Source organism: Lineus longissimus, chromosome 14 (assembly GCF_910592395.1).
Source record: "Lineus longissimus chromosome 14, tnLinLong1.2, whole genome shotgun sequence".
Taxonomy (NCBI): Eukaryota; Metazoa; Nemertea; class Pilidiophora; order Heteronemertea; family Lineidae; genus Lineus; species Lineus longissimus.
Genome location: NC_088321.1, coordinates 1,820,737 through 1,964,915, shown reverse-complemented (window position 1 = coordinate 1,964,915; position 144,179 = coordinate 1,820,737). Strand labels below are relative to the sequence as shown.

General features: G+C 41.6%; 6 protein-coding genes, 2 long non-coding RNA genes and 1 other non-coding gene across 16 annotated transcripts; 5 read left to right on the top strand and 4 right to left on the bottom strand.

The window, feature by feature from the left end:
• Positions 1-28,843: 28,843 nt before the first annotated feature.
• LOC135499246 (uncharacterized) lies at positions 28,844-30,465 on the top strand. Its single transcript, XR_010449275.1, has 3 exons — positions 28,844-28,922; positions 29,316-29,390; positions 30,273-30,465. It is a non-coding gene; the product is annotated as an uncharacterized LOC135499246 (long non-coding RNA).
• Positions 30,466-41,328: 10,863 nt separating this feature from the next.
• Positions 41,329-70,913, bottom strand: LOC135498813 (endothelin-converting enzyme 1-like). 4 transcript variants are annotated; one of them, XM_064789274.1, is made up of 17 exons: positions 70,827-70,913; positions 68,981-69,125; positions 68,552-68,590; positions 60,523-60,719; positions 58,260-58,454; positions 57,789-57,917; positions 57,026-57,199; positions 56,200-56,391; positions 55,349-55,438; positions 54,683-54,807; positions 54,040-54,262; positions 53,433-53,609; positions 52,798-53,009; positions 51,701-51,893; positions 50,872-51,033; positions 50,038-50,114; positions 41,329-49,334 (listed from the first exon to the last, which is right to left on the bottom strand). In XM_064789274.1, the coding sequence occupies exons 2-17, from the start codon at positions 69,102-69,104 to the stop codon at positions 49,229-49,231; spliced, it is 2,415 nt and encodes an 804-aa protein (XP_064645344.1). In that variant the 5' UTR covers positions 69,105-69,125; positions 70,827-70,913; the 3' UTR covers positions 41,329-49,228. The 4 variants fall into 4 exon arrangements, with proteins under 4 accessions (XP_064645344.1, XP_064645345.1, XP_064645346.1 ...); XM_064789275.1 differs by having other exon boundaries at positions 60,544-60,719; XM_064789276.1 differs by lacking the exon at positions 68,552-68,590.
• On the top strand, positions 61,860-66,331 carry LOC135498816 (uncharacterized). Its single transcript, XM_064789280.1, has 3 exons — positions 61,860-62,249; positions 62,514-64,112; positions 64,550-66,331. The coding sequence occupies exons 2-3, from the start codon at positions 62,555-62,557 to the stop codon at positions 65,050-65,052; spliced, it is 2,061 nt and encodes a 686-aa protein (XP_064645350.1). The 5' UTR covers positions 61,860-62,249; positions 62,514-62,554; the 3' UTR covers positions 65,053-66,331.
• A 2,992-nt stretch (positions 70,914-73,905) lies between the features above and the next one.
• On the bottom strand, positions 73,906-107,856 carry LOC135498748 (WD repeat-containing protein 49-like). Of its 5 annotated transcripts, XM_064789146.1 has the most exons (30): positions 107,535-107,856; positions 106,362-106,443; positions 105,584-105,679; positions 105,262-105,416; positions 104,605-104,674; positions 101,235-101,391; positions 100,685-100,772; positions 99,784-99,917; positions 95,666-95,764; positions 94,953-95,064; positions 94,375-94,410; positions 91,916-91,980; positions 91,193-91,417; positions 90,178-90,335; positions 89,578-89,742; positions 88,902-89,017; positions 87,937-88,195; positions 87,640-87,777; positions 86,456-86,621; positions 85,523-85,660; positions 85,035-85,186; positions 84,451-84,513; positions 83,238-83,255; positions 82,042-82,171; positions 80,573-80,691; positions 79,781-79,928; positions 79,020-79,040; positions 77,461-77,505; positions 75,159-75,262; positions 73,906-74,480 (listed from the first exon to the last, which is right to left on the bottom strand). In XM_064789146.1, exons 1-30 carry the CDS (start codon positions 107,585-107,587, stop codon positions 74,319-74,321), a joined length of 3,474 nt encoding a protein of 1,157 aa, XP_064645216.1. In that variant the 5' UTR covers positions 107,588-107,856; the 3' UTR covers positions 73,906-74,318. The 5 variants fall into 5 exon arrangements, with proteins under 5 accessions (XP_064645216.1, XP_064645218.1, XP_064645219.1 ...); XM_064789148.1 differs by lacking the exon at positions 83,238-83,255; XM_064789149.1 differs by lacking the exon at positions 94,375-94,410.
• A 1,186-nt stretch (positions 107,857-109,042) lies between these two features.
• Positions 109,043-109,116, bottom strand: Trnan-guu (transfer RNA asparagine (anticodon GUU)). Its single transcript has one exon. It is a non-coding gene; the product is annotated as a tRNA-Asn (tRNA).
• A 103-nt stretch (positions 109,117-109,219) lies between these two features.
• Positions 109,220-117,885, top strand: LOC135498897 (methionyl-tRNA formyltransferase, mitochondrial-like). The gene is made up of 10 exons (XM_064789414.1): positions 109,220-109,724; positions 110,707-110,767; positions 111,671-111,813; positions 113,095-113,217; positions 113,754-113,856; positions 114,121-114,196; positions 114,546-114,637; positions 115,405-115,477; positions 116,207-116,364; positions 117,137-117,885. Exons 1-10 carry the CDS (start codon positions 109,354-109,356, stop codon positions 117,296-117,298), a joined length of 1,362 nt encoding a protein of 453 aa, XP_064645484.1. The 5' UTR covers positions 109,220-109,353; the 3' UTR covers positions 117,299-117,885.
• A 38-nt stretch (positions 117,886-117,923) lies between these two features.
• On the bottom strand, positions 117,924-123,094 carry LOC135498749 (UDP-N-acetylglucosamine transferase subunit ALG13 homolog). The gene is made up of 4 exons (XM_064789152.1): positions 123,000-123,094; positions 122,315-122,480; positions 121,719-121,857; positions 117,924-120,514 (listed from the first exon to the last, which is right to left on the bottom strand). The coding sequence occupies exons 1-4, from the start codon at positions 123,090-123,092 to the stop codon at positions 120,403-120,405; spliced, it is 510 nt and encodes a 169-aa protein (XP_064645222.1). The 5' UTR covers positions 123,093-123,094; the 3' UTR covers positions 117,924-120,402.
• Positions 123,095-123,294: 200 nt separating this feature from the next.
• Positions 123,295-138,328, top strand: LOC135498811 (uncharacterized). The gene is made up of 12 exons (XM_064789272.1): positions 123,295-123,370; positions 124,092-124,333; positions 125,021-127,229; positions 127,960-128,036; positions 129,130-129,386; positions 129,804-129,936; positions 130,565-130,919; positions 131,393-131,525; positions 132,625-132,735; positions 133,633-133,728; positions 134,797-134,882; positions 135,944-138,328. The coding sequence occupies exons 2-12, from the start codon at positions 124,111-124,113 to the stop codon at positions 136,065-136,067; spliced, it is 3,804 nt and encodes a 1,267-aa protein (XP_064645342.1). The 5' UTR covers positions 123,295-123,370; positions 124,092-124,110; the 3' UTR covers positions 136,068-138,328.
• Positions 138,329-140,637: 2,309 nt separating this feature from the next.
• LOC135498577 (uncharacterized) lies at positions 140,638-143,021 on the top strand. Its single transcript, XR_010449106.1, has 3 exons — positions 140,638-140,719; positions 140,990-141,084; positions 142,864-143,021. It is a non-coding gene; the product is annotated as an uncharacterized LOC135498577 (long non-coding RNA).
• The last annotated feature ends 1,158 nt before the right edge of the window (positions 143,022-144,179 follow it).

Genomic DNA, 144,179 nt, shown 5'->3' with positions numbered 1-144,179 from the left:
ACTGCGGCGATGAAGGAATGTATCATTCGGGCAGAGGTTTTTACCAGCGAGCTCTTTGTATCTCTTGTGGAGAGTTTGACTCCGGATCTGCAGAGATGAAAGTATGTACTACTCGGGCAGATTGAGGTTTTTACCAGCCAGCCTTTGATTTCAAGCGGGTGGAGTTTTGTCCCTTGAACTGTTTCAATAGGCTAAAACAGGAATAAATATTCACCACTTATAGTAATAAGAATACTATTGGTAATATACTTCTTGCGTGCATCGTACCTGCAATATACAGGTGCAATGGACGCCAATACTGGCAGAGACATATTGCGTCAATGCTCTGTCTGCGTTGGAGATTGAGACGTAATCAAACATGGATATCATAATATTGATTTCATTGTTACTAAGAGAACGATTGGGTGGTCGATTACTATTTACACAGATGATGGCGATTAAAACTTCCAATATCGGATCATTTTGCGACAACAATCAAATAATTTACCGTGCCAATAAATGTCATTTGGACTCGATATATCACAAGCGTATCCCAACTTGCTCTCCTTGTCAATTTATCCTTGCACGTCAGGCCAAGGCAAACATGAATATGGTTATTGGTTCGACCATGTGAACGATTCTGGTGGAATGCTTTTCACACTGATGATGATCAATGGAATCATTTCATAACAACAAGTTATTTTTTCTTTACCAATATATGCCATTAGAGGGCAGAGACATGTATTCATCCACAGGCGGAAGTGTGGCACAGGCGGAAGTGTGGCACTGACACATAGTCCGTACTGAACTGTGAAGCTGTGGTAAATACATGACTGTGATGGGTGAAAGTGGATTTATTCTTCAATCTTTGTTGGATTCTTAATCTACAGAGCCAGGCCATAACGGGGATATACATTTTGATAATTAATTCAAGGAAATATTGTCTCACTGGCCAGTTTAGAACTTGTATTCTATTAGGTCCATATCAGTCCGCGAGTGACGATTTGATGGCATTGCTGTACACAAATCAATTTTTCTCAGGCAATCGGTATTGGAATGTTTTGAATTTTTACTATTATTTCGATAAAAGCCTCTTCATAACACATGTAAAATTTGGTGGGAATTAAAGCACCCTTGGTGTACTTTTTTCACCAACCTATGTTCATTAAAATGTACACAGAATGTACACGCTGGCTAATAGAGGTCTCTGGCCTGCCATTAGAGTTCGATATATCATCAGTGGATTGAAAGTGCACTTTCAATATCAATTTAACATTGCATGTCACAGGGCAATTACAGTCAAGGCCCGCCACCTCCGTGAGATGGTAATTACAATAGCGATCAAATCAGGCGAATAATTTAGTCCATTATCCAAGGTCACGCGCACGCATATGAGAATAACATAATTATTTCTGTTGCAAATTCAGTTAACGAGTGGTGTGCATTTATGTTTACAAGCTTTCATAGACTTTTAAGGTCGGAAGGCCCTATATCCAAACTTGTAAAATCATTTAGGAACCTCATAGCCTTGTGGTTAATTTGGCTACCAAGCAAGGGCTCGATTCCGGGGAGAACTCAGGCTCGGATGACCTAATGATTACGCCAGTGCTGCGAGGCAGATTTGGACATGGTTTGCAAATTTCAGGCAGGCCTACGGCTACACCCCGTTCTAGTCCATTGGTAATTGCAGTTCGATGAGTTTTCATTTATCCTGTTCGGAGAAGTTGCGGTCCAGCTGGAAGCCGGTTTTTGGGTGGAAAACCAACATATCTTATATGCCCAAGTTTGCCCTTTAATGTGGAAGCAGTCAAAAAGCATTTAAAACCACATTATTCGTTATCTAATTTGCGATGTTTTAGAATAGAAATTGATACCCCATTGTCGGTATTGATTGTCTCGCAAAAATCGCTCGGGTGGAGGAAAATGTTGGTCGACATTTCTCGCGCCGCCCTCGCGGTTCGGGTGAGACAACCACCATCACCAGTTCGATATCAATTCCCTTATAACATCATCATTAATTTTGATTCCCCTCTATTGACTCTCAAAGATATCACCAGAAGTAATGAACATATCTCTACTTAAGCGCTAGCTCCTTATGAGAAATGCTATTTAATCCTATTAAAATAGTGTCGAGTATACTGATATGAGAAAGAACTTAAAGTGATACTATGATGTGATTTACAACTTTGCGGAAATACGTCCGTTTTTAATTGTTGATCACAAATGTAAAGCTCAAATTTTCCATTTTTGATTAGATTTATCATAAAATCGCTGAATGTAAACCAACGCGACCGCGAAAATGTTCGTGTTGTGACGTCATCAACGAAAACGGCATCGAAGCGAGCCGTCCGGGAGGGATTAAACCATCAATTTCTAGAAAATGTGCATTTCGATTCGAAAAACTTACCGATTTATGAGAAATTGACGTAGTCATTGTCAAAAACAGCTAAAACATTATATGGTGAAATTTGACACGAGTTACCCTTTAAGCAGGAAATGAGGATATCAGTTGAGATGTCGTATCAACCCTTGAAAGTACATGCAAATCAATGCACCAAAGTTGTATCGTCGAGATTCACACTAAGACATAGATTCAGCCTCTTGGCAGACTTTGGCTTGCAGACGTAGCAACGACGGGTATTCGAAAAAGCTGGATCACTGGAATGCTGGATTTACTGGATTGTGACTTATTGATCACAACCGCCTGGATGGATTGACAATTCCCAAATCCCTAACGTTTCCCACTATGTGTTCCAAGTGCACACAGTCTCGGACTCTTCCCCGGGCTATCATGATGCATGAACCATATTATGATTGGCGAAAAAAATTCTCCATTTCTTAATAGATAAGTGGTGGTGTAATACATTGCGTACATTTCAAGCATTGTAATTCCTCGTCAGCGTACCTGGGGACGGAAAAAATGTGACGTAGCCGAAGATCATCACCTGTTGCCGTCTGTGGATGTCGACCAGATCTGTTAATACATATTGAACAAATCTGTGTGACTTAGTAAGTATTTTAGTGATACGGAGAGATAGCATGACTGATGATATTCAGACAAATGATGAATGTATTTGTTTTCGAGTGTAAGCTCAAAAGAGATATATGAGAAAGGCTATTCATAGTTCTTATGCGAAAAAGCACTTAACGATGTCATTTGAGACCTTCTTATGTATCATTGAGATCGTGAAAGTGAATCAGTCCGGCTAAGATTCACACATGGCTGGGTGCAGTGGACTTGGCAATTGGGATGGTGGGCTGCTGTAGGCCTGGCAATTAGGTTGGTTGGCTGATGAAGACCTGGTATATAGGCTGTGGGATGATGTAAACCTTGGTAATTAGGTTGGTGTTCCGCTGACATCGCAATTAGGTTTGCGGGCTGCTGCAGACCCATTCTGCCTGAGGCTTTCTCGGTGTATTTTTAGTATGGCGTAGATTTGTTTATCATCTCGCTGTTGCTCGCCAGGAGCTTTTAAAAACACGGCAACAAGCAAAATGAAGAAGACCTACTACCACTTAAAGGGACAACTTGTGGAGGAGATATGTTGGTTTTTTTATACAAAAAGGCTTCCACCGGGACCGTGACTTCTCCGAACAAGATGATTGAAAAGTCATTGAACTACAATAAACAATGCAATAGAACGGGGTGTAACCGTAGGCCTGCCTAAAATTCACATGCCGTGTCCAAAACTGCCCCGCAACACTGGCTGAAATCATGCATTGTAATTAGAACTCAGCATTGGTGTGATACTGCAGGTGGCGGCGCACGGTGGCAAGCAGAGTCATTATCCTCCTGGCCAGGTGAATACCACGCCCAAGGCGTCCCTTGAATTGCAAACCTTGAAGCTTTTTTCTCAGTGATGAATGACTACTTGATAGAGTATCTATTGAAGCGCGAGCTTGCCTTACAGAATAGTTGAGATGTTCGGAAGCTTAGCGACAAATTGGGTAAAGCTAAAATCTAGCAATAAATAACACAATATCCTTACGGAATGAACACGAGATCTCATAAACCTTGTCACCAGGGTCTGACTGATGGGAATCTAATGACAGACTAATGCATTTAGCATACCTGGAAATGAGGCTGAGCTATAGTGTCGTCTGTTTACGATCTCTCACCATTTTGTTAACAAATCACGTGCAAGCTCCGATGGTGCCTTGTAAATTGCTACCCGCGGCGTATACAGATGACGGCCAATCGATAGCTAGCTTTTCCAACATTACCCAATGGCAACTGTAGATCATGTTTCATCTCTGGCAGGCTCCACACAGCGACACGCGGCAATCGGTCAAAATCTGTGCGGAGTTAGAACTCGAGTCGGGAGAAAAACCCTGGATTTATCAGTACTGTTTCCATTCCCGTACCCAAGCGCTTTGTTAACATATATATATATGTATTGAAACTGGAAATATCAACAGTGAATACCCCGGGAACAAGGTTGCACGAATTACCATACGTTTATTCATGCATTGACTTCAATGGGTCTGTTTGTCGTGGCGACAAGAACGATTACATTACGAATATCCTACATGTAAGACGTGGCGTTTCTTTTAAAAGGGGGGGGGGGTATAGGCAGCAGCAGAGGGGTTAAATTGGCCATCTTTGGGTGGCTAGTATGCACAGGAAGGTCATCGGGTCATGTTTGATTCACCACTGAAAATATTCCTCATACAAGCAGGAACAATTTTGATGTAATTTGATGAGAGAGACCCCTATTGGTGACTTTGTGTAACTTCATCTTGCCTACAAAGGTGCTGTCTTTGGACTCCCTTTAAAGCGAAAATGTTGTAAAGACGATAAATAAAGTAAAATTTTCCCTCTCAGAAGGCCGGAAAGCCGAACAGTAACCCCTCATTTCCTCATGATGAAGACTATTGGGACCCGATCTGGCAAAATGAGGCTGTTGGGTAAATGCGTTATTGCGTGGCACTGGCCTATTCTTCACAAAGTTATCGTTAAAATGATGTCTGATACATGAGGATCTCTTAATGATACGCTGAGATATGGACTTCAGAATATATCACTCTCTGAAGTATTTCAAAAAGTTGAGAAAACCTTGTCCGAAAATGGATAAGCATTGGAAGGAGCAACTTATTGGCTGTATTTCATGGCTTTAGTGGCCTCGAAACACCGGACATAGTTGAAATGACCCTTCAGTTAAAGAGTTTTTTCCTTTCCCACGAAATGTTGACTCGGTAAGCCGGAGTGCCTGCCTGAGACTCAGCAATCTGGGGAATTGATTCTCCAGGGTAATTTTTAGCTCAATTTCGAAGATGAAATTGACAAACAGAAATGCAATAACATGTCTGAATAGTAATGGTATATATCTATATCGCTGTCACATAAAATTGACAAAGCCATCAAGCACATTTGTTTTATTGACGCCATACATCTATATTATGCCAACCTGTCCATGAATAAACCAATAACATTCCCCCTAGCGAAATCAGCCTACATGTACTTTGGGGACAGCCCTATGATCTACTGTCACATGATTTGTCGGATGATATACAGTAGCCACAGTAAAACATCTCTGTTAAGGACACTGTTGGGACTGATAAATGCTGACCTTTATAGAGAGGTGTCCTGATTAGAGAGGTTAGATTGAATGGAAGCAACCCATTTGGGACCAAAACTAGTGTCCTTAATAGAGAGGTTGTCCTTAATAGAGAGGTGTCCTGATTAGAGAGGTCAAATTGAATGAAAACAACCCATTTGGGACCAAAACTAGTGTCCTTAATGGAGAGGTTGTCCTTAATAGAGAGGTGTCCTGATAAGAGAGGTCAAATTGAATGGAAACAACCCATTTGGGACCAAAACTAGTGTCCTTAATAGAGAGGCTGTCCTTAATAGAGAGGTGTCCTGATTAGAGAGGTTAGATTGAATGGAAACAACCCATTTGGGACCAAAACTAGTGTCCTTAATAGAGAGGCTGTCCTTAATAGAGAGGCGTCCTGATAAGAGAGGTCAAATTGAATGGAAACAACCCATTTGGGACCAACACTAGTGTCCTTAATAGAGAGGTGTCGTCTAAGGGAGAGTCCACTGTACACCCAAAGGAAACCAACATCCCTTTCTGAAATCTCCAGCTGAGACCAGCCTGCTTTACCCACAACCATGGGTCTTCCACCAATACCCATGTTGCCCAACACGGCGTACATCGCTCATTTCAATCTTTGGTCAATTTAACTTGGCTGAGGAAGAATAATTCTCCCCGGGGGAACAATTTGCATGCGATTACCATATTGAGATGTAATGGTTAGCTGTGGATGATGAGGACGTAACTATGGTGGAGATTTGGTAGACTTTGTGAGTAAAGTAGAAATCTAAGAGAGTCTACTTTTTAAAACGAGCCTGAGTGAAATCAAAGTCAACTTAAAGGGACAACTTTGGCATGAGATATGTTGGTTTTTCATTCAAAAACGGCTCCAACAGGACCGTGACTTCGCCAAACAGGATAATTGAAAAGTCATTGAACTGCAATAACAATGCACTAGAACGGGGTGTAATCATAGGCTTGCCCTGAAATTGTCCGGGAGGGTTCAGTGCAGCGCAGAAGATAGATACCAGAGCATGTGCCTCACTCTGGGACACGGAGAGGCTGGCCACATGGCCATACCGTGCATCAACGGAGTCATGCTTTGGGGGTCAACAGAATAACAAGAGACGAGAGCCAGGTTTATCAGCGACATAGGCCAGGGCCCGATTGTTCAAAACACGTTTTGTCGCTAACGCTAGCGTTAGCTTAACTTGGCGTTAAGTCTAACAGCTTAGCTGAAGGAGATAACGCTATGTTAAGTTAGAATAAAAAGAGCACTTGATTATTGGTGCCATAGTGTCTTGTACAAATACACTCTAAACGTAGTGCAAGTTTAAGATTGCTATCATATTCCGTTCATAGCACAATAATCTCATAAATAATACCATAGCTTGATGCATCGATCCTATATTGCCTTCCACTTCGTGTTAGCTTACAGATTCATCTTACCATTTAACACGTCATATTCGCATCATGAAGCAATAGATCAGATTATTTTGTTATGCGTGGCACTTATTTCATCTGTACCCCGGCGGCTGGTCCACCCCAAACCACTCGCAACTTCGCATCGATTCTCGAGAGCAGCGCAAACCCGCCATTTGTGACGGCGACGTCTTTGGCGCCAAAAACTATTTCTTTTGACTTCGCTTCAAAATCTTCTTCAGAAAGACTATTCAAACGTTAAAATCAGCTGCGAACATTCTTTATCAACTTCCTGAGCACTTAAACACAATGACGAGAAAACACCGCACATATATCGAATTGTAAGGTCATATTGCGGAGAACTATTTTGGCCGTTTCACTCTGCGCAACTTCGTCACAATCACCGTATGATGGTTATGTTAACTGTTCTTGATCATGTTATTGTTTATTTTTCAATATGGCGACGTCGATGGTACACACGTCCACCTCGTTCCCAGGTTCCCCAAATCTCGTCCCCAGTAAGCCCCTCTATAGAATGCACCCCAAATGGCGGCGGGGTTTGCAGCAGCAACCTCACGATACGTTCCCGACTGACAAATTTACAGTCTGCTACAATCAAAACATTTAGTAAGTTGACCCTGACTACGAGATGCAAGTTCTCTCCTTGTGGCCTGGCCTTGGCCGTATGCAATTCAAAACCAGTTCTGCTTCAAGCATTGATCGTAGACGTCCTGAATAGGCGACCAGCTCCCAGATCAATATGTGTCAACCGAATAGTCCGATAACCTTGGCGGACGGATGTTAGTAGGATATGACATGGTCCGCTGCGTTCACAGCTGCTGATGGCTTGATCAACAGATCATCTAAATCTGGTGGTGGGGATGGGGTAGGCTTTGTTATGCCTGTCGAAAAGCATACAACGCAGTCTTTAAGCTAAGCTATCCTTGGGTCTTCTTGAGCAGTGTGGACCTGGTCAGACCCAGACCAACATACCCTATATCTGCAGCCAATCGCATTCAAAACGGTGTTACTTCAACTTTCTTCGAACTCAAAACGAGGCTTTGTATAGGCGCATAATGCATTTACTCTGTAAACTGCAGTTCGTTATAAATGGAGGCGTTTTAGAAAACAGGAGAATAATAAAAGACTTTCACTGACTGAAATTCTCTGCCTTTCAATTTTTATCCGTCTATCTCGAAAAAAACACGGCGTGTAAATGCAACACAATAGAAACAAGGCTCTCCCATTACAGTGTTGGAGGGGTACAATCGGATAAAAATAATAAATGCGGGCCTTACGCCCCTCAAAATGAACTAATATTTTGTCTGTTTCTTTTGTGTCGTCATTTCCTCCAGGTAAGCACGTATTTTTCTTAGGCAAGCCGATACCTTCAGCCACCGTGGGTTGAACGCAACATGTGTCCGAGAGCTGTATTTTCCCCAGGTTTTTTTCACACAGTTCGAAATAACTAGATGTCAAAGAATTGTATGTGTCTTTGATCTCAAGTCTACAAATTGGCTTTATAGATCTATGGCAGCTCACATATCGACTAATTACCACCTAAGCAAAATGCTTGTGGCACTAATGTCAGGCGCTGCACCCACGGAGACCAGGAAAAACAGTGTACTTGATCGAGAGGCGTGTCTGAGGCGATGCATACTCTTCAATGCATTGTGTTTGTTTTTACTGTACAATGCATTGTATCGCGTTACATTCCGTCTTTCGCTGATGATTACAAAATGAATTTAGAATACTGATGTAACACCTGTGTTTTCATTGATCTTATTTAGCATTAAGTGAACATATTACCCCCGTGATGAGAAGTCTACTTTGGCTACCAATCCGTGAACGTATAGAGTTCAAGACAATGCAAGAAACGGACTTGCCCCTGCTTACATATCCGAGCTCCTCCCATCCTGTGACTCCGGGCGATCCCTGAGGTCCGAAGACAAATGTCTCCTGAGGATCCCCAGGTATCGCCTGGAGACGTACGGTGGCAGGAGCTTCTTGAATGGAAACAACCAATTTGGGACCAAAACTAGTGTCTTCAATAGAGAGGTTGTCCTTAATTGAGAGGTGTCCGCTAAGGGAGGTTCCACTGAATAAACCTATCCCCGGGGTTCAGTGTAGAGTAAAAACACTTGTTTATGCGCCTACAGTACTCGGCCATGGATGTTCTGGGGACTAGGTTGGTAATCCTCATCTTGACATGTCCACCTACAACTGACAGAAATATGATATATCAGAAGGAAGATCGATGTCAGCGGGGGATTGTGACATCACTAGTTCTATTTGGAAAACATCAAAGCTAAAAGGATAGTACGGATCCGTTTAGTCGGAAGACGAGTACTATATGCAGAAAACAGAAAATCAACAGTATTGTAACACTAAAGTATTGTACGCGCCGGTCACCGATCCAAAGGTTGACCGCGCTCGACGTTGCTTAACTACCACTCAGGGTCCAACGCGCCAACCACTGGGCCATAAACGAATTCCCTTATTTCTACGCATTTGAACTTATTTCAAAGTCAATTATCTTTGACCCTGCATTGTTTTTAGCATGAATGATACCATAGAGTCAGAGAGAGAAATATTCAGAACAATTATGTAGTATTTCCAACACTCGGACATGTGCCAGATTGAATCTAACTGCCCTAGTTAGAAAGCCTGAATCCATTACGAAACCGCATGTTTGTCCGACATTGCCTGTAATTCAGCGATGGAGAAATAGAGGGCAGCAGCTGCAGTGACGACATCTTCGCGGAATGCTATTACAGGGAAAGTATCAAAGAAGGAGTGTTACAGACATAAAACGAGGTTTGGTAAAAAACCATCGATAATAAACAACATTCCATGTGTTTTTATCACTTTACAGTCTGCCATCAATCAAAAATTTATTACATACTTCAAGTAAGCATTTGCCTCGCAGGATAGCAAACAACTGAGCCATCCATTTATTTGTGATATATCCTCAACAGTCGTGTCATACTGTGATAGCAAGGTCGTGTTAATCGCCATAAAATTCCCATTCAAAATCAGCACGATAGCGCACAATGTTTATTCGTTTCTAAGCAACGTGACCATAATTCTTAAAGGGACAACTTGGGTATGAGATATGTTGGTTTTTCATACAAGAATGGCTTCCACCAGGACCGTGACTTCTCCATACAGGATAATTGAAAAGTCATTGAACTGCAATAACAAATGCACAAGAATGGGGTGTAAACTTAGGCCTGTTTGAAATTCGCAAGCCATGCCCAGAACTGTCTTTCAACACTGGTGAAAATCGTTATAAGAGAACGGCATATGTTGGTTTTTTCATTATAAAAATGGCTTCCTGCAGGGCCGTGACTTCTCCAAACAGGATAATTGAAAAGTCCTTGTAATAAATAATAGAATGGGGTGTAACCGTAGGACTGCCTGAAATTCACATCCGTGTCCAAAACTGCCCCGCAACGCTGTCCAAAATCATTATTAGAATTCAGCATCTGTGTGATACTACTGGTGGCGGCGCATGGTGGCGGCGCAGAGTCATTATCCTCCCGGCCAGGTAGCTAAAACGCCAAAGTTGTCCCTTTAAAGGGACTCTAAAGGCCGCACTCGGTAGGCAAGATAAAGTTAAACGAAGTCACCAATAAGGTTTCGGAAAAGCGCAATAATTCAGTCAGATTTTGAATTTTTCCTTTTTTGTGCAATTTTTTGATGGAAACTACTTATGTTGACTGAGGGGTGGCTAGGCAGCCGACAGCTGCGTAATATTGCCCTTAATAATGCAAATGGTCCTTTAAACAGTGTTTAAAGGATCGCCTGGAAATTCTTAATGAATTCTCTCATCAGCATCCTCAGGAATTGCTCCAAGTGGATAAAAACTTCAATCGATTTCTCCTTACCTAATTACCTCATCTCGTTGTGTAGCACGTCTGTCGTGTGTCGATTTTTAATTAGCTAATTAAGGACTGTCGACGTTTGCAAGTGGTTGGAGATTGAATTATTTAAGCAAAAGATGGGTACATTTACAGAAAAGACCACCATTGAATATTCATAGGTTGGAGGACCCAGACCTATCAATTAGACGCGAGTATGTTTTTAACTGCCAAGTCCATATTTGGAGAGGTATTGAAAATATATTTGCTGTGGCAAGTCTACAGATATAAATTTTGATAACTGGCAACCAGTCTAGGAGAAGGAAAACTCCGACATAAAACCCAGGTAGATTATTTGGAGAAGTAAGGTCCTGCAGCAAAAACTCACATATCTCGTGCCCAAAGTTGACCCTTTAAATTCCTTTAATGAAAAACTTTTCGTTTTTCTCTTTGCAGGGTGGCTATAAATTACGCATCAGACTGGCTACGCCGGAACGAAGACGCTTTTTATTGGTAAGAGGAGATCGAACGAGAGTTCCCTGAATGTGACCTCGGAGCCAGGCAAGATTGGAAGATGGCGGCGAGGTTGGAACAATGGCTCCTTTGGGTGGTTGTCGTCACGTTGGTAATGGTGACGTCAGGTTTTAATTGTCCACCAAAGTTTCCGTGTGACTGTTTCATAAAAACTCTTAACACGGGGGAAGAGGAACAAATGATAAATTGCAGTTACAGAAACCTCGCGAGACTCCCGAGATTTGAGCAAATCACGCGCACGAGAATCGGCGGGATTGATTTGAGTTGGAACCGCCTGAAGGCGCTTCCAGCAGGGAATTTCGCAGGCATAAAAATCGGATGGATCAAATTTAACAACAATCCTTTGAAAACGTTTGACCAGGCAACTTTTAGGGGCGTCGAATCCGTTGACTCTATTTTATGTAAAAACTGTTGTTTGAATGCAATTCCGGAATTATTCGGCGATATTCCGAATTTAAAGATATTAGACTTGGAGAACAATAATCTGACGAAAATTCCAAAGGATACATTCAAAAATGCCAAGAAATTAGAGGAACTTTACATCGGCGGTGGCAACCCGCTCGTTTTCAATGATAAAATGTTTGACGGGTTAGGCGACCTCCAACGGCTAAGTCTGTTCAAATTATTCTTGAGGAAAATCCCGCTGAAACTGCTTGAGAAGATGCCCAATCTGAAAAGACTCGATTTCGGGAAGAATCTACTTCGAGAGATCGCAAAGGAAGTCATTGATGCGTTGCCTAAGTTACTATTCTACATGGACTTTTCTGGAAACCCGATAAAAAAAATCGAATCCGGGACTTTTGATGATCGGGTGCGCGCTGCCACTATAGTGAATGTTACCTTTAATATTCTTCTGAATAACACGGAATTGACCAAGATAGACTTTCTTCCAGAACCTTGCATTTATTCAAAGGCCTACATACCGATAGAGGGCTCTCCGATCAACTGCACGTGCGAGTTGTACAGGTTGACGAAAAATAACATCATCGATATGCCGGGGACTTGCGAGAATCCTCGGAAGTATCGAAAACTAAAAATAGCTGGTGAGGATTCCTATTCATCCAAGATGGCGGCGGATGAGTACGCATGCCCGAGAGTTACACCAGTCACGTGCACAGCTTCCCTCGCAACAGTCAGTTCCGCGGTCATCTTGATTTCTTTAGCATGGGTCCAAACCATCCTGAGAACACTGGTATAAGTCAACCAATCGGACAAATGCAACCCTTTTCTGCGGGACTGTCTTGCGTATAAAAATGGCAGACGAGATTATCTCACCAATGCCATTCCGAGAAGCCATCAGCTGCGAACCTCGTCTGAAATTCGACCATTGTCATTCGAAGAAGACATCAGCTGCGAACCTCGTCTGAAATTCGACCATTGTCATTCGAAGAAGACATCAGCTGCGAACCTCGTCTGAAATTCGACCATTGTCATTCGAAGAAGACATCAGCTGCGAACCTCGTACTGCAAATGGAACAACAGACGAGAAAATAAGGCCAAATCGATGTAAAGATCATCTTAGTGTTGCATACAGGCCGAGATACTGAAATCGATCCAGATAGAGATCAGAATGACATCAAGAAAATAAGACAGGCTGTCTGACGGCCGTGATGTCTTTGATGGCCCGTAAAAGAAGAGTAGTCTCCGTTAATTTGACAAAGTATGAATTAAGTGAATCACAAGTCCAAAGAAAAACAGGGAGGACGGTCTCCGTGAAAAGGGAGGAGGATTATCGGAAAAGAACTTGCATAAAAACGAACTTGAACGATGGAGGACCTAGCTGAAAGACACTTGGAGTAGAAACGACTCCTGTCAGACAAATTACTTTGATATCGAAAAAATGAAAAGGTTTTTAAAGGAAATGCAATAGGCAAATAGTTGAGGCATCGCCAGTTTGACTATTTGACTGATCTCGGAATCGTTTAGGAGGCTTTTATTTATAAGTGAAGTTGTAATTTGAAGTGTTATGACGACAGCTGTTGCCGAAAAAGGTTGCACTACCATGACAACGTAGAATACACGGTGCTTGGAAGAAAATGATCCTGGTCAGATGCCTGGACATGACGCAGGAGGGTGAAACAACGGCATTCATAAGTGAATGAAATTTGAAATACTGAAAGAGATACTTTACTGTAATACAGGTGCAATAACATATTAGGGAGATATCTTGACACTAGAGGCGCTGATTTCGTTCCTTTTCAATTTTTGAATTTCGGCACTGTGCGAGTTTGATTAGAGAGTACAGCAATGTGAGCGAAAGACAGCAATTGTGGACATGGGACAGAATAGTAGGTTAGTGCGTTGTGCTTGCTGCATCAATGGTGACCGGGCCATGTGCCAGTTAAAATTTCAGACCCCATTTCGAAGGAAATTTTAAAAAACAGATGAAGTCTTAAAATACATGTAATGTGAGGACATTCACAAGGAAATATAAACGTCACTGGCGTGAAGAAGCTTCAAAGGTTTTGAATTACGACGGGGTAATTGTTTCGGTGAAGAATTGACAAGAATCGATGGGTTAGTTTAGTACCTACAACGGAATTTAGTTGATGCGGCTGCCATTTCTGAATGATTGATGCGTAGAAGATGTTTGCAGTGCAGAGATTCGGTCATGTGTCGGTACTGCAAAACTACACGGGTCTTCAATTCTGCTTCCAAATTACTTCAGTCTCGACTGAATACGCCGGAAATGCATAAATGGGTTATAAGGTTTTGTCTAAGCTGGGCTTGCGTATGTGTCACTGCCTATTAGATTAAGTAAGACTATTTATTCATTTGGGATTGCGCGAAGATGATATGTGATCAGAATTTTCCAATACTTATGGTGAAACAGTCTACTGATCTTGGAGCAACGTAACGATATATCGACTTGGTTTGTTCAAACGTGACCAGGAGCCCTGCCAGTGCAATATGCTAATATTTCGGCTATGCTGTTTGCCATGGGGACATTTGTCAAATTGAGATCAGTCTACCGGCCACCGAGCGACCTCGCTTAAAAAGATACTGATTGGAATTCGTTCAAAACATGACAAGAAATTCTGCCGGTGTGCTGGCATTTCGGTTTTGCTGCTATGGAAATATTATGCTAAATTGAGATGAGCCAGAGATCTGAGGAATATTGATTTTGGGTTCGGTCAATATTGGATATCCACAGGGAATCATCTCAAGCCACGCCACAGACGAACAAGCAGACGATAATGCACGTGACCTTGAATCCTATAGTGAAAAACACACGAATATTTTAATGACAAATCTTGCCAGATTGATTTGGAAAGAAAAAAAGTCATGTATAAAAATGCTTTTTGGCATTTCTTGGGAAATTCACGGCTCATCATGGTAACACCCCAATATTCTCTGTAAACCTTGTCGGAACCGGCCATTTCATGAATAAGGAGATCTGCTTGACGAAGGAAATCAATGTTCTAGTGAACATTTTGGAATCAAGAATCGAGTGACCCTTTAAAAAAAAAGTAGTCAACCTTATGGATTATATACTTGATAGTATGCCTGTAGATGGACATCAAAGTCCAATGTGCTTTCGATTTTATTTTCATTCGAACAAGGAATGTCAGACACCATTTCACCAATGGAAAATCATCTCTCATCATAACATCGGCCATCTTGCTATTTGTTTCTCGTCGTCTCCATGGCAACGTAGGGTCTCGCGTTGCCTTGCCCTAAGGCTGCTGAGTATTGCTATGGAATTGGTACAGCTGCACTGGAAGTGCCGAGGGAGAACACGAGCTTGATTGGATGGAAGGATAAGGGCACTGAGGAAATTCTAGTTGTGTTACGTGGCACGTGGATGACGATACTGTATATCGACTTTTACGTACAGATTGGAGCTATTGATGTGCTGACCTTAAAGGGACAACTTGGGCATGGGATATAGACGCTTTGCAATATGCGTCACAATGCCCCCCAAGATGGCCGCGAACAGTGCGGTCACGAGCGCCACGCTATGTTGTGATGCTTTGCGCGAGTCCTGACGCGAAGTCCTGAAAAGAAGAAAGCCGACGTCATCACGTTATATCTGGCCCCAAACATGGCCGACATCGTGACGTCATCACGTTATATCTGGCCCCCAACATGGCCGACATCGTGACGTCATTCCAAAGGGTCTATAGCTGGTATTTGTGTAAAGGGAATTAACCCTTTACGGTATTACTGAATACGAAGTCGCCGCATTGATTGAAGGGCTGAAGGTGGACGAAGCAAATCAAAACAATAATTATGTACATGTACTGACGTAGATTAGCTTTAGAAGTATTTGTGCTGATGCTGGGATTCTGAAGCCAACATCACATAAATCGAGTCGTTACAATATGGTACAGTTTGCATTGATAGTTGATTATAAACCTGAGGTCATAGGCCACGCCTTTTGCCATTGTGTCATATTTCGCGCTTAAAGGCACTTAGCTATATCATCAATACATCAGTCATGTATTTGTGTCGCCACATCCTATGACGTCACCGTGTGACGTCACATGATTACAACTTAAATACCATCCTTATTGTTTAACACAACATAGTTAATTTCAAGGCAGTTTATCAGATTGTATTTCTCGTATATAGTAGAACCTCTCTATCAAGGACACCATCCGGACAAATGCTGTCCTTGATAGAGGGGTGTCCTGATTACAGAGGTCAAATTGAATAGTAACGACCTGTTTGGAATCAATAACACTGTCCCTTTTAGAGAGGGTGACCTGCTGACCTAGGTGTCCGTTAAGGATGGTTCAAATATGAAAAAAAACATTGTACTTATCAGGGAAGAACGGGAGGAGTGTTGACATTTGGTCATCATCTTGCCGAGTCCCGAGATGATGCGAAATCGTGGGTGCTTCGTAGACACCGAGGCAGACGTTCTCGGGGCTGGGGTGGGGAGCTTCCCGAGTCACCGAACCCAGGTCAACGGGAAGTTGATCGCCGTGTACTGCCACGAATGGCCCCGCGGCGAAATCGGAGAGCTGACTCTCTGAAAGGCTGCCCAGAAGCCCAGTGTGGTCGAGACAGCGGCCGCGGCACTGCACGGCTACATTCGGCCGAAGGTACACTTCTTGCGTAACAGGATGGAAGAGCACGTATTATTTTCGCTGTTTTTCGCGAATTATCTGTAAATCGCGAAAATTTTGACTGGAAAAACCGAGAAAAAACTTCATCCGCCAAAATACAAATCTTGAAGACAATTTAAATCAGAAATGTGAGTTACGATATAATGGCTTTAAACAGCACATTGCATATTTGTACTGCGGATGCTTATGCCTAAAAACAACTGACTATATAAAGGTGAATCTTGAGTAATCAACTGACTTTATAAAGGTGAATCTTGAGTAATCAGATTTCCAAACAGATCAATGTACAATCTGGTAAATTGCGTTGAATAAACGTCGGTTCCATTTCAATCTCAGGGACACGAGCAGATACATAGCATTTGCTTCTGTAGACATTGTACTGTAACCACAACGTTATGCAACAGTGCTGACATCTATCTGTTGGGCTGCATATCACCTATTCCATCATTTGCACCATTGCCGTATGATGGCGCTTTTGAATTGCGCCACCTGCTGGGTAATTCAAACATCATCAAGACCATAAAAGCGCTAATTGTGATCTCTAGCATTTTGCCTAAATTATCAAGTAGACATTCATAAATGTCCTATATATCATCGTATCAGTAGTTTATTGCGACTTCATATCTGACCGCTTTGTAAAGTGGTTATAACGAACTTTCTGCAGTAATTATAAACTCAGTGACAGAATTACGAAATTTCACTATATATTATGAAATTTTGAACTTCGTTATTTGCGGGGAAAAATCTGAAACTTAATTAACGAATTAAGAAGTTCCATAAAGGGTAGGAATTGTGAAACCTCATTGAAATCGGCTGAATGAATTCAAAAGATGAAACTTCATAGAAAATTGACGTCGTGATACGAACTTCATAGAAAATTGACGTCGTGATACGAACTTCATAGAAAATTGACGTCGTGATACGAACTTCATAGAAAAGTTGACGTCGTGATACGAACTTCATAGAAAATTGACGTCGTGATACGAACTTCATAGAAAATTGACGTCGTGATACGAACTTCATAGAAAATTGACGTCGTGATACGAACTTCATAGAAAAGTTGACGTCGTGATACGAACTTCATAGAAAATTGACGTCGTGATACGATCTTCATAGAAAATGACGTCGTGATACGATCTTCATAGAAAAATTTACGTCGTGATACGAACTTCATAAACAATGGGTGATATGAATAAAGACTAGCAAATGCTTTTACTCCGGTTTTGTACTGGAAGGCCTAGTGTAAATGTACATGGAGATTTAGATAAAAGCATTTGCTAGTCTTTATTCATATCACCCATTAACAAGGCGTTGTGGATGAATTATGAAATTTGTGATTATCGGGAATAAACCTCGAACGGGTCAGCATGTTATACATGTACATGTATCATTGTCTTATAATCAAGTTGTAGTTCTATCGACAGTGCTTTCCACGTGTATTGTTAACGATGCACAATATAAACCGTAACATGTATAATCAAAAATATCTGTTATCAAATAATACCACGTGTATATATTTTTGAAAGGAAGATAGAATACTATTATGTGTACATGTACCATTTACAGTAGAACCTCTGTATTAAGGACACCCTCGGGACTGACAAATGCTGTCCTTAATAGAGAGGTGTCCTGATTAGCGGGGACAAATTGAAAGGAACCAATTTTGGTGCTTAACTTGTGTCCTTATTGGAGAGAGTGTCCTTATAAAGAGGTGTTCGCTAATCGAGGTTCCACTGTATTTGTCAAACAGTTAGTATGCCTAATTACTGAAACACCTCTAAGACACACAAAACTGATTCTAACACTGAATGTTAAAACAGAAATGCAGTTATACACAATGCCATAGTCAAGTTATCATGCAGACGAATTTGCTGAAACTTGTTCTTCATAGTACATGTACAGTGTACTTGTATATCAGTCCACACAGCGGTAATGCTGAAATTTGTATCTAGGACGTATCAACAAAATAGCAAATATTCAATTCAATCACAATTTCAAACTTTTTACCGCCTTTGCGTGATGTTGATAACTTCATCCGCGTCATCTCAAAAGCAAACTTTGAATATTCCTGTATCCAGGTACCTGAAACATATGTTGATAGCAGAGTGAATGTTCATGCCACATTCCTATGGACGAGGTTATCCTTTTGGCAGCTTGCTACAAGAGTTTGTTTATCCTGGGTTTTTTTCCTGATCTCCCGTGCATTCCAAACGAGGGGAAAAAGAGGAAATATTCAGATCATGTAATAAAAAAATTGTGAAAAAAACCACATAATTTCGCGATAAAAGGTAAAAAATCACTTATTTGGGACATTCATAAATCTGATTACTTTCAAATTATTTCCGATTTTCCGATATTTATATCATGAAATAAAAAAATTGTGGAAAACCACATAATTTCGCGATAAAAGGTAAACAAATCACAATTTGGGACATTCGTAAATCTGATTACTTTCAAATTATTTCCGATTTTTCCCTGACTTTGCCAAATGCACTATCTATCCATAATCTGGGATTAATAAACGGTCGCTGCGTCCATTGAGTTTTGTGACCCAAAAATAATCACAGGCTACGGAGGATTCTTCATTGCGATTTTACACCTATGCTGACTTATATAACCCATTTGGGTATGCCCTATTTTGAAATTATCGTAGCTTTGGAATTCCCCTCTTCGTTTGCAAAACTTTCTGGACACAGTTTAAACGTTGTTAACTTTATGAAAATGTTGTAAGTTTTGTCAGTTTGTGAATGTTGAAAATTCAAATTGTTGATATTCTGAATAGATTTGCATAATGGTCACCTGACTTGCATAAATTTGCATAATGGTAGCTTAATTTGCATATATTTATATAGTGTTCGTCTTGCCCGGGATAGCGTGCCAATTATATACATAAGTGTGGTAGAAATAGATATCGTAGAAGCTGAATTGATAGACGAATCAAGTAAGACTGGTGATCGAAATTAGTCGGAAAATGAAAGGAGTGAAAACTAATGATGGGAGACAGAAAAAAACACGGAATTCCTCGGAAAAGTATCTGCTTCGGAAAGAAGCAAATGCTTACATTTGTAATTGGAAATTACAAAATAGTTCCAGTTTATTAATTCATTTTTCGGATTATATGAAAATAATTTGGAAATTGCTTTTTCCAACGGTTTGCAAAATTTCCGTGTTTAGGTGTTTTGAAAAATTGCCAAAAAAATCCGGTATTTTTCATATCATTTGCAATTCACCATTTCTTAATAGACATACGCCATGATTTCCTGAGCAGCTAAGATCAGCCAATCTCGTTCCTTTGTGAATAATGACATGCAAGTCTGCATTGAGTCAAGCAGCTGAAGGTCAACTGGGAACGAGGTTGAAGATTGATTCAAGAACTTTCAGGTTCTCTTCCGTACCAGTCTCAGGTAATTTTGTTAACGCCCCCTAGTGGCGTTTTTGTACATTACTTTGGCGTATTTCTCAGGTATTTATTACGCCCCAAGGTAGTTGATTTGTTTTAATACTACGCTGATGGTTTGTGATGTCGTAAAGATGAGTATAGGCTGTAGACAAGAGATTATCAATGTAGTGACGTCATAGGTAGGTAGGATGTAAAACCAGAAACTGCAGATCCAGAAAAAAATTCAAGGTCTCACTATGTCAAGATAACGGTCTCACTAAGTTTGATTAGTGAACACTGACTAATTTGCATCAAAAGGCATCGGCGCATTGGTTGCATAAGCGGCCGGCACCCAAAGGGTTAAACTTTTTGAAAAAACAATATATGATGGTGCAATAGCATTCCGCGAAGTTACTATTTATAGCTCACAAGGTCATTTGCATAAGATATTGCTGACGTTTTAGTCACGTGACAGTCGTGACACTTATTTCTACGCATTTGAGCTTATTTCAAAGTCAATTATCTTTGACCCTGCATTGTTTTTAGCATGAATGATACCATAGAGTCAGAGAGAGAAATATTCAGAACAGTTATGTAGTATTACCAACACTCGGACATGTGCCAGATTGAATCTAACTGCCCTAGTTAGAAAGCCTGAATCCATTACGAAACCGCATGTTTGTCCGACATTGCCTGTAATTCAGCGATGGGGAAATAGAGGGCAGGAGCTGCAGTGACGTCATCTTCGCGGAATGCTATGCATGGACTGGTTGTCATGTAAATTTTTCGGAGATTTTCCGAGGTTTTCAGTCTTCGGGCCTTTCCGATATTTTTCGGATTTGCAGAGTTAAATTAGTATCTCCGTTTCTAAAGTTAAACATATTTTTGCACTCTGTCTCTTGTGAATTATGATATTTCGTGTATGTTAATAATCATGTATACCGGTACGAAAAATGGATAGGGAGTCGATAGGCCTTTCTACACGAGGACAGTTGGAACCGGCTTCGAGCCAGCTCGAGGCGGGTCAGGATAATTTTTACCGTGTAGAACGAAATCAGAACCGTCTCCAAGTGACCTGACCCGAGGCGCGTTAGCACTGCAGTCTCGAGTCACTTGATCAAGACGCTTAATCTCTTGTGTAGAACCGATCTTTGCGCACGGTACTAAAATCGAGTAGTGCAGTATATAGCAGTTCATGAAAACACGCGCCACCATGCGACGGGTTAGTGGTTTAAGTGGCCTGAACTGACCTGGGGCCGGCGATTTGATCCGTCTCCGTGTAGACAGCGCAAAGCCAGTTACAGGTGATCCGGCTTCAAGTGGCTCGAGGTGAGGAGGGCTAAAACCGTCCTCGTGTAAAAGCAACTATTAGGTGTATAACGCTATTTATACCGAGGATGATTCGGTTGTGTGGAATATTTTGGGGAAAACTTCAGAGAAGGCCATCTTGACACTAGAGGCGCTGATTCCGTTTCTTACAACGCCAAATAATTAGCAATATTCCTCCAATGACTCAGCAAAATTTGAACCAAAATGGCTGCCGGTCACAAAGCGACCTGTCCGATCCACTGCATCATGAGTGTAACATTACCACGACCATGATACATTGTAGTTTCTTTGCTATTCAATAGGTGGCTCCGCCGGGTGTGGAGGACACTTAAAAAGGGTAACTTGTGTCAAATTTCACCATATAATGGTTTAGCTGTTTTTGACAAATGACTACGTCACTTTCTCATAAATCGGTAAGGTTTTCGAATCGAAATGCACATTTTCTAGAAATTGATGGTTTAATCCCGCCCGGACGGCTCGCTTCGATGCCGTTTCGTTGATAACGTCACAACATGAACATGTTCGCGGTCGCGGTGGTTTACATTCAGCGATTTTATAATAAATCTAACCAAAAATGGAAAATTTGAGCCGTACATTTGTGATCAACAATTAAAAACGGACGTATTTCCGCAAAGTTGTAAATCACATCATAGTATCACTTTAAGACATCATATAGAGAGGTTTGGACTTTCGAGGTTCAGATTTGCGATCTCCGAGAACTAGAAAGAAAACAAGAAAAAATTACATATTGACGATCATTATCGCTTTGCCTCTCATCCGAGAAACCATGTGAATTTACCGTCTGCTATGCCTAGGAACAATAAAACAAAATAATCAACATGACTTTGTGACGTCATCCACAGACAAACTCACCTCGTTTTCGTTTTCGTTCGCGGAACAGAACCTAAACCTCTCCAATATGAACTCTTGATACATAGGAGGGCGACTTTTATTGCTGGTGAAAATATTTCTCGCAACCAAATCAGGGTGTCGTTTTAAGTTTTCACTATGAGTGCGTTTTATTACGATTTCAATTAATTTTATAAGAAAATTTTATATTTTCAAGTTATGTGCTGTCGCAGTGGCGCCCTCTGTAAAAAGCTAGCAGGTATTGTAATTTGTTTGTAGTCGTTGCTGCCATCTTTTGGTATAGAGTAGGAACTATTAACGTTAAAAGTCAACGCACAACATTTCACCAAATTGGTATAGCTGGCGTCTTGACCCTTATGGGTATTCATCAAATAATTATTATCATTATAAAGGTTATGGTGTTCGCGATGACGTCATGATATTAAAGTATTTACGTTACGTTTACGTTGACCTTTCGCGACCTCTCCATTCTCTTCGAAGGAGAAGATATCGTAATTTCAGGTGGCGAACTTACCTCAATAATTTTAACATTATGTTTATAACCTACTCATGTTTTATTTCTAAACATGACAAATACGACGATTTAACATAAGATTAGTACATATTACAATTAACAAGACTTAGTAGAGGCTAGTCTTTAGTATTTCTTGATATTAGATAAACAATTTTTGCTTAAGACTAGTGAAGGTTCGCGACCTGATTAACGGATAGAAGCAAAATATACAGGGTGTCACAACATTTTACATCACTTTTATCTGTGTTAATATCGAGAGTCGAAATCAAAAACAAAACAAGTATAAGAGAAGAAATACTCGTACAATAGAAATTCTTACATACGACATGTTAAAATGTCATATCATATATATTGTTCGAAAAAAAAAACCATATCGCGAAGGGAAACTCCCCAAAATGTGAAAACTGTTAAACTGTTTTTGTGACACCCAGTAGCCGCCTGGATAATGGTATAGGAGTAGCCAGAAGGATTCGGGGAGTTAACAACACCGGGTTTTTTTGGGGGTGGGGCCATTGAGCTGAAATTCATTTTCAAAATTAACCAATAATTGCCCTCTTTCTGTGGAAAATTACCCCCTCTTGAAATCCTGGCTACGCCTACAAAGGGCATTTTTGTCTGTTGTCATTAGTTTATAAGTGGCAGTTATCAAGTCAGATCCCATACATCAGACCAGTAAAGATAACCTGGTTCTCCCCGGGCCTATACAAAACTGGACACTGCGTGATCATGTGAGCACTTGGCTTATTCAATATACATTTAAATTGCTTCTTTTATTGTGGTTTCGAAATCACTTCTCCCAGAATCGAGTATGGAAAAGCAATCCGAAACAGACTGTAAGCACTCTGAAAGAGACTGTGAGGTTTGGTAACCGATAGGCTCTGCTTGATACTACCTCTAATGAACTGCAGTTGTTATCTATTTCTATTCTAGACTTCTTTTGCTTTGCTTGATTGATAAATGTGCGTTTAATAAAAATGGATGATGTACCGAAGATGGCCTCCGAGTTTCCACTTGACAACGAGACAGATCGCGACAGTAGATTGGCTGATATTTGTAAAAGACTAGTAAATGCTTTTACTTTAAACTTCATGTACATTTACACTAGCCATCTCTGTAGAAAACTGTAGTAAAAGCATTTGCTAGTCTTTATAAATGTTAGCCAGGCCCTTGGTTACAAGGCCTTATAGGTCCGCTCCTCTTCTGAGACACACGGTGTATAGTTTGACAGGCAGTTTGTCCAACTTGTCCGAGAGAGAACGTCTTCCCGTCAGACCCTTAAGCCTGTAGCACGCGTGTCGCCGCGCTTGAACGCAAGAAGAAGCCAGGTGTGCTACGGATGGCCGCCTGACTTGGCGTCGGCGGCGAGGCTGTGGCCAATCAGCTTGCGTCTTGATGTCACATGATTTCAAAATGGCAGCCTAAAATGGCGGAAAAGACGCTACTGGACGCCAATTCTGGGCAGGTGTGCTCTGACCGGGATCCACTGGCCGCCAACTTTGGCGCCGAGAGGCGTCAGCCGAACGCTTCTTGTCGCCAAAGTTGGCGGCTAGTGGGCTGCAGGCTTTAATTACAAGGCTTTATGGATCCTTTCTGAGACATCCTGTGTATAATTAGGCAGATTGCGACAGCAGATCCGACTGGTTCGTGAGAGATAAGTTGTGACAATGTCTTCACGTCACACCCTAGTTACAAGGCTTTATAGATCCTTTCTGAGACATCCTGTTTATAGCACGGCAGATTGTGACTGGTTTGAGAGACAAGATGTGACGAGGTTAGACCAATACTTCGTCCCCAATAGGGACGGACGAAGTGCGAGTTGCCTATTGCGAAAATGATTGATTGATGAAACAATGACCTGATTGGTTGGCTAGCCTTGTGACGTAAAACTATTTTTACACCGAGGGGTTTCCAGTTTTTCATCATGGCGGACGATATCTTAGCCCAATACTATTAGGCCCCGCGTGGTGGCGCTGAGGCGGCCGCTGCCGGCGGAGCCTTATTCTAAACGATTTTATTTTTGTAATCCTTGACCAGAATTTTGGAATGGCTGAATCTTCGGCTAGGGATAAGTTTGGCTATAAAAATCGGGTTATGCGATATCAAAAATCTCTTGCATCGCTGGTTTTCCGCACAGATGAGATCCTTCTCTCCACGGAGAACTGGCATGTCCGCGGATAGTGGAGACACGGATTCGCCAAGGTGAAATGGTACACGATCAGCTTTTACGGCGGTCACATTTCCCCGAACTAATCAGGTCAATAAAAAGTGATTGCGACACCATTCAACCGAGCCGTCACACCCTGGTCAACTGGTTACCAAACCATGTTCGTTACGAACAGAAACTCGAGTCGCCTCCTGATTGGTCAATGCCATTGTGCGAGGCCACGTGATGTGACGACAGTCTGAGGCCATTCCTCTCGAGCTCGCCAAGGTGGTCGGAAGGAAAATCTCGATTTTCTTCTAAATTTCGCACAGAATTGCAGATATTCTGGTAAGTTCATTGAAAGGCATTCCATTTTGTTAGAGTAAAGTGCAGAGCCGTCAATCTTGATTTTCCCTGACCAATTATGGCAAAATGTCCTCCAAACTATTGTAGGCCTACTTCCGTCATAAAGGGGAGGCCATTTTGTTTTCTTGGGCTACACGTGTTGTCCAAAACTTCGTCAGTATTTTCCTTTTGGTAAAGTAAATAGAGTCGCCGAGTTCCTTTGTTGACGATTATGTAGCTAACCCTAACCAAACTATTAACCACATTCGTTGACAATATACAGCTATTGTATGGGGTCCTGCATTCCTAGGACGTCCATTCCTTTTACATTGGTCTCCAAACCATCAAGATTATCAGTAATGTTGGTTTGACTCTTCCAGCTGGTTATTTACCACAACAATCAACATAACCCACAAGCTCGCACCCAGGTGGAAGGTGAATGGAATATAACCCTGGTTGGTATGATAGAATTATGCCATCGGTCTGTAAACAAGATCCATTGTTGATGTGGCCTCGCGAACAGGTCATGAGGGCCATTAGTCCATAACAAGTGATGTACATTTCATTTAGCTTCCACCTGAGGGCGAGCTTGTGGGTAATTGTTGATTCATGTATTCTGGTGATATGTTGGTTTGACTCTACCAGCTGGTTATCCACACCTTGAGGGTCTGTTTGTGGAGTCTCCAGTTATTTTGCCTGGACCAGTTGCATATACGCTAATGTTGGTTTGACTCTGCCAGCTGGTTATCTGGCGCATCTATAACGCTTCTGAATCTCTCTCCAGTTATTTGACGCTATACCAGCTGGTTATATGCTAAAGTTGGTCAGATTCTACCAGTTCTGTTAGTTTGACTCTGCTGGTTATCTACTACCCTTACTCTGCTTTCAGCAGTGCCACTGGTTGTCGAGCTCCGGTCATTTTGACTTGACCAGTGGGTAAAATGCTAAAGTTGGTTTGAATCAGTTGTGTTGGTTTGAATATGCCAGCTGGTTATCTACCATACTTACTTCCAAGTTGTTCATAATATTTTGAAGCATTTAAAAAAAATCCCGAAGCCACTATGGATATTCCAGCTGGCAGAGGTAAAATTACAAGTAATTTCAAATTGATTGAATCTCAACAAAATTTTGTTTACAACTTCCTGACAGTAACTCAAATATATCCTGCGAATTTCAGCTCAAAATCCCAAGTCGTTCATGATATTTTGATGTATTTCCAAACCTGAAGACCCTAAAGCCACTATGCATATTCCAGCTGGCAGAGGGAAAATTACAAGTAATTTCAAATTGATTGAATCTCAACAAAATTTTGTTTACAACTTCCTGACAGTAACACAAATATATCCTGTAAATTTCAGCTCAAAATCCCAAGTCGTTCATGATATTTTGATGTATTTCCAAACCTGAAGACCCCAAAGTCACTATGGATATTCCAGCTGGCAGAGGGAAAATTACAAGTAATTTCAAATTAATTGAATCTCAACAAAATTTTGTGTACAACTTCCTGACAGTAACAGAAATATATCCTGCAAATTTCAGCTCAAAATCCCAAGTCGTTCATGATATTTTGATGTATTTCCAAACCTGAAGACCCTGAAGCCACTATGGATATTCCAGCTGGCAGAGGGAAAATTACAAGTATTTTCAAATTGATTGAATCTCAACAAAAATTTGTGTACAACTTCCTGACAGTAACACAAATATATCTTGTAAATTTCAGCTCAAAATCCCAAGTCGTTCATGATATTTTGATGTATTTCCAAACCTAAGACCCTAGAGTCACTCTGGATATTCCAGCTGGCAGAGGGAAAATTGCAAGTAATTTCAAATTAATTGAATCTCAACAAACTTTTGTGTTCAACTTCCTGACAGTAACTCAAATATATCCTGCAAATTTCAGCTCAAAATCCCAAGTCGTTCATGATATTTTGAAGTATTTAAAAAATGACCCTGGAGCCACTGTGGATATTCCAGCTGGCAGAGGGAAAATTACAAGTAATCTCAAATTCAACTGCATCAAAATATCATGAACGACTTGGGATTTTCAGCTGAAATTTGCAGGATATATTTGTTTTACTGTCAGGAAGTTAAACACATTTGTTGAGATTCAATCAATTTGAAATTACTTGTAATTTTCCCTCTGCCAGCTGGAATATCCACAGTGACTCTAGGGTCTTCAGGTTTGGTAATACATCAAAATATCATGAACGACTTGGGATTTTGAGCTGAAATATGCAGGATATATTTGGTTACTATCAGGAAGTTGTACACAAAATCTTGTTGAGATTCAATCAATTTGAAATTACTTGTAATTTTCCCTCTGCCAGCTGGAATATCCATAGTGACTTTAGGGTCTTCAGGTTTGGAAAAACATGAAAATATCATGAACGACTTGGGATTTTGAGCTGAAATTTGCAGGATATATTTCTGTTACTGTCAGGAAGTTGTACACAAAATTTTGTTGAGATTCAATTAATTTAAAATTACTTGCATTTTTCCTCTGCCAGCTGGAATATCCATAGTGACTTTGGGGTCTTCAGGTTTGGAAATACATCAAAATATCATGAACGACTTGGGATTTTGAGCTGAAATTCACAGGATATATTTGTGTTACTATCAGGCAGTTGTACACAAAATCTTGTTGAGATTCAATCAATTTGAAATTACTTGCAATTTTCCCTCTGCCAGCTGGAATATCCATAGTGACTCTAGGGGCCTTCGGGTTTGGAAAATACAGCAAAATATCATGAACGACTTGGGAATTTGAGCTGAAATTTGCAGGATATATTTCTGTTACTGTCAGGAAATCGTACACAAAATTTTGTCAAGATTCAATCAATTTGAAATTACTTGTAATTTTCCCTCTGCCAGCTGGAATATCCTTAGTGGCTTCATGTTTTAGCTCTGTATCTATCTTGGGAGGGAGTCGAACCCTCGTACGGGGCCGTGAAGCTGACCATAGGCCTAGGTCAATTTCAAGCAGGCCTTGTGGCCATGTAGGAAGAAAAATTCAACCATGTCAAGCAATGTACATGTTATTACATCCTACATGAGGACGGAGTCTTCCTTTTTAAACGATGGTATGGTCGAAACTGTTTGCTGTTGCATCAATCGTGACCTTCCCTCTTAATGACTTTCCCTCAAATCGATTGTTCTGCCGACTTGTCTTACTGGTTGTGACTTTGTTCTCAGATAGAAGATGCTCCCAACTTGAATGGGGCGACCGTTGGCTGTTGCATCCTCCGTAACACTTGCTGTGAAATGAAAGGAGCTTGTCCCCGAACCAAAAATGCCACCGACTTGTCTTTCTGGTTGTGACTTTGTCTTCAGACCGAAAATAGACAACTTCACTCCAACCACTCTAAGATTTTATTTTGTCAGCAAAAGGGGTCTATGCTGCCGACTTGGTGTGCTGCAAGGTCGGAATGTTAAGAAGGATGGAAGAAATATATAATCCATCGGATCCACCCAGACCCTCCCGTGATACGAATAAAATCTCTGTTCTGTTGCAGGATGAGTTGGTTTTGGCTGGGCCTTGGTCGCTTATAACGAAGAACATTGAGAATAAAGATTGGTCTTCTCATATTTTGAAACCTTTTTCGATTTTTATAATTTTAGCTTTGGCCACATAACTTCCCTTGATCTATGATATGAGATGACGGTCGAGGTGTCCATGGTGGTAAGAGATGACAGCCGGTGGTCCATGATGCTAGGAGGTGAAAGGTTCTGTCCAGAAATCCCTCGGTGATCTCAATCCTAGCTAGGTGATGGACCATAATCAGCAGTCTGACTAACAATGTTCAATACAAGGCCATCGAGTCCTAGTCCTAGTCTTTCATGGTGATCGCGGGTTCGGCAAAGAAGGATAACGCGGACACAGTACCATACGAGGCAAGTAAAGTATAGTACAGCAATGTTACTTTAAACTGGTAATTAGTAGAACAGAGAGCACATTTTCATATCACAATAAACCCGCCATAATGATGGTGATGGCTATTGCATTACCTGTGCAGGAAGTTCCTACGCAGCCGAAAGGCTCGGAACAGAAAGTCGCCTCCTTCTCCAAACAGGTTCTCTTCCATTGACTCCGCTGACAAACAAGTTCCCTTGGGTATTTAGATTCCTGATAGTCAGACCGTGATACAGTCAGCAACACAGAAAAGCAAAAAGCAAGTGTTGATATTTGATAATTCATCAAAACATAGTGACCTATCCTGGGATAGAAATCGCCAGGTCGCCAGCTGCATGCGACACTGTCGGAAACACCGTGATGTCCACTTCCCACTTACAATTCTCAAAATTGTTTTATCTTTATTTTCCAGGTGGGATGTCATACACACGAAGCGGCTGGACTCCACAGGTAATCAGATAATACAGCAGATACAATACTACACACGGTAAGTTGACTTGCGCAACTCTAAACTGGCTTTGATATCGGCCGAAACATGCCCACCACAATGACTGGAGGGAAAATAAAAATGGATGTGACCATAATCAACATTACCCTCAAGCTCGCCCTCAGGTTGCAGCTCTATGAAATGCACAGCGCTTGGCATGGAATCATTGCTGTGGATGCCCTGGACACCAGGGCACATCAACAAAGGAACTCGTGTACAGACAGATGGCAGAATTCGATCACGCGTAGTGTTGTACATTTCATAGAGCTTCCACCTTGGTGCGAGATTGTGAGTTATGTTGATTGTTATGGTCAAATCCGTGTGTTGTCGTCTTTGGTGATCTCGCCACCTTGCGACTTTAATAACCCTCTTCCCAATGGGTACACTGATGAAAAAGGCGGTTTCTGATGACGCAGCCGGAAATGTCCTCATTTGAAAGCCTTCTCCTTCTCCACACATGATACCTTCTTTTTACTCCTCTGACTGTAAGTTACTGATGAAAAATGACCCTTTTTAGATAAAGCCAGCAGTAAATTAGAGGAAGTATTCATCTGAAGACTTGCTTTCACGATGACAAGCCCATGTAAGGCATTGAACTTGGCTTCTCTAATTACTGTTTGTCCATTCGAACAAAGGGCTGTGACCATCTTTTTGCGGGAGCCTCCTCAATCGCTCCCCACTTTGTTCTGCCTTTGGCCACACCCGAGCTATTTAGGTCTTTCCACTCCTGGTCCCAAGGACGGCTGTGCCAAGCTCGGCCTCGGTCGTATCAGAGTTTTATTAAGCTTGTTCGCGACCAAATCCTGCAACCCTGACAAGTTCCTTTGTTTTGTTGTTAATAAATTGGCAAAATCCTAAAACTTCCGTTATTTTGTTTTCCAGGTGGAATGGCGTCAATGGCGTCATCAAGTCACGTGATCTATATACGAGGACGACGTATCGGCAAAGGAGGGAACCTTTCCTCGCCAAACAACACGTGAACAGTTTAAGGCAAGGCCAATTCTTTGTAAAACTTAATGTCGAACACTAGTTACACTTGTCAAAGTTTCAGCTGCAATTTAAAACTCAATTTGAGTTATATTAGTCCTTTTCAAATTATGCTTTTTTGGTTGGTCAATAACTACATTAGTGAGGTTTCCCATGCTTACGATTTACAAAAAAGTTTACATCAACGTTTTAAAAATTCTAAAATCGGCAAAAGACGCTCATTGCCTTCTTCATGGAAGCTAATCTATGAATCGTAATACAGTGGAACCTCCCTTAGTGGACACCTCTCTATTAAGGACAACCTCTCTATTAAGGACACTAGTTTTGGTCCCAACTTGGTTGTTTCCATTCAATTTGACCTCTCTAATCAGGACACCTCTCTATTAAAGACAGTACTTGTCAGTCCCGAGGGTGTCCTTAATAGAGAGGTTCTACATGTACTAGTATTTCAAAATGGTTGATGGTACTCCATGAAATACCCCGTTTGACAGCCAGCGCCACGTAGTGTCGGTCGCAGTTACGCCAATGCCCCAACCCAATACCCACTTTGTGATGTATGAAACTGATCCAGAAGTATTAAGGTAGCAGGAAGGGTTGGGCGTTTGTGGTTTCTGAGTCTGAGGGGGTTGGTGTCTGTTGACTGTGCTTTAAGAGAGACTAGGCATGGCGCCAGTCTCTCTTAAAGCACAGTCAACAGGCATTTGGTCTTAGTATTTGGGTTTTGATTGCCATGACTGTACCCCTGTAAAAGTGAGAGGAGGAGAAGTTTGGAATGATGAAAGCACTGAAGAAGAAGAAATGTTATTATTGAGGAAAGCAAAATTTATTATGAGACTAGAAGGCAGTGTCCTGACTTGATTATTTTGAAAATGGCGGTCTGAACACATTAAAAGGTGGAACATGGCATTTTATCGACTTTCAAGTGTTCCGCAGTTAAAGGGAGACTATAGGCAGCAGCTAGGTAGGCAAGATGAAGTCATACAAATTTGCCAATAGGGGTCAGTCATATCTCTAGGCATGGCGCCAGTCTCTCTTAAAGCACAGTCAACAGGCATTTGGTCTTAGTATTTGGGTAAGTACAGAATCAAGGCAGCTCAGAGAGCAATGATTGAACGATGCTGTGGACAAGTCCAAGGATACTGCATCAGTCACGACCAACTTCTCATCAGAAAGCGTCACCACCAGCATATTCAATGTTCAGTTCCAACCTGTACCAGTCCAATGCACGCCTGTCATGGTCAGCAGTGGTCAGCTTAGCGCGATATGGAACATTCTTCCGAAACTCAAGCGAGGGAAGTCTGCTCATTAGCCTATCTCGCGCACTGCTCCTTCTTGTCAAACATCGTAGTGAAATCGTGGTACAGTGGGGCGTCCTCGAGGATTGCAGCTGGTCGGACAGACGTGAGGTGGAATATGGGCCGCTGCACTTCTTCGTTGATGTGCGATGGCAGATAGCACAGTTGTTGCGTTGCATGACAGCTGAAAGTGAATGTGATATCATAGAACTGAGGCGTTTGCAATGAGACTATAGGTGAAGTAGAAGCAAGGTGTGAAATGGGCCATCTTCCAGTGACTAATATACAGAGTAAGGGCACTGGGTGTTGTTAGATTCAGCATTGAATGTATTCCTCGTACAAGTGTGAATAGTGTGGACATACAGTGAGAGGTGAAAGACCCCTATTGACTACTTCTTGTACTTTATCTTGGATATTATATTAGTATTGAACTTCTAGCCATGGAATATGAAGAAATTGAAGTTGTAGGCATGGAATATGAAAAATTATTCAACGATGAAAGACATTATTCCATGAGGCTTTGCCGTGATCGCAAAGGACGCGACGCGATTGGTTCACATGCTAATGAGGTATGATAATGATAATTACCTCTATAATGCTACTTGGATAGCGACTGTGTCGTTGATTGCAACAGTGGTCTATGTCAATGTGTGCCTGTAATGTCAATGAAGTATGATGAGGTGATGACGATAGTGCAATTATTAAATATAATTTGGCAAGAGATCATACTACAACATAGGTCTTGTTTTTGACAGATGACTGTGCGACATTCCCATTGGGTCTTGTTAGAGTCAGCGCTGCATGTATTCCTTGTACAAGCTTGAATAGTTGTGACGGACTTTGAGGGGCGAGAGACCCCTATCGGCTACTTCGGCTAACTTTATCTTGCCTACCTAGCTGCTAGCAATAGTGCCCCTTTATCAAGACTGAAACCCACTGTGCGGGGCTAAGAAATTACCTTTATAATCCTAGTTGGATAACCACTGTGTAGATGATTTGAAGAGTGCTCTGTGGATGTGTGCCTGTAATGTCAATGAAAGTATGATGAGGTGATGACGATAGTGGAATGACGAAATATTGGAAAGAGATCTATTCCTAGAAGAACATATGTCCTGTTTTGACTAGGTGGCGCATTTTAGAATCAGCAGTGAGCACTGTGTGTAACATGGTGGAGGCAGCGGAGATAATAACTGTGTCGAAAGTATTGTTATAGGGCCTTCCCTAGGCCCATGGGGTTAAATTTACAATCCACGATTGAAAAGACGTAGTTTGATCGCATTCAACTATAAATCCATTGAACAGTTGTGTTCCTTTAGTCAACCGATGACCTTTTGTTGGGCCATGATCGGGGATTGTAAACTGTAAATGTATTATGGACTGGGAGACGGGGGAAACACAAGTGAAATAGACCAAAACAAGTGATTTTGGGGCTTTGGTTTAGACGCATGCCCCACATGCGCCATGCGGGATTATACGGTTCATGTGAACTTGTTGACATATAGGCCTACATGATCTACTAGTGCTGTTATTGGTCATGGTACATGGTAGGCCTAATCATCATGGCTATGTTTCAGGAGAAGCTCGGAGTAAAATGAACTGCCGATGAATAATGATGTTGTTCATGTTTACCATGTTTACTAGTACATAGCCATAGGGTATGCACTGGCCAGTGCACTTTCTGCACGTCGTCATGGTCATGTACGTGATACCTTGCATTTTGTTTTTTGAATGCGCATGCTTTTTGGGCAAAATCACTTGTACCAACACTAATGAATAATGTCTTCTTATCCCTATGACTCCATACACAGTGAGGGCATTGTCCCATTCCCATCAAATGGTAACTTATTGTACCGTATTAGGGTGGAAGTTGGGGAGCAGATACCTACCGTTGAACGCCTGTCATAATCAGCAGTGATGAGCTTAGCGCGATATGGAACATTCTTCAGAAACTCAAGCGAGGGACGTCTGCTCATTAGCATATCTCGCGCACTGCTCCTTCTTGTCAAACATCGTAGTGAAATCGTAATGGAAAACGTCTGGCTTTGCGCCAGACGTTGAGACTAATAAGTGAAGAACTAATAGGTAAAGAACTTCTACTTGCGCGAGACTGCTCTGATAAAATTATCATTGCAGAGACTACGGTGACGTACACATATATTTTTTACAATCAAAAATGCCCTCAAAAGACGACATGGAATGATTATTTTATTGATATTTCCTACTATATACCTTCCAATTATCACTTTATACAAATAGATCGGCGTTAGGTCGCATGCTTTTCTTTCCTGGTGACACTATAAAGCAAAATAGTTGCAACCCCGTAAATGCGCTATAAGTCCAATAATAAGTGACGGTGACCCGTTATAAATGTTTCGCCAGCTTCGCTTTTTTGCCGCTACGCGGCGCGTTGGGCCCTTGCGTCGAGCGCTCACTTCACAAACAAACGTGCCTCGAAAACGTCAAGCTTGTGAAACCTCACTATTAGGCCACGTGTTTTTTATTTCTTGGTTTACGGGTCCGACCGACTTGCTTTTTTGGGATTTTGGAAAAAAAATAAAATCTGAAAATCATCGATTTTTTATTTTATTTTCTGCCCGACCCATCATAATTAGATAAGATAATGAGAAATAAAATAAAATCCACTGTGTGATAACCAATGTTTGTGCACTTTCACAACTTATCAGCCATCTAGATGAGGGAAATAGCCCCGACTAAGACATTGCGCCTTGTTCTGAACTTTGATTCCAGCAGTATTTGGGTAATTTTATTTCTTCCGATCATACATAGCTATTTGGGTTATTTTTATTTTTAATTTCATTTCGACCACCCGACCATACATTTTTAAAAGCTCTTCCCGTAAACCAAGAAATAAAAAACATGTGGCCTTATGAGAGCGTGTTTGTGTATAGAACGACACTCTGGTTTCTCCCAATCTCTGTCTGAAATTCAGGCTATTACATGTCAATGAAAACATGCACCTAAAATCCTGAAAAATGCCCTGATAGTCAGATGAAATGAACAAGACAGGGCAGTAGTGGGGAGAGCGTCTTACTGATTTACAAAATTAATGCAGAAACAAAAATAGTACTGTGTTTTATTTGACACTTTGTACTAGATTTACAAATTTGGAAAGGCATGACAAGTGTAACTAGATACTAGAGAGGTTTCGCATTGCTGGTGATTTACGTTTCAGTTCACGTTTCAAAATTACAATCTGAAAGAACAGTTTTGTGGTGTAAGTCAAAGGCATGGCATATTAGCCCCTTCTTTTTGAGAAATCACAGGAGCATGCACGTGCGTCACAGACGCTTTGAATACTTAAACGTAAGGAAAAACGTAAGGAAAAACGTAAGATTGCGAAACCTCTCTTTTTGCTCTGTTGCCCAATGCATGAACCTGACATGGTACCTGAACATGGGAAATCTCGTTTGAGTGAATCGGAAAACCAGAAATTTAGAATGAACTTTGTCAGTGGCAATGTAATGATCTTTGAGTCTTTGCTTTTATTACCAGAATACTCGATGTATCAGGTGGAAATTGTAAGAAATTGAGAAGAGTTGCATTGGTTATTTATGGGGCAATCTTTCAAGCTACATGTGATCAGGTTCATGCACAGGGCTACAGTGTTGGCCATTGGTGAAACGATTGTTCCATCTCAGGTGTATCTTCATCAAGGTGAAAGTACATTTAGTCACTTGAGGAATTAGTCCTATCCTATTGTCCAATGAGTGTTCAGTGATTTACAGGTTGGCTTGTTGATTGGCTTATACTGACAGGAAGGCCCAGATTGCTGCTGAAGGAAGTTATGAAGATTAAAGATTTTGGTTGGGCAAAAATCCTTTTTCAAAGTGCATAACCACCATACTTTAGTTTCGTGAAGATTTTTTTACAGAGTCTTGTGGAAGAAAAATCAAGTTAAAAAAAACTGTCCATTCCGGCAAACTTTCTTGGCTCAAGTCGGCCACTTTTGTATATCATTTAACGAAAGTCTCCTGTTTAAAAAGATTTCCTGTTAAAACGGGCAAATAAGACTTTCGCCTAAGAAAAGTTTTAAAAAAGGTTCAATACAGAGTCGAACCTTCGATCTTTCGCACGAGAGCCCAACACTCTTACCACTACTCCATAAAACCACCCTCTGGAAGGGGCCGGCAATGTGAGAGTCACTGAAAACATGTGCTCAGACCTTCATCATTGAGTGATGTCACGATCATTCAATTGAATATACAAGTTCCGGGACTCTTTGTCCATATTGTGTGACTGCCACAGAGCCGTTGATGTTGCCATTGTGGGCCCTCAATCTGTATATTCCATTGAATGAGATAATAGGGCCGAACTGTCCAATAATTTTTCCGCATTACTGTGTTTGCTGGGAGTTTGATATCACAAGCTTGTGATATATCAATACAAGTACAGGGTGTTAATCAAAACAAAGTTACAGTCTTGAGGGCTAATAGCCGTTATTCTGAATGACTTGGCCAATTTGATTTTTACCATCAAGAAATAGAATCTCTCAGAATTGGTTGCATACTAACTTAAGTATAATCTATCCAGTTCATGTACTTCTTACAAAACTGGAATTCAAAATGTTTTAATCAACACCCTGTATACTTGATGAACATATCATGTATAAGTTTCAATTCAAAGCCGTGGCAGTTGTAGGTTGACTTGCGACGGTGATTTCAAAAAGTATTTTTGTCTATAAAAACTTTGTCATAGTCTCGAACTACACCTTCCACCATGGACCACCCAGGTCCTCAAGTCTGGTGTCCTCGAAAACCCTCATTCAGCCCCCTTTCCATTTTGGGAAAACATTCAATCAGAAATGGAAAACATTTGTGACACCCCGTATATGTGTATTTATGTTAAGATGTCGGATATTCCGTTGTGATCAAAAGTAGAAATTAGTTTATCAACAACATCATTAAACTGCTGCAGTACGAAGTTGTTTCTTAAGAATATCAATTGAGAAAAAAAAACCTATAAACTGAATTAATCTATGTCATTAAAGCAACACCAACATTCAAAATGTTTGAAAGGAATTATCAGGGCATTAAGATATCATTATCAATCGCCCTTTTTAAAAAACCATACTACCAATCCAGACCTTAGATCCAAATCAAATGAAATGTATGGAAATCCATCCCCTTCCAGACTGTTCAAGATATTCTAAAGAAACAATTAACTGACGGCAATACTCTGTACAACAGATTAAGATTTAGGCCTCAATTACCGGTACTTGATTCAGACTGTGTAAAAATACTTTAATCTCACTTCTATAAGACCATCTAATGAACTTTAACGAAGGAATAAATGCGGCTGCGGGATATCCTTTGACTTCCGCAGCTGTAGCGTAAACTGTAAGACTTCACAAGCACTGAAGCTGTCTTATCACTTTCTATTTGCTACGTAAATTTGGGTTGTGTTGAAATTCACAAAAATGGTCTTATATTTGTGATTTTACAGTATTTCGCCTTCTTTGCGTGTACTGTGAAAATGGTTGGTAGTTTTTTTAATAAAACTTGTGTTTAAAATTTACGTATTTTTGGTTCCTTCGACTTCAACTTCATCCTTTTATTTGAAACATGGAAAATAGTAGTCAGTTCAGAGTTTACTAGTTATATCTGCAGTTTTGTTTCAAACAATTTATTAATCTTTAGCCGCAGCACGGTTTGCAAACAGCAAACTTTATTCCATGAACCTTTAATTCAGTCATTGACAGACTTTCGAACATGCAGATTACCGGGAACTAGTTAACTTATTCTGAGCTGACGAACTATCAACACTCTTAGAAATAAAGGTTTTCATGATCTTCTATGGGCACGAATCTTTCTATTCTCCAGAAAACCTTAGAGATTTCCAAGGTTTTCAGGAAAACGGAAAAGGTTCCTCGGCTTAAAATGATATAAAATCCTTCTTGGTGCTTTTCTATCTGATTTAGAAAACCGGAAGGGGTTTGTAACACGTGCCACATTGAAAACCTTTAATTCTAAGAGTGGATCCAGGAGTGTATATGGCATGTTGTCCATTGTAAACTTCAATTGTTGTTGTTGTGTTGAATGTTTATCTTTATGCTCAGCCATTAATACATTTTTCTTCAAAGTTTGTATTATGTGCAGCATTGAGTTTGTGAGCAAAGTTACCAGATATCGTTGGTTAATTTGCTGAACAACTTGTTTTTCACCATTTTGTATAGCGTGAACTATTTATGTGTGGCAGAATTATTCATATTTGATGCTATTTCTGTTCAATTGCTGGTAAAATGTCAAAAAGGGACTTTGAAACTGTTCACATAGGCTTGCCTATTCCGAGACGAACAGATCGTTTCAAAGTTCCTCCTTTGACGTTTTCACCAGTAATTGTACACATCAAACTTGCATTCTTCTGCGCAACACATAAATACTTTACACTATTCACTTGGTATTACACAAGTTGTTCAGTGAACTGATCAAAGAACTCTGACAACATCGCTCACTAAACTTCAATTGGCACATAATATTAGCCTTGAAGACTAATAATGTATTGATAGTTGAACAATAAGATAACAATTCAACTCAATAACAATTGAACTTTGCAAAGGATTACAAGCCTTATACACTCCTGGATCAACGGATTTTGCCCAAAAAAAGGGGGACCCTCAGAATATAGGCTCCAAAAACGTCAAAAAAAACTCGAGCGTGACCTCGCTCCGTAACTTTGTAGAGGAAAAAAGTTACGAGGGGAGGTCACGCACAATTTATTTTTCGAGTTTTGTGGACTTAGCGTATTTTTCAAGAATTTTTAAAGGAAAAAAGGATGACTCAGCGATTTTGTACTTGGCGTATTTTTCGAAAAAAAACCATGGAAAAAGTTACGGAGCGGAGTCACGCTCGATTATTTTTTAGCCTGCTGTGGACTTAGTACAATTTTGAAGAAAAAACACAGGAGAGAAGATGTTTTATAACGTCAGAACAGGAGACAATCATAAAATCCAAGAAGAAAACAGATTGAATCATTAGTTTATTGATTCATTACTGTTTAAAGGATTGGTGGAAGTTGTTTAGAGATTATTGAGAGACATATCCAAAGACAAATAAGAAGAAAAATCAAAAAAGATTTTTTGATATTTGTTAGTGCGCTAACTGACCTCGTAACCTTTGGCGAAAGAAGGAAGATATGATATCAATTATAACGTTTATTAATTCACTTTGAAAACATACAGAAGAAAGAAGAAGGTTACAGACAAAAAGGAAATATAAAGTCGGATTCGAATGGCATTCGTGTCAATTAAAACATTGTAGTAGTCATACGTAAGGCTTTCATCATGGCGTTGGTTTGTTCAACTCGGACATGAAGGACCTGCAAATATACAAAATAAAACGAGAGATTAAAATACGGCAGCATAGGTCACGTAGGTAAGACGTACTACACCTGTACAAATCAAGTCTAATGGCATCTCACCACTGTTTGACTTGAGGAAAATCAACATCACTGGAGCGATATGGGTCCTGAAAAACAATAGACCGAATATGAAAATAAATTTCGGCCATTTTGAAGAGACCTTTTCACAGGCGGCGTCAGTTTACCACGAAATAAATCATTTTTAAAATCAAATCATCATCAAAAGCATTCAAATTATCATGAACTTTGAAAGGCATGGGCAGCTTCAAGTAAATTGCTTGATTAAGCTTGTCTATTTTTACTTTTATGTCCTAGTGAACAAACGTTGCCTGTGAAAACGGCCTTTTCAAAATGGCCGAAATTTATTATTGCAGGTGGTCTATAAGCGGACAAGAAGTCACTGACGTTTCGCCTCAAACTGCAAAAGTCCAGAGCAAGAGATTCGTATTCCGGAGCATTTGCCGCGTTGCCTACAAAAAAAGACATCTAAATCGCCAATGTGAGCAAGGCATGTACTGAACTGTAAAACAACAGAGGCTGGAACAATCCAAGTACTCAGGAGAAAAGTTATTAAAATGCAATGGCCATTTTGGTTATTTCTATTTTCGGACAATCTACTCCAAGTAGAAATAATTCAGATTCAGATTTATTTTCAGAAACTACGCTCATTTCATTATAACATCCAGGTGCCTGTGCAATCTGTCAACATTGAAGTGATTTCAGAATGGTCGAATTCCGCCTGGAAAACACGGATTCGTGACAGCGACACGTCTCTAATACACGACGTATAACTTCTGTACAAATATAAAAGTGGAAATGCGTTATTGTGCACAAAACATTGGAAGGCCACACCAAAAACCACAGTAAACAAATGGTGGGGATATAATCCGGTAGGCCTTTTATTCAATGCTGGTCTATGGTTATGTAATCCATGTCGGATACGTCAACCTAAGAATTTGTGTCAAACTTAATTTCATGGGTGAAAAAGTTTTACCAAGAGCAAATTTATACATTCAATCAGCACGGTACCCAAAACATGGATTTAACGATGATAATCAACATGACCCACAAGCTCGCCCTCAGGTTTAAGCTCGGTGTGGACTTATTGTGTGTGATGTACTGGACAAAGGGCACATCGACGAAGAACCTCGTTCACAGGCGCATGGATGGCAGAATTCAATCCTACTAAGTGCTGTACATTTCATAGAGCGTTCAACTGACGGAGAGTTAAATATTAATTTACTGATAAAATTCTTCTTCTGATATAATGATATTTACAAAAGTAGGAGCTACGATCATTCTTATCAAAGTCAAAAAATAAATTTCAATTCTTGGTTTTTGTTCTCCTGATCATTACATATTACAAATACCACGCGGCGCAAGTCCCGAAAATTACCAATGTTCAAACCCAAAATATGTGAACTCAGTCGACTTTTGAAACTAATTAAACAACTGAATGTGATACTCGTGTTGTAAACTAAAAGTTTGGGTGGAAATTTAGAGTTTTTATATGTTCTTACCGTGATTATTTTTGGTTTTTGTGGGAGCAAATTGTGAAGACATATTTGGACAACATGGCGGCTGGACTGAAGACGGGCGAAGCCAGGCGCATGCGTACCACGTCAAAGCCAACTGCCAATCCCTCCCCAGTTGATATACAACACAGAGCCACGGTTGTGCATGTTACATTTTTTCAGTTATGTAACTAATTTGCATGAGAATTCCCTGCGGGGAAGCCTCCGAGTTTGCCCCATGAATTCTGTGGACACCTCCAGTCACAACGAGCAAATCTGTTCATTATGAGAATGAAGTCCTGACAGAATTCCTTCACTGAATGTGCCAATTGATCCGTGAGACGACCGGAGTTTACACTTGGGGGCGGCAACAAACTTGAGTTGCCCAATGTCATATTTAACCACAGAACTGAAAATACCGGTGTAATGTTTTTGAGTGTTTCTGTTTTTGAGTGTTTCCCCTCATTGTTTGGGAACGCTCAAAAATAGATTGACGAGTTTTTCTGTGTATCCCCCCTATTGAAAAGTCATGGTCTCTCTAGCTGCCTATTGTTTGGAAACACTGAAACATGGGGAACAACAACAGATGTTACACCGGTCCCAACTGCTGGAAGCCAAGAGGGGAGAATGGTGCAATCCCACAATCTACGTAGACCGAGACACTCGTCCAGCAATGGATGCAACAGCTATCAACTGGTAATAGAAGTATCGTTCCAACATGAGCAAATCCTCTGCACGCAACACAACTCAAGGAAAAATGACATGTCAAATGATACAAGGATTTTAATGTAATTATTGAAATGAACATAAATAGACAAGAAAATGACAATGTAAGGAGTGTACAACAACTCGGTTATTTCTACTGACAGTGGGTGATATGAATAAAGACTAGCAAATGCTTTTATCTAAAACTCCATGTACATTTACACTTGGCCTTTCTGTACAAAACTGAAGTAAAAGCATTTGCTAGACTTTATTCATATGAGCCATTGGGTGATATGAATAAAGAGTAGTAAATGCTTTTATCTAAAACTACATGTACATTTACACTTGGCCTTTCTGTACAAAATTGAAGTAAAAGCATTTGCTAGACTTTATTCATATCAGCCATTGACTTGTCCCCGGTACATTGTTATCACGAAGATAAAGTGACTGAAATGTCAAAACAGTGAGGTTTCGCAAGCTTACGTTTTCCGTAAACGTTTACGTTTTCGAAGAGCCTCAACGGGATTTTTTTACGCGTAAATCGCTCGCTACGCGTAAGTGAAATTACGATTTAGTCAAAGCCCAGTCTTATAGCTTGTGATGAATGGATTCAATTCGAATTTTAGACACTCTTATACGAGTATATTACCTATATATTCTCATAATTTCAAGAAGAATGCATGGTGCATATATGTAATTTAGCGGTGGTTAAACCTGAGTGATAGATCAAAGGATTTTCAGCCGAACGGGAAGCCACACCTCAGTCGATGGCGTCATTGCGTCAGGTCCTCCGTCGGCGCCAAATTTTGCGTCAGGATGTCATCAAATCGTAATCGTAAACGTAAACGTAAAATGTAAGCTTGCGAAACCTGCCTAATTTGGTCTTCCGTACATTTCCAGATGTCTACATGCACACAGGTGCATATATGCGCTTGATCTGGAGCTTGTTTCAGGCCAGGTGTGACGGGGATAGTAGTCCTAGGGCTGATAGTCCGTGTAACAATAGCCCGCATTGCTAAATGTTTTGGTTAGGGTTAGTGGTACAATAGATCATGCTGCTTAATTGGTCAAATACAATGCTACCGGACTATGACTCCAGGGGGACTATATCCGCTGTCACACCGGAGTTACAAATCATGTAGGATAACCAGACTGTTTCATACGCTTCCAGGTTCGGATATTACAAGAGAGTTAGCTTGTGCACGGCATATATTACACGGCACACATTACACCTCTTCTTATAGACTTACACTGGCTTCCCATCAGGTCGCGAATAGCATTCCGCGAAGATGACGTCACTGCAGCTGCTGCCCTCTATTTCCACATCGCTGAATTACAGGCAATGTCAGACAAACATGTGGTTTCGTAATGGATTCAGGCTTTCTAACTAGGGCAGTTAGATTCAATCTGGCACATGTCCGAGTGTTGGAAATACTACATAATTGTTCTGAATATTTCTCTCTCTGACTCTATGGTATCATTCATGCTAAAAACAATGCAGGGTCAAAGATAATTGACTTTGAAATAAGCTCAAATGCGTAGAAATAAGTGTCGATGTCCGACTGTCACGTGACTAAAACGTCATCAATATCTTATGCAAATGACCTTGTGAGCTATAAATAGTAACTTCGCGGAATGCTATCGAGTATAAGATTCAACTCACGGTCTATAAGTCGGTAAATGGACTAGGTCCTGTGAACCTAAAAGAACTTTTAACTGCGACCCCTCAAAGAAGGATCACCAGAGCATCCTCTGGGTTTAATCTGCTAGAAGCAAGAAGGACACAAACTAGGTACGGTGAGCGCCGTTTTTCCAGCTGCGGGCCGTGCCTATGGAATAAACTGCCACCAGCCCTCAGGGCACAGACAGGCATTGAACAGTTCAAGAGTCAGTTAAAAACGCTACTTTTTCGACAGGTGGAGAGGGGCGCTTTGAGGCGCGATACAAATGACATTTATCATTTACCATTCATCTGGGGGATGCCAAACTTGTTCCAGGACACGTCGACAACAACAAACACAATACAGATCTACAATTTAACAGGAGCCCAACGCCTCCAAAGCTTAAAGGGTAACTCGTGTCAAATTTCACCATATAATGTTTTAGCTGTTTTTGACAAATGACTACGTCACTTTCTCATAAATCGGTAAGGTTTTCGAATCGAAATGCGCATTTTCTAGAAATTGATGGTTTAATCCCGCCCGGACGGCTCGCTTCGATGCCGTTTTCGTTGATGACGTCACAACATGAACATTTTCGCGGTCGCGGTGGTTTACATTCAGCGATTTTATAATAAATCTAATCAAAAATGGAAAATTTGAGCTTTACATTTGTGATCAACAATTAAAAACGGACGTATTTCCGCAAAGTTGTAAATCACATCATAGTATCACTTTCAAGTACGTGGACTTAAATTACCTAGGACAATATTTGATGAGCAGTAATTTGACAGTGCGTGTTTCTTCATTCAAAAAGATGAATAACTGGTGTCAAAATTACCAAAACAAACATATTTAGTGTCATCAGACAAGGAATTTTATCAGAAACGCAACGAAATCCATTTTCCCATAATACCACTTTTCTTATCTGCGTGAAGTGTGAATTAGGTAATTGACCTCTGAAATTATATAATAAGATGACATTTGGATGCAGGCGAAATGAGTGAAGCAGGCAGGGATGATAAACAAACAATTTTTAATGGGGCCTAATTCACTCACTACACTGAGCTAGTTAACTATCAGCTGAACAGTACATGATTCAAACATAATATCATCATGGAAACAATGATGCACTTGAAATGAAATAATGATTTATGAGCTAACTAGCCATGTTAATTGATACATGTTTCAAACAAGAAAGCTAATTACAACATCTATGGAAGACTTTAGATTTTGTTGTCATGTTGCCTTGGCAACCAAACCGTAACCTGAAATAGCACCTACATGTACATATATACACAAAAGCATTACATCACCATGGAAACGATGATGCATTTTAAATGAAATAATGGTTAATGAGCTAATTAGCCATGCTAATAACTAAAGGAAAGCTTTTATGTCGCCATGCCAATACAAAAACAAAAATATGGTCCATTTTTGGTGATGCATCATGATTATACATATTATAACCTAACTAACAAAGCAGTTGCCATGGCAACAAATATTACATACATTTTTCATAAACCAAGAAAAGCATTTTCAACTTTATGGTTGACAAACATTCTCAATTCGCAAAATTGTCAGAAAAATTAGCTGTCTATAAGCGTCAAACAGTTCTCTCTCATCTATACTCCGTTCGGAGATGCTTTGTCCACATTGTTTGGGGCTCTGGAGGGCAAACTACTGGTCAGATTTCAAAGTTGGGAAGCTCAGTCATGGTTTATCTAACAATAAATATATTCCTGGCACAAGCAAGCATGAAAAGTTTCAGTCTACAGTGAGATGAGAGACCCCTATTGTCGACTTTGTGCAACTTTATCTTACCCAATCCGGTTGCTGCCTTCAGACACCCGTTAAAGAAGGACTATACACCTGTCCAGAAATGGGGCGCTGAGTGTCCGAAATAGTGATGTCATAAGGGGAAACTAGGCCTTATGGTGGAGGGACAAAGGAGATAGTCATGGTTGACCAACACACTTGAATGCCTTTAATGACGGACAAGGGGGGAAAAGTTAGTTCCAATGCAAGCCACCAATTTCGGGAAGCATGTATAGGCAGGAGCAGAGGGGTTAATTTGGCCATATTCAGGTGGCTAATATACACAGTAAGGGCCCTGGGTCATGTCAGACTCAGCACTAAATATATACCTCGTACAAGCGCAATCATTTCAACGTACTGCGAGATGAGAGACCCCTATTGGCGACTTCGTGTAACTTTATCTTACCCCATCTTGCTGCTGCCTACAGACACCCTTTAAAAAGAACCCGCAACCTACATTTAAATATGAAGCACCCTGATAAAATATTTACAAAATATACAACATTTTTCGGAAGACTTTGATTTGTTGCATATCTTGTATTTTAACACCCAGTAGTAGCTCTGCAAAGTATTTTTCTCGACGCACAGTAGCACTACAAGTTCAGCAATATGATTTCTAATGCTTTGTATATTTACAAAAATTTGGAAGACTTAGACCTGTTGCATACAATATCATGTCAATGAAAACTTTGTAGAGTTTTTTTGACACACAGTAGTAATACATGTGAAGCAATATAATTCTCTAATACTATGTATATTTACAACAACTTGGAAGACTTGGATCTGTTGCATAAAATATCATGTCAATGAAAACTTTGTAAAGTTTTTTTGACACACAGTAGTAATACATGTGAAGCAATATACTTTTCTTTAAATATATCTACAACAATTTGGTAGACTTAGACCTGTCATAACCTGTTGCATAAAATATCATGTCAATGAAAACTGTGTGAAGTTTTTTTGACACACAGTAGTACTACATTTGAAGCACTAGAATTTCTGATACTATGTTATCTACAACAATAGCATTCCGCGAAGATGACGTCACTGCAGCTGCTGCCCTCTATTTCCCCATCGCTGAATTACAGGCAATGTCGGACAAACATGCGGTTTCGTAATGGATTCAGGCTTTCTAACTAGGGCAGTTAGATTCAATCTGGCACATGTCCGAGTGTTGGAAATACTACATAATTGTTCTGAATATTTCTCTCTCTGACTCTATGGTATCATTCATGCTAAAAACAAAGCAGGGTCAAAGATAATTGACTTTGAAATAAGCTCAAATGCGTAGAAATAAGTGTCGATGTCCGACTGTCACGTGACTAAAACGTCATCAATATCTTATGCAAATGACCTTGTGAGCTATAAATAGTAACTTCGCGGAATGCTATTTGGAAGACCAGACCTGTTGCATAAAATATCATGTCAATGAAAACTTTGTAAAGTTTTTTTGACACACAGTAGTAATACATGTGAAGCAATATAATTTTCTTGAAATATATTTACAACAATTTGGAAGACGTAGATCTGTTGCATATACTATTGTGTCAAAGAAAACCTTGAGAACTTTTTGACACCCAGTAGTAGTCATACATGTCTAGCAATATAATATCTTATACCAAATATACTCTCATTATTTTGGAAGACTGAGATCAGTGGCATAATAAGCATGTTATGTTGTAAACACCATCTTTTGGCCACTAACTTTAGATATTTCAGAAATGAGAGTAAGTTTTTTATGACACACAATAGTAGTTTATATAATGGTTAGCGATATAATTTCTAAAACTATATATTTTACAACAATTTGGAAGACTCAGATCTGTTGCATAAAGTGACATGGCAAAAATATCTAACTTCACAGCATCACATCTCTGGATACTGACAAGTTTTTTCTCCACACACAGTAGTAATACATGTTTAGCAAGACAACTTCTATAAAATATATGTACAACAAATTGGAAGACTAAGATCTGTTGTTTAAAGTACTGTGTCAAAAATACCATCAATTTCTTTCATAGAAACTTGAGAGATTTGAAAACTGAAAAAAGAAATTTTCGACACACAGTAGTAATACATGATTCTAATCCTAAATATTATATTTACAACAATTTGGAACACTTAGATCTGTTGGATAATGATATCTTGGCAAAAACACATACTTTCGTATCAATGACTGCTTCGAATTACAGCAGAACCTCTCTATTAAGGACACCCTCGGGACTGACAGTTGCTGTCCTTAATAGAGAGGTGTCCTGATCAGAGAGGTCAAATTGAATAGAAACTACCAATTTGGGACCAGAACTAGTGTCCTTAATAGAGAGGTGTCCTTAATAGAGAGGTGTCCTGATTAGAGAGGTCAAATTGAATGGTAATGACCAATTTAGGACCAAAACTAGTGTCCTTAATAGAGAGGTGTCCTGATTAGAGAGGTCAAATTGAATAGAAACTACCAATTTGGGACCAGAACTAGTGTCCTTAATAGAGAGGTTGTTCTTAATAGAGAGGTGTCTGCTAAGGGAGGTTCCACTGTACTTCTTTAAGGCACAAAAGGTAATTATTAACCATTTCTCCAACAAAATTGTCAACAGTAACATTTTATAATGTCATAATTGAAAATATACAAATGTGACCCGCTCTACCAAAACTAGGCGCTTGTCGCATCTGAACTTGACAGGTTGATACGGACTTGTTGTTCATTTCCCTATTGTAGACCTTTTGTGAAATGTGACCAAATCAGTTTGTAATAGATTTCACAAAAGGTCTACAATAGGGAAATGAACAACAAGTCCGTATCAACCTGTCAAGTTCAGATGCGACAAGCGCCCAGTTTTGGTAGAGCGAGTCACAAATTTAAGGCACTATATTGGTGACATACCATAGTATTGACATGACTGACAACAATCAGTGTCTATCTGGACAATTTTGAACGCCTTGGGCCATCATGCTTAGAAGCCACCAAGTTTTCTCTACATAATTATTATAGGGCTACACTGTTCGTATTTACAGTAGAACCTCTCTATTAAAGACACTCTCGGGACTGACGAGTGCTGTCCTTAATAGGGAGGTGTCCTGATAAGAGAGGTCAAATTGAATGGAAACAATTAATTTGGGACCAAAACTAGTGTCCTTAATAGAGGGGTTGTACTTATTAGAGAGGTGTCCGCTAAGAGAGGTTATCCTTATGAGAGAGGTGTCCGCTAAGAGAGGTTGTCCTTATTAGAGAGATGTCTGCTAAGAGAGGTTGTCCTTATTAGAGAGGTGTCCGCTAAGAGAGGTTGTACTTATTAGAGAGGTGTCCGCTAGGAGAGGTTGTCCTTATAAGAGAGGTGTCCGCTAAGAGAGGCTGTACTTATTAGAGAGGTGTCCGCTAAGAGAGGTTGTCCTTATTAGAGAGGTGTCTGCTAAGAGAGGTTGTACTTATTAGAGAGGTGTCCGCTAAGAGAGGTTTTCCTTATTAGAGAGGTGTCCGCTAAGAGAGGTTGTACTTATTAGAGAGGTGTCTGCTAAGAGAGGTTGTCCTTATTAGAGAGGTGTCCGCCAAGAGAGGTTCTACTGTAATAACATTTTGGTAATCTGCAGAAAGCCGTCATTTGCCGCAAAAAGTGACAAATGAAATGAAAGTAATAAATACTAAACAAAACAAATGAACAGATGAACATAAATGTTGAAAAAAATTAAAACACGATCAAAGATGACGAAATGCAAGAGGTGAATGAACATTTTACAACACTGCGAGGAAATCAGCGCTTATGGGACTGGCTCTCTCAATAGTTGGCGCGCACTCGTGGAGAAAGAAGAAAAAAAGCTGGATCTCTGCCAAAAACAAATTGAGCGAAAATCATTTTAGACCTAAAATTGTTGTTACTATAATTTTGCATTTCATAACAAGTGTGAATTCGTTTGTGATGAAATCTATTTGAACATGCATAATTATAAAGGTCAAAAATTTAAAATTAGAAAATAATTTTTTTGCCCCCTCCACAAAATGTTGCCCTTCCCTCGGAACGATCTTGGCAAAAACCCTGAAAGCCTACTTCTGCTACAGTCCAAATTACAATCGTCATCCCTAAAATTGCGTAATTGGCAGGCCACTCGCAACTCACGCGTCACTAACGCGAAACAGGATGGATGTCAATTGTGACTTGGACTGTAGACAAGGTCACATACTGAATAAATGAAACTGTCTATGGCCATCCTGACTCAACGTGAAACTTAAATAAATACATTAATGATCAGTCTAAACTAAAAACCAAAAACCCGATATCGAATAAATATTTACATCAGAAAAAGAGGGAATGTTTCCATCTGGTAGAATAGCCATACATCGTACAGCGTGTATAGCAAATATACACAGAAGAGCTGTTCCATTCATTGCACACACACCAAAAAGAGAGAGACAGGAATGTGTCCGATAGAATAAACAGCTGATTATCACAATCGATGTACATCAGATACACTATCTAAGCTGTTACATTAGATGATCAGCTTCCCCAGACATCACATTTCTTATTAGGATTCATTGGGCTGTTGTCCTTACAACTGAAGATTTGGGCGAACTTCTTTGAATTTGAAATGGCTCCTCGCACCCTGAAAGGAAAAACAACTTTATGTTAAAGTGATACTATGATGTGATTTATAACTTTGCGGAAATACGTCCGTTTTTAATTGTTGATCACAAATGTAAAGCTCAAATTTTCCATTTTTGATTAGATTTATTATAAAATCGCTGAATGTAAACCACCGCGACCGCGAAAATGTTCCATGTTGTGACGTCATCAACGAAAACGGCATCGAAGCGAGCCGTCCAGGCGGGATTTAACCATCAATTTCTAGAAAATGTGCATTTCGATTTGAAAACCTTACCGATTTATGAGAAAGTGACGTAGTCATTTGTCAAAAACAGCTAAAACATTATATGGTGAAATTTGACACGAGTTACCCTTTAAAAGAAATCAGGCCTAGGTCTATTGTCCCAACAAAGCCCGCTCGCACCTAGGCCTAAATTCCCATTGTTCATGCGGATTGTTCCATGTGGAAAGAATCAATGCATGGAGAGCTAACTTGGATCTTATCGGAGTCAACATCGGAAAAGCGTGATAATTCAGTCAGATTTTGATTTTTTCCTCTTTTTGTGCAATTTCTTGATGGAAACTACTTATTTAGAACAGGAGGTGACTGGGCAGCCGACAGCTCGGTAATATTGCCCTTAATAATGCCAATGGTCCTTTAAACTCAATGGGCCATAACTATTATTAACTCGAAACAGCACTGACATGCACGATGAGCTTACCGTATGCTGTGCGGCGGATGGACGGACGTCAGCATCAAGGTTTTCTCTTTCTGCGCTCTGTAGCTTGTACACCAAGTCTGCAAAATGATAAGATGAAGCGTCACAGTAGATTTAAAACCAGATTACTACCGACTGTCCCGTTGTTTGAAACAAATCTCGTCCCCAACGCTGGCATTAACCCACTTCTGGACGATTCTTTATTCAGATTCCGAGTCTGAATTAAGACTCCTTCATTATCTTCTCACAGAAAGAAATGTACAGCAAAATGAGCTGCAAAATATTTAAAAACAAAATTTCTCAAAAATATCGACGGGGATTGAAAAGCGACGCCGCCATTTTGAAATTGATGTGCGCTGCCATCTATCAGTATCTTGTGATACCTCCCGATCAAATGTTTCACTACCCGATTTGCGATTTTAGTATAGGTTTTCGAATTCAGACACCCTTTAGGAAGTCCTAATTCAGACTCGGGAGTCTTACTTCAGACTCTCGGAGCGTCCGGATCAAGAAATATTTCCAAATAAAGACTCATCCAGAACTGAACTGAAGGAGATAACACTGTGTTAAGTTAACGCACACATTAGTGAAAAAATTTGTTTTGAAAAACCAACATTCCTGTTGTTATTGAGGTATTGTCTGGCCAGGGTCTTTGAGCTCGAAAACCTATCGTAAAGGTGGTTTGTTTTCCCGACACTAGGTGGTACAGGCAGATCTGGCAAAGTGCCATAACGAAACAAAGAGAAAACAAACCCAGAACATGTATAGGCATAAACTCTGAGAACTCGGACGTGATGGAATTTTGATTTCTCCTCGGTGCGAACTCACTCTACCCACCTGGCCAAATCCGATATAGAATAGCTGTTCAGGGGAATAGTCTAATCCTGGTAGGCGCTTGAATGTACCGTGATCATTTGCCCATTTTTCGTAAGCGTTGAGCGCGATTTTCAAACCACCATCGTCGGCGATGTTCTCATTGACAGTATATTTGCTGTTCAGCTGGAAATGAAATGAGAGATATTTTTATTAGCATTATCATTATCATAACCGGCGTCATAACCCTATCAGATTTTGGCCGAAGGTATGGAGTCCACTAGGCTACTGTCCACCTATGTGGGATCTTTTACTTGTCCTGGCATAGACACTCAGGTACAAGGGACCACGGCTATCAGTCTCATCCGACAGACCCTCAATGATTCATCTCATATTGAGCCTCAAACCTTTTTGTGTGAGGCAGGAATTTTCGTTCCCTGAAAGCCACGCCGGTTCATCCAGAAATACACTCCTGGTTCCTCCCCGGGATCGAACCAAGGCCCTATTGTGTGGTAGCCAGCAGCCAGCAGCCAGCACCCAGGGCCCTATTGCCTGGTAGCCAGCAGCCAAGGCCCTATTCCGTGGTAGTCAACTACTAGACTATGAGGCACCTCAAAAGTTTTTTTATAACAATGACCTTGACTTTTTATGAATATGCCCTTTCTGTAGAATGGTGTATTCCAGTGGTGACCTTCACCGCTGCAAAATTTCCATATGCAATTCGACATGTTCTTAAATTCCCAAAGTAGCAGATTAAAAAAATCTGACAGTATCAGTGCAAGATTTATAAATCCTACTGAATCCTTTTTGACCTTGACCCTGTGACCTTGACCTTGAACCTGTTTGTACTGACCTTGACACCAAACTCTTCATACTTTCCATACGCGTCCATGACGCAGTTCGACAGATTCTTGAATTTCCCCAGAACGCTGTCCGTCCACCAATGTTTTAGTTTTCCATTCTTGTCGTAGTTGCGCCCTCTAACGTCAAATCCGTGAGTCATTTCGTGTCCGATGAACATGCCGAGCGACCCGAAGTTGACTGCCCTGAAAAATTTGTAAACACTTTTTAAAATAGCTGACCTCACTTCTTTCTCAGGCCTCCGGAAGTCTGATAAAAAAACAAAACAACAGAAAAATTTAGATAAGCTGCATCCTGAGTTTCAGGGCCTTTCCTTCAGCACCTAGAAAGCTTATACCTCGAGCAGATGCCAGTAGGATTGCCAGCCGGTCTCCAACCCCATAGCATCCTTGCCATTCAGAGATAAATACAGTAGAACCTCTCTATTAAGGACACCCTTGGGACTGACAAGTGCTGTCCTTAATAGAGAGGCGTCCTGATTAGAGAGGTCAGATTCAATAGAAACAACCAATTTGGGTCCAAAACTAGTGTCCTTAATAGAGAGGTTGTCCTTAATAGAGAGGTTGTCTTTGATAGAGAGGTTGTCCTTAATAGAGAGGTTGTCTTTGATAGAGAGGTTGTCCTTAATAGAGTGGTTGTCCTTAATAGAGAGGTTGTCCTTAATAGAGAGGTTGTCCTTAATAGAGAGGTTGTCCTTAATAGAGAGGTGTCCGCTAAGGGAGGTTCTGCTGTATATACCAAATATTGTCTCAAAAACCATTTCGAAATAAATACAAATCTCTTTCTAGTTATCAATAAATTTATTTTGTTCAATCCCAGGCCAGGCTATCTTGAATCATTCCAAAAAATTCCTTTTCTTCAGTACAGTGGAACCTCTGTTAGCGGACACCTCTCTATTAAGGACAACCTCGCAATGAAGGACACTAGTTTTGGTCCCAAATTCGTTTCCTTTCAATTTGACCTCTCTAATCAGGACACCTCACTATCAAGGACAGCACTTGTCAGTCCCGAGGGTGTCCTTAATAGAGAGGTTCTACTGTAATTTCGACAAAAATAATTCCCGAGGATGAAGAAACTCAAAGAACTTACATTGGCGCTCTCAAGTCCAAAAACGGCAGCTCCATCAGGCCAATCGGTACGACCATTCTGTTCATAGTGAGGCTGTAGTAGGCGTTCTGCTCATAAGGATACATGTGCCACTCGGTCGGATCCGGTTTCGTCCCGTATTTGGCGATCACCCTCTCGTGAGTGAACACCCCGTCATTCAGGCAGTTCTCGATGAATTGGTCAGATACAGTCATCTGGAAGGAAGAATGATTCAACAACTCACAGTTACTGCGAACGTCTTGATTACAGTGGAACCTCGCTTAGCGGACACCTCTCTAGCAAGGACAACCTAGCTATTAAGGACACTAGTTTTGGTCCCAAATTGCCAAAACATGAATAAAATCAGAATTTTGGAAGACCCGAAAAATTTGTAATTAAGGTCAGACAAAAGCACAGCACAAATGTCACTGCGACTCAATCCGACGAAAGGATGTCTGCAGATCATCCCTGGGTTTAACAATCATCCTGCAATCACTGATTCTTGTTGCATCCACCTGCGTTAACCAGTGCAAACAAGCAATTTTTGTTGCATGCGACCGTGATCGCATGTCAAAGCGATTGTGAAATCGCTCGTGTGCGGGCACTCGAGCTGATCAAAGGAACTCGTATGTACTCACATTGTTGTAGTGTTCGTCCAGTTTCTCTTGGTCTAGGATCCAGTCAGGGTACCCGACGGCCAACCCCATTCCGTCAAGTTTAATCAACGCTTCTTTCTTCGTCGGTTCGTCCATCCATTTGAGATCGCCGATCTGGGTTCTTAGGCTCTCGCGGAGATAGTGGACAATTGTCTTACCCTGGGGGTTCGAGAAGATATTTCGTTACAAAAAGAGGAGGAGCACATTTCATTGGAAGGACTCTGAGGAACCAGGAGTTCTAGTTTCTAGAAAGCCAGGCCTGTTCACCCAGAAATACAACGCTTGGTTCTCCCTCCGATCGTGCCCGGACCTCATCACCAGTGTTGACCACTAGCTATCAGGGCCGGATTTGTTTATGCTGTTTATCACAATATTCCCATTCCAATCAACATACCGTTTTCTGGACAGAGTCGAAACCTCAGGCACGCTCCTAAACTCTTTAATGCAGTGAAATAGTTTAAACTTCAGTTTGATATATTTACTTTTCAATGTGAAATTTCATATCGATGACTTTAAAACTCGACTTTAAACCTGGTGGAAGCAGTTTAGGATAACGACCAGAACTATTTTCCCATTCCAATCAACATACCGTTTTCAAAGCCTCCTCCTTCGTGTAATCCTTCACATAGAGAGCGGACAGCGCGAACCCGAATAACTTCCCGGTGACCGAGCCACAGAATTTCGACCTCTCGCTCGGCGTACTCACGCCGGATTTGACGCCGAGCAAACGGACGTGAGCCTCGCGGAAGGATTTCGGGAGATAGGACAACACTGATTCGACGATCTGCCACATGATGTAGTTGGTGATAGTCCTGCAAGAGAAAAACAAAAATTGAAACAACTGGGTTTCTTTATCAAAAAATATATTTTCAAAGTTTTAGTATGTTTCATTTGTTACTACTTTTCGCCTCAACCAACAGACATTCATTCATCTATCTCATATTAAAGGGGGACTATAGGCAGGAGCAGAGAGGCTAATTTGGCCATCTTCAAGTGACTAATATACACAGTAAGGGACCCGGGTCAAGTCAGATTCAGCACTAAATATATCCCCCGTACAAGCGTGAATCATTTCGACGTACTGTGAGATGTGAGAGACCCCTATTGGTGACTTTGTGTAACTTTATCTCGCCTGCCTAGCTGCTGCCTATATTGTCCCTTTAAGCCTCAATCTCGCTGCAAAGAGCCAGGAATTCTAGTTCCGTTCTATCAATCTAAAAGTTATTCCTTACTCTGTTTTCGTTTTCTTGACCAATGCCGATAACTTTGTGAAATAATCCGGAAATGAAACGAGGAGTTTGGTCGTTCCTGAAATTCGCCTACCAAACATGGCCGCCAGGTAAACATCAAGGTCAATCTGGAATAGAAGGTCAAGGGTCAAGGTCAACTGAAAATTCAAGTTAAAGGTCAAATTTACCAGTTACGATTACTGATTTATTTCTAGGGTATTTAAAGGAGTACACCGTTCATAATCAATCACGGGTCAAAAAAAGAAAAATACAGAACTTTATAAACCAAGCCATGGTGCAGTTTATTATTATGCAAATTTGCTGAAACTAGGTATGTATAGTATTTCTAGAGCAGTCCACAAAACAGCATTCTTGAAATTTGTATTCAGTTTGTTTCACTCAATTTGAAATTTTCAAATTCAATTTCAAATTTACAATGCTTATGCGAGGCAATGTCAACCTTGAATGGTCTCCTTGGGGACGAGATTGATGGACATGCTCCTATGGACCACACACTACAAACTGAAGTACACAATGATTCCAGGCTTTCAAGTCTGGCCACTCCGGAAAACCAATAATATCGGCATATGGAGATTGAGGCTGCACTATCACCAATTTGAAACTTGGAAAGACAAATACAGGTATGACAAAAATCATCATAAAACTCACCATATTGTTAAAATTCTCCTTTAAGTCGTCAACTGTCATTAGATTGTACATTCTCCACGGATCATTGATGGCTTCACGCGCCGAATATAACTGGAAATGGATTTGAAATATGGCTGTGGTTATTCTGACGTGACCGTCATGATATTCTTCTTCTTCAACTTTTACTGTGCACTTGTAGGTGATTTTCTCCAGGGAGTATTCCTCCTCCAAGGCGAGATGAGCGTATCCTGCGTGCCACTACGGTTAGGCACCGGTTGGGTTTATTGGCCTAGTGAACCTGACTTCGCCGAGAGGTTGAGTCCACGCAAGCTACTCATGTTTCTCACTTGGTGAGGTCTTTAACCTGCCCTGGCATAGACACCAGATTCAAGGAACCTCGGTTTTAACTCTCATTCAGCTTAGTAACAATCACATTCACCTTAGCAACCATCACATTCACCTTAGTAACAATCACATTCACATCAGCAACCATCACATTCACCTTAGTAACAATCACATTCACATCAGCAACCATAACATTCACCTTAGTAACAATCACATTCACATCAGCAACCATCACATTCACCTTAGCAACCATCACATTTACATCAGCAACCATAACATTCACCTTAGTAACAATCACATTCACATCAGCAACCATCACATTCACCTTAGCAACCATCACATTTACATCAGCAACCATAACATTCACCTTAGTAACAATCACATTCACATCAGCAACCATCACATTCACCTTAGTAACAATCACATTCACATCAGCAACCATAACATTCACCTTAGCAACCATCACATTCATCTAAGCAACCATCATATTCACCTTAGCAACCATCACACTTAGCAACAAAACTCACCTTGGCAATTTCGACCTCGAAATCGAAAATATCCGCAAACTTTTTCACGACAGCTTTGATGTCATCTTTTCCCGTTGTTCCGGTCAGCTTGGCAAATTCGGCACCAAACGTCAACATCGCGCTCCGGAATGTTGATTTGCTGTTCCCAGTGTAGAATTTGTCATCCGAGAAGGTCAGGCCGTGTTGCTGGAACTGGAAATAAGAAATCCGATTGTCAAGAGGTGGTGCTAAAAATACAGGGTGCGTAATTGGTCTTTTCAGTTCCTCCCTTAACCTGAAGATGGCGATGGCGTAGTTCTTTCATGAAGTCCATGAGACTCCGATAACCAGCTCAAAGAGGGGGATTTGGGTCATGGTCTTTTCAGTTCCTGCCTTGCCCTGAAGATGGCGATGACGTAGTTCTTTCATGAAGTCATTTAAAGTTCTGAACTACGCCATCGCCATCTTCAGGGCAAGGTAGGAACTGATAAGACCGTTTGTTCTTTTCAGTTCCTTCCTCGCCCTGAAGATGGCGGTGGCGTAGTTCTTTCATGAAGTCATTTACAGTTCTGAACTACGCCATCGCCATCTTCAGGGCAAGGAAGGAACTGATAAGACCGTGTGTTCTTTTCAGTTCCAACCATGCCCTGAAGATGGCGATGGCGTAGTTCTTCCATGAAGTCCATGAGACTCCGACTTAATAGAGAGGTTCTACTGTAGAACGGGGACCGCTAATTTCCAAGACGCACGATCGAGGAGCTTGGAATTTAGGAATACGAAGACAACGTAGAACCTTGATTTGCCCGGAATGCAATTTTTCTTTAAACTCGCCCGTCTGTACACTGACCTCTACGACGTAAGCATCCTTCTTCTGGTCCTTCGCGACGGCCATTTTAAATAACGGGTAATTGTTGATATGATGCGCGTCAATCACAACCTGTGTTAGGTTGTACTTTTTCTTGTCCCACTTGGTGCCGCCGAGGTTTTTCGTTATCGTCCAGCCGCCATGTTTCTTGATCAACTGGAAAGAAGGAATCGATGTTTGTGTCAGATCTTTGACTGAATCTCATTATAGAATCTCTGATGGGATTCCATTACAGAGTCTCTGATGGAATCCAATTACAGAATCTCGGATGGATCCAATTACAGGATCTCGGATGGAATCCAATTACAGTATCTCTGATGGAATCCAATTACAGTATCTCTGATGGAATCCAATTACAGTATCTCTGATGGAATCCAATTACAGAATCTCTGATGGAATCCAATCACAGAATCTCTGATGGAATCCAATCACAGAATCTCTGATGGAATCCAATGACAGAATCTCTGATGGAATCCAATTACAGAATCTCTGATGGAATCCTATTCCATCACAGAATATGACAGATTTTATGATGGGCCATTTGCCCCTGAAATACCCTTGGATAGGATGCCAGACTAACTTCCAAGGCAAGCTTGGTACCCAATACTCCTGGGTAAAGGGAAGCAAAATAGCGTTAGGTGACTTGCCCAAGGACACGAGGATGAAACAGTGGTGATCTTCTGAGAGTTGAACCCACGACCTCCCGACAATGAGCCTAGCGCTCTCACCACCCTGATCTACTTACCCTGGTTAGAGGATTAACCCCAGACTTGGCAATCAATTTCTCGTCCATACACGAACGATACACCACTTTCATTTTTTGAATCGCCGTCGACGTTTTATTATTTAATTTGGCGTCTGGAGACCTCAGAATCTGGAGAGGAAAAACATGACAGAAGGTAACAATTTACAAATTCAACAAAGCATTTTTACCAAAGTGACCAATACTTCAAAAAGTGTTGCCCCCTATAGTGTATGGATCAAACTAATGTCCCCCAAGCATGTTAAAGAGTGGCTACCGTCCAGTGCTGATAAATTTAAATTTATTAGAACATTTGACGTTCATATACGTCATCTGCTCTCGAGGGGGCATGGGGCATAACGTGTCTGCACGTCATCCAGAGCAAAAAGTTAAATAGTTAAAGAGGCTTTTCTCCAAACTCCAAAGTGGGTCTACTCTTAATTTAACAAATCACCACTAGATGTCAATACCTACCTGTCCAATCTTGATGTCATTTCTATCATGAATAACTTTGAACCAACTTGACGATGCTTCATTTGGCAGCAGGGGGTGGAGACCCGCAAACGACCCGCATGAGAAGTTGTAGAAATCGTCACAAGGTGGCACTGTGAGGTTCATGACTTCTGTGATATGCGCCGAAGACTGGATGCATGTCGTAAGCATGCAAACCTGCAACAGAAAAAAGGTGGGTTGTTTTTTTCGGGACACTACAGTACACAGTATACAAACTCCAAATAACTTCAAAAAGAGACGAGACAAGACCACTAATGAATATTCATAGGTTGGAGGGTCGAGGCCTATCAATTAGATGAGTGCATGTTTTTAACTCTCAAGTACATATTTGGAGAGGTATTGAAAAAATATTTCTTGTGGCAAGTCTACAGATATAAAGAAATTATTTGATGAAAAAATTTATTTCGAATTTTGCTAATTGGGTAATAGTTTTGAGTTTTTTCTGCCAGTTGGCTGAAAAGAGTGGAAAAATCAAAGTCTGTCTAATTTGTCGATTATCAAAAAATTTCCGTGGTCAATCACCATTTTATTTTTCACCATTTACTTGCCCGACTGTCCGGAATAACATAATCTAAATTTCAGATTCACAACACCACGCGTTCTTTGATGCGTCGCGGTCAAACATTGACAATTTAACTGCTAAAAGGCTTAAAAAATCAATTGTGGTCTTGTCTCAGACAAGAAATATTCAAAGGTGTTCGCTGAACAAAGACATTCTCGTGAGAAGCCAGGGTCAAGCAACACATGTCAATGTTATCAAATGCCAAACATTAGATTTGATATGCCAAGATAGAGCTTCATAGCCTAGCGGTTTACACCGCTGGCTACCACGCAATAGGGCCCGGGTTTGATCCCGGGGAGAACACAGGATTGTATCTCTGGATGAACCGGCGTGGCTTCCAAGGAACGAAAATTCCTGGCTCTTCACAACAAGTTTGAGGCTCTAAGTCGAGGAGCCTCATAGCCTGGTGGTTAACACTGCTGGCTACCACGCAATAGGGCCCAGGTTCGATCCCGGGGAGAACGCAGGATTGTATTTCTGGATGAACCGGCGTGGCTTTCAAGGAACTAAAATTCCTGGCTCTTAGTCACAACAAGTTTGAGGCTCTAAGTCGAGGAGCCTCATAGCCTGGTGGTTAACACTGCTGGCTACCATGCAATAGGCCCGGGTTCGATCCTGGGGAGAACACAGGATTGTATCTCTGGATGAACCGGCGTGGCTTTCAAGGAACCAAAATTCCTGGCTCATCACAAAACCTACAATGTATGAAATACGTGAGGGTCTGTCGGATGAGACTGATAGCCGTGGTCCCTTGTACCTGAGTGTCTATGCCAGGGCAAGTAAAAGATCCTACATAGGTGGACAGTAGCCTAGAGCGGACTCCATACCTCCGGAAAAAATCCAATAGGGTTACAACGCCGGTAATGATATTGGCCTTCGACCTCAATAAGACGATGATGAAGTATTTGCCCACGATTTCAACTCAGAAGTCAGTTCCTACCACACAAGCTCCCGCAACCAGGGGCAGGAGCCAGGGCTTTCCGACTAGTATAAGCAGGTTGCTGGGGCACCAGGCTGCCAGGGGGCACCAGAAAACCGACAGAGACTGCCCCAGGTGCCGCCAAATCACACTTCAACCACCAAACACGTGGCAAATGAGTATAAAAGAGTCTCTTACAGCCTCAAATTCTTCCTCATCAATCCTAATTCTAGTGACTGTCTGACTGGGCCTTTTTTCATTTTGTGCCTAAATTCACAAAATGAGGAGAAATGTCTCTAAGCTTGTGTGCAGGGCCGGAGAAACGAACATTAACCCCTGATTTCCCTAGCAGGGTTTCCGCCAGAGGGGGGGATGGGGGATTCATCCCCCCCTAAAATATTTCAAGGGGGGATATCCCCCCCTTAATTTTGAGCACTAAAGTTTGTTTTACTGTCAAATGAGTAATTTTCATGATTTGATATGTAAAATAAGAGCATTTGGGAGCCAATTGTAGCGGTTTTAGGGCCAAAAAACGTCTCAGGAGGGGTCATATACCCTTTTTAAGAAAAAAAATTTGTTTTTTTGCTCCCCTCAAATTCAATCCTGGCGGAAACCCTGGAACATTAACCCCTGATTTCCCTAGTAATAGTATGGAATGGAGAAAGGTTACAGCATCGCATAGTTTAACGAACAGGATGTAAGCGACAGGCAGCAGGCAGATAAAATACCTCTCGGTTACTTACTACGCGTGCCGCCTTACTTACAACTGTGAGATGCTTGAGATACATCCATCCCAGAGTTCCCATCAGGAGGAAGATGACGATGACGGAGAAGCCTAAAATCGTAGCGAGGGAAGCCTCCGTTCTGGCACAACGTGATTTCTGCGGTTTTTGTCGCGTGTTCGGTTTCGCTTTTATGGAGAGTGGCTTCTCGAGAACTCCTGAAACGACAGAAAATAAAGGTTTTTTTATGATTGCTAAGCTACAAATATGTTTTATAGTAGTTGTAAGCATTAAAGCGGATTTCCCAATCAGATCAGCTGGATCTGGCCAAAAATGGCCAAGCGTAAGCACAGGCAGTTGAAAATAGAAAAAAAACAAGTGCTTGACTGACATGAAGCGCTTTGAGACAGAACAGTACTTTAAAACGTATTTGTAGCTTTGATTTTTCGAATGATAGCCGTTCTTCTTCAGCGTTCGCTCTGCACTTGGCGGTGGTTTTCTCCACGGTGTATTCCTCCTCAAAGGCGGGATGAGTGTTCTACGTGCCACTACGGTTAGGCACCAATTGGGTTATTGGCCTAGTGACTCCGACTTTGGCCAGAGGTTGAGTCCACGCAAGCTACTCATGTTTCTCACTTGGTGGGGTCTTAAACCTGCACTGGCATAGACACCAGGTACAAGGAACCTCGATTTTAAGTCTCACTCAAAGGACTGTGAAGAGCCAGGAATTCTAGTTCTTTGAAAACCATGCTGGGTCATCCGGAAAGACAAAAAATAAATCGGAGCCAGTTTAAAATTATTTTGAATTGAATGAAAAGTAAGATCTAACAGAGCGCTTTGAACAGTACTGTTCTGTCTCAAAGCGCTTCACGTCCGTCAAGCACTTTTTTCCTATTTTCACCTGCCTGTGATTACACTTGGCCATTTTTGGCCAGATCCAGCTGATCTGATTGGGAAATCCGCTTTAAAGCTTATAACTACAATAGAACATATTGATTTTTCACCTGCCTGTGATTACACTTGGCCATTTTTGGCCAGATCCAGCTGATCTGATTGGGAAATCCGCTTTAATGCTTACAACTACAATAACTTATTGATTTTTCACCTGCCTGTGATTACACTTGGCCATTTTTGGCTAGATCCAGCTGATCTGATTGGGAAATCTGCTTTAATGCTTACAACTACAATAAAACATATTGATTTTTCACCTGCCTGTGATTACATTAGGCCATTTTTGGCCAGATCCAGCTGATCTGATTGGGAAATCCGCTTTAATCCTTACAACTACTATAAAACCTATTGATTTTTCACCTGGCTGCCTATGAATAGAAAGTCTCAACATGCATGCAAGTTCAATAGTGACAAGGAAGTCCTGTACAGTAGGAAAGTTGGCCTGGTGTAGGCCTGATTAGGGGAGTCGACACTACAGGTCATTTCATATCAAATCATAACACGCAATGTCAGATTTGTGGATACAATATTCAGGTGAGACAAACAGCCTTAGCAAGAATATGACCAACACGATATAATGTGTGTATCAAACATTGAACATATTGCATTCTGTCCGATGGAATAATAAGTCCACTCCACCACACAGGAATATCTGATTGTAGGAGAAATGGTACAGTTCAACCATACATTATGACTTGAATACAACCCTCAGTGGACCCACTACTAAATTTAACTTCCGACAGGAGTGAGGAGTGACGAATTCTGTGAGCATTGTGGGCTGTCACTGAATACTTAAGGTAGGTAATACAGTAGAACCTCCCTTAGCAGACACCTCTCTAATAAGGACAACCTCTCTATTAAGGACAACCTCTCTATTTAGGACAACCTCTCTGCAGAGGACACTAGTTTTGGTCCCAAATTGGTTGTTTCCATTCAATTTGACCTCTCTAATCAGGACACCTACCTCTCTATTAAGGACAGTACTTCTCAGTCCCGAGGGTGTCCTTAATAGAGAGGTTCTGTTGTACATGTATTTTCATTCCCCGTATTTCTTTTTACAGGAGAAAGGTCAACCAATCACCACTGGAGGTCATATACCGGTATGGAAAGTTCAAGGTCAGCCACAACAAAAAGGTCGGTCCCAGACGACCTTGGAAAATACTTCAAAGGTCAAGACATCTTGGAGAGACTCTACAAAGATCGCCCAGTGTGCAACAAGTCGCGTCACACGCCTGATGCATCATGGGAAATGCCGCTAGTGGCCGGAGGCTGCCTAGCGTGCGACGTCCTACTTTGTAAGAAATGTTACGATGCGCACCTCAGAGAGGATCATGGGAACTGTATTTTAGTTTCGCTTCAAGTATTTTTGCGTAAACATCGGACGTTTCCCTGCTGTGACGCCATGGGCGAGAAAATCGAGTTCTTCTGCTTAGAATGCCGAGTTGCCATTTGTTCCTCGTGTTATATGACCGGACATTCTGACCACCGCATTGTCGACTTTGAGACGGGCGCAGGTCACATGACCAAACAGATCAACCAATCAAAAGACAAGATGATGATTACGTCGCAGCAGGTGCGAAAAGCGAAGCAGGCTCTTCAGGATTTGGAGGTGAGAAAGGTGCAGCGCTATAAAGAATTGAGGCAATCGGTCCGAGATCGCGCCGACAGGATACGTAGATGGGTGACTAGGGCGGAATCGGAAATGATACAAGAATTGGACAACTTGGAAGGAGAATTCAAAGTCTCATCAGAGCAGGATGCGGCATTGTTGACAAAAGTCGAAAAGAAAGCAGACGCAAGTCATGTGATATTTACATCATGTGACTGGACTAGCCAATCAGAAGCGCACCTGGTGCTCATGAATAAATTCCTCTCAGCCAATCACAGTTGGTTTGTTGATCAACGCACGATGCCGAGTTTAGCGACAGAGTCGTTTCATCAACGTCAGGACTATTTTGTCCCAGGGAGCGAAACGGCTGCGGTGTTGCGCAATTTTGGACCTAGTGACCTCCTGGGGGAAGTCCGCCAATGTTCGTCAATGAAACTTCCGCGGTTCGCCGACAAAAAGTTCAAGGTCGCAAATGCTGCGACCTTGAAAAATAACGACCTTGTCCTTTTGGAAAAATGTGACAGCACATTTGAGGTCGCGGTTTATACCAGTTCCAAAAATAAACACCAGGGGGCATTGCACGTTGGGAATTACTACGAGAAGTATGTATCATTTACAGGAAGTGGAAAGTCTGAAATTACAAAGCCGATTGGTCTAGCAGTCTGTAATGATAACATTATCGTCATGGAAACGGAAAAACGAATTTTGTTGATCTTCTCAAAAGATGGCATTGACCTTGGTGTCCATAAGTTCAAGGACATTCCGAGGTCGTTGGCAGCAAACGACAGCGGTTTGTTCATCGGATTTGACAGCGAGATTCAGTGGATGGTGATTACAGAGGAATCTGACGACACAGAGAAGTGTAAGGTCAAGGTCAAAACTGTTGAAGCAGACTCAAAGGTCAAGGTCAAAGCTGTCGTAGCAGATTCAAAGGTCAAAGTCAAGCTCTTCAAAACTTTGCTGCTGAAACTTGAGTTGGAGGACGTGGATTCAAGATGGCGGTACAACATGGCCGTCAGCGAGAATGGCGACATCATCATTAACCCTTCTGGTAAGAGTACGAAACTTGGATTCTCCAGAAATTAGACAAGACTTCATTGGTTGATTGATTTTGAAACGGGTTTTTAGGGGGTAGACTTTAGGTTTCTCTCAGGTAAGCATCACAATTGCCACGAAGATTATGGCACCCGGCTTTTGGAGTTGGTGGCAACTTGACCTTCCAAGGGTCAAGGCCAATGCAGTCACGAGTGAACAACAAAATAATCTAGTTTCACAAATATAAGACTGTTTTTGAAAACTCGGGATTGTGAGATTTTATCATGCATATAGTCATTTGATTCCATTCAGAATAGTCAATTTGGATAGCCCACAGGTTTGGGACACCAAGTTGACTGGCAGTCATGATGTGATGATCCAGCCTGACCTTAATGAAGTGATCTTACATCAATGAAACTCGAGCACTTTTAAAATTTTCCACTTTTCTTTCAGGAAAACTTCTTTTCGGTAGTTTTGTAACCAACACCATCAGAGAGGTCACCATGATGTCGTCAGCCAATCAGAGACCAGAATCCAGAGCGCAGACGTACCCGGGTCCGTCTAAAATGAGGAATGACGACAAACTGAACAAAACAGCACAAATCGACGCCATAACACATAGACAATCGCTACATTGTGCATTACTGCAGACGCTGACCACGTCACCAGCAATTGACCAAAGTCACGTGACACAGTTCTGTTTCCATGGCAACGATACTCTCCTCCTATTGGACGCCGAAGAAGAGCAAGTTTTAGCGGTTCCACTGACGGACACGCCTGTGAAATTTCTTGCACGGACGTTGCCGATTTCGCCGAAACTTCTCGATCTTCATCAAGCGTATGTTGTGCTTTCCCATCGCGATTCGTTAGTTAGGCCGGTTGCCATGGTGATAAACGATGACCTTGACATTGTGGTTGTACAGAAGAATGGCGAGATTAAGATATTTCACCTTTAAAGGGTAACTCGTGTCAAATTTCACCATATAATGTTTTAGCTGTTTTTGACAAATGACTACGTCACTTTCTCATAAATCGGTAAGGTTTTCGAATCGAAATGCACATTTTCTAGAAATTGATGGTTTAATCCCGCCCGAACGGCTCGCTTCGATGCCGTTTTCGTTGATGACGTCACAACATAAACATTTTCGCGGTCCCGGTGGTTTACATTCAGCGATTTTATAATAAATCTAATCAAAAAATTTGAACTTTACATTTGTGATCAACAATTAAAAACGGACGTATTTCCGCAATGTTGTAAATCACATCATAGTATCACTTTAAGCTTGACCTTGAGAAAAACTACCTATTGTGAGCTTTATGTAGAAATAGACAATTTTAATTCTATTGGGAAAAAACTCTCAACTGGCGAAACTACTCTTCCGCGAAAATGTCCATAGCTCGGCATTCACGAAAATTTTATGCGATGAATATTTTCTGTTCTACAGTATTCAACCCAAAACTCCAAGACATGCAGAAGTCCTTCACCCAACCATCACAAAGCCACCGGTAACATTTGCAGTTTTCATAAATAATCAGATTTATTAGTAACCATGGCAACCGCCGAAAAATGCAAATATTCAAAAGTGATAAATTACGAAATTTTCTGCTCACCATATGTGACGATTGTTTATGCCAAATATTCCGCGCCGATCTCGACACCTGGAGCCGCCATGAACACCAGTGACAGGTGTTACTTTCCCCTACCACTAACAGGCCTCAATAGGACATGCATGCCACAATATACTGACTAATACCAGTCTTAACAGCGCTTGGGATAGTGCAGATGTACAGATATACATGTACAGCATAGACAGATACTGTGAAACACAGATATTTTGGCGGACATTTTATTTCACAGATTTTGCGAATAAACTCGAGCCGTAAAATAAAAATCGCGATAACAATTTTGATTGGAAAAACTGAACAAAATTCCGTAATCGGGGAAAATGAAAATTGTGATTATAAATTTTTTAAGGTTTTTGCAAAGCGAAAAAATACACTGGCACGAAAATGGCGCATTGGTAATAGTAAAATGGTCGCATTTTACAGTACTGTATAATGAAGCATTATGGCTTTGACAGACAGGATATGATGATTTCCCCGCACCTGCCGATAACCCACACCAATTAGGCCACAAGATATTACTTCTTTGTTGTTATTTTTGCAGCATAATCTTTCCGAAACATCGCAGACTGTGTTTTAAAATGGCAATTGTTTGAATGCGTCAGACCTTCCGATCTTTTTTCTCAATATTTTGCCCAAACACTACTTGTGACCCTCTCTGGCTTATAAAGGAGCTGGCTGCAGCATATGTGACCCGCTCTACCAAAACTAGGCGCTTGTCGCATCTGAACTTGACAGGTTGATACGGACTTGTTGTTCATTTCCCTATTGTAGACCTTTTGTTGAATGTGACCAAATCAGTTTGTAATAGATTTCACAAAAGGTCTACAATAGGGAAATGAACAACAAGTCCGTATCAACCTGTCAAGTTCAGATGCGACAAGCGCCTAGTTTTGGTAGAGCGGCAGCATATGTGACCCGCTCTACCAAAACTAGGCGCTTGTCGCATCTGAACTTGACAGGTTGATACGGACTTGTTGTTCATTTCCCTATTGTAGACCTTTTGTTGAATGTGACCAAATCAGTTTGTAATAGATTTCACAAAAGGTCTACAATAGGGAAATGAACAACAAGTCCGTATCAACCTGTCAAGTTCAGATGCGACAAGCGCCTAGTTTTGGTAGAGCGGGTCACATATATGGTGACAAATTTCGTAAATTGAAAAAAGATTTTATGACTGAGTCATTTCAACAACATGTCTAGAGGTGATGACAGGTGGATTCCTATTTAACTGGACCACCTGCTCCGTGTACCCCCTTAATGGGGCGCTTAACATTCAGCGTCCGTGAACCGAAACTGAGCCAATGATTTTTTGGCCTGGCATATTATTCAGCCAGAACAATCCTAAATATGTAAATAATCATTTCCTCGTTAATATCCTGTGGAGTTTCCTGTGGTTTTATAAACGACGACAGTTACACGCCGCTGAAAGAATCATTATTTGATAATAATGTTGCCATTGTACTCTATCGACACTGCCGCTGAAAGGGTGGATGTCATCCTGGGTGCCGACAAATGGTACCCAGGTTCGAGAGCGACTGGACAATAAGCACCCCGGGTGCAATTACACTAGACAAACAGCACCCAGGTTCTTTTTGCCTGGCTTACGGATCTTTAGGGACGAGGACGTTTCTTGCAATCTACCTACTGGTCGAGTTCAAGTGAGCACCTTCTGGTTGCTCCTTGAAACCCCTGATTGATTTCTGTGGAGACCGGGGTAATAATATGATATCCCCAAGCGCTTTGAGCGGCCAGTTGATGGTTGGATACTGCGCTATATAAGACTCGTATTATTATTATATAATCTCGTTTTATCTCGCGCCGTGGTACTTGCGCATTAGCAGTGCGCGAAATAAAAAGAACAGATAAACAGAAAAAAACGCGTTTAGGCCTATAGGTCTTTGAAAGCACATTTATAGGGATATATTCAGAGAATGAAAAATTGTGTGATGACAAAATGAACGGATTTGCCGCGTATTTTTCTTGACAATCAGTCGATATCTACCAGCACCACGGCGCGAGATAAAACGAGATTGCATGAAACGTCCTCGTCCCTAAAGATCCGTAACCCAGGCAAAAAGAACCTGGGTGCTGTTTGTCTAGTGTAATGGCACCCAGGGTGCTTATTGTCCAGTCGATCTCGAACCTGGGTACCATTTGTCGGCACCCAGGATGACATCCACCCTTTCACCCTGCATTCACACTATTAGCGCCAACACCATGAAGGAATTTTACCACCAGACCTCAATCTCCAGAAAATCTAAGCTAGCCACCCGACCTAAAGAAAATTGAGTGGAGAACACTGGGCACTTTGCAATCTCAGAGCCTTGCGCCAAGATCAAAGTACAGTAGAACCTCTCTATTAAGGACACTGTGGGGACTGACAATGCTGTCCTTTTTAGAGAGGTGTCCTTTTAAGAGAGGTGTCCTGATTAGTGGGGTCAAATTGAATGGAAACTAATTCTAGAGAGGTGTCCGCTAAGGGAGGATCTGTTATATACAAAATAGAATTCTGAAATCGGGTAATATTTGACACCATGAGAACCTCGTTGTCACGTTAACTAGGATAGCATCAGCAAAGCCAATGGAAGGAAGACTACCTGGTCCCTGCCTGTGTCCCCACCCCTGCCACTGCCCTTGCCCCCACCCATGCTGACCCTCTGCGGGTCCCCACCCCTGCTGACCCTCTGCGGGTCCCCCACCCCTGCGGACCCTCTGCCCTTGCCCCAACCCCTGCCGCTACCCCTGCGGACCCTCTGCCCTTGCCCCACCCCTGCCGCTACCCCTGCGGCTGAACCTGTCCCTACACCGATGGAAGGAGTCTGTACCTACCAGAACCGGTGCCCCGAATATCTACATGTAACTTAGATCCTACAAAAAAAAAACAACATTTTTGCACACCGTATATAACAAGGACCACCTCTAAATTATTCAAAAATAATGCTTAGCAGACACCTCGCTATTAAGGACACCCTCTCTAAAGAGGACACTGCTTTTGGTCCCAAATTGGCTGTTTCCCTTCAAGTTGACCTCTCTTATCAGGACAACTCTCTAATCAGGACACCTCTCTTATCCGGACATCTCTCCTATCAGGTGGACTGTCTCTAATCAGGACACCTCTCTAATCAGGACACCTCTTTAATCAGGACACCTCTCTTATCAGGACACCTCTCTTATCCGGACACCTCTCTAATCAGGACAGCATATGTCAGTCTCAAGGGCGTCCTTAATAGAGATGTTCCACTGCATTTTCATACTTACTTGAGGCGTCAAATTCTATCTCGCTATCGTCATCCGATGACCATCCTGAGCTCGCACTGAGAAGCTTTCGTTGCGACTCCACATCAGCCAGCGATTTACCGTTTTGTGTCTGCGGTCTGACCATTTTCAGTTCTTGACTAGGAAACTGAAAGGGACACAAGGTTAGAGTGAAATCGACATCATGAATTTCAAGGTGCGTGTATTTGCTTGAAGTCACTTTTTTCCATACTAATACATGTAGATGGTTTGCCAAAAAAAAAAAAATTTCGGCCAGTTTGAAAATGTTTACGTCATTCAGTACACCCTACTACTGGGGAATAAACTTTTTTTAGAATTTTTCCACAGATGACCTCTTTTTCCATAAATTGACTCGCCTACTAAAAAAGAACATCTGCTAATTAATTGTCTAATTACACTCCACGGATTGTCACAAAGTGGTGATTATTACAGATGGGGCTCTTCACCAGGAGATGGGTCCAGTCTGCTGTGACGTCATGACGGATGACAATGGGATTGGGAAAGAGATGCCACCAGCATATTTAAATCCACACCTGTACCAAATTATGCGCAGAGCTTTCCAACTACTGAGCAGGGCGTTGGTGCCAGGCTGAACCAGGAGGCACCAGAAAAACGCCATGCTGGGGTCAGCAGCCTGTGGCAAAAAAAAAAAATTTTAATTCAAAAAATTTTTTTTTAAATTTTGGGACAACTCCCAAAAATACATTTTAACCACCAAACATATGGCAAATGAATATAACTAAGTCTATTTCAGCCTTGAATTCTTCCTTATTAGGGCTAAATACTACACTTTTTTACTTCCCAATCGCATTTTAACCACCAAACACATGGCAAATGAGTATAAACAAGTCTATTTCCGCCTCAAATTCTTCCTTATTAGGCCTAAATACTGCATACAGTCAATCCCAAATAGTGTGTGGGGGTTTTTCCCAGCATTATCTCTCATTCATCAGAGACCATCAGCGACATCTCCTCCGAGGAGAAGTGGGAAAGCCATGATGCGAAATATTCCTGCTCGGCACCTGGCATCATAAACCCTTTTCTTCACCGAGGCAGAGGCGTCTTTTGGGATTTCTGGAAAAGATTTAACTTTTACCTTTGTTGTTAACCCTTTCATACTCGAAGTCTAAAGTTTTTGAAGATGTATGTCACATCAAAAAAGAAATCTGACTTGAGAATTTGGCCTCAGGTGTTCACTTTTCATATTTGCTTTGATAAATTTTTGTTTATATTTCGACGACCTGATGATAACTTTTAGCGACACATTCCCGTAAACCAAGAATAGAAATTATGTGGCCTACACTAACAGGAAAACTTCAAGAAGACAGTTGTGACTTTGTCTCCAACAGGTTGTGACATTGTCTTTCGTCATTCAGCATTGTTTGGGCGCTGATCAGTTGTGCATTTCTCCTGAAACGATGGTCATAGTGGCCTTTGGCATTGTTGGAAGTTAGCTTAGGCCTTCCGATGATGATTGACACGATTTTTTTAGCTTCGATTTCTCTTTGTAAATGTAATTGTTGTTTGTTGAAATTGAAATCATCCATTCAACAGGTACAACCATTTAGGCAGTTCATGTACGAGCATTGAATCAAGCATGAGGATTAATTCGCCAGCATCCCAAAACCCTATATCATATTTTTCTCACACACCCTGTAGTGTATAATGTGCACAGTGTATTTGTACAGTGAAACGTGTACAAAAAATTATGCGCAACAAGTGATGATTTGAAAGTTGGTTTTCGTCACGAAGACAGCAAAACTAGTTAAAAGTTAAGAGTTATAACATATCAATACATCGAATAGATTTCATAAATGTTTATACTCACATAATATTATAAAGGAATGTTGTTTTATTGTCGAAAATCTTTTACAAACTTCGAAACTTGGCTCAATCGGCCATATTGCACTCTCCCGTCTGGTGGCGCCATGCAGGGAAACTGTGGAACTGAAAACGTCCCAAATTGGAATATGTCTCTGGTTGTGACAATGGGAGAGACTTGGCTCTGGTTGTGACAATTGGAGAGACATCATGGACTTGGGCCTTTGCCATGCTGTGATGAACTTGTGCCTGATGTCTGGTCACGGCTTGATTGTTGAATCAAACTGTGAGTTGAACTGCCATCTGAACAAATTTTTGCAAGTTTAAAGTGAGCTAGAATTTGATATGAAATAAACTGAATATAGTAAATATTTGGGAGAGTTGTGGCATAGTGGTTAGACTACTGGACTCCTGGTCAAGATGTTGTTGGATTGAATCCGTACAGAGGCACTAAGGCAACAAGAATTTATAAAATTCTCGGTTACATCCACGGTTTAATTTGTGTCCTTAAGCATGTCACAACACTATTGCTTCTTCCGACCTTCGAATGAGACTTCAAACTAAGATTCCTTTATTGGGAAAATTTGTCGCATTTCAGTTCAAATGGCTCATTGTTAGGCATACAGTGGAACCTCCCTTAGTGGATACCTCTCTATTAAGGACAAACGCTCTATAAAGTATAAAAGGACACTAGTTTTGGTCCTAAATTGGTTGTTTCCATCCAATTTGACCTCTCTAACCAAGACACCTCTCTATTAAAGACACTAGTTTTGGTCCCAAATTAGTTGTTTCCATTCAATTTGACCTCTCTAATCAGGACACCTCTCTATTAAGGACACTAGCTTTGGTCCCAAATTAGTTGTTGCCATTCAAATTGACCTCTCTAATCAGGACACCTCTCTATTAAGGACACTAGCTTTGGTCCCAAATTAGTTGTTGCAATTCAAATTGACCTCTCTAATCAGGACACCTCTCTATTAAGGACACTAGTTTTGGTCCCAAATTGGTTGTTTCCATTCAATTTGACCTCTCTAATCTGGACACCTCTCTATTAAGGACACTAGCTTTGGTCCCAAATTGGTTGTTTCCAATTTGACCTCTCTAATCAGGACACCCCTCTATTAAGGATGGTCAACGTTAGCCCCATGGGTATCTTGCTGTTCTTTGTCAGATTCGGGAAAATATTACATTTGTCGAAATGTTAAATTTTCTGTGAAAATCACAAAGTATGGAACTATTGGCACAAACAAAAAACACAGAAATGCAAGTTTCGATTGACAAACTTTATTAACAAACAAAAATAACATGATTTTACTCTTACAAGAATTAGTGACCTCAACGTCATTTGAAAAGACGACAAATACCTGGTCTTTTTTACATCAACCAGGTTCAAGGCCAACCACCAGGTCAATTACCACCGACTTGACCTGGTACCTGTTGGGTGTAATATTTACACGTTATAATACCCCTCAAGGGTAAAAGTACACCAATGTTCCTTCTCACGATAAATTCATCACAGTATTTTATTTACAAACCCCTCAAAATGAACGGGGCTATATCACATCATACACGGTGTCGAAAAATAGATGATACACTTTTGATTTTGAATAGCTCCAAAAACATTTTTATGTCCCCTAGTATGATTAAAGGATATATCAGTATTATTTGAACCCTCAATCCAAGTATAGTGGAACCTACTTTTGTGGACACCTCTCTATCAAGGACACTAGTCTTAAGGCCCAAATTGGTTGTTTCCTTTCGATTTGCCCCTTCTAATCAGGACACCTCTCTATTAAGGACAGCACTTGTCAGTCCCGAGGGTGTCCTTGATAGAGAGGTTCTACTGTACAGTGGAACCTCCCTAGCAGATGCCTCTCTATTAAGGACACTAGTTCTGGTCCCAAATTGGTACTTTCCATTCAATTTGACCTCTCTAGTCAGGACCCCTCTCTAATAAGGACAGCATTTGTCAGTCCTGAGGGTGTCCTTGATAGAGAGGTTCTACTGTATATGATAATTTCAACATTCTGGGTGTGGTATGAGTTACAATTACAGGAAAGGACAGACCATTAAGCCCCTGCACACAAGCAACTTTTGACACTGCAACAATTATCACTGTAACGAGCAATCAAAAGATTGCTCATCTACAGGTAGACCTGGTTATTGATTTCGATCGCAACGATTACCTCTCCTGCTGCGATGACCTGTTGACCAGCACAGACAAGAGATTTTTGTCACATGCGATCTTGAGCATAGATTGCAGCAATGAACATTTCTCATCTACGGAATGCTTAACTATAGTCTTGTGTCTAAAACATACTGATCTGCAAATAAAAGCCCTGGACGGAGTCTGACATTTTCATTTCATATCACAAATTTTCCAAAATAAACATTACGTTATAAAATATTTCATCACAATTATTTCAGCAGCATTCTGGAGACATCAAAAACATACAAATGATATTGTAAACCACAATATTGTCACGCCTGTAACGAAATTGTTATAATATGCCCATAGGGGCATATTATATCGGCCTCATGATCAGGAGGTCGTGGGTTCGACTCCCGGCCGAGTCACTGCTTAGTTCCCCTACTGGTCGAGTTCAAGTGAGCACCTTCTGGTTGCTCCTTGAAACCCCCGATTGATTTCTGTGGAGACCGGCGTAATAATATGATATCCCAAAGCGCTTTGAGCGAGAACTATAGTGTCACGGAATTGCGCTATATGAAAAACTCATTATTATTACATAAGGGCCTTTGAACAGCCCAATATAGGACTGATAAGGGCGCTATATAAATGTGATACATAGATCGGCTGTATACAAGGTCCGGTGCCATCTAAAGGAGTTAATCAAAACTTCACTTCCTCCACGGAACTTACGACTTTAGTCTGTTCCAACTTAAAATGTAACATCCCGTCTTCAGCCCAAACAAAGCCTCAACTAACAGTTTTTATGAGTTAAGGTCATATTATCACAACAATAGACATAATCAACAAATGTGACGCGCTCTACCAAAACTAGGCGCTTGTCGCATCTGAACTTGACAGGTTGATACGGACTTGTTGTTCATTTCCCTATTGTTGACCTTTTGTGAAATGTGACCAAATCAGTTTGTAATAGATTTCACAAAAGGTCTACAATAGGGAAATGAACAACAAGTCCGTATCAACCTGTCGAGTTCAGATGCGACAAGCGCCTAGTTTTGGTAGAGCGGGATGAGATCTGCGCACATGTGGGTTGTCCCCACACTCACCCTCACTATAGGAATGGACGTCACCTTACCAATGCATCATACGAATAACCTAGTGAAACTGACACTGTGGATACGAAATTCCTTTTTTCACTTAGGAAAATTGACACAGCTCGCCGCAATTTCAACAACGAAAGTCGTCAATGACGTCATTGGTGGAGCCCTTTGAAAAACCCGGGTCTGTCTGAAGAAGCATGGATGTGACTGAACTCCGGGAGCTGAATATTGTCTATAATGCACCAGACCTTCAACTGTCGTCTGTCCTTCCCGAACCCGACTTGATAATTGGTTTCAGTCGCGTAGGTCGCTTCCGTCCTGGCGATGGGACTCGGCCCTGTGGTTGCGGAGTGGCAAGGTTGCCCATCGCGCTCGGCCCCAGGTTGGTGCTAAATCGCTTGCCAGTCTTGTTCTGAAATGAAAGACATCAAAACGCCGTCAGTCCTGCGTCCTACGACATGAGAATCTCGCAATGAATTCGTCTTTCTCTGGTCGAAGACAGAGTCACTGGCCTAAAAAAATCAGTGCCTAAATGTAGTGGCACGCAAAATTCTCATCCGCCCCTGGAGGAGAAATACAATGGAACCTCCCTTAATGGACACCTCTCTATTAAGGACACCCTCTCTATTAAGGACACTAGTTTCGGTCCCAAAGTGGTCGTTTTCATTATATTTGACCTCTCTAATCAGGACACCTCTCTATTCAGGACAGCATTTGTCAGTCCAGAGGGTGTCTCTAATAGAGAGGTTCCACTGTACTCCCAGAGGAGTAACACCTCCAAGATCAGAGCAATCACTGCAGAAAAAGCCAAGGAAGATATGTGCTTCCATCTGTAGGTCCATTTTGAAACTATAGTGGAACCTCCCTTAGCAGACACCTCTCTATTAAGGACACCCTCTCTAATAAGGACAACCTCTCTATTAAGGACGCTAGTTTTGGTACCAAATTGGTCGTTTTTACATTCAATTTCACCTCTCTAATCACGACACCCCTCTATAAAGGACAGCATTTGCCAGTCCCGAGGGTGTCCTTAATAGAGAGGTCCCACTATAACAGGTGCTTCCACCTCATGGCAAAGTTGGAAACTAACCTGATATTGGTTGAGAGTATTGGAGTGGAAGTTCTTCATCTTGTTTTCAAACTCGAGGATGTATTTCGGGAATAACGACTTCTCGTCGAAGGCAGCCTTGAGCGCTGAAAGACGAAAGAGATGAAATGAGAAATGTGTGAGAGTTTTTTTTCAATTTGAAAGATCTATTTCCTGTCAAAACCTTGTCGACGTACCAGCATTGTGCGTCACCCCTAAAGGCCCTCCTTTTCTTTTATACTGACGCACAATGTCGGTTGATCAGCGTGTGTCAAAAGATGTTGGAAAACACCCTACATGCTGATTTTGAGCTGAGAAAAGAGGCCTTTCTGTTCCTTGTACCCATTGATCATGTTGATGAAGACAGGTTTATGGTAAAAGAACATGCTAATGTTGCCAGAAAGATCTTCTCGAGGACTATGTTGCCCTGGTAATGAAAAGACCCTACATGCTGATTTTGAGCTGAGAAAAGAGGCCTTTCTGTTCCTTGTACCCATTGATCATGTTGATGAAGACAGGGTGAATGTTAAAGAACATGCTAATGTTGCCAGACAGATCTTCTCAAGGACTATGTTGCCTTGATTGATTGATTGATTGATTGATTGATTGATTGATTGATTGATTGATTGATTGATTGGTGGCGGTGGTGGTGGCGATGACGATGACGATGACGATGACGATGACGATGGCGATGACGATGACGATGACGATGACGATGGCGATGACGATGACGACGACGATGACGATGACGATGACGATGACGATGACAATGACGATGACGATGGTGATGATGATGACGACGATGATGATAAAACATACAAAACTCAGAACTATTTTTAGAAACTTTTCGGACAGAGACAACACTTCAAAGTTACAAAACAATAATAACCAACACATCACACAAGACATTCACTAATTTTGCATTGCATGCACACATTCATATAGAGGGAATCTTTTTAGAACTCTACATAAAATACCACGTTTAATGAGAAAACCTCAAAGTCGGGTTTTTATAATGAAAATATCGTTCAAGTGATGGTCTTGGCCGGACACCCCAGAGAAACGGCCGGTCGGGTGGTTTCCGGGGGCCAAATCAACAGCAAGGGTCTAGTCTGTTATTTTCACTCAAACAGTCGAGTAGGTCTCATTTTCTGTTTACGGCATGCAACTATTTACAAAACAATTTCGCGCAAAACCTCGATAATTTTTTTGGCATGAGATAAGAAAAGGTACAGTTACATTGAATTATTGACACAGTAATTAGATAAAAAAAAAGATCATGAAAAACTCCACATTATTGACAGTCTTTGCAATTTCTTCCAAACATTATGACATAAACAAACAAGAATTAGACTGTAAAATGCCAATGTTTCCAGGAAATTTGATGAATTATTGTCCTCCCTCAAGTCTTCAGCAACCAAATTCAAGATGGCTGCCATGGCAGCCATTTTGATTATCGGACCGCTGCGATTTTTTGAAATGAAACTTCCCCTTGTCATTCTCAATAACGCCAAGAAAATGGACCACTCTAGTGAGGGTTTTTGCGATAATTGACGAAAAAGTGGGAGGTTAGTGGACACCGATGCACGGGCTATGACATTATGCCCCAGATTTTTGTTGCGGGCGCAAAAAGGCCTGAAACTTTGGCATTTACAGTGAGACAGCACATGATGAGAAGAAAAATCCACTGACAACATGAATAGCAATTCCTAGAATCTTTCTTTTCAACCTCGTATCCAGGAAAATTTCTGCTTTGCTAGGTAAAGTCATTTTACAGTGGAACCTCCCTTTGCAGACACCTCTCTATTAAGGACATTTTGTTTTGGTCCCAAATTGGTTGTTTCCATTTGATTTGACCTCTGTAATCAGGACACCTCACCATTAAGGACACTAGCTTTGGTCCCAAATTGATTGTTTCCATTCAATTTGACCTCTCTATTCAGGACACCTCTCTATTAAGGACACTTGTTTTGGTCCCAAATTGGTTGTTTCTATTCAATTTGACCTCTCTAATCAGGACACCTCTCTATTAAAGACAGAGTACTTGTCCGTTATGAGGGCGTCCTTAATAGAGAGGTTCTACAGGAACAGTGGAACCACTCTTTAAGAGTTGAAACCTCTTTAAACAGGACACCTCTTTATCAAAGGGATATTGCCTGCTTTAAGGCAATGACAATTCATTTCTCATTCATCAGTCACAATTCCAGGCAGTCAACCGTAGTTGAGACACATATAAATTAATGACACCACAAGCCTGGATATAAGGTTGAATACGGCAGAATTCTGGAAAAAAATGCCCCCTTACGACTGTCACTCCATTTATCGTACGACGTCACCTGTACCGAGAGTGCTGCGTGCAAAAAACGATAATTATAAATCACACTGAGTGGCGTTACTGTCAAGAAGCACACAACAGATAACAAATCTCTCCAAATCTAAAAATATGTGACCCGTCACAGCAAAACCAGGCGCATGTCGCTCCGAGCTTGGCAGCTTGAGAAGGACTGGTTGTTCATTTCACTATTATCTGTCTCATGTGAAATACGAGCACATCAATTTCTTCCATTATCTCCTGGTGTCATTTAGGCTCATCTTCTGTGCGACATGCGCCTGGTTTTGCTGTGACGGGTCACATATCTCATTGGTGACGACATTTCGGGGGCAAAGTAGAAATGCTCTAATCATGTTGAACTACAAAGCCCCCAGAAAAATAGAGTAGAACCTCTATTAGCGGACACCTCTCTACTAAGGACAACCTCTTTATTAAGGACAACCTCTCTATTAAGGACAACCTTTCTATTAAGGACAACCTCTTTATTAAGGACACTAGTTTTGGTCCAAAATTGGTTGTTTCCATTCTATTTGACCTCTCTAATCAGGACACCTCTTTATCAAGGCCAGCACTTGTCAGTCCCGAGGGTGTCCTTAATAGAGAGGTTCTACTGTAGTTGAAGGCTAACCATCCATCTTGGATGCCAATCCATGTCCTTCACCCTGCTGACGTCACTGACGTCACTTTGTAAGTGACGTCATAGTTGACGTCACAAAACTTCACTTCTTCTGCTGTTATTGTTGAATCGACGTCAAAGTGCGCCATGTTGGCGAATGAAGTCATTTTGACGTCAAATATGCCGTCTTTTCTGGTAAAGGCGTCCTCTGCACAGCCTCCTTAACCCTTTAGCCGCCCAATTTTTTTCATTTTTCAAATTTTCCAATACTGTTTTTAATGACTGCAGCTTGAAACAGAGAAGAGTTCGATTCCTCAAAACCGCCATCGAAATGATCACGAGCACGCCATCTATCAGTAGGTGGGAAAACTGTGTAGCAGACGATCTTTTCAATGAAACTCAATGAATAACACATGGGCGCTCGTAATGGGCGATGGTGGCTGTTCAAGGGTTAAAAGTAACAAAGGGAATCTCGTCCCCTTCTGCTTGACATGGACTGAGGGACGAGGAAGAAGTAAAATGGACGTGAAACTGAGAAGAAAACCTTGTGTAGTAAACTGACAAATTTCCGCGCGCCTTTATTTTCCAAAATAATTGCGAAAATAAAATCTGCAAAAATTTTTTTTTCTTTGAAATTATGAAATAAGTTTTGTTATCCACTTAGATAAAAATCACGAAAAAATTTTTTGAAATTTTTTGCGAATCGATAAATTAAAAGATGCAAATCTTTGGCAGTTTACAGTACAAAGGTTTTAGATAGACCTGAGACGAGGTTGAAAGACGATAGAAAATACAATAACACAAGATGTAATCTTGTTCCCAGGAGAAGTGCTACACTATGTTGGTATGCATAGCCATGTAGGAATGTCACCTGGGGACGAGGTTCGATAGTCAACACGCTACAATGAAAATATACCTGGAGAGATAGGTGCTCCGGCTAAAAGTGAAACAACGGGGGGTTAGTGCAATTAATGGCAAAGCAAGGCTGTTCCTTCTAACACCCACACACACCCTGCACCCATCAAGTTACAAATGTAATCACAACATGCTCTAGTCCAATTCACGAGAAAATGACACTGCATAAAAAATGATTGAAAAATCTGGCGGTGACGTTTTTCACATCAAGTGGCTCGTTTTTGTGAATGATTTGTCGGGCAAGGTAAGGATTTTTAGACACTTTGGACTTCGAAGTTTCTAATGAAATGCATTATTTTGTTAAACCTAGTTCAATTTCTGTAAAAAAATTGCCAAAAATCTCAATGCCTTTTTTTGTGAAATGGGCTATAGTGAAATAGTTCATTTTCTGTTAAAAAAATCGCTGAAAATCTCCATGCCTTTTTTCGTGAAATGGACTATAGGCCTAGTGCAATAGTTTTCGTAAACCATCACCGCGTAAGTTGAAACTGACACGGGGCAAAACAAAAACATTGTTTTTAAGATGGGGTATGTTAGTCAAATCAAAATAATCCGCGTTACAAAAAAATATCTCATTTCTAAATCTGTGCAAGTGGATGAAAATCTTATTACTGCATGGTGCGTCACATCTCGGCGGGGTTATTATGACCATACTTATCAAGGAGACAACGAGAAGTTTATCACGTGTGCTTGCCTCATCTTAGCTCATTTTGGACTTATTTTCACGAAATCATTATCTTTTGGCGGAAGTTTAAAACTTACATTCGGCCAGTTGCGGTAGCCTTGGGTCAGTCTTAGGTATCTGCATCAACGGTCCCTCAATTTCCTCGGAAAAATACTTCTCCGGATTAAAGATGAAGTCTGGTTTCTTCAGGACTTGGGTGTCCTCGAGATTCAGAGTGTCCAAGGCCTAGAAATAGAATAATAACACAGTTATTGATTCGTTACGTAGGAGGAAACCAGAGAACCAGGAAATGATTGTATCAGAGAAATACATCTCGGGATTAAAGATGAAGTCTGGTTTCTTCAGGACTTGGGTGTCCGCTAGATTCAGAGTGTCCAAGGCCTAGAAATAGAATAATAACACAGTTATTGATTCGTTACGTAGGAGGAAACCAGAGAACCAGGAAATGATTGCATCAAAGAAATACATCTCAGGCTTAAAGATGAAACTGGTTTCTTCAGGACTTCGGTGTCCTCTTGATTCAGAGTGTCCAAGGCCTAGAAATAGAATAATAACACAGTTATTGATTCGTTACGTAGGAGGAAACTGACAACCCAGGAAATGATTGCCTCAGAAAAAGACTTCTTGGGGTTAAAGATGAAGTCAGTTTACTTTAGCACCTAGGTTACTTAAAGATGGGAAAAATGGGAACTGATTCACTGAACATACTGCAGATACTGGAGGGAGGGGGTGAAAGAGGTCTTGCTAGAGCCACCCCCCTCTAACGTCCCATCAGTAAAAGTCAAGAGAGAAAAAATCCCTTTTCAAACTAACGCCGTGAATAACTAGGATGACATTATTTTACGCTGCGGTCATGAAACGACACTTACTGAGTACGGGCCAATAGGTGGCACTTTTGTCCAATCACTGACGACGTACGGTAGATCGGGTATGTTGGACGGTTGTCGTCTTTCTCGATGAAGCGTGCCTTTCTCTTGGTATTCCTTCCCTGAAATAAAAAGAGGGCGTCACTGTCAACTGGAAATTCTCTGGTGCGGTTACTCAAACTTGTGTTTTTCAAGTACATGTAAGTTGAAGACAGAGAAGTCTCATAGCCTGGTGGTTAACACAGCTGGCCACCACGCAATAGGCCCAGGTTCGATCCCGGGGAGGAACCAGGATTGTATTTCTGGATGAACCGGCGTGGCTTTTCAAGGAACTCAAATTCCTGGCTCTTCACAACAAGTTTGAGGCTCTGAGTCGAGGAGCCTCATAGCCTGGTGGTTAACACTGCTGGCTACCACGCAATAGGCCCGAGTTCGATCCCGGGTAGAACCCAGGATTGTATTTCTGGATGAACCAGCGTGGCTTTCGAGGAACGAAAATTCCTGGCTCTTCACAGTGTTAAACCGAGGTTCCTTGTATCTGGTGTCTATGCCAGGGCAGGTTACAGACCCCACCAAGTGAGAAACATGAGTAGCTCGCATGGACTCTACCTCTGGGTGAGTTTCCAGGGGGTCAACTTACCCAAGCATGTCCTATCCCAAGTATCAACTCAAAATGTTGTAAGATCCTGCGTACAACTACCTAGTCTGAAGTATCTAGAGACAGGGGGATTCCAGGGGGTCAACTTACCCAAGCAGGTTCTGTCCCAAGTATCAACTCAAAATGTTGTACAACTACCTAGTCTGAAGTATCTAGAGACAGGGGATTCCAGGGGGGTTCAACTCACCCAAGCATGTTCTGTCCCAAGTATCAACTCAAAATGTTGTACAACTACCTAGTCTGAAGTATCTAGAGACAGGGGGATTCCAGGGGGTCAACTTACCCAAGCATGTTCTGTCCCAAGTATCAACTCAAAATGTTGTGAGATCCTGCGTACAACTACCTAGTCTGAAATATCTAGAGACAGGGGGATTCCAGGGGGGTCAACTTACCCAAGCATGTTCTGTCCCAAGTATCAACTCAAAATGTTGTGAGATCCTGCGTACAACTACCTAGTCTGAAGTATCTAGAGACAGGGGGATTCCAGGGGGGTCAACTTACCCAAGCAAGTTCTGTCCCAAGTATCAACTCAAAATGTTGTACAACTACCTAGTCTGAAATATCTAGAGACAGGGGGATTCCAGGGGGTCAACTTACCCAAGCATGTTCTGTCCCAAGTATCAACTCAAAATGTTGTGAGATCCTGCGTACAACTACCTAGTCTGAAATATCTAGAGACAGGGGGATTCCAGGGGGGTCAACTTACCCAAGCATGTTCTGTCCCAAGTATCAACTCAAAATGTTGTGAGATCCTGCGTACAACTACCTAGTCTGAAGTATCTAGAGACAGGGGGATTCCAGGGGGTCAACTTACCCAAGCATGTTCTGTCCCAAGTATTTACTCTAAACATCGTCGGGTCCTGCGTAGCGCGGTGATCAGGCTCCCAGTTGTATTCATCCTCAGCGAGCACGGGGCCGATATAGTCCGCCTCTTCTTCTTTTTCCTAAAGATAACGCATCGTAACAAAATGGTAAACCCTTTCACCGCCTGGAGTACTGTGCATCAACAAATGTTCCAAAATTGATGCGGGAATCCCAATTTTCATTCATTTGTTAGTACAGTAGAACCTCTCTATTGAGGACACCCTCAGGACTGACAAGTGCTGTCCTTAATAAAGAGGTGTCCTGATTACAGAGGTCAATTTGAATGGAAACAACCAATAAGGGACCAAAACTAGTGTCCTTAATAGAGAGGTTGTCCTTAATAGATAGGTGTCCGCTAAGGGAGGTTCCGCTGTAATTCTAAAATAACCGGATTTGGAACGAATCGTTCTTTAAAGTGTAAATGCACTATTGGCAGATGAAGCCTCATTTTGAATTCACCGGTTATGGTCAGGCAACCGCTTGGGTGCAAAATATGGAAGCTGTCTAAAAGCATTTAAGACCACATTTTGCGTTGTTTATTTTGAGATATTTTAGAATAGATATTGATACCTCACTGTCGGTATTGATTGTCTCACCAAAACCGCTCGGGTGGAGCTGAAATGTTGGCCAAAACCTCGGCTCTAGCTGCCTCGGTTCGGGTCCACATTTTAGCGCCACCCTTGCGGTTTTGGCGAGACAATCAAGACCTCCAATACGGTTTCAATTCCTCAAATATGACTAAAAGTACAAGTGGTGCCATCTGCAATTCCCCATTGGAACTAAACACCTTCAGGAACTTTGTCTCCTTTTTGGGAAGGTCTGCCGGTCACCGATCCAAAGGTTGACCGCGCTCAACGTTGCTTAACTTCCACTCTGGGGCCAACGCACCAACCACTGGGCCATAAAGGAATTCCCTCATGGCCAGCGGGTTAAGCCGTGCCTTAAACCTGGGGGTACCATACAGAGATAATTGAGACTGCAATTTACAGTTTGGCAAAAAAGTTTCGGATGAAGCAAGATGGGTATTAACTGCTCCTAGCAAAGCAAAACTCTTAAAATTGTTTCCCACTAAAGTACACAGGAGTTCAGCAAAACTACCGAATAGCAAGAAAACTATACATCATCATCAAATCTCTAATCTCTTACCTCTTCAACCTCAGTAGGCTTTAAATCAAGGTCAAATAAATTATGTTAATTAAATATTATACGACAATAAATCTAAAACGCGACTTTACATATTCTCTGCTGATGCACCTCGCCACTGAGAGATTGTTTATCTGGCTTGATCCGCATCGGAAGATGCTACCAGCGGTGTGTGAACCTCTGACCTCTCGGCCATCAGTCCGGTATTATGGGACTAGAGTGACATTAGTTGAAAGTGCATGGCATCTATGCGGAAAGTGTCAACAAAACAAATGCAAAACAAGCTGAACTGGGTCTTTAAAATTTCACCAGATTCAATTCAAACTGGCTTTTTGAAAGTGGAGGGCATCTCAAGCCTTCGTGTTATGGCATCTGGGCTTCTGCGATGCAGCATCTCGGGCCCTCGTGATGCAACATCTGGGGCCTCGGTGATGCAGCATCTAGGGTCTATGTGACACAGTTTCATCTCTGGTTTACATGATGTGGCATATCAGACTTACATGACGCAACATCTCGGGCCTACCATGTGCAGCATCTTGGGCCTACCTGATGTAGCATCTGGGGCCTGCGTAATACAAAATCTGGGGCTCAGGCCTACCAGGTGCAGCATCTGGGGCCTACCTGATGCAACATCTCGGGCCTACCAGGTGCAGCATCTGGGGCCTACCACATGCAACATCTGGGGCCTGCGTGATACAAAATCTGGGGCTCAGGCCTACCAGGTGCAGCATCTGGGGCCTACCAGGTGCAACATCTAGGGCCTGCGTGATACAAAATCTCGGGCCTACCAGGTGCAGCATCTCGGGCCTACCAGGTGCAGCATCTGGGGCCTACCACATGCAACATCTGGGGCCTGCGTGATACAAAATCTGGGGCCTACCAGGTGCAGCATCTGGGGCCTACCAGGTGCAACATATGGGGCCTACCTGATGCAGCATCTGGGGCCTACTTGATGCAGCATCTCGGGCCTACCTGATGCAGCATCTGGGGCCTACTTGATGCAGCATCTCGGGCCTACCTGATGCAGCATCTGCGGCCTACCTGATGTAGCATCTCGGGCCTACCAGGTGCAGCATCTTGGGCCTACCAGGTGCAGCATCTCGGGCCAACCTGATGCAACATCTGGGGCCTGCGTGATGCAGCATCTAGGGTCTATGTGATACAGTTTGGATTCAATATTAAGCAATGCCCCCTAGTGGCGACTTCATGAACCTACCTCAGCTTCCACTTCCTCATTTTCTGATGGCGGACGATACGGCTCGATCTTCCAATGCTCCTCCTGGTGAGAGAAAAAGACACTAATAACTTGCACTGTTGATATGGTGTAAACCGGGAAATATTCACCAAGTACGTTTTTAACTTTTCAACACAAACGCCATCTTCAGGGTAATGAAGGAACTGACCCATTTAATGCTAGAAACAGTAGTAAAGCGATTCTTACTTCAAGAGATTTTGGAGGGGAGTGCTAAAAGGGGGTAGTTTTTTTGTCACTTTTCAGCCAGAAAAAGCAAGTGGGAAGAGTAATATTTTCGCTGTTGATTCAGCAGGCTCTGGTCTTGGGGAAGCTTGACAACGAGGTCGAAGGTATGTCATTGTCCCTACTGAGTAAAGTTCGATAAAAACGATTTTATTCGAAAAATTGCACCGCAAAGCAAGCATAACCCATCAGCCCAAACACGCTGAAGGTAACATGATCGTAAAGTTTGCTTAGTGGACTACGCGCATCATTCATAACTCGGAGATTAGGCCTACAGCGGAATACTTAATGGTTTGCCGTTACACAGAAACTGATCGTCCTACCTGTCCAAATGCACCAATATGGTTGCCCGCGATATCCCATAATTCCACACTGCAGTCGGACGACGACGTGATGATAAGCGTGCGTTCGTTTCGCTCGCAAATGTTGATGGTATTGATGATGTCAACGTGAGGGGACCATGACGCCTTCAACGCTGAAAAAAAGATAAGGAAATGAAATGAAAAGTTTGACCCTCTAACTCCATGACGTAGATCTACGTCATTGGGCAACAGCTGGGTGTTAAGGACGTACATCTACGTCATTAGGCACCAAACGATTGGGCCTTAATGACGTACATTTACGTCATTGTGCACCAAACGATTGGGCCTTAATAACGTACATTTACGTCGTTGGGGGCCCAAGGTGTTAAAAAAGCAGAGTTTCAGTAACTTGTGTCCTTTACAGTAGAGAGGGTGTCCTTAATAGAGAGGGTGTCTTTAAGGTGTCCTTAATAAGGAGGTGTCCGCAATGGACGGTTCCATGTCCTTACGTGGTGGAGTAGTGACGACATCGTCGCCAGTGTTCCGGAGGCAATATTCCTGAATGTCCCAAACTTTGATGAGGCCGTCGACGTCGCCTGTGACGAGATAATGACTGTTGCTATCCACCGCCATGATGATCGAGCCAACTGAAACAACGATGACCAATTAGCAACCTGGTTCTTTACCGATCCTCTAGATGGCGCTGCGAATCCTTTGCATTGTTTGGAAGACTTCCTGCACCCCCTACACCGCAAATTTAAGGGGGCCAATGCTGGTCCCCATATTCCAAAATTGCCCCACCTCATCTTGGGATATTTTGACGAAAATGATGAAATTTTTAATATCAGACCATATTTACGCAATTACGAAATTGGAGATGTTCAAATTCAATTTCAAATTTTAACGAACGGCGTACGCCTTTAAAGATTGAGAGTTTACGCAATTGGAAATGTTCAAATTCAATTTCAAATTTTAACAAACGGCGCACGCCTTTAAAGATTGAGAGTTTACACAATTGGAAATGTTCAAATTCAATTTCAAATTTTAACAAACGGCGCACGCCTTTAAAGATTGAGAGTTTACGCAATTGGAAATGTTCAAATTCAATTTCAAATTTTAACAAACGGCGCACGCCTTTAAAGATTGAGAGTTTACACAATTGGAAATGTTCAAATTCAATTTCAAATTTTAACAAACGGCGTACGCCTTTAAAGATTGAATCTTTGCGCAATTAGAAATGCTCAAATTCAATTTCAAATTTTAAAAAACGGCGTACGCCTTTAAAGATTGAAACTTTACCCAATTGGAAATGTTCAAATTCAATTTCAAATTTTAACAAACGGTGTACGCCTTTAAAGATTGAGACTTTACCCAATTGGAAATTTTCAAATTCAATTTCAAATTTTAACAAACGGCGTACGCCTTTAAAGATTGAGACTTACCTTGTGTGTGGGCCACAAACTCTGCCAAAAGCTTACAGTGCGTCGCATTCCAGAATCTCACCCATCCGTTCCCGCCGCACGAGATCAGGTTGGCGCCAGCGCTCGCCGAATTGCTCCGGCGATTCTCGAGAAAGGCGAGGCGCGATATTGCAAATCCATATTCATTCTGGAGAGAGAAATAGACAAGGTAGTTAAGGACGGCGACGATGAAATGTACACAGTGTTAGGTGATGATTTTTGGCTACCTCTTGTTTTTCCATACCCAGGTATGCTACCAGGGACCTACAATACAGTAGGACCTCTCTATTAAGGACACCCCCGGGACTGACAAGTGCTGTCCTTAATAGAGAGTTGTCCTGATTAGAGAGGTGAAATTGAAAATGGAAATGACCAAATTGGGACCAAAATTAGTGTCCTTGATAGAGAGGTTGTCCTTAATAGAGAGATTGTCCTTAATAGAAAGGTTGTCCTCAACAGAGAGTTTGTACTTTATAGAGAGGTGTCCACTAAGGAAGGTTCCACTGTACTTGAAATGTACACGATGAATTGCAAGACCACTCATATATGAAGACATAGGGACTTTTTTTTCATATAGCTTATGTAAACAATCTATGCCTCTATCTCAAGAACAAAGGGTTAACTCCACTGGGTACGAAATTCTGGATATTCATGAAAATAAATGGTGGCTAAAACGAACACATCTTATTGAAATTGCTGTCGCGTGTTTGTAAAACGCTTCATCAAAAGTGTGCTGAAGTTGCAAGTTCACAAAACTGTGAAAGAAAATGGCCGCTGTGTTTACAGTTGTTTTTGAACCAATCAAAAAAGAAGAATAATTCATTTTCATGTAATAGGAGAAGAAAATAAATCAGGTGAAAACAAATAACAACATTTTTCACTCCTCTCTACCTCTGCTTCAGACATCGAGTCAGAATCCTGAAATTCCTGAAAAATTGACAAAACACAGACTAATTTCGAAAACCAAATTCTCTGATCCTAGAACGCGTAACCTTTCTCAGCCAGTACCTCTAATAGCAGGACATCCTCTCGATTTGGGACACTGATTTTGTCATTCAAATTGACCTCTGTAATTAGGACACCCCTCTAATAAGGACAGCGATTCTCAGTCCCAAGGATGTCCAAAACGAAAAGTTTCTAGAAGAAGAAGAGTCTTGCTCAATTACCTGATCGTCCTGACTCCCCATGCTGATCCTCGACGCTGCTCGAGACTTTGGCCGGAGCGGCGTACTCGCGTGATACGAGTGACTATCGAAGCCGCCATCTTCTTTTATCGACGCGCTGCCCATGCTCGCCCGCGTGGGCTGAAACGATATCATGAATGATTGATTAGGCTAATAATGTACTAATTAGGCTAATAGTGTGCTAATTCTATTTATTCGATAAACAACATTTGTCGCAGAAGGGAAAACAGGAATATAAAATGATATTTGACAAAAATGGAAAATGATTCCTCTTCTAACCTCTCTGCTTGTCAGGAATATGCCCTTGCCACGCGACTTCATCATGACTCTCCGCGACCGCTGATTCAATCTCCGCGACGCCACCTCGGAGTTCGTATTCCACAGTATGATCTCACCGTCGTAGGACGCGGTTGCTAGGGTGTTCGGCGGGAGGAATGATGCGGCCAGGATGTCATCGCCGTGCTCTTGACCGCCCTTCCAATCTGCTGGCTGAACGTGAAACTCGCGGAACATGTTGTTACGGAATAAGGTGATATATCTGAAGAGAGAATAAGTACGTTGAAAAAAAGCGTAATGATGAAAGGTTATTGTCATTGAACATGTGATACTCTTCAAGGAAATCGACCAAGTACAGTAGAACCTCTCTATTAAGGACACCCTCGGGACTGACAAGTGCTGTCCTTAATAGAGAGGTGTCCTGATTAGAGAGGTCAAATTGAATCAAAACTACCAATTTGGGACCAAAACTAGTGTCCTTAATATAGAGGTTGTCCTTAATAGAGAGGTTGACCTTAATAGAGAGGTGTCCGCTAAGGGAGGTTCCACTGTATGTTTTACCTGTCAAACATATATGATACACCAAGGTGCAGAAAGTGATACCATCCAGCTGACACACTTTGACCTCTGTGACCTTGAAAAGTAGGTCAATCCAAAACTTGCGGACCATTGTTACGGAACAAGATAGTACACCTGAAAGCACAGCGTTGACGATCCTCCAAGCACATTCATTGTGTTATTTGACTATGAAAACTTACATACAGTCCCAATCACAACTGACATCCCTTTTATTCGCATCATTGGCACATCAGTGGCGCGCTACCCAGTGCGTAGGACGTGCGTAAGTCGCGCATAATAAAGAGATCAGTGCGTCACTGGTCACAACTCGCGTGTACACTGCGCAAAGCAGGAAGGATGTCAGTTGTGACTTGGACTGTAGATCACGTTGTCATTATCATTATCTTTACCTTGTCCAACCAATGACAATTACGCTTCTCTTCAGCGGCATAATCTGACCAATATCGGCGGGATTCCCGTCGCCACAGTCCAGCGTGTGGTAACAATGGCCGTTAAAGTCCCAGATCTGGAAAAGAAATGAAACCTCCCTTAGCGGACACCTCCCTATTAGGAACAGCCTCTCTATCAAGGACGATAGTTTAGCTACAATATTGGTTGTTTCCATTCACTGTGACCTCTCTAATCAAGACACCTCTCTATTAGGAACAGCCTCTCTATCAAGGACGCTAGTTTAGGTACAGAATTGGTTGTTTCCATTCACTTTGACCTCTCTAATCAAGACACCTCTCTATTAGGAACAGCCTCTCTATCAAGGACGCTAGTTCAGGTACAGAATTGGCTGTTTCCATTCACTTTGACCTCTCTAATCAAAACACCTCTCTAATAGGGAGAGCAGTGGTCAGTACCAAGGGTGTCCTTAGGAGAGAGGTTCAAATGTGGAAGGCTAATTTGCCCATTTTCACTTGGCATTAGCTGCCGTAATATGGTTAATGAATTAGAGTTTAAATTTTCAAGTTTCCGTTTGCATTTTGGAAATTGCTTAAATAAAACACTCACAGAAATTTCACGCATTACTGTAGACGTAGATCAGGCATAAAGGGTTAACAATCCCTATTCTTGGCTCACCTTCACGGTCCCATCAACGCTGCCAGTAAACAACCTCGTCTCTGTCGAGTCCTGGGCCAAGGTTGTGACCTCGGCGTTGCCATGGGTACCGCCAAACTGTTTGACCTTTTGACCTGTGTCCAGCATCCACACGATGACCGTCCCGTCCTGACTCACAGACACAACCTGCAAAAGTTTGACACTGAAGACGTATCTGTGGTAACATTTCCGTTTCCATAGAAACGAGACAACAAATTTCTCAAGACTCATCACGCGGTCCGTCACCTCCGGTTTCATCTTTTCAAATTCAAGTTCAAATTTTCAAATTTTTGAACGAGAGTAGAGAAGAGTAGAGTAGAGTATAGTATAGTACAGTAGAACCTCTCTATTAAGGACACCTTCGGGACTGGCAAGTGCTGTCCTGATTAGAGAGGTGTCCTGATTAGAGAGGTCAAATTGAATAGAAACTACCAATTTGGGACCAAAACTAGTGTCCTTAATAGAGAGGTTGTCCTTAATAGAGAGGTGTCCGCTAAGGGAGGTTCCACTGTAGAGTAGAGTAGAGTAGAGTAGAGTAGGCCTTTAAACAAGATTGTCGTTTCAAATCGAATAATTCCATACCTGGTTATAGGTGGAGTTGTACAACGCCGAGACAACCGGTTTCTCGTGACTCATCACGCGGTCCGTCACCTCCGGTTTCATCTCCATCACCGTCAGCTGATAATTAAACGTTATGAACAACCGGTTGCGATCCTCGTGGAAGTGCAGGACGCTGACGACTGCAGAAGAAGCAGAAAAGAATTATGAGTCGTTGCCTTACCAGGCAGCGCGCTAGACTGCCTGATTTCGTTGCCTTATCAGGCAGCGCGCTAGACTGCCTAATTTCATTGCCTGATTTCGTTGCCTTACCAGGCAGCGCACCAGACTGCCTGATTTCGTTGCCTTATCAGGTAGCGCCCTAGACTGCCTGATTTCGTTGCCTTACCAGGCAGCGCGCTAGACTGCATGATTTTGTGGTTAGAACTCTGGGTTATTTCGCACAATCTCCACTCAGTGGCACCGTGTTTTATTTCTAGCCCAGTGGAGTCTCAAGGCCAATAGATCAGGATCTGCGATATCCCTTGAGGTCCCTCGGTTCAAGTGCCAGACTCTTGGTGGTCGTTCCTTTGCAGTAACTGCTCCAAAACTGTGGAACCAGCTGCCGCAAAAGCTCCGTAACATTGATTCCCTCCGGACTTTCAAGTCCCTCCTAAAGGCCCACCCTTTTGCAGTTGCCTTTGGGGAAAAATCGCTCCAGAATACCCACTCGTTGAGTAACTGGAGCGCTTTACAAATGCCAACATTATTGATTGATTGACTGAATAACTCCAATTGATGCCTAACCACAGTGTAATCAATGAAACAACCAACAACCAATGATGACTAACCCTCCTGCCAAATTCTGTATGCAAACATGCACCTTCCTACCTCGGCAATAAACCTCGTCCACAGACTACGATAGCGCAATGAATTATGATTTTATTGGCCAACTGAGCCTATACTCCCTGTTAAAGGTGGAGTCTCACCGCAAATAACCAAAATCGATGCCCAACCATAGTGGAATCAATGAAACGACTCACAACTAAGGACAACTAACCTTCTGGTCCCTTCGGGAACATTCCCGCCAATCGCTGTATGCAAACTTGCAGCTGGACATCCCAGATTCTCAAAACCTTGTCCTTCGAGAAGCTGATGAGTTGGCCTCGGGATGCGTTGAACTGGACCTGGACGACGCTCGCCATGTGACCTCGTAGGACGCCATTCGGTTTGGAGACAACGTAGGGATTCCATAAGCAGACGTGGTGGTTGACGCCAGCGGTTGCTGAAAGATGACGTAAGACGATGGACAACGATCTTTGTTAAATTGTCGTAAATGCAAATTACAGTTCCATTACATTTATCTCTCTGGCCCTTAGTCCTAAAATCCTTTGTGACCCGTCACAGCAAAACCAGGCGAATGTCGCAAATTAAATGGAAACAACCATTTTGGGACCAAAAGAAATGTCCTTAATAGAGAGGTTGTCCTCAATAGAGAGGTTGTCCTCAATAGAGAGGTTGTCCTTAATAGAGAGGTTGTCCTCAATAGAGAGGTTGTCCTTAATAGAGAGGTTGTCTTTAATAGAGAGGTTGTCCTTAATAGAGAGGTTGTCCTTAACAGAGAGGTTGTCCTTAATAGAGAGGTTGTCCTTAATAGAGAGGTTGTCCTTCATAGAGAGGTTGTCCTTAATAGAGAGGTTGTCCTTAATAGAGAGGTTGTCCATAATGGAGAGGTTGTCCTTAATAGAGAGGTGTCCGCTAAGGGAGGTTCCACTGCACTTACCGATCAAGTTCAGGTTTTCGTTGTGATCAAACGCATTCACTCCCTGGGAGATCTGGAAAACCGTCCTGAAACAGCGAGAGGGCCGAAATGAAACATATTTCAAGGCTCATGGTTTCCCCTTACAGACATGACACATCGCAAAAAAACGCTTCATCTCAAATGACTGATATTGATTTTCTAACATGTCTAATGGCAAAGTCGGGTGCTTTGAATCGGAACTGATTGTAGGAGAGTGGAAAGTGATCGTTTCTAAACCTTTCTCAAATCAATCGCTGTGGACTGGTGACTCAGACTCTGGTCTAGGGGTCGAGAAGTCCCAGGTTCAATCCCTACAGCTGGCATGACACTACAGGCAGGTCTCTTTCTGAATGGCCTTACTCCACCGAGGAGTATAAATAGGTAGCGATCAGAAATATCGGGTTGTTGTAGGGATTGAGAAATTCATCTGACCTCTTCTGAAAAGTTTCAGGACGACCGGGGTTAATGTGTAAAGTCGGATGATAACCTTGATCGCAGTGAATATCAGACTTTAATTCCAAAACTTCAACCCCGATCGTCTAATGGTTTAACCCGGTTAACCTGCCAAGGACAAAATGTCAAGGTCACATCCGACAATATGGACACACAACCTTGGCCTCACATTGTGATTCCTGCAGCTGAAAATTATTAACGTACATATACATAGCTATTGTTATTACATTTACATGGTTACTATGGCGATATGTTGTACGACAGGTCAAGGTCACTCTTTCAAATATTTGATGACCTTGACACAGTTATAGTGGAACCATCCAAATATTAATGAAGCAATTAATATTACTACCTTTAGCCCATGACCTTCTAGATCTAAACGTTTTTGAATTAAGATTGCTTGGAAATGAAATGAAAGCCTCCTGGAACCATGTTATCCTATATCTGCAGTTCAATAGAGGCAGTATTCATTATCCTATAGCTGCAGTTCAATAGAGGCAGTAATCATAATCCTATAGCTGCAGTTCAATAGAGGCAGTATTCATTATCCTATAGCTGCAGTTCAATAGAGGCAGTATTCATTATCCTGCAGCTGCAGTTCAATAGAGGCAGTATTCACTATCCTACAGCTGCAGTTCAATAGAGGCAGTGTTTATCTCCCCATACCTGACCTGAGCAGCACTGTCTTCCTGATCAGACATTCTATTAATGAACACAACTGAGCTGATCTCAGTGCATTCAGCAGGTATTAGACTTTAATACTGCCGCTAAATAACTGCCGTCCCTAGTTAGACTAGTACAACATTTAGCTTATGTTGGTTTCCTTTTCAAAACTTGGGAGGATTATATGTCACAAACACTCAATATCCCTTCAAGCTGCACAAACTGCCAATCACAATTCATTTATCTTCTTTTTTTTCTTCAAAACCTATCGTGTTCATGCATTTGTGAGTGATGAAATAAACTGAAACGGAACAGATATCGTTGTGTGCCACTCAAATCTGTGGGTTCAAGGTCATATGCAATTTGGATCAAGGTCGCATGCAACTTAGGTCAAGGTCACAACGTCATGCAATTTGGGTCAAGTTCACATGCAACTTAGGTCAAAGGCACATGCAATTTGGGTCAAGGTCACATGCAACTTAGGTCAAGGTCACAACGTCATGCAATTTGGGTCAACTTCACATGCAACTTAGGTCAAGGGCACATGCAATTTGGGTCAAGGTCACATGCAAACGACCTTGAGACCAATCAAACTGGTCTCTCATGCAAAATATCAAGTGATGCTGATACGATTCGCTCATATCATCAGGTGTGAGACAAACTTTTGAACGTGCAAGCTCTGATATCACAGCCAACAATTTTCCGATTCTGTGATCAAAATACGTCGTCATCACAAGAGATATTTTGTCGCACACCAAAGCAATTATAATCTCAGGTATCAGCGACAAAAGTTGCTTGTTCGCGCAGAGGTTCAATTCAGCAGGGTAGTAGCAAATGGGATTAAAAGCTTTGTTTCGCAGCCTATGTTCTTTTATTAGATCCCTCTTTGAACTCTGTTGCTAAGGCTATAACTTGGTCACTAAGGAATTTGAATGGTCACTATGGAAGTTAGGCATAAAAGCAGTTGCTAAGGGAATAATGTCCATGTTAAAAGTTCCCCCACTAAATTCCATCACCAGGAAATGGCTGCATAGGAATTGACTGGTTGCCAAGTAATTTAGCGGTTGCTGGGGGAAATTTAGCTATTGCTAAGAACTTTGAGTAGGAAATGCTGTCCACTATTTTTCCTGTGCACCTACACTGCCAAAGGACAATGTACGTTGATCGTGAAAGGCCAAAAAATCTGTAATTTGTGGCATTATAAACAAAGGATGCAGGGGTGTGTACAATGGTTGGAATGGCCAAAACGAACAGTATACAAAGCAGTGGGAGGGAAGACTAGAAACAGAATAGATGAAGCTTCATCAAAAGGGCTAATTACTTACTTCCGTATAATTTCTTTAGGGGGTATTGAGCCAAAACTGGATTACAACATAAGGGGTTACTATGGCAACAACATTTAGTTACTATGGCAACAACAATAACATATACATAAGCATCACAAATGTTCAGGGACCATTATTCGAACACTCCATGACCTGCTGAAGGAATAATTTTTTCAGGGTTTATCACCATAGCAACAGTTGCCATGGTGATGTAAAAAACAAAAGTAAAATTAGTGTAATCATGAAATATCACACAGATTTCCTTGAATAAAACATTATAATCATGCTGACCATGAAATTTTGTAATTAATGTCATATTCAAATTCGTCTGGCATGGAGTATTCCATCATTAGAAGTGTGTTGTCATGGTAACAAGTGCTACAAAATACCAGTTAATAGTTTGTGCAACACAATCATTAAGAGGATTTTAAAACGCTTATTGTTTGGATATTTTACGTAAAAAAGATACAATTTATGGATGCGGAGGACGGACTAAAATAAAATGGTCCAGTTACCATGGTAACATGACACTGAGAGCATGCAGACGTTACGATAATACTATGACGGATAATGCTTACGTTTTCATGGTCGTGTTCGTCGAAGTGTGTTTTTCCAGCCAGCCAATCACGATCGAGTTGTTCCAGGTCGTCGCGCAGCTAATGAAACACTCGAGGTAGGAGGAGAATTTCACTGCAGGAAATAGAGAAATGTTAGGCCAATCAACTAAAATGAACTGTTTATTGTCCTGAGAATACTTTTTTTGTTTTTTTGAAGAAAATGAGTTTGACGACGCAATAAATCAAGGTTTTAAAATGAATACCAGTTGTTTTCGTCAAATCCTGGAAATGTTAGGCCAATCAAAAAAATAAACTGTTTATCGAGCTGCAAACATTTTTGGAAGAAAATTCAGTTTGAAGATGCAATTAATATAAATTTCTTAATTGATTCAAGTTGTTTTCGTCAAATCCTGGACTTTGGATTTTATGCTGTTTTCTCAAATTTGAGCCCAATTTTGACCATGTTTTGAATACAAATATCTACTGGAACCTATGCTTGACATATTCCTTGAACATTTTCATGCACAGCAATCTCCGAAAGATTTTTCACTAAAAAGTTTTGAACAAGGCACGACTGAAATTTTTTAAATCCTATCTCGTGCCAGCACAGTGTGACAGGAGAATGAAGTTGTGCTGGCAGCGAATGGGTCAAAACCTCTCTGACTCTCTATCCCAGTAACCTTATTTAGCATTTGCTGGACAAGAAACGCATATTTTTAGTTTCTTGGCCTCACCTTGTCTGACCCATTCCGTGTGACCTTGATGCTTCGTATAGCGACTGTTCTTATATTTTCCTTTGACGATATCGCAGAGTTGGACGTTCAAGGTCGGCTCTGAAGAACAAGATAAGACTGAGTTAAGAGGCAAATGATTCGAGGAAACTAAAACTCACAAGGCACGCTAACTATCACAGAAATTGTGACGGAAAAGTTAAGAACTGTCACATCGAATGAAACACATTTTCATACCAGTACCCAAGGCCTTGATGACAATTACAGTGGAACCTCCCTTAGTGGACACCTCTCTATCAAGGACAACCTCTCTAATAAGCACAACCTCTCTATTAAGGACATTAGTTTTGGTCCCAAATTGATTGTTTCCATTCAATTTGACCTCTCTAATCAGGATACCTCTCCATTAAGGACTCTAGTTTTGGTCCCAAATAGGTTGTTTCCATTCAGTTTGACCTCTCTAATCAGGACACCTCTCTATTAAGGACAGCACTTGTCAGTGCCAAAGGGTGTCCTTAATAGAGAGGTTCTTCTGTATTATGGTCAATGTCAAGACTGATTTCAATTTTTACCCGAGTACATTTTTCTGACATATTGACAATAAAGTTTGATATTTGCGGTGCCCTATCATATGAATATATCGTTTATGGGCAACAATTGCCTGAATCTCTTCTGATTGGGTAATACTCCCTGGTTTAAAGTATATGACTATATTCAAGGCAACAATGATAATTCAAAGCAAGAAAATCACTGCATCAATTTCATGTGGACAATTATGCGTAAATGTGTGAAAAAAATGTGTCAAAATGATTGTGCGATGTACAATTTAACTTAGATTAAAGTGATACTATGATGTGATTTACAACTTTGCGGAAATACGTCCGTTTTTAATTGTTGACCACAAATGTAAAGCTCAAATTTTCCATTTTTGATTAGATTTATTATAAAATCGCTGAATGTAAACCACCGCGACCGCGAAAATGTTCATGTTGTGACGTCATCAACGAAAACGTCGTCGGCGTGGGCGGGATTAAACCATCAATTTCTTGAAAATGCGCATTTCGTTTCGAAAACCTTACCGATTTATGAGAAAATGACGTAGTCATTTGTCAAAAACAGCTAAAACATTATATGGTGAAATTTGACACGAGTTACCCTTTAAAGATTAAGTAAATAAGTTGAATGTAAATCTGTGTATTTTCGTATAAATAATTTGAGTAATGCTTCACGAGTATGTGCAGATATCTGTAAAAAAAGAGGTCAACTCCAATGAAAAATGAAATTTACTGCAATAGTACAAATTATACTTTATAACAGAAGGAGGTACATGTACTCTAATTTCATCTATCTAAGACCATTTCTTAGTGTTCAAATTAGTCCCCAAAATGACCACGTGGTTATTTGATGCCATTCAACACGTTAATTTGGACAGAAAATGATTTGGCGACACAAAGTTGTTCGATGGTCAAGACGTCATATTGCCGTCTAAAGTTTCCTGGGCATTTTGTCGTAGCTCATGAAGTGATCTTAGATCGATGAATTTAGAGTTTATTTACAATGTCAGAGAAATGTGTTCATTTTTGCAAAAATCACTTCAAATCAAATTAAATAATCAGACTGTGTTTTTGTTCAACTTACTCTTCTGATATCTACTGGTTTCTGATTTACAATTAAATGGAGATTAAAACAAATGATTATTCTTTAAAGTAATGGTTTTGAAAGTAAATGGGTTTTGCCGGAATGACTTTGAGGATAAGTGAAGGTAACAATAAATCCAAACATTCCCATTACCAATACAGATTTATAAGCAGTTTATGAGCAGTATTCAACTCCCTATACCTGCAGATCTGATTTGAGGACCTGTTGTCCTGATCTGCTTTGAGGACCTGTTGTCCAGATCTGCTTTTAGGACCTATTGTCCTGATCTCCTTTGAGAACCTGTTGTCCTGATCTGCTTTGAGGACCTGTTGTCCTCATCTGCTTTGAGGACCTGTTGTCCAGGTCTGCTTTGAGGACCTGTTGTCCTGATCTGCTATTCTGTTAATAAGGTTCCCTCCACTGACCTCAGTGTAATATGCAATGCTTACATAATCATGTAACATTCACAGTGGAACCTCCCTTATCAGGACACCTCTCTATTAAGGACAACCTCTCTATTAAGGACAACCTCTCTACTAGTACTAAGGACACTAGTTTTGGTCCCAAATCGATTGTTTTCATTCAATATGACCTCTCTTATCAGGACACCTCTCTATTAAGGACAGCACTGGTCAGTCCCGAGGGTGTCCTTAATAGAGAGGTTCTACTGTATACAGAACCTGAGGAGGAGCAGGTCAATACATGTAAAACTGGCCTTAAACTCGTGGTTCATAAGGATGTATAGGGTGATAGACAACAGGTATAATGGTCTTGAATACTGCTTCTAATGAACTGCTACCAATACCAAGGTGAACAAGCTAATAAAAAAAAACACATACACAAAAATGAAAAAACCTGTAGCTAAATGTAGGACGCATGCAGTAACTACAATAACATGCAAAGGGTCACAGGACGCATGCGGTAACTACAATAACATGCAAAACAGATCACGAAACGCATGCGGTTACTATGGTAACATGCAAAGGATCCTGGGATTTGCAACTTACCCTGCCAAGCTGAAACATGAGCGATATCATTTATGATAAGTTGTTAAGGCTGAGAGATTCGATATCTACTAAACTACTTTTTACGATAGTCAGCGTATAAACAATACAGCAGAAACCTCCCTTAGCGGACACCTCTCTATTAAGGGTGACCTCTCTATCAAGGACACTAGTTTTGGTCCCTATTGTTGAAGTCTATATGTTGTACGTATTAATTAATGCAATTGGAAATTTTCAAATTCATTTGACCATTTTATCAAATTTATAACAAATGACGTAATTACGTTCTTAATGAGCACTTTCTGATGGTACCATTTGTAAACTAATTGACATGACCATTCATTGAAGAGATCTTAATGAGCACTTTCTGATGGTACCATTTGTAAACTAATTGACATGACCATTCATTGAAGAGATCTTAATGAGCACTTTCTGATGGTACCATTAGTAAACTAATTGACATGACCATTCATTGAAGAGATCTTAATGAGCACTTTCTGATGGTACCATTAGTAAACTAATTGACATGACCATTCATTGAAGAGATCTTAATGAGCACTTTCTGATGGTACCATTAGTAAACTAATTGACATGACCATTCATTGAAGAGATCTTAATGAGCACTTTCTGATGGTACCATTTGTAAACTAATTGACATGACCATTCATTGAAGAGATCTTAATGAGCACTTTCTGATGGTACCATTAGTAAACCTATTGACTAGACCATTCATTGAAGAGATCTTGACGAGCACTTTCTAATGGTACCATTTGTAAACCTATTGACATGACCATTCATTGAAAAGCCCTCGATGAGCACTTTCTAATGGTACCACCTCTAAACTAATTGACATGACCATTCATTGAAGAGATCTTAATGAGCACTTTCTGATGGTACCATTTGTAAACTAATTGACATGACCATTCATTGAAGAGATCTTGACGAGCACTTTCTGATGGTACCATTTGTAAACCTATTGACATGACCATTCATTGAAAAATTATTTTGATAAGTTCAAAACCCAACCTGCCAAATGTTCAGACGAGATTTCCACCTACTCTATCCCAAAGACAGATATCTGTGTCCAGAGAGATTTTTATAGAGGTGATACCTTTGTCGGAACTGAACAACAACAAACCTGAACACGTTGGGATATCGCGGCTGACTTTTGTTAAGACGTAGCGTAAACTACATTCTCTGTTCACAATAGTATTTAACCTGGTTGACCAAATTTGTAAAGTCATTCATTGAAAAAGTACCAATTATACGAAACGTCTGAATAGACTGGAGTCGTTGCATTTGTTTATTTAAACCCACACCTTTGTCGGAACTGAACAGTCAGCCTTTTCACAAGTTCAAGACCCAACCCGCCCAATGTTCAGACGAGATTTCCACCTACTCTATCCCAAAGACAGATATCTGTGTCCAGAGAGATTTTAAAGACGCGGTAACTATTCCCAAATTGAAAAGGTACCATACCTTGTTTCTCCCCTGCTGGTGCGGGTGGCCGTTCAAAGAGGGCGATGTTCGCTGACGTGAAATGGATGGCGTTGACACAGCCACCGACATCTCCCCAGACGATGATGGCCTCATTGGCGTTGTCCGGGTTGGACCTGGAATTGACAAAGGTCAAGGGTAATGTCATTAAATTCCGCACCATGCCGTCATAGTTAAGAATTGTCAAAACCAATTGACATGACCTTTCACTGGAAAGTTCTCAATGAGCACTTTCTGATGGTACCATTTGTAAACCAATTGACATGACCATTCATTGAAGAGATCTCGATGAGCACTTTCTGGCGGTACCGTTAGTTAACCTACTGACATGACCATTCATTGAACAGATCTCGATGAGCCCTTTCTGGCGGTACCGTTAGTTAACCTACTGACATGACCATTCATTGAACAGATCTCGATGAGCACTTTCTGGCGGTACCATTAGTTAACCTACTGACATGACCATTCATTGAAGAGATCTCGATGAGCACTTTCTGGCGGTACCATTAGTTAACCTACTGACATGACCATTCATTGAACAGATCTCGATGAGCACTTTCTGACGGTACCATTAGTTAACCTACTGACATGACCATTCATCGAACAGATCTCGATGAGCACTTTCTGGCGGTACCATTAGTTAACCTACTGACATGACCATTCATTGAAGAGATCTTGATGAGCACTTTCTGACGGTACCATTAGTTAACCTACTGACATGACCATTCATTGAAGAGATCTCGATGAGCACTTTCTGGTGGTACCATTAGTTAAACTACTGACATGACCATTCATCAGAGAGCCTTTGACAAGCACTTTCATTTCCATCATTATAAAGATTGTCCCCAGTCATTCCAAGGTAACTAAAATAGCTTCCACTTACCAGTAGTCCAAGCAGAGAGGTATGTGGTCCAAGCCCTGCACCTTATACTGGCAGTTAAATTCGAGCTTGGTGCTCAGATCATAAAAAGCTGAAATAATAAATTTCAAATTAGCATCATCCGATACATACAATCTTTGTAAGAATAAAGATAACCATTTATACAGTAGAACATCCCTTACTGGACACCTCTGTTTCAGGACACCCTATCTGTAAGTGTGTATAAGGGACACCGCTTTTTGTCCAAGTTGGGTCATTTCAATTCAATTGGACCTCATTGACCAACTTAAGTTATAATAAAAGCCCCGCTCACCTATCTCCTTTCAATTGGACCTCAATGACCAACTTAAGTGATAATAAAAGCCCCGCTCACCTATCTCCTTTCAATTGGACCTCAATGACCAACTTGAGTTATAATAAAAGCCCCGCTCACCTATCTCCTTTCAATTGGACCTCATTGAACAACATAAGTTATAATAAAAGCCCCGCTCACCTATCTCCTTTCAATTGGACCTCAATGACCAACTTGAGTTATAATAAAAGCCCCGCTCACCTATCTCCTTGCTCGTGAAGGACAGTGCTATTTTGTTGATGTTTGGCAGTGGGATGAAGTCCGTCACCCAGAGATCTCGCGCCTTACAAGACTCCGTCCCGGTCTTCAAAGACCGTTGCAGTTTCAGGTTCTGACCCCACATCGAAACGCTCCCTTCCTGTAAAAAATTAAATTACGACACTGTAAACTGGATAATTTTCGTCGACATTTTATTTCTGCGGATTCTGCAAGTAAACTGCTGTGAACCTTGCTAATTGCCACATATCTGTTGTTGTTCTTGAGATACACACTTATCTAATTGCCACATATCTGTCTGTTACATACCTTGCTAATTGCCACATATCTAATTGTGTTCTTGAGATACATACCTAGCTAATTGCCACATATCTGTCTGTGTTACATACCTTGCTAATTGCCACATATCTGTCTGTTACATACCTTGCTAATTGCCACATATCTGTTTGTGTTACATACCTTGCTAATTGCCACATATCTGTCTGTGTTACATACCTTGCTAATTGCCACATATCTGTCTGTTACATACCTTGCTAATTGCCACATATCTGTTGGTGTTCTTGAGATACATATCTAGCTAATTGCCACATATCTGTCTGTTACATACCTTGCTAATTGCCACATATCTGTTTGTGTTCTTGAGATACATACCTAGCTAATTGCCACATATCTGTCTGTGTTGCAAACCTTGCTAATTGCCACATATCTGTTGGTGTTCTTGAGATACATATCTAGCTAATTGCCACATATCTGTCTGTTACATACCTTGCTAATTGCCACATATCTGTCTGTTACATACCTTGCTAATTGCCACATATCTGTTTGTGTTACATACCTTGCTAATTGCCACATATCTGTCTGTGTTACATACCTTGCTAATTGCCACATATCTGTCTGTTACATACCTTGCTAATTGCCACATATCTGTTTGTGTTACATACCTTGCTAATTGCCACATATCTGTCTGTGTTACATACCTTGCTAATTGCCACATATCTGTCTGTTACATACCTTGCTAATTGCCACATATCTGTTGGTGTTCTTGAGATACATATCTAGCTAATTGCCACATATCTGTCTGTTACATACCTTGCTAATTGCCACATATCTGTTGGTGTTCTTGAGATACATACCTTGCTAATTGCCACATATCTGTCTGTTACATACCTTGAGAGGTTCTACTGTAAATGACCCTGAAGCCACTGTGGATATTCCAGCTGGCAGAGGGAAAATTACAAGTAATTTCAAATTGTTTGAATCTCAACAAAATTTTGTGTACAACTTCCTGACAGTAACACAAATTTATCCTGCAAATTTCAGCTCAAAATTCCAAGTCGTTTATGATATTTTGATGTATTTCTAAACCTGAAGACCCTAGCGTCACTCTGGATATTCCAGCTGGCAGAGGGAAAATTTCAAATTGATTGAATCTCAACAAAATTTTGTGTACAACTTCCTGATAGTAATACAAATATGTCCTGCAGAGTTCAGCTCAAAATCCCGAGTCGTTCATGATATTTTGATGTATTTCAAAACCTGAAGACACTAAAGTCACTATGGATATTCCAGCTGGCAGAGGGAAAATTACAAGTAATTTCAAATTGTTTGAATCTCAACAAAATTTTGTGTACAACTTCCTGACAGTAACACAAATTTATCCTGCAAATTTCAGCTCAAAATTCCAAGTCGTTTATGATATTTTGATGTATTTCTAAACCTGAAGACCCTAGCGTCACTCTGGATATTCCAGCTGGCAGAGGGAAAATTTCAAATTGATTGAATCTCAACAAAATTTTGTGTACAACTTCCTGATAGTAATACAAATATGTCCTGCAAAGTTCAGCTCAAAATCCCGAGTCGTTCATGATATTTTGATGTATTTCAAAACCTGAAGACACTAAAGTCACTATGGATATTCCAGCTGGCAGAGGGAAAATTACAAGTAATTTCAAATTGATTGAATCTCAACAAAATTTTGTTTTCAACTTCCTGACAGTAACACAAATATATCCTGCAAAGTTCAGCTCAAAATCCTAAGTTGTTGATGATAGTATTTAAAAAATGACCCTAGCGTCAATATGGATATTCCAGCTGGCAGAGGGAAAATTACAAGTAATTTCAAATTGATTTAATATCAACTTCTTCTTCTTCTTCTTCAGCATTCGCTCTGCACTTGGAGGGGTCATTCTCCTAGGAGTAATCCTCCTCCAAGGCGGGATGAGCGTATCCTGCATGCCACTACGGTTAGGTGCCAATTGGGTTTACTGGCCGAGTGGTCCGACTTTGGCGAGAGAGTCCACGCCAGCTACTCATGTTTCTCACTTGGTGGGGCCTTAGCTTGCCCTGGCATAGACACCAGGTACAAGGAACCTCGGTTTTGAGTCTCATTCGAGGAATGTGAAGAGCCAGGAATTTTAGTTCCTTGAAAGCCACGCCGGTTCATCCAGACATACGATCATGGGTTCTCCCCGGGATCGAACCCGGGCCCTATTGCGTGGTAGCCAGCAATGTTAACCACTAGGCCATGAGGCTCCTTGATTGAATCTCAACAAAGTTTTGTGTACAACTTTCTGACAGTAACACAAATATATCCTGCAAATTCCTGCTCAAAATCCCAAGTCGTTCATGATATTTTGATGTATTTCCAAACCTGAAGACCCTAGTGTCACTCTGGATATTCCAGCTGGTAGAGGGAAAATTACAAGTAATTTCAAATTGATTGAATCTCAACAATATTTTATTTACAACTTCCTGATAGTAACACAAATATATCTTGCAAATTTCAGCTCAAAATCCCCAGTCGTTCATGATATTTTGATGTATTTCCAAAAAAGACCCCGACTGTTTTGCTAATTGCCACATATCTGTCTGTTACATACCTTGCTAATTGCCACATATCTGTCTGTGTTGCAAACCTTACTAATTGCCACATATCTGTTTGTGTTCTTGAGATACATACCTTGCTAATTGCCACATATCTGTCTGTGTTACATACCTTGCTAATTGCCACATATCTGTTGGTGTTCTTGAGATACATACCTTGCTAATTGCCACATATCTGTCTGTTACATACCTTGCTAATTGCCACATATCTGTCTGTTACATACCTAGCTAATTGCCACATATCTGTCTGTTACATACCTTGCTAATTGCCACATATCTGTCTGTTACATACCTTGCTAATTGCCACATATCTGTCTGTTACATACCCTGCTAATTGCCACATATCTGTCTGTTACATACCTAGCTAATTGCCACATATCTGTCTGTTACATACCTTGCTAATTGCCACATATCTGTTGGTGTTCTTGAGATACATACCTTGCTAATTGCCACATATCTGTCTGTTACATACCTTGCTAATTGCCACATATCTGTTGGTGTTCTTGAGATACGTGACACGCTGTATGATCTCTTTATGTGGGCTGAAATTAAACAAGATTTATCAAATATTTTAACAGTTTTTAAACAATCGGTAACAGTGGATTGATGGCTAAATACGCTAGACCCATAATGGCAACAGCACCCTACATGAGCTCCAGACCAACAGACGATAGACACTTGTGACATTTAAATCTATTCTGACCTCCTTTGAATGCGACTTAAAACCAGAATTCTTCAATGTGGTATCTTGCATTTGATAGCAGGAAACTCCGCCCGTGTAGCTCGTGACCCCTTAAACATAGAGATACAGTAGAACCTCTCTTAGCGGACACCTCTCTAATAAGGGCACTGGTTTTGGTCCCAAACATGTCATTTCCATTCAAATTGACCTCTATAATCAGGACACCTCTCTATAAAGGACACCCTCTTTTTACACTAGTTTTGGTCTCAAATGGTTGTTTCCATTCAATTTGACCTCTCTAATCAGGACACCTCTCTATAAAGGACGGTCAAGGTCACTCCCAAGGGTGTCTTTAATAGAGAGGTTATACTCTATCAACCCAAATTGATGCCAAACCCAAGTTGCATGCACAAATCGAAAAAAACAAAAAAAGAAGAAAACAGTTACCTTGGTAACAACTTGAGATCCTTCCACGCCGGTACCTGTGTCGATTTCACCTTATCGTCTCTCTCGTAGAAATCTAGCAACATGTGGGAGGCGAACTTGTCCCAATCCACGGACCCCTCACGTGTGACGTCAACTTTGTCGAAGAGCTCTCCATACTGAGAAGATAGAAAGGTTTGATCAGAGAGCTTCAAACTAATGTTGACTTTTCCCACTTTTAAGGGGTATGCTTTTTGTAATTACTCGTGGTCTAGGAAAACAGAAGTGCGTATGATGTTATACAGTTGACATGGCAACAGGCCATAACCATGGCAACGACCCTCACCTCTTCTCGTGATCCTTTATTCAAAATAACCGTCAGCGCTTCAGTGAACTGATCCCGCGTTAGACTCAATTTGTTGTCGTAACCATCGCCATCAGCCTGAAACAAAAATGAGATGTATTACAGTGGAACCTCCCTTAGAGGTCACCTCACTATTAAGGACAACCTCTCTATTCAGGACAACTTCTCTATTCAGGACAACCTCTCTATTAAGGACATCCTCTCTATTCAGGACAACTTCTCTATTCAGGAGAACCTCTCTTTTCAGGACAACCTCTCTATTCAGGACAACCTCTCTATTCAGGACAACCTCACTATTCAGGACAACCTCTCTATTAAGGACACTAGATTTGGTCCCAAATTGGACGTTTCCCTTCAAGTTGACCACTCTAATCAGAACACCTCTCTAATAAGGACAGCACTTGTCAGTCCCAAGGGTGTCCTTAATAGAGAGGTTCTACTATACGTTCCTTTCACCCAACTTAAGCTGAGTAAATCCACTAAATGTATAGTTAAAGCTCCTTTAAAGGGGTACCCTGTGCGTGATAACTGGTGGACCAAGAAAATAGAAATGCAGTTATGTACAATGCCATGGTGCAGTTATTATGTATACAAATTTGCTGAAACTTGGTATGTAAAGTATTTGTATATCTGTCTATAACCAGAATGCTGAAATATATATTTAGTATGTATTCACACAATTGGAATTTTTTAATTCCAATTACAAATTTCAAATATTTAACAAATGGCATTATACCAATTAGGCATATTTTATACTAACCATAAAGGCATCTTGCAGTGCCTCCAAATCTTTTATATTGAGACGGTTTTCAAGCTTTACATCTGGCAATGGGTTGGCTTTCCTGAAAGAAAATGAAACCATATTTTGGACATGATGAGGAATAGCCTAGAGATTGGATCAGGATGGATCAGATACGTTGGAGGAGCCTTATAGTGGTCAACACTGCTGGCTACCACACAATAGGGCCCGGGTTCAAGCCCAGGGAGGAACCAGGATTGTTTTTCTGGATGTTCGAACCAGCATGGCTTTCAAGGGAACACAAATTCCGGGCTTTAAAACAAGTTTGAGATGTTAGAGGTATAGTGTGAAATTAATAGCATTCCGCAAAGATGAGGTCACTGCAGCTGCTGCCCTCTATTTCCCCATCGCTGAATTACAGGCAATGTCGGACAAACATGCGGTTTCGTAAGGGATTCAGGCTTTTTAACTAGGGCAGTTAGATTCAATCTGGCACATGTCCGAGTGTTGGAAATACTACATAATTGTTCTGAATATTTCTCTCTCTGACTCTATGGTATCATTCATGCTAAAAACAATGCAGGGTCAAAGATAATTGACTTTGAAATAAGCTCAAATGCGTAGAAATAAGTGTCGATGTCCGACTGTCACGTGACAATGACCTTGTGAGCTATAAATAGTAACTTCGCGGGACGCTATTGATTCGGGTCTGTTGGATGAGACTAGTAAAAACCAGGGTGTCAATGGCAGGGCGTGATGAGCTCAAGCCACCTTGGAGGAGGAATACTCCCTGGAGAAAAATCCCCTCCGAGTGCTGAGCGAACGCTGAAGAAGATGAAGAAGAAGAATGGCAGGGCAGGGCAAGTAAAAGATCCAACACAAGTGGACAGGAGTATATTTTAGTGGACTCCATTATCCATACCAGCGGCACGTCAGACCAGAATTAGAAAGAGTAGGAAGGGTAGGCCTACTGCCGTACTGGTATGTCAAAAAACCATATGTGACATCTGTGCCGTATCAATTTTTATGAATGGATGATAAAAAGGAGCAACTGCAGAATAGCCGTGACACTCTGTGCTAAATGATAGGAATTGTGTACATAAATATGTACAGAGCCGAGGGACAGAGTGTACATAATGTACAGAGCTACTACTGTCCCGGCTATTCTGTAGTTAGGCCGATAAAAATACTAACCTGCTAGCAACACCATCAAATCCAGAGCGACTTGGACTGGTGACTGTAGACATCCTGATGAGGAACTAATCTAATCTAATTGATAGTTGTCAATTAAGACTTGATTGACAGCTGCATTATTTTGCAAGTGCACCTTTCAACAGGCTCGAAAAAGCCTCCTAGCCCGACTAATACGGCCATTAACTGGGACTCAGTCTTGGCCACTTTCTACCTCAGTTATGTCTATCACGAAATATGTTAATTTGTCTGATAAAGTCACGCAAAAGAGCCTGTTTTCAATCAAAACAATCACTTTATTGAAAATTTCTCACATTTGTCCACCATTTTGAAGCTTTTAGTGTTGCCTAGCACGTGACTACAATTACGCCTGCCGATTGGCCAACACTAATTGCTTTAAAGCGGATCTCGCATTTTTAAGCTGGCAGTGCCAATTGGAAAGTGTACTGGGTGTTTCAATAAAAACTGTTCAAAAGTTTGTCAGGCATCCTTCTACAGATCACTTATACATTTATACATTATATCAAAAAACGTTTGTTGAGAAAGCAACCATTTTTATGAATATTTGGGACACCATTCACAGGCATTTGAGGCAAATAATAGTGAATAAATTACCAAATAATGGTCTTAATAAGCCAATATTTGCCTCAACTGCTTAAGGCCAGCAAGGATGTCTTGATCCCTTAAATGCCTTTTTTGAGAGTGGGAAGCCCTCATGCATAGGCGTGGTAGGCCCACTTTTTTATCAGGGTCCGGAGAGAGTGATCGCTTCTGGGGCACTCCTGGTCATAAAACCTGCAATATGATGATGATATTGATGATGATGAGGAGGAGGAGGAGGACTGGGTGGATTTGATTGGATGAAAATTGTCGTGGACGGAACATCATTTTCGAGCTTTATTAATTGATAAGGCTCAATTATGAGACCTAGACACACTATTGTACCCTTTGATTATTGATTCGTTTTTCTCCTTAAGATGTAGAGAACAGTCTTGCGCAGTAATTTCAAATTCTAGGGCTGAATTATGTAGAGTAGACTAACCGTTGTACCCCTTATCCCTGAGGGTAAGATGCAGAACACTTTGACCTGCCTATGGTTGTAATGATTCATTAAGTCGAAGCAAACCATTGTATCCATTAGTTGAGTTATGGATATTTTTTTATTCAATATAAGAGTTCACATACAGTGAAAGACTTTTGTTTGCTAGTAATTGTAGAGGTGATTATTCCTATAAATCCTATAAATCTAAAAAAATATTGATAAAAGAAATATATATACATGTAAGATATGAAAAATTTAATAAGATATGAAATAAGATATGAAAAATTTAATAAGATATGTAATAAGATATGAAAAATTTAAAAAGAAATATATATAAAAGAAATGAAAAATGAAAAAGAAATAAAATATATATAAAAGAAATAAAAAATGAAAAAAGAAATATATAAAAAAATAAAAAAATGAAAAAAGAAATATATATGAAAGAAATAAAAAATGAAAAAGATATCTTCGTCCCTGGGTGGGCTTGAACCACCAACCTTTCGGTTAACAGCCGAACGCGCTAACCGATTGCGCCACAGAGACTCGGTTGGAGACAGATGAAATTTGTTACTACTTAATCAAAACGTAGACGACCTCGTTACCCGGCGAGAAAAGGCTTTGTCGACGAGATTGAAAAATGGTGGACACGAATTGCAAAACACACAATTTGTGCACCAAAACACCGATTTTCTCAATATTCTTAGACATAATCTCGCCGGTTAAGTCATAAACAGAAAGAAAATGATATGTTGTAGACAAAAATCATAGGTTTTTTGGACAATGGCCTACATGAATATGAGTTTGAGGGCGTTTTGTGAGAAAATTCACCCAGTCAGAAAATCTTCAGTTCTGTACTTCGGTCCGCTTGGACAATTTGAGGTCACCCAGGGTCGAACAAGGACATTGCATACAGTGTGTCAACAGTTCAGAGGCCAGATTAGGTCTTCTTCGAAACTTAACAACAAACTTTCAAGTGACAGTGTTGTCACTCCTGCTTCATCTGTGATACTTTCAAGGAATTACTGCCATAGTCGTGGACCAGCGACAACTCTGGACGATGGACACCACCGTGTGGCACCACCCTGGCGGATATTGTTCTTCGGTAGTGATAGGTTTGGCATCGCTGGACTTCACGCTCTTAACTTAAATAGGTAAATCAGTTCTACGAAACTGGATTATATTGACATAAAGTATGTTAAGTGTAATTTTCCGACTTCGCTGTCCGTTGTGTCTCTCGTCCTTGACCTTCGTCTCGTTCTATGGTCAGCTGATTGTGCAACAAAGGTAAACAATTCACACGAACACCTAATTAAATAATGGTATAACAGTATTTACCTTTCTCCATGTCTAATTCCTCTAAACCTCTTCGAATATTCACTTCTAAATCTCAATGTACACTGGAGCTGACTGGCTGGCTTGGAAACTGTTCCCGACTGTTGTGAGAGCTGCCCTTTATATACAGGCAACAATGCAGCCTCCAGCAGCCTGGACACGGTTACCAACGCAAACCCTGTTGTAGTGCAGCAACAACAAACCTTAACCTGAGTGGCCAATTTAGCCAAATTAACCAAAGACACTAATAATATTGAAATATACTACATAAGTTTAGGGTGCTGAACAGTCATGCACATCTTATAGGATTGTCTGAAGTGAATTTATCTTGGCTTTAGTAGGCCTATCTGACGTGTTCTGAGTGAGTGCATTTGTTCAGTTTCCAGGTTATGACTCGAGTTGCATTAACAAGCGTCTTTGACCCTAAAAACCTTTAATTGAGATAGTTTTTTTTCCTGACCCGAGGTTGTGAAGGCCTATCTGGCAAGGAGTGTTTAAAATTTACTGGAGTGGATCAAGGAGTCAGAGTCTTTTAGAAAAGGACGCACTTCAGAGAGAGGGACAATCTTGTGGTTTTAAGATTCAATTGACCAAGGTCATGATGAGTTCAAGACTATTTTGTGCCTCTCCACCTGCTTATACAAGGTCAGGTGTGGTGCTCCGTGAGAAGTTCAAAACTGTCCATTGAGAGATCATTTGAAACTACTGGATAACTTGGAGAGAGTCATCCCTTTTCTTTTTATGGAGAGAGACACCTAGGCCTTGGTCTCTTCTGATGATTTAATTGTCATTTTCTTTCAGGTTGGAAGGAGGCAAGCAGAAGGTTGTAGACTCCCTGGAGGTGGTAGCAATTTCTAAGCCAGTAAGTTTCTCGAAAGTTACAGAGGACTAATTTCTCGATCACCCATATAACCCAAATAACTGCCGTCAGCATTACTTTCTGTCAGCATTACTTTTCGTCAGCATTACTTTCCGTCAGCATTACTTTCCATCAGCATTACTTTCCGTCAGCATTACTTTCCGTCAGCATTACTTTCCGTCATCATTACTTTCCGTCAGCATTACTTTCCGTCAGCATTACTTTCCGTCAGCATTACTTTCCGTCAGCATTACTTTCCGTCAGCATTACTTTCCGTCAGCATTACTTTCCGTCAGCATTACTTTCCGTCGGCATTACTTTCCGTCGGCATTACTTTCCGTCGGCATTACTTTCCGTCGGCATTACTTTCCTTCGGCATTACTTTCCGTCAGCATTACTTTCCGTCCGCATTACTTTCCGTCAGCATTACTTTCCGTCAGCATTACTTTCCGTCAGCATTACTTTGGTGATGGACAAAAACCGGTCGACTTCTTCATCACATGAGGTTACAGTGGAACCTCCCTTTGTGGACACCCTTTGTGGACACCTCTCTAATAAGGATACCTCTCTATAATGGATGGCAGTTTTGGTCCATAACTGTTTGTTGCCATTCAATTTGACCTCTCAAACAGGACACCTCTCTATTAAGGACAGTACTTCTCAGTCTCGAGGGTGTCCTTAATAGAGAGGTTGTACTGCAGTTATAGAATTTGATCAGTGAAACATTTGTAGAAAAGGTTGTGAGCTCGGGGCGATTTCATTTCAAATCCTAGGTGAATCACATGTAGTGTCGAATTCTGGCCCCAGAAAAAGGCCAAGTGTCGACTCAGTGTCAATCGCCTGACAAGGGGGGTAGAGGGTTTAGATTGACTGCTGCATGAATATTGACATCACTCCTTCTTTCAGACTCCAGTGAGAAGTTATGCAGCAAAAGCTGGACTTGAGACGTACGACTGGCCTGTACCTGTCAATCATAATAAATATGACGTCGGTGTGGTGGTGTCGTTCGGTCATCTTATCCCGAACGAGATCATTCACATGTTCCCGTAGTAAGTTCTGTTCTGATAGAATTCTCTGTCTTTCTTTTTATTGAAACATTTCTGGGGGTGCGATACAATTCATCTCTATCTCTATCTATCTGTCTATCTATGTATCACATTTATATAGCGCCCTTATCAGTCCTATATTGGGCCGTTCAAAGGCGCTTAACAAAAACAGAGTCTCTATAAGAAGTATCGTCTTTGACAACAATAAACAATTCTAATGTTCGTAATGTTGTTGAAAAAGGTGGGTCTTCAGGAGTGTCTTAAAAAGTTGTGATGGAGTCCGCATTTCGAATATTACTAGAGAGGTCATTCCAGAGTGCTGCTGCGGCACACTGGAATGTACGCTCGCCAAATCTAGTCTTTGTGCGCGGGAGCACTAGCGAGATGGTATCTGCTGATCGAAGTACTCGCCGTGACTGACGGATCTCTAAAAAGTCAGACAGGTACTTGGGGGGGGGTTCTGTCTCGAGGGCATGTCGTATGCGCTGGTGCTTGATCTGGTGGTTAGGCATAGTGGGACAATGCATCAATGGTAACTGGAGTGGGCTTCTGGAGTCAGTCGTCAGAGCACCGTGTGATCTAGTTTCAATACAAGGCTAGATAGGCATTGGAGAAATTAAGAGGTTTTGTACAAATATATCGCATTGCAGAGCATACTCTTGCTTAGAATTTTGGTGTTTGTTTTAAGCCATTGTTTTTTTCGTTGACCATGGGGTAATTTTTTCTGTTGGAGTTTATTTCTATAATGACATTGTATAGTACCCCCAGGTATATGGCACGACTTAACCCGCAGGTCATGAGGGAATTCCTTTATGGCCCAGTGGTTGGCGCGTTGGCCCCAGAGTGGAAGTTAAGCAACGTTGAGCGCAGTGTATAGTACCCCCAGGTATATGGCACGGCTTAACCCGCCGGCCATGAGGGAATTCCTTTATGGCCCAGTGGTTGGCGCGTTGGCCCCAGAGTGGAAGTTAAGCAACGTTGAGCGCAGTGTATAGTACCCCCAGGTATATGGCACGGCTTAACCCGCCGGCCATGAGGGAATTCCTTTATGGCCCAGTGGTTGGCGCGTTGGACCCAGAGTGGAAGTTAAGCAACGTTGAGCGCGGTCAACCTTTGGATCGGTGACCGGCGCGTACATACAGACATAATCATGCAAGACTACACCTGGTTCATGTCAAATTGAACACAGAGAGGAAGACCTGCTTCTTTTTAAAAAACTGCCTGTGTGTATCACGAGGGCTCACAAGACAATTCTTATTGATCATGTTTTGCTGTCTTTCGCAGCGGGATTCTCAACGTTCATCCGAGTCTTCTTCCAAGATGGCGCGGGGCTTCGCCCATCGCCCACACAGTACTCAACGGTGACGAAATAGCGGGAGTGTCCATAACCGAGATACGGGCAAAGCAGTAAGAAAGTTGTTTCAATTGCTTCAAGAAATCGACTTTATTTTTATTGTCGATTTGTGTCAAAGTTAGAGGGCGTTATTGTTTATCAAGTTCTAATATCTGAATTAACAGATGAATGAATCAAAATAGGCCTCAATGTTCATTTTTACCATTAACCTTTTAAGCACTAAAGGTATTTTAATAATCACACCGGTCCGACAAAGTTGGGCTGAATAGAACATGTATAGGGTAGAATCTGGGGAATCCCCTCCGTGTGTTTCTAAAACCCGGACTAGGCCATTTGCTGCAGCCGGAACGAAGTTCTAACGTGTACTCTACTGCTCGCACAGATGCGAGATTAGGCCGTAACGACGGAAATTGGCTCCTCGCAGCAGTGTGAGATTAGTCCTCAAAGGGTTAACTGATACTAACTGAATTAGAGGTCAGTCAAGTGACAGATGTATCTCAGAAATTTCGTAAAATACCGGAATCAATTTTATCTTCAGACAAAACTGTGAAGAGATCATCGTCTTCATTTGTTTTCGTTCTGTTTTCAGTTTTGACATCGGTGCTGTCCTTCTGAGCGATATCTGTGAAATGCACCCGAGGATTACGACCCCAGAGCTTACACGGACCCTCGGACTGATGGGCGCACAGCTGGTAAGAGAGAAACATCAGTAGTTCAAGATGTTCTCTAAATCCGGCCTTAGATGGAGTCATCAGGCCAATAAACCCAATTGGCATCTAACCATAGTGGCATGCATAAATACTCATCCCGCCTTGGAGGAGGAATACTCCGTGGAGAAAATCACCTCCAAGTGCTGACCGAACGCTGAGAAAGAAGAACATCCTCTAAGTCTAAGATGACGCACATTCAGGTCTTGCTGAACATGCCACATTTTCAATTCATTGTATTTTTTGCAGCTTCTAAAGGCATTATCCAACTTGCCCAAACTGGAACAGAATGAGGTCGAACAGGATTTATCCGGAGTTACTTATGGTGAGTGTTGACGGGGTGGGTGAAGTTGAGGGGGGCGTCGCCTAAACTGCTGGCGCCAAAATGAGGCGCAATGAACAGTAGAACCTCTCTATTATGGTCACCTTTGGGTCTGACAAGTGCTGTCCTTGATAGAGAGGTGTCCTGATTAGAGAGGTTGATTTGAATGGAAACAACCACTTAGGGATCAAAAGTAGTTATATTCTGTAAAGAGAGGTTGTCCTTAATAGAGAGGTGTCCGCTAAGGGAGGTTCCATTGTATTTTACATAAGAAATTACACAATGTTTCATGGCATTTTAGAATAAATAACTTAGTTCGAATGCACCTAATTTTATGTCTCAATTCTTCCAGCTCATAAAATCAAGCCCTCCATGGGTCGGGTGGACTGGGTGACTGAGACGCCAGAGGACATAGACCGCCAATACAGGGCCTTGGCAGATTCAGTAAGTAGACCATCTTATTAGGTCAGCGTGACCTACTTTCAAGGTCGTGTAGACTGGGTGACTGAGACACCAGATGACATAGACCGCCAATACAGTAAGTAGACCATCTTATTAGGTCAGCGTGACCTACTTTCAAGGTCGTGTAGACTGGGTGACTGAGACACCAGAGGACATAGACCGCCAATACAGTAAGTAGACCATCTTATTAGGTCAGCGTGACCTACTTTCAAGGTCGTATAGACTGGGTGACTGAGACACCAGAGGACATAGACCGCCAATCCAGGGCCTTGGCAGATTCAGTAAGTAGACCATCACATTAGGTCAGCGTGACCTACTTTCAAGGTCGTGTAGACTGGCGTGTCTGACACCAGACAACATTAACAGGCAATACCGGGCCTTGGCAGATTCAGCATGTTGTACTATTTTGTCAGTGTGACCTACTTAGGTGCGACCTACTTTCAGACAACATGGACAAGCAGTATGGGGCCTTTGCAGATTCAGTAAGAAGACCTCTTCATAGGTCAGCGTGACCTACTTTCTGGTGTAACGAAGTTCAAGGTCGTTACGTATTGCAAAGGTCAAGATCATTGAGTTACTGATCTCTGAATTTGCTGCCAATGTTGACGAAACTGAGAAGACTGAAACAAAGTCTAAAATGTGTAAAACTTGTTTGCTGCACCGGCCGAAGAAATTTCTTTTGGAGAACGCTAGCACTGCAGAGGAAGCCTTTGTATTATTATCTGACGCCCATTTCCCTCTTGTTCCAGATTAGTCTTAGAAGTGAATATCTAGATCATCCTGTGAAGTTGTTAGACATGGTAGAACCAAAAGATATGAAAGGTTGGTGCTTTTTTTATAATATCTTGCTAAGAATCTGGCAGGTATTCCAACATGCCGCGCTGGCCTTCCGTAGGAAAGGAGATAATGTCACTGAAAAGACTGAAGTTATAATTACAGAAATTTTAAATAGAAATGATCATTTCTGCCCTGTCCACCCTTCAGTGGTGTCCACCTTACTGTAGTACAGTAGAACCTCTCTATTAAGGACACCCTTGGTACTGACCTATGCTGTCCTTAAAAGAGAGGCGTCCTGATTTATTGACGTCAATGAATGGAAAGGACAGGTTTGGGACCAGAACTACAGTGGAGCCTTCCTTAGCGGACACCTCTCTATTAAGGACAACCTCTCTATTAAGGACACTAGTTTTGGTCCCAAGTTGGTTGTTTCCATTCAATTTGACCTCTCTAATCAGGACACCTCTATTAAGGACAACCTCTCTATCAAAGACTCTAGTTTTGGTCCCAAGTTGGTTGTTTTCATTCAATTTGACCTCTCTAATCAGGACACCTCTCTAATAAGGAGAGCAATTTTCTGTCCCGAGGGTATCCTTGATAGAGAGGTTCTACTGTAGTGTCCTTATAAGTGAGGGTGTCCTTAACAGAGAGGTTTTACTGTAGTGTCCTTATTAGTGAGGGTGTCCTTAATAGAGAGGTGTCCGTTAAGAGAAGTTCCACTGTACATCCTATTTTAGTCATCTTTTTATCACAATTTTCCCCGTAATGTTCCAGAAATTTCCAAGGAGCTGTCGTCCAAATTCACTGCCTACAACATGTTGCGTTCATATCGGACGGACTTCAACGAAGACGTGATGATTTTTCACAATTACGTCCCCGCGGGTCTGCCGTTTTACCACAGGCAGGAGAAGATACTATGTATCAAGTGTAAGGTGAGTGTATGTTTAAAGGTGAACTAGAGCCAGGTTCCGGGGGGTTAAATTGACTGTCTTAGGGTGACAAATATACTCACTTACGGCACTGCAGGGTTTCCGCCAGAGGGGATTCATCCCCCCCTAAAATATTTCAAGGGGGATATCCCCCCTTAATTTTGAGCACTAAAGTTAGTTTTACTGTCAAATGAGTAATTTTCATGATTTGATATGTAAAATAAGAGCATTTGGGAGCCAATTGTTGCAGTTTTAGGGCCAAAAAACGTCTCAGGAGGGGTCATATACCCTTTTTAAGAAAAAAAAAATTTTAGAAAAAATTTTTTTTTTGCTCCCCTCAAATTTAATCCTGGCGGAAACCCTGTGATATACACACTAGGTCAAATTAGTTTCAGCACCAAATATATTCCTCAATTCTTGAATAAGCGGACCCTGGGCTATAGAGGCCAATCTAGTAGAAGTAAAACTGGATACCGTCACTAGTTTACAACAATGTCCATCGGTCCCTATTGTTGGGCTGTTGTGTTGCTCGACCGACGCGCGTTTCTGCCCCTCTAGGCTTCATCAGGGTGGCTGGGGTTGACTTGCATCTGTCTTGTTCCAAGTTCACAGTTTGAATGACATCATGACTCCGGGGTGGTTTCTCAATGACGTTGTGACGTTATAGACTTTGTTGCGACTCTGTTGTTGAAACATTCTGTTGTAGTCAATAGAGGCCAGTCTCCCTGAGATTTTCTCTTCACCAAATATGATAATTTCGTCTTTTCTTTTCCAGAGTGGCTGGGTTGGATTCCATAACGTCGTGATTAAGAAGACGATGTCTGCGGAAGCGTTTTACAATGGCTACCTCAGCAAGCCGTACAATCGGGGAGTCCTATTCCATAGTTTAGACAATGCCATTAATAAGTACATTTTGCGTACAAAAGTCGAGGCATAGGAAACGAGTTTTGAATTCGAAAGTGGAAGTTCTGAAGATAAAGGAAACCTGTCATGAAATGCTTATAAAAATGGGGAGTTTTGAACAGCCCAGCAGGAATAAGCTTCAAGGATAAATCTTAGCAGTTTCAAGTTCACCTCAGGTAGTTGATAATGTGAACTGGGCATCTGGGTAACATTGCATAACATTACTGACTCCAGTGAATGAACTGCATAAGAGACCATGACCAATTTAGTTATTTTTACTGCGGTCAGCTAGTCTAAATAAAGATTTGTACCAAAACTGGATCTCTTCAATAAATGTACATGTATATTGGTGCCAAAGTGGAGGATAAGGAGACTGTACAGTTTTGAATTGGAAAGAGGATATTTCGAAGATTTTCGGACGAAGGTTACATTTTCAGTATCAAACAAGACTGTTCTGTTCGAGGAAATGGTGTCGTCATCTTTTGCGTTCATGGAATGGGCGGAACTGGACCTGCTGGGGGTAAGGGAGCGGGTCGCCCCTTTATTGAAGGGTGTGGAGAAAACTGGACCCCGCTTAGTCAATTTGTTGCTGTAATGTAAATATTGTTATTCATGAAATAAAAAATGACACAGAGTGTAATAAGAATTTTTGCGTTTATTTGAAATTTCCTCTGAATTTTATCAGTAATGAATGAATGCAATTTACACTTACATGAATATATATATCACGCAAAATCCAAAATGAATTTGCTCTGATGCGTTGCTTCAAATATCGTCTGAACAGATGGGTTTTAAGCCCACGTCTGAAGATGGTGACACTCTTAGCCTTTGTGTATCAGGACGGAGTTTGTTCGAAAGTCTGGCTGCCTGCACTAGGAAGCTCCTGTCACCGTAAGTCTCCAGACGATCCTGGGGATCCTCCGGAGACTGGGGTCCTCAGACGTCAGGGATCTCCCGGCGTCGTAGAATGAGAGGAGCTCAGATATGGAAGTAGGGGCAAGCAATGCTGTGTAGATGTGTTTAAGCCAATTCAGATGCGAGTGTTACACATAGGCTCACTATACATGTAGATAGATATTGTATTGTCGGTGAGATCAGTCAGTAACGTGTTCCTTTTGTGTCATCATTTCCACTCCAGGTACTCGGCACGTATTTTTCATAGGCAAACCGATAACTTCAGACGCCGTGGTTCAATATTTTGATAACGAACCTGGCAGAATGTGCCAGGCCTCAAAAAGAGAGACGGCGCAAATTTTTCTGAACATCGAGAGCCTCATGGCAAGGTTTCCTCGTTGACAAGACGATTCAGTCGTGGTTTTGAGATCCCGCACACCCCGTATGAATAATATACTAGGTCAACTGCAATTTTGCAGGAGGCAATTTTCCTAGGGGGTAATTTGACCGTGGGACAATGTTATGGGGGGCAATTTTCTAGGGGGGATTAGTCAGGGGCAATTGACCGGAGGGGGGAATGTCCTGATACAGCAATGGTCATTGCAAGAAGCTCTAACAGGCATCGGAGGTCCCTGCTAAATGCCATCAACTTAAATCAAACAATAACTTATTTAAACAGCAATTGTTGCATGTTGCCACGACAAAAAGCCATGGTTGGTGGCACACTTAATCGCTCTATTATTAAGACACTTCCCCCGCCAAATGCTGTTTTTAATTTGACAGGCTTCAAAAATGATTAAGTGCAATAAACCTTATGATAGGTTAGCCCAGCAAGCTTCACTGCACGTATTCATACACCGTTTGAATGATCATGATCTTGGTATTGAGAATACGATATACAGAATTTTTTAGCATCTACAACACTTTAACGATCTTTTGTGAAATCTATTACAAACTGATTTGGTCACATTCGACAAAAGGTCTACAATAGGGAAATGAACAACAAGTCCGTATCAACCTGTCAAGTTCAGATGCGACAAGCGCCTAGTTTTGGTAGAGCGGGTCACACCCACCTCTCGATATTTCAATTCAATTTCAATTCAAATATGGGTTAGGAGAGTATCGAAAGGAAATATTCTTGTGTTTGTGCAACAATCTCGCATGCAGGGCTCCCAAAAAGCTTCCTCACAAAAAAACAGCAAAATCTCCTAGGTAAATTTTCTAAAATAAATTATTTCCATCTGGCAACCAGGTGAATATTACAGTAGAACCTCTCTATTAGGGACACCCTCGGGACTAGCAAGTGCTGTCCTTAATAGAGAGGTGTCCTGATTAGAGAGGTCAAATTGAATAGAAACTATCAATTTGGAGCCAAAATTAGTGTCCTTAATAGATAGGTTGTCCTTAATAGAGAGGTGTCCGCTTAGGGAGGTTCCACTGTACATGATATGCCGTAAATTCCAAGGTTTATTAACCAGCGAGTTTTTCTGCGGTGCATGCATTAAATCAACCCATGTATATTCTCCGGCAGAATATATTGAAAACCACTTTTTCCCCCTTGTCCGTCATCAAAGGCATTCAAGTGTGTTGGTCAACCATGACTATCTCCTTTGTCCCTCCACCATAAGGCCTAGTTTCCCCTTATGACATCACTATTTCGGACACTCAGCGCCCCATTTCTGGAAAGGTGTATACCAGGATGCCTTGCACACTGAACACTTTTGTATTATACGTGGATTACGAGAGACCCAACGAAGGTCCCTAAGCGCCACCCCGATGTGGTCCTTACGATGCGTCCAGGTGAAAATCCTCCCAGCTCGATTCTGGCCAAGTTGCAACCTGCAGAGCTTATCATCAGTACCAGCCAGACGAAAATTTCAGTACCGGTGGTCACACCTTGAAACGACCACGGACTACACCAGCGAATTTGTTGCTCCTTAGTGGGATATGTTCGTGCACCAGTCCCAATGTTTATGACAAGAAAATTACTTGTAATAAATAGGACGTCACCTCTAATCATATTACGAGCGAAGACAAAAAGTCTGAAATGTTTCTCTTGAAAAAACCCTATCCTTTGATTTGCACTCACTTGCACAAAGCGGCATCTAAAATACTTATTTTTGGTCCAATTTTGAAAATTAAAAAATCCACGGAGAGGTGAGACAGAGATCCCTCTATTCCAGCTATCCAATTTAGCATTCAGTAAGAGGAAAAAGTCTGAAGTCCGTCTTAAATCCCTAATGGTTATGAGACACCCATAATCTTGTCGAGAAAGTTACTAAATACTTTTGGATCTCCTGGTTTGTACGGTTTCAAAGCACCGATGTTCAGATTCTGTAAGACGTCGTTTAACTGCCTGAAATAAGAATAAGAAAGATTTGTAAACTGAAGTGACGATTGCCTTTCTCACACTCGTCGACTATAATATGGCCTTGATAAGCATGTACAGTCGTGGAACCTCCCTAAGCAGGCACCTCTCTATTAATGACACTAGTTTAAATCCCAAAATGGTTGTTTCCATTCAATTTGACCTCTCTAGTCAGGACACCTCTCTATTAGGGACAACCTCTTTATTAAGGACACTAGTTTTGGTCTCAAATTGGTTGTTTCCATTCAATTTGACCTCTTTAATCAGGACACCTCTCTATTAGGGACAACCTCTTTATTAAGGACACTAGTTTTGGTCTCAAATTGGTTGTTTCCATTCAATTTGACCTCTCTAATCAGAACACCTCTCTATTAAGGACACCCCCTTTATTAAGGAGACTAGTTTTGGTTCCAAATTGGTTGTAACATTCAATTCGACCTCTCTAATCAGGACACCTCTCTATTAGGGACAGCACTTGACAGTACCGAGGGTGTCCATAAAAGAGAGGTTCTACTGTACAATGCGCCTCATTTTGGCGCCAGCAGTTTAGGCGACGCCCCCCTCAACTTCACCCACCACGCCAATACTCACCATAAGTAACTCCGGATACTGGTTCATGCTGCTACCTCTTTCCCAGGCCAGCGGTCTGGATTGAATGATCGAGACATTGGTGTGTCGTGATTGAATGGCACACTGTGTTGGATTCGACAGACTGAGCAACATCCAAATACAATGTATAACTTTCAGTGTGTTTTGTGGCGACAACCCGTTATATTCTAGGTGTGATAGAACAGAAATTAACCCCGTACTGTTGGTCTCGGTACTAAAATCAAGACCATCGGTGGAGCTCAAATTGCGCCCAAAACCTTTGGCCAAGGCGCCTCAGGTTCGAGCCTTAATTATAGCCTCTTATAAGAGGGTCATCAATTGGATGAATGACCGGCGCATATATAGACCGGTGCATATATAGACCGGCGAATATATAGACCGGCGAATATACAGTGGAACCTCCCTTAGCGGACACTTCTCTATTAAGGACAACCTCTCTATTGAGGACACTAGTTTTGGTCCCAAATTGGTATTTTCTATTCAATTTGACCTCTCTAATCGGGACACCTCTCTATTAAGGACAGTACTTGTCAGTCCCGAAGGTGTCCTTAATAGAGAGGTTCTACTGTAATAGAGTTCTCACCTGCACGTGCAGTAAAAAAGATGACCATCTTTATAGAGTTGATTAGCCAGCTCCATCTGGTGGTTGCCCATCAACTCCTCGTTGATCACAACGACGAGTGGCTTTCCTGCGCCTAGCGATTCCATCACACTACCGGCACCTGCAAAAGATATTCGAGAGTGTCGATATACTGTAGTTGGCGATGATGAAAGCCAACTTAATTGCAACTGTTTCTTCATTTCCACCAAGTGAGCGATTGGAAAGCCTTATTGGCAAATTTATGCACATTTTTTTGCCAAGATTTCTAAAAAAATGGTTTTTACAATAAAAACTTTTTATTTTTGCAAATCGTGGCTCTCTTTAGTAGGACACCATCTCTATTGGGCTGTTTCTATACAAATGTTACCTCTGTAATCAGGACACCTTACTATTAAAGACAGTATTTGTCAAGTCAAAGGGTGTCTTTAATAGAGAGGTTCCACTGTGTGCCATTCTTATCTGTATGACTTATAACTAAAGACTCCTCGGTAATCAGGACACCTTCCTGTTAAAGATGGCATTTTGTGAGTCCCGAGGATGTCCTTAATAGAGAGGTTCTACCGTGGCGTCATCCTTACCTGCATGACTTATAACCAACGACGAGTTCTTAATGTCAGCAGATATAGAATCCTTGTATCGATAATATTCGACGGTGAATCCAGCGATTGGATGCTCATCCTGTGGTTCGAACGTCCCTCGTCCGATCTGCAGGAGCAGCTTCGTGTAACCAGCATCCTTCAGCACCTGAAATGTATCAGATTGACTTTTTTACGATTGAAGTTTATGAAAAAGGCAAGTGTTGAATTGCAGTTTGAAAGTGATGATTTTTGTCTGAAACAACCCCAATTCTTTTATTATGGTAAGTGGGTAAAAATTAAGTCCACGATTCCATTGGTTGTCCTAACAGGTTATCCTAAATGGCTGTTGTAGTCAATCACCCAGTGTTGACAGACATCGACTAGTAGGCCTACATGGCAAAAGAAATCAATGGCTAAAATTTATAATCCTTTACCGGAAACGATGTAGGCCTTCTATTCCGACTACCGTCACTCATGATCGGGGAATGTTAACTCATTCCAGAAACAAATTCTGGCATCTCATTTTTGATCAAAGCTCCGTCCGGAAATAGAGCATCTTTCTACCAAAGATGTACAGAAACATATGGATTTTTGTTTGTCGGATATCACGAAAAGTGTAAATTTGAGAATCTCGCATGCGCTTTAAAACTATAAAGAGAGTATAGATGATTAATCAAAATATCACCTGACATATTTCTTTTTTGGAAACAGTTTCAATAAGTAGATCAAAACTTGTTGTTCCCACGGTGAGAAAAACAAAATTATTTTCGACGGCCATGACACTGATTCCGCACTACCTTGACGAAAATGACGCAATTCGATTTGTCAAAATTCAGAAATATTATATAAAAAAATTAATTTTGCACATTTGTCTTCAAATTCCGTTTTTGGTGATTTTTATTGGAATACTCCAATACTTATAAAAAATTATTTTTTTAGTTTTAGGTCATATTTTCCTAATCTACGGAGCGAATGCTGGCCAAAGATGGAGTCGAAGAAAGAAAGAAAAAATTCCAATTTTTGATAAAAATCGCTAAATCATCGGAAATCGTGCGGGTAAAATTGTCTAATGTGGTCTTTATTTGTAGATTAGGTATTTGTTTACAATAACATGACGTGATTGAGTGAAGAATTTGAGATCAGATCTCTGAAATTTGTGTTTATTCGAGGGTGTTTCCAAGCTAAGCTGATTTCTCAAATTTCTGAAACAGTGAAACTGTGGAACTGTCTTCTTTCATCCCATCTGCACACTTTGTATCGTAAGACCTGAGTCAGTGGAACAGTCACAGATATTGAGTCTGACTCTGCAGCTAACCAGTCAAGTGAATGTAGAAAGTTTGATGTCTTGATATTCAAGTGAATGTGGAAACTTTGATGTCTTGATATTCACCCATTTATTGACAAGCGAAATGTTAAACTCTTTGCTCTGAGTCTTGACATCGCTTTTCTACCCAACATTGTGTAATATTCTATAGGCCTATAAGTTAAAATTTACAATCCCCGATCGGAAATGACGTAGTTTGATCGCATTCAACTATAAATCCATTGAACAGTGGTGCTTCGTTAGTCAACCGATGACCTTTTTTTGGGGTGTGATCGGGGATTGTAAACTCGTTCCGGCCTATATTGTATCGCCATGTCGTAAGAATATAACGTGTTAATTCCCACTTTCAAACATTGAGTCCGTTCATGTTTCAATGTGAAAATAAATAAACAACTCCACAATGTCATCAATTCCGTTCATGTTTTAACTATCGCTTTATTTCCTTCCGTTAAGATCATAGACTGTCGCAACTATGGAGAACTGGGAACAAGGTTTGACATCCCCACCCCCAGGAAATCCCCAGCCAATGGAGAGTGACGATGAACTGGTCGCGGAAGCGCCACTCCCCAGCATCGGTGCGGTCATGCCAGCTGTGCCGAAACCGGAGCCTCGTACGGCCGTGTTGTTGAATACCCATGCGGAGTTGGTGGCAGAGCGTGCAGCAGAGGCTATGGTTGAACATGCGATCAGTAATGGTATGTATCATTGATGAGCATTCTCCGGATTTATCCGGATATCTTTATTTCTTGGATATCAAGCTTTGTTATCCGGATAAACAATTTGGTATGTATCAATGATGAACATTCTCCGGATTTATCCGGATATCTTTATTTATTGGATATCAAGATTTGTTATCCGGATAAACAATTTGGTATGTATCATTGATGAGCATTCTCCGGATTTATCCGGATATCTTTATTTATTGGATATCAAGATTTGTTATCCGGATAAACAATTTTTTGCAGTTGTTTTATTTTTGCATATTTTGCAAATTTTGAGACTAACCATGTTGTGCAAAAATTGGAAAAGGAAAAAACAATTCTTGATTGAAACCCCCCCCCCCCAAAGAAATGCAATTTTAGTCAGAATCAATCAAAAGCATTTGGAAAGTTTCATAAATTGCACAAAATACTGTTAGCCCGGAATTATTTGCATGCCTGCCTTATTTGCATTTTTCACGCTTAGAGATATTTGAAGAAAAAAGAAAGTTGCGAAAAGAAAAATGAATTTGTCAAAACGCTAAATAAAAAGTACGCAAAACTTGGAATTACACAAAATGCAAAATGCAAAATGCAATACCCGGGAATAATTCCGTGTTTACAGTAGTAAATCACCCAGTAAAAGTTACCTTAAAGTATATTTTTCGTCTCTTTCCCTCTCAGGTTCCTCTGTCCCGAGCGACCAAGAATTATGGCACTCGGCCGAAGAAGACATTGACGTCGTGTCCGTGGACTCGCAACAGGGGTCCAATCAAGGCTACTCTGGCAACTTTGTATTCCCCATCGCGTCGCCGACTGATTTCACGCTTCCTGCTTTTACGTCTCATCGCCTGTTTGCCGAACCCCAGAATGGCGAGCCTCAAGCCTGCAACTGCGCTGCGTCGAATACGAACTTGATCGTTCCGACCGCATGTGATGTCACCAGGGAGTTCAATTTTACGCCGACGGAGGCGTGGGTCGGGGCTCCGGGAATTGGTAACGGCGCAGGAGACGGGCAACATTCGGCAAACTGTCGGAAAAATCAGGCGCGGAATCTGGACCATGTTGTGAAAAAATCGTCTGTGTCGGTTCTCGATTCTGATTGGTCGGTGCAAGCGTCGACGAGTGATGTCCCAGCGCCACCTCCTAACGGGCGGGATCCTGTCAGCATTTTGATTAACGACAGTGATTCGGAGTTGGATGTTGACACAGAGGCGCAGGCCGAGGGATACAGTCATCGTTTCTTACCGCCTGTTGCTGACAAGCCGACGGCGCCCTTCCCGAAAAAAAAATGGATGTCGATTGCCATGCAGCAGGGAAGGAGTAACTCTGTAAACGCTGAACAGGGGGCGCTGTCCTCCAGGTCCTCACCTGAAGGCATGGACTATATGTTATCAAGTCCTGGAATGGCGCCGCCTAATGTTCAAATGTCGGACCGACATAAAAAAACCACAACTCAGTTTGTTTCCGTTCGAGATCACTATTCGGATTCGCCACAGGCAGCATCTGTCGGTAACCATGGTAACTTTGCCAGTAGCCTTGGTAACATGGTCGGTAACCATGGTAACATCGTCGGTAACCATGGTAACACGGTCGGTAACCATGGTAACATTGCTGTTAGTCACGTCAACATTGATGATACTCTGGTATTTGGTGATGAAGGCGAAGGACATAGTCCGATTGGTGCTGAGGGTGGTCTGCTAGAGGCGCCGCCTATATTTGGTGGCTTTAAACGGGAGCGGTCCGATTCGGAGGAATCAGGTAGTCAGATACGCGGGAAAGTTCCATGTTCGGATAATTTAAATAGTCAAAAACTTAAGAAACCACACAAACATAACCTGCATGGGAAAAGTGCTTTCAAGACGGAAAAATCGGCATTTACACGTTATTCTACCGGTAACCAAGGCAACAGTAGTCGCCATGGCAACCATAGTGGTCGGGATGGAAACAGTGGGGGTGGCCAGTCGCATTTTAGTCGTGGATCGGATTCGCAGCGAGTGGAAACCGAGGGCGGTATGGCGAGCATGTTGCAAAATGTAAACATTGTGAGACCAAAAGCAGTGAAAGTTCAACCGGATTCGACGTCTGCTCGCGGGAAGTCTGTTCAAATACAACTGGACTCGAGTACACATTATTCCGGTAAAGCGATGAGGATGGAACCAGACTCTAGCTCGGTGCAATCGCGTGTTGGTTCAAGCGCGACGAGCGCTTTTGCGAGTGCTTCACGTGATGTTGTGGAGACGTATGAAGATGCACCCCCGAGTTCGTCAGAGGATCACACAGCACGTGCTTTAACTTCCAATAATTCAGTTGCTCAATCTACTTATATGTGTCAAGGTCAAGGCCAGGAAAATGGACAGGGTGGTAACCGTGGTTACGGTAACTTTGGTTACCAAGAACAGCGCACAGATGAGGCACCGGCGACGGGGGCCGCAATGTATCAACTTAGTAATCATCTAGGTCAATATCCTCATCACCATGGTGACCGGAGTAACCATAGCAACCGTGGTAATTCCCATAGCAACCGTGGTAGCTCCCATAGCAACCATGGTACTAACCATGGCAACCAGGGGATGCATTTCCATTTTGTTCAACCAACTTTGAATCCGGAGCCTGGGACGAGTTCTATGCATCGGAGTATATGTTGCCATGGCAACAACAGCAATCGTTCTTCCCACAATTCAGTGCACCAGCATCCAATGGCGTCTGGCGGGGCGAATATGTTTGATCGACAATCAGGGAGACAGAATAGCGTTGGGCTGGATCTATCGATGTCGTCATCATCACGAGGTCAAGGTTCTCTCGGCCTGCCCCAGGGGGCACCACACGAGGAGCCGGTCACGATTACGTCAGATGATAGCGATATTGAAGTCGTCGACATCATTGTCAAAAGGTATGGAATTTATTTTCTTCCTTTATTGACTCAGTTCTAAAAACAGTTTCCTGGTCAGATCTCGAGTCGAGGTGAGAAAAATTCATTTTCAAAATCGAAGTCTGAATTTTTGAATCGGCGCAGCAGAAGAACAAAAAATACCATCCCTCTCAAAAAGGTCTCATATCAGGCCTCAGGTTTAGCCAAGGTTTGACCTGGTTGCACTTTAGATACTGCCTTCTTAGGCCGAAGTTACATAGACCTCATTCGTTCATTTCCCAGGACTCATTTTCCCCTTTTGCTTTCGTTCCCCTGTAAAAGCACGGCCTTGTGGCGTGCATTCACCGAGGAATGAAAGAAAAACCCGGAAAGTGACTCGTGGTAAATGAACGAATGAGGTCTATGTAATTTCGGCCATACTGTCAAATTTCCGACATTGATCACAGGCGAACATGACATTCCTGTCCTACATAAATAGCTCTGATACTTCTGATCATGCGATGACAGTGAGGTAATTAGTACGTCTTAAGAACCTCTTACTCTTCAAAAAGCTTTGTTTTTACTTAGGCCTACTCATGTATTCCACAAAATGAAGACTCCCTTGACTACCCAGTATTTTGCCCTTGGTGCCAATGTTATGATTGCACTTCATTGAGGTAATTGAGATATCTCATGAGATAAAAGAATCTTGATGGACTCGGTCAGAACTCGGGATATGACGGGAGAAAGAAATTTATTTTTCTGGTTTCAGGTCGAGAAGTCGCGGTACCGGACTGCCATCGAACCGAACAGCAACAGTCGTTGTGGACTTGACGGAATCGGACGATGGTAGGCTGTCTAAATGTATCTTTCAAGGCTTTGTGTGATTAAGGAATTAACACCAGTCAGGGTCTCAGTGTTCTCCACAGGGTTTTCTCAAAGTAGGGTGATACCCTTGATTTGCATGACGTTTTACCAGTGTGTAACACAAGGTAGGGTGGCCAGCAATTTGAGGTCGGGTGGCCCTATAGGAACCCTCTACAAAGTTCTAGAGCAAGGTAGGGTGGCTCTTCAAAGGTAGGGTGGCCAGCAATTTGAGGTAGGGTGGTCCTATAGGAACTCTCTACAAAGTTCTAGAGCAAGGTAGGGTGGCTCTTCCAAGGTAGGGTGGTAAGGGTGATACCCTTGATTTGCATGACGTTTTACCAGTGTGCAACACAAGGTAGGGTGGCCAGCAATTTGAAGTCGGGTGGCCCTATAGGAATCCTCTACAAAGTTCTAGAGCAAGGTAGGGTGGCTCTTCCAAGGTAGGGTGGTAAGGGTGATACCCTTGATTTGCATGACGTTTTACCTGTGTGCAACACAAGGTAGGGTGGCCAGCAATTTGAGGTCGGGTGGCCCTATAGGAATCCTCTACAAAGTTCTAGAGCAAGGTAGGGTGACTCTTCCGAGGTAGGGTGGCTCTTCCGAGGTAGGGTGGCTCTTCCGAGGTAGGGTGGCTCTTCCAAGGTAGGGTGGCTCTTCCAAGGTAGGGTGGCTCTTCCGAGGTAGGGTAGCTCTTCCGAGGTAGGGTGGCTCTTCCGAGGTAGGGTGGCTCTTCCAAGGTAGGGTGGTAAGCTGCAAAGGTAGGGTGGGCCACCCGGACATATAGCCTTGTGGAGAACACTGGGTCTCTGTACTAGAATCAAGAAGGTTGGGGTAAAGATGTAGGCCAAAACCTAATGCCCTTGGTCATCGGTTTGGAATCGGAGCTCCATCTGACAGTTACAATTTCAGTACACAGTGTTTTTATTTCGAATCGATCACACCTATAGTTTAGAAGAGTTGTCCACACACTGCATACTTAAACTCTCTTTGACTGCGGCTCCGTTTCACAGACCTAAGAAATTAAAAACATTTAATTCGTAAATAAATGTCAGTGACATGTTACGTTTCGTTACAGATGCTACCCACAATGCAACTGGACGAGTCCAGCTCGCCAACACCAGCAACTCTTGTACCTGTGCACCGACAGGAACAACCTTGTCCCCAATAACGCACAGCCGACCTCATCTCAGCCACGTCCGTGCGTCACCGATGACGTTTACGCATTCGCCTCACCGATTCCACCACACGCATTCGCCGCAGCCGGCGCACGTTAGCAGCTGCAGGTTCCAGAATGAACACGCGCCAGGGATGGCGAGGGGATCGTGTGGAAGGGTATGTATCCTTTGGCAGGTCACTTTACTTCAATTTGCTTCTTTCCTGATTAGCGTTTCCAATGCCAGAGCTCTATTGTGAGGCAACTATTGTTTGATTTCAGTAGGCCTTTGTGCGAGTGTATTTTGGAATCTGCGAAAACATTGTACAGTGGAACCTCCCTTAGCGGACACCTCTCTATCAAGGACAACCTCTCTATTAAGGACAATAGTTTTGGCCCAAAATTGGTTGTTTCCATTCAATTTGACATCTCTAATCAGGACACCTCTCTATTAAGAACAGCACTTGTCACTCCCAGAGTGTCCTTAATAGAGAGGTTCTACTGTATTTTAGAGAAATTAAAACCAGTTATGGGAGGATGCCGCACAGGAACCACAAGCCTGAAATCGACACTAATATTTCGTTTTTTTTCTTCAGATGGATTACAGCCGTGGCTCTGATCAAATGAACTGTACATTCCACCAAGACTCCACGCAGCTACCATCGTGTCGTCTACACACCCCTATGGGAATGAACCCGCATAACATGGGCACGCAACCTCCATGCAGTGGTGAGTAAATATCATAATGGGCTCTCTTGGGTGTCTCACTCTGGTCACAGATGAACTGCACTTTATATTATGTTTAATTTGAGATGTTTTAGAATGAAATTTAATGCCTGATTGTCGGTTTGATTGTCTCCTCAAAACCGCGAGGTTGGAGCAAATACATTTCAGCTCCACCCTTGCAGTTTCGGTGACACAGCCAATTAAATACCCCCAATTCGGTATCCATTCCTTAAACCTGCTTTGAAGTTGAATACCCTCAAATAAAATAAGGAAGTGACTACTTGGCAAGCCCGGCTTACCAAACAGCGACTTTTTCTTGTCCTGAATGGAGAGCCGAACTCATTAATATTAAAGTAAAGTCTCCAGCTCGCCAAACAGGGTAGATTTTTGACCTGTTTGGCAAGCCCGGCTGGCCGAACAGGGTGGCTTTTTAGTGCTGTTTGGCAAGCGGCTCTCCAAACAGGACAAAAAAAGATGCCTGTTCGGCGAGCGGCTTGCCAAATAGACCCGGCCATAAAATAAAAGGCTAAAAATGATATCATTGTGTATAAATCACCCGAAATAAAAACGAAAAAAGCTTCTTGTGAGATTTTATTATGATTAGTCAGTGTTTATAATTTTCTCGTTTCAGGAGACTGTCTCCACCCTCCGCCTCCCCTCCATCACCACCCTCCACAGGCGCATCACCACCCTCATCCCCAGGTGCCGCAACCCCCGCCGCTCTCGTCCTCAGCGATCATAACCTCGCCCCTAGGACAACACTTCAGCCTCGGGCCGCCGCAATTCCGACTGATGACGCCGCCGATGATGCCGGCGAATGAGATGTCGATGGATGCTGGACATCATAATTACGGCCTGCAGCAGGATCCGATGGTGATACATGTTCAGCGGCCGCCCAACCGCCCCCCACCACCACCACCACCCCCATCGAGACCACAGATGCCTTGTCACGTGAGCGTGAGCGTGGCAGGGGCAACAGGTGCAAGGTATGTAACAACTAAAGATATAACTTGAAACAAATTTTCTAAATCAAATATATTTACTGTCGAACCTCTCCATGAAGGACACCCTCGGGACTGGCAAGTGCTGTCCTCAATAGAGAAGCGTCCTGATTAGAGAGGTTAAATTGAATGAAAACAACCAAATTTGGACCAAAACTAGTGTCCTTAATAGAGAGGTGTCCTGATCAGAGAGGTCAAATTTAATGGAAACGACCACTTTGGGACCAAAACTAGTGTCCTTATTAGAGAGGTGTCCTGATTAGAGAGGTCAAATTGAATGGAAACAACCAATTTGGGACCAAAAGTAGTGTCCTTAATAGAGAGGTGTCCGCTAAGGGAGGTTCCACTGTATTTGATTTAAGTGCTGTATGAACTCTTTTGCTACCGAACCCGGTATATACCGTATAGTGACCTTGACCGAACCCGGTATATACCGTACACTGACCTTGATCTTTCAGTGATGGATTGCCCTCCCAGCAGCCCCAGCATCAACACCTGCATCATCATCTCCATCACTATCATCACACACCGCCGAGATTGCATCACTTCAACCTCACGCCAGGGATGCATATCAGTATAGGACCTGGTATGGTAAGTATTGAGACGGTAGAGATGTGGACGAGGTTCATGTGAAAATATGATAATGTGTAACATATTCGACCTGTCACAGCAAAACCAGGCCCATGTCGCACAGAAGATGACCTCAAAGGACTTCAAGAGATAAAGGAAGAAATTGATGTGCTCAGATTTCACAAAAAGGCAGACAATAGAGAAATCAACAAGCGATCTGTCTCAACCTGTCAAGCTCAAAGCGACATGTGACTCATCTTGCCATGGCAAGTCACATTTGTGACCCGTCACAGCAAAACCAGGCGCATGTCCTACAGAAGATGAGCCTAAATGACACCAGGAGATAATGGAAGAAATTGATGTGCTCATGTGCACATTTGTGACCCGTCACAGCTAAGCCAGGCACATGTCGCACAGAAGATGAGCCTAAATGACACCAGGAGATAATGGAAGAAATTGATGTACTCATATTTCACAAAAGGCAGTCAATAGAGAAATGAACAACCAGTCTGTCTCAACCTGTCAAGCTCAGAGCGACATGCGACTCATCTTGCCATGGCAAGTCACATTTGTGACCCGTCACAGCTAAGCCAGGCACATGTCGCACAGAAGATGAGCCTAAATGACGCCAGGAGATAATGGAAGAAATTGATGTACTCATATTTCACAAAAGGCAGTCAATAGAGAAATGAACAACCAGTCCGTCTCAATCTGTCAAGCTCAGAGCGACATGCGACTCATCTTGCTTTCGCAGCAAAACCAGTCGCATGTCACACAGAAGATGAGCCTAAATGACACCAGGAGATAATGGAAGAAATTGATGTGCTCAGATTTCACAAAAGGCAGATGACAGTGTAATGAACAAACAGTTCGTCTCAACCTGCGAAGCTCAGAGCGACATGCGCCTGCTTTTGCTGTGACGTTTCACATGTGATAATCTAATATTTGTATAATTCAGGCACGTTCACCTGTCCTCGTGACATCCTTCTTCTTCTTCTTCTGGTGTGGTTGCCAGCAGTGTTGACCACCGGGCTATGAAGCTCCGTGACCCGTTGACATGAAGTTCAAAAGGCGTGGCAGCATTTAGGTCAATTTACAAAATCTCTTGTCTTCATTGCAGCCGCCTATGCCAGAATTCCCGCCGTTCCCGCCCCTGCCCGTCATGGCGAACCTACCCAGGAATATGCAAATCAGGATGGGACGTATGATGTTGCATAGGCCTACTTATGAGGTTAGTAAGCACATACTACTCCGGGAGTTGAGCGACGTTTATTTAACATGCAGGCTGCAAATGATTTGAATGTGTTGAGGGATAGAGTACGCCTACCTGACCATGGAAACCCAATTTTTAAGTTTTTTCAGTGGTGAGTGTAGGTGATATAGAGGTTAGAATTTTTGTTGATGACTTCATCACTGGGCCACGAATGGGAGCTCTGTACAGAAGCACAAGCATCAATGTACACGTAAATCTTGAACGGTTGGATTAAGACCCTATAAATGTACAGTAGAACCTCTATTAGCCGACACCTCTCTATTAAGGACAGTAGTTTTGGTCCCAAATTAGTTGTTTCTATTCAATTTGACCTCTCTAATCAGGACACCCCGATATTAAGGACACTAGTTTGGTCCCTAATTGTTTGTTTCTATTCATTTTGACCACTCTAATCAGGACACCCCTATATCAAGGACACTAGTTTTGGTCCCTTATTGTTTGTTTCCATTCAATTTGACCTCTCTAATCAGGACACCCCTATATTAAGGACACTAGTTTTGGTCCCAAATTAGTTGTTTCTATTCAATTTGACCTCTCTAATCAGGACACCCCTATATTAAGGACACTAGTTTTGGTCCCTAATTGTTTGTTTCTATTCAATTTGACCTCTCTAATCGGGACACCTCTCTATTAAGGACACTACTTTTGGTCCCAAATTGGTTGTTTCTATTCAATTTGACCACTCTAATCAGGACACCTCTCTATTAAGGACAACACTCGTCTGTCCCGAGGGTGTCCTTAATAGAGAGGTTCTACTGTATTAGCAACAGATAAAAACATAGTGCCTCTGAGTTAGATTAGCATAATTATTGGAAATGACCATACGAATTACAAACTCATCTTGTTCGATTGCAGGAACTTATCAATCTCGAAGAGCGTCTAGGAAATGTGAATCGGGGCGCGAATCAGGCGACTATTGAGAGAAATACCTACCCACATAAATATAAAAAGGTAGGCTGGCTTCCGAATCGACTCCTGGTATTGTGAACTCATTGATATTTATGGCCATTTTGTTTATTTGTGACCCATCGCAGCAAAACCAGTCGCATGTCGCACAGAAGATGAGCCTAAATGACACCAGGAGATAATGGAAGAAATTGATGTGCTCAGATGTCACAAAAGGCAGACAATAGTGAAATGAACACAGAGTCCGTCTCAATCTGCCAAGCTCAGAGCGACATGCGCCTGGTTTTGCTGTGACGGGTCAAATTTATAGCTGGTTAAAGTGATACTATGTTGTGATTTTCAACTTTGCGGAAATACGTCCGTTTTTAATTGTTGATCACAAATGTAAAGCTCAAATTTTCCATTTTTGATTTGATTTATTATAAAATCGCTGAATGTAAACCACCGCGACCGCGAAAATGTTCATGTTGTGATGTCATCAACGAAAACGGCATCGAAGCGAGCCGTCCGGGCGGGATTAAACCATCAATTACTAGAAAATGTGCATTTCGATTCGAAAACCTTACCGATTTATGAGAAAGTGACGTAGTCATTTGTCAAAAACAGCTAAAACATTATATGGTGAAATTTGACACGAGTTACCCTTTAAAGGGAACTGGAACCGCCGAGCGATTTATTCAACTTTTCGACTTTCACCGCCCGAGAAAGTCGAACTTCCAACTTCCTATTCGAGTTCAGATTTGTAGCTCCGCCCCCAGTGCCCGAGCATGCGCAGTTCAATTTGTTATTATTGAGAATCATGTGAGAATCACGTGAGTCATGCGATCTTTCATTCACGAGTTTTCGTAGTAAATTCCATAGGAGTGACGTCACTCAATGATTGACAGCTAGGCGCCATGTTTCATTCATGCCTCGTTCTGATCACCCGATACGCGGGAAATGAAAACGAGGTCATACGAACTGGCTTGGCGGTTTCAGTTCCCTTTAAGTGTTATCAAGATTTGCCGTACAGTTGATTTTTCTTGTCGCTCCTTTGAATTCATAATTTGCCAACAAAAATTAGGGCAGTTGTTTGAGTCGAGTCTTTATTTGGAAATTGACGTCACATTTCAGGTGAAACGTCCAGAGGATAATATCGAAGAAGATTTGGAAAAGTGCACGATTTGTTTGTGCGAATTTGAAGAGCCGGAAGATGTCAGGTGAGTTGTTTCCTAATGATGAAATTTGGGAGTTTTCCGCTAGAAATTTGGACATCTTTCCAGTTCCTGAATCATAGTTGGCAGGGGTTTCCAAAGTCTTCTCAGAGCAGTCGTCGCTGAAGGTCTCTGATGAAGAGATAATGCCACGAAAAATGCGTGACTTCCCCGAACTCACTATTTGGGATTGACTCAATGCAGTATTTAGGCCTAATAAGGAAGAATTTGAGGTTGAAGTAGACTTTTTATACTCATTTGCCATGTGTTTGATGGTTAAAATGTGATTGGGGAGTAAAAAAGTGTAGTATTTAGGCCCAATAAGGAAGAATTTGAGGTTGAAATAGACTTGGTTATACTCATTTGCCATGTGTTTGGTGGTTAAAATGTGATTGGAGATTAAAAAAGGTGTAGTATTTAGCCCTAATAAGGAAGAATTTGAGGCTGAAATAGATTTTTTATACTCATTTGCCATGTGTTTGGTGGTTAAAATGTGATTGGGGAGTAAAAAAGTGTAGTATTTAGGCCTAATAAGGAAGAATTTGAGGTTGTAATAGACTTGTTTATACTCATTTGCCATGTGTTTGATGGTTAAAATGTGATTGGGGAGTAAAAAACAAAAAAAAATTTGAAGAACTTTTTTATTTTTGCATGCTGCTGACCCAAGCAGCATGTCCTTTAGGAGCCTGTCGGTTTTCTGGTGCCCCCTGATTCATCCTGTCACCCAGACAACCTGCTTATAATAGACTACTAGTTGGAAATACCTGGGTGGGCAGTTGCCTACAGTGTACTCTATAATTCGGGCAAAAGTCCAATAGGGTTATCGTTAAGACGTCAGTAATGATGCTGGTGATGAGCATGCCAGAAATGACCAGGATAAAATTAAGGAAGAACCGCTCTCCCTTGTCTTTTGGTAAAACTTGTAAAGAAATTGATTTGCATTGCGATGTCGATAGACTCATTCCGCACTGCACCTATTTTTTCTTTCAAATTGTACCTATAATTATGTACGAATAAAAAAAAAAAAAAAAAAAAATGTTAATCACAAAACGTTCGTTGATTTTCAGGCGTCTTCCCTGCATGCATCTGTTCCACGTCGAATGCGTCGACCAATGGCTGATGACCAACAAGAAATGCCCGATCTGCCGAGTGGATATCGAGGCCGCAACGAAAGAGGGACCGTTTGAATAAGGTCACCTCGTGAGGAGTGGTTTGTCGTAAGAGACTTAGAATTGAGGCCGTGGGAATGAAAGAGCAAGTCTGGGGTTGAATACGACAATAAAAATGCCACCTATTGTTTGTTGGTGGAACTAGATTTATTTATACACATACTGTGCTACTTAAAAGGCTGTCCGTTATCATCAACATTTTGCTTTAGTGTGCAATGGGTGCCACCATTGTCCTTTATCCCCCCCCCCCCCTCGACACACACATACAAATCTTACGCACAAAATGAAAAAGCTTTTCTGTCAAAATGTCAGGACTTGTTGTTATTTCAATGCAGAGGATTGCTACGGTACCCTCTGTCTTTGTAAGCCTTGTTTTGTGAATTTGACCTCTTGTGTGGTGTGGGTTTTTCCGGGAGAACCATTTGCTCCTCTTCTGTCATTGTAGACACGCGATAGTGTTGATGAAAACGGACAGCCCTGTTTTTCAGACTTGTCTGAAAATGTCTGAAAATGAGCTTTATATTCGAGGGCTCAAAAGTCCCTCAATATACTTTTATTGCCCTTGTAATGTTGCAGGGAAATGTAGGAGATAGAGTGTTCAGAGAGGATTGGTTTATCACCCTGGAGAGAGAGTTTTCCAACTTGCTGAGAATCAGACGGGTCTCCCTACTCAGCGAGTTGGCCCTCCCTACCCTGAAAAAGGAGAAAGCTTTTCTATGAGAGTTGTCATGTACAAAATCTCTAAGGTCCTTCCCAAGTTAGGTCAGCTAGTTAAGTTGGCAAGCCTGTCTTAATATACATGATTCTCATCAAGTTGGAAAGCCTGGCTGAATACTACATGCGTTTCTCATCAAGTTGGAAAGCCTGTCTTGATACATGCGTTTCTCATCAAGTTGGAAAGCCTGGCTGAATACTACATGCGTTTCTCATCAAGTTGGAAAGCCTGTCTTGATACATGCGTTTCTCATCAAGTTGGAAAGCCTGGTTTAATACACGTGATTCTCACCAAGCTGGGAAGCTGATTCTCCAGGGTGTTCATTTCACTGTTTTAACCAATTTATTGAACACACTTTTAGCTTCCTTTCTTCTTGACTCTGCCAATATTTAAAAAAAATTCTCTCTGCCGATAACTTTGTCTTTTGAACGTATTGTGAATATTTTTTGCATCTTTTTAAAAACCATTGCATATTTTCTTCATTTTTCCGCTTATCATGTCTACATGCAGAGGGATGGATGGCGTTGTAAAAAGATACAAGTTTTGTATCCAGATCTCCGGCCAAAAAATATAGTCCTTCATGAGGAAAAGATATGCTCCACTTTGGGTGGGATTACTTGGAGTTTATGTATACAGTAGAACCTCTCTATTAAGGACACCCTCGGGACTGACAAGTGCTGTCCTTAATAGAGAGGTGTCCTGATTGGAGAGGTCAAATTGAATTGAAACAACCAATTTGGGACCGAAGCTAGTGTCCTTGAAAGAGAGGGTGTCCTTAATAGAGAGGATGTCCTTTATAGAGGGGGTGTCTTTAATAGAGAGAATGTCCTTAATAGAGAGGTGTCCACTAAGAGAGGTTCCACTGTATTTGGTTTGCAAAGGAAAATGTCGATTTCCTCAACATTTGTTTTGTAAAATTGGGTTAAAACATGAGAGAAAAAATGCCCTTTTGGTCACACCAGTTCTTGTGAAATAAAGGGTTAAGGAATTCTCTGGGTACACATTTTGAAGCCCTTCTCGTGTCTCCCTCTATAGTCCAAAGTCCATACTACATTCTGCGGTCCGTGGAAACGAAGGAACGATTATTGAAAATCACGAAATATTCTCAAATCACGATTCAGTCCTCTACAAAAATATTTTCTATGAAACAATGTACATATTCTATTTATAACCTAAATATTATAATGTATTTTAACGCATCATGCTAATTATGTTAATTTTTATGACTCGTTGTCGGAAATCGTGGTTTTATGTAAATTTGTGCTGTAAAGTTGGCGCTTTGTGCATATAACTTATTATTTTACGGTGAATCGGCCGCCACGGTAATACCCAACTTGCAAAATACCCTGGTGGCCATTTTGAAACAATATTTTCCTCGGGGTACAATAGTCTCTCTCTGTGAGGTAATATGATGTCTGGGAGAGGCTTCGTCCTGTGTCCGAGACAAGGTCTTCTCCGAGACAAGGTCTTCTTGAATCAATAGAGTTATGTTAGCTACACTCCTTTATTATATTTTATTTTTGGTTGAAAAATGACCAGAAGTGTCCAAAATGACCCCCTTTCCAACACCCCCCCCCCCCCCCCCCCCCGACCCCCTAAAAATTCCCAGTGTCAGAACGGCTTTATTTTGATATTTAGCAGTTTGGTCTTTTCAGTTCCTATCTTGCCCTGAAGGTGGCGATGGTGTAGTTCTTTCATGAAGTCATTTAAAGTTCTGAACTACGCCATCGCCATCTTCAGGGCACGGTAGGAACTGATAAGACCGTTTGTTCTTTTCAGTTCCTGCCGTGCCCTGAAGATGGCGATGGCGTAGCTCTTTCATGAAGTCTATGAGACTCCGATAACCAGCTCAATGAGGGGGGTTTGGCTACATGAGCTGAAGGTGTTAACCCATGATGTGCAACTGTACCGATCAATTATTTATTCGTGATGGCATTTTGCCAACAAAGATATCGAACTATAGCTAAGGTATAAATAGTGTAATAGCAGTGTCTAAGCACTTTTAAAAGAGCGCTGTATGAAATATTAAATATTATCATTATTTATCATGGCTGACACATAGTTCAATTCATTCAATTGCCTGTGGAAATGTCCTTTCAAAATGGCCGCGGGAAGTTTTCGCAAGCGGTGTATTATAGGTGTTTTATTATGTATGAAGTATGCTTACTGGGGTGGTGGGGAGTCGGGGGGGGGGGGGGGGGGGGGGGAGAGTGTTAAAGGGGGAATAGTAAGCGTTGATTTTGGCCAGCAATAGTTTTCCTGTGTAGGCAGTGCAGTGAATGTACATATGAAAGTGTACACAGACTGAAAAATTTCCCAATCAGAAAAAAAATTTTCAAAAATTTTGATTTCTGCAAAGCTAGGTTATTTCCAAAATCCGTGAAAGTAAATTCCCTGTTAAAGTTAGGCGGTTTACAGTATGGCTCGAAAGTAAGTTTCTCTGTACGCAAGTACCTTATAGGAGTATTCCTGTACCTCTCTAGTCTCCCCCAAACTACCTCCCTGTCTCACAGGGGGCTGCTACTCTGGGCAAAACGATTTTATTCATTCTCATTGTACATGAAGGGAATTTGGAGGAAAAATAAAGTCCATTGTCTTAAGTAGTTATGTCATTCGTTTCTTTTTGTGGATATCTGTCCGACGGAATTTCACGTCCTTGTGAGTTTGTCAAATAGATAAGAGAACTTTCAAGCTTGTGAATGGGCCTATATATTTGACCTGTCAGCTTTAAATAGGCCTGATGTGTTACTTTGAAGGACTGGTCTTCATTGCACAGAAGAATCTCTCTATTACGGACACCCTTAGGACAAGAAGTGCTGTCCTTAAGAGAGAGGTGTCCTGATTGGAGAGGTCAATTTCAATGAATACGACCAACTTGGGACCAAAATTAGTGTCCTTTATAGAGAGGTTGTCCTTTATACTGAGGTGTCTGCTAATGGAGGTTCCACTGTAGATGGTCTGCAAAGAAAGATGTCTATTTCTCGGTAATCTTGAATTTTACTGGGCGGGACTGTTTGTGGACATAGACTTGAGGAGATGGGCCGGGACAGGCAGTCCAAGGCTGGCAGCAGAGTGGAGAGTACGGTCCTGCAGGAACACTGGTGGAGGCGTTGATGAAGCTTGGGCTCGTTGTGGTCATGAGAAGGGCCACCTGTTGTTTGGACCAGCTATGTCCCATCTGTCTTGGCATTGGCGCCGAGCGCTGGGACTGTCCGGTCCAGCTGGACTGGGTGATTGGTATGGCTGCCGTCCCGCTGAGTGCAGGGACTGTCCGGTCCAGCCGCGGGCTAGCTGCTTGGCATCGCTGCCACCCGCTGTGAGCAGGGACTGTCCGGTCCAGCTGGGGACTGGGTGCTTGGTATGGCTGCCGTCCCGCTGAGTGCAGGGACTGTCCGGTCTAGCTGGGGACTGGGTGATTGGTATGGCTGCCGTCCCGCTGTGAGCAGGAACGTTGTGACCGAGCCGAAGGCTTGTCATTGCTGCCGTTGTTTGCAAATGTTCCGTCGCGAGATCGAGAGGAGCCGTTTCGTTTGTGCCGAGGAATCCGATGGGGATTGTTGTTGCCGTCGTCTGTTTTACTTCACGTGTCTGTCAGCCTCCGGAGGCCGCCGAACTGGGACGTTTCGCTGGGAGAGCACTGACGGTGACTCAGATATGAACAGTTTATTTCGCTATTAGAACTATAACGCACTCATACAGGAGAAAAAACATTGCTTTGTGTTTCGGCGGATATTTCGCATCGAACGTTTCCCGAACTGTGAAGCGGTTTTGTTTTCCTTCCTTTCGCTCCAAAAATTTGAATTTCCCACTTCAAACTTTAAACTCAGGCCCTTGGTCAGCTGATTTTACAGCCTCGATCTGGTTTGATTTGACGTCAGAAACAAATATGTCCGCTGACCGTTCCATGCGAAAACGTGGCTTCTTCTCACCAAACTGATGGAAAATATGTTTTAAACCTGGTAAGACATCTTTACAATTTCCAAATATGATAGAGTGTAAAATACAGTTCGTACTGGTTCGATATAGTACTTTGAAAAATGCATATCTTGACGGCATTTGGCGATGTTTGTGGATTGAGCCAAGGCCCGATGCCACGCATTCTGTCGAATATTTTCTGCCGCGTACATCTCTGACGAACGAGTTCAGATAAAGGGCGACATTTTTGCAGTGATTTTCCTTTTCTACGCTCTTTTCTTGTCAAGTTGTAAACTTTATTACGTCCTTTTTAGGCGTGATGAGCTGTCAACATGGTCAATGTGCTGTCAACATGTCTCTGAGCCGTCCCGATGGAAGTGGTCATGAGGGGTGATACTTGGCTTTTACAGTAAGTAGTTTATTTTGTCTGAAAAACAACTTAGTCACGTCATCTAAGTACTCACCAATAGGTTGCGCCAGCATCAAACTCGTAGGCCTATATATTTCGGAACTAAGGCTTTATTTTGGCTAGCGAATGCAGGTTGGTGTATGAATTTGCCTAACATAACCGACCCTCCAACTTGTCACCCATCTCGACTCAGTTTCGGGCCGAGGGGGAAGCAGGTGCGAGTAAGCACGGTATTTTTATAACGTCTGGTTCTTGGAAGTTGATCATCACACTCGAATCCTAGTTACATTGCACTTCAAATCCCAACCAGAAAGTCAAGTAGATATTTTAACAAAAGAACTCCATGTGTCGCCATTGAACTAGGCCCAATATAGGCCCATGATGTAATCACCTGCAGTGGGCTGGTCAGCATGTTTGTATCCAACCCGCATTTATTTACGTAAACTCCCAAGGAAGGAACGTGGGTGAATGCATTGGCCTTTTAGTTTGTAATAACTATTGAGAAAATTATTTCAACCGTCATTTCTAAGGCATTGATTTCATTCCGACTGAATACCTGTATGGTGGCCATTTTGAAATGACCGAGTTAACCCCTGGAGACAAATAATAATAAATTCTTTATTCCATCATCAAAATGATTCAAAATATTGTGCGCATTGAGGGACACCAATAGGCCTATCTTCAACTCAACCATTCGAATATTTTTGTGTCTTGTTTCTTTTGTGTCGTGGCCCGGATGTGACATAGCGTGTCATGGTCATTTCAAAACACCCGCATATATGTTAGCAACCTGTCTGTGTGTAGGCCTACAGAATTTAAATGCATGGTCGGTAGTTTTACTGGCAAACACTTTTTGGATAATAATGCTGCCGCAACTTATATCATTTGTGAACAGTCGCAGCAAAACCAGGCGAATGTTGCTCAGCGCTTGGAAGAGTGGAAGATCAGGTTGTTCATTTCACTGTTGTCTCTTTTCATTTGGTGAAATCTGAGCACATCAATTTCTTCCATTTCCTGGTGTCATTTAGGCTCGTCTTCTGTGCGACATGCGCTGTTTTTTCTGTGACGGGTGTTTGTTCCGACACATGTGTGTACATGTCCATCCTCGGACATTCTCTATATGGATAACGCTTCCTATAGTCGGATGGGGACAAACCGTTTTTGTTGTCGTCGATGATCCGACAGGAAGTCAACATTCTTCGGACTCTCTCTCTCTGGTGGTCTCGATGATCCCGTACAACCATAATCATTGTATTATTACTTTATAGCCAAGTTGGTGAATGCAACAGAAAATAAACATACTACAGTGGAACCTCTCTTAGCGGACTGGAACCTCTCTCTAATAAGCACAACCTCTCTATTAAGGACACTAGTTTTGGTCCCAGATTGGTAGTTTTCATCAGGACGCCTCTCGTCAGTCCCGAGGGTGTCCTTGGAGAGGTTCCTTATACTATTTGTGTTAATGTAATTTTTTTCCGGCCGGGCCCTCCATAGAGAGGAGCTATGTCAGAATTCTTGTTTACTTTTCATACTATTTCTATTGACTGTTCAGATATTCATGGTCGCCTTGGGTTGTGATCGTACACTTGAACTCTTTTATCATATACCCGGACTTTTTCATGTAGGGTCATTGACTCAGTCGCACCGATGTAACGTTAGGAATCGTCTTACTTCCTTCTCATGAGTGGACCCGAGAAGGCGTAGATAGTAGCCCCATAGCCCCATAAACCTTATCATTTTATAAGCTCCTAAACTGTATCACTTTTCACGTCTTTTCAGCATCCAAAGAATCCGACCCTGTCCTCTCTTGCGACGTCTGCACCCAACGTCTTCGGCAGCTCTACTCGACGTCAATGAATCCAAGCTTCTTTTCTCTGTAACATTCGTCTTTCGTCTGTATGATGTTTTCAACTTACCAATAAAATATTTTGATTTAATTCAAGTCTTAGCTTCTATGTTCAAAGTTACAAGGGAAGCAAACTTCTGTGGACACTAATCATTTGGCTCCTATTTCCTTCTTCTCAAAATCATTTCGTGTCTAAGGAATACTTTCTCTGGCATCGTCTGCAATCGATCTTTTCCTTTTTGCTGCGATCTTCTTCAAAATTGTTCTAAGTCCACAAAAATCAAAAAAAAAATTCGAGCGTGACTTCGCTCCGTATCTTTTCAATTATATTTTTTTCAAAAATACGCTAAGTCCAAAACCATCGAAAAAAAAATCATGCGTGACTTCAGTCCGTAACTTTTTCTATGAGATTTTCTTCAAAAATATTCTAAGTACGAAAATCCATTTCTGCCAGTGTGGTATCTTTTCCATTTGATTTTTCTTCAAAAATACGCTAAGTCCACAGAAGTCGAAAAAAAAATCATGCGTGGCTCCCCTCGTAACTTTTTTTCTCTTAAATACTTGAAAAGTTACGGAGCGAGGTCACGCTCGAGTTTTTTTTTGACGTTTTTGGAGATAGCCTATATTCCGGAGGCCCCCTTTTTAGCGGAAAAATCGGGGTGCTTGTCCTTGCATCCCCTGATTATGGCAGGATATTTGTTGCTTAATCCAATAGTTATTATTCAATGTTCGTATTCATGTTGAATCATCAGAGTATTTCTATTCAAAGTTCGGCGTAATGTCTAGTTGTGATGTTGCCAATTCGGTCTATTCAACTAAACAACTGAGACCATTGACCACAGTAAAGTACAAATCTAAAGTGATCTTTATGAGTGTTGAAGTAGTATTTGTGTACAATGTTCTTTGCTTGGAAGACCACTGCGAGCAGAAAGAGAAACTTTGAAATGACGGCTTTGATATCCCTATCGAAGCCACAGTTTCAAAGTCCCTCTTGCTAGTCACAATTGCCTTTTTGCAACGGAAGGAACATTGAGCACAAATAGTTCTGCAACAAGCATAAACATCATTTAGACAGTACAATGGTCAATGATACCAAGTTGTTCAGTTGAAGCAACCAAATGGACGATATCACAAACATGACATTGCGGCTAAATATGAACGTTGAGAAGAAAATACTCTAATTTCAACACGAATACGAACATTGAATAATAACTACTGAATTAAGCAACAAATAACTCGTCATAATCAA

What these genes read in the sequence shown, in the direction of transcription:
- LOC135498748 (XM_064789146.1), bottom strand. Translation starts at nt 107,587, where the DNA reads ATGTCTACAGTCACCAGTCCAAGTCGCTCTGGATTTGATGGTGTTGCT. An exon ending in CCTAAAGAAATTATACGGAA is followed by an intron (nt 91,981 to 94,374) that starts GTAAGTAATTAG and finishes TCGCTGTTTCAG; the next exon opens with GACGGTTTTCCAGATCTCCC. An exon ending in ATATTGGTGCATTTGGACAG is followed by an intron (nt 84,514 to 85,034) that starts GTAGGACGATCA and finishes TTCTCTCACCAG; the next exon opens with GAGGAGCATTGGAAGATCGA.
- LOC135498811 (XM_064789272.1), top strand. Translation starts at nt 124,111, where the DNA reads ATGGAGAACTGGGAACAAGGTTTGACATCCCCACCCCCAGGAAATCCC. An exon ending in CTTGACGGAATCGGACGATG is followed by an intron (nt 128,037 to 129,129) that starts GTAGGCTGTCTA and finishes GTTTCGTTACAG; the next exon opens with ATGCTACCCACAATGCAACT. An exon ending in CGAGGGGATCGTGTGGAAGG is followed by an intron (nt 129,387 to 129,803) that starts GTATGTATCCTT and finishes TTTTTTCTTCAG; the next exon opens with ATGGATTACAGCCGTGGCTC.
- LOC135498749 (XM_064789152.1), bottom strand. Translation starts at nt 123,092, where the DNA reads ATGGCCGTCGAAAATAATTTTGTTTTTCTCACCGTGGGAACAACAAGT. An exon ending in CCAAAAAAGAAATATGTCAG is followed by an intron (nt 122,481 to 122,999) that starts GTGATATTTTGA and finishes GATACATTTCAG; the next exon opens with GTGCTGAAGGATGCTGGTTA. An exon ending in GTTGGTTATAAGTCATGCAG is followed by an intron (nt 121,858 to 122,314) that starts GTAAGGATGACG and finishes TATCTTTTGCAG; the next exon opens with GTGCCGGTAGTGTGATGGAA.
- LOC135498813 (XM_064789274.1), bottom strand. Translation starts at nt 69,104, where the DNA reads ATGGTCAGACCGCAGACACAAAACGGTAAATCGCTGGCTGATGTGGAG. An exon ending in AGGATGCTTACGTCGTAGAG is followed by an intron (nt 56,392 to 57,025) that starts GTCAGTGTACAG and finishes TCTTATTTCCAG; the next exon opens with TTCCAGCAACACGGCCTGAC. An exon ending in TCGAGGTCGAAATTGCCAAG is followed by an intron (nt 55,439 to 56,199) that starts GTGAGTTTTGTT and finishes ATCCATTTCCAG; the next exon opens with TTATATTCGGCGCGTGAAGC.
- LOC135498897 (XM_064789414.1), top strand. Translation starts at nt 109,354, where the DNA reads ATGGCCTACATGAATATGAGTTTGAGGGCGTTTTGTGAGAAAATTCAC. An exon ending in TTTATCCGGAGTTACTTATG is followed by an intron (nt 114,197 to 114,545) that starts GTGAGTGTTGAC and finishes CAATTCTTCCAG; the next exon opens with CTCATAAAATCAAGCCCTCC. An exon ending in ACAGGGCCTTGGCAGATTCA is followed by an intron (nt 114,638 to 115,404) that starts GTAAGTAGACCA and finishes CTCTTGTTCCAG; the next exon opens with ATTAGTCTTAGAAGTGAATA.
- LOC135498816 (XM_064789280.1), top strand. Translation starts at nt 62,555, where the DNA reads ATGGAAAGTTCAAGGTCAGCCACAACAAAAAGGTCGGTCCCAGACGAC. An exon ending in CATCATCATTAACCCTTCTG is followed by an intron (nt 64,113 to 64,549) that starts GTAAGAGTACGA and finishes CTTTTCTTTCAG; the next exon opens with GAAAACTTCTTTTCGGTAGT.